Below are 140,697 nucleotides of genomic sequence, written 5' to 3'. Positions count from 1 at the left end.
CATTTTCCCCCAGCTTTTGTTCGCCAGCCCCTGTCCTTCAATGTCACCTCCGGATCTCATCTCGAAGCACCCAGTGAGACCCAACCCGTTACTCAGTCGTATTTCCTTCCTGGCACAGGCCACACTCTGATTCCCCATTTGATTTCTGTCTCTTCCTCATGCAGACAGAGAACAGACTGCAGGCTGCCTGAGAACATGGCCCTTGCCTATGCCCAAGCCTGGCAGAGCTTGGCAGGCGCTACTGGCCGAATGGATGAGGGGTGCCTTACCTGCATTTCCAGCACCAGAGGAATGCAAGGAGCCTTTGAGTGTGGACCTGTCTCCCGCTGTGACCCTGCAGCCACTTGGGAACTGCTGGCTCACCAGAGACTTCCAAACTCTTGGCCCCGGACCAGGACACTGCAGTGGCAGGCTGGGGAAAGGCAGACCAGAGCCTGCTTCCTGGAGAAGCCGCTGTCGCATGAGGTCCTGCTGACCATCACATTTCCCCTACAAGGATGCCTTGTCCTTCCCGCAGGACCCTAGGCTTGCCAGCTGCTTGGCCATAGCGGGCTGTGCCTTCTCTTGGCCCGCGGGCTACGATGCAGCTCTTGCTGGTGCAGTGATGTCTGGAGCAGCCGCCAGCACTTTTATCTTCCTGTGGCGTCTGCCAGCTGAGAGCTCATCCTGCTCCCCCCTTGAAGCTCAAGGCAAGGGGTGGCAGTCTTGAGGGCAGGTGAGGTCCCACCCTGGCTCGCACTAAGGCCAACTGCTCCTGATCTCTCTCTCTCCCCGCTTTTCCCTTTGCCCCCCACTCCTAGGAAGCCTCAAATGAAGTTTAGGATTCTACCCCCTCCATCTGGCTCCAGCAAGAGCCACATTGCTCTCGTGCCCCTTCTGTCCAAACGTATTGCAGTGCTCCTCAGACAAACATCCACCCAGTCATCTCGGCCATGTGCAGAGCGAAGGGACCCCCACTCCCCAGCACCTGGGCTTGGTGTCTGTGGCTCCTCAGTGTGCCCTCCCTCTGTGGACAGTTGTCATGAGGGTCTTTTATTTGTCAGGTACTGGTTTCCTGGGTCAGTCGCTCGGGGTGGGGTAAGCATTTTGGTCACGCGTGCGTTCTGTGTCTGTGAGCAAATGTAGAGGTTCACCATGTGAGTCCTGAGACAGGCAGATGTCCACAGACGTTAACTAAGAATGATCTGAAACGTATGTTGGGCTAGGGGGTAGCTCGGTGGTAGATTGCTTTTGTCATAGGCTCAACGTCCTGGGTTTTATCCTTAAGGATTTACTTCTAGGACAGACTGCAAAGCACGCATTTCCCTGGCAAGACTGTGGTGTGGCTCAGTGGTGTGGCTCAGTGGTGTGGCTCTGTGGTGTGGCTCTGTGGTATGGCTCAGTGGTGTGGCTCTGTGGTATGGCTCAGTGGTGTGGCTCTGTGGTGTGGCTCTGTGGTATGGCTCAGTGGTGTGGCTCTGTGGTGTGGCTCTGTGGTGTGGCTCAGTGATTTGGCTCAGTGGTGTGGCTCTGTGGTGTGGCTTGGTGGTGTGGCTCAGTGATTTGGCTCTGTAGTGTGGCTCTGTGGTGTGGCTCTGTGGTGTGGCTCTGTGGTGTGGCTCAGTGGTGTGGCTTTGTGGTGTGGCTCGGTGGTGTGGACTCTGTGGTGTGGCTCTGTAGTGTGGCTCTGTGGTGTGCTCTGTGGTGTGGACTCTGTGGTGTGGCTCTGTAGTGTGGCTCTGTGGTGTGCTCTGTGGTGTGGACTCTGTGGTGTGGCTCAGTGGTGTGGCTCTGTGGTGTGGCTCTGTGGTGTGGCTCAGTGGTGTGGCTCTGTGGTGTGGCTCTGTGGTGTGGCTCTGTGGTGTGGCTCAGTGGTGTGCTCTGTGGCAGAATACTTGCTCTAGTGTACATGAGGCCCTGGATTTCATCCACAGTACCATACGCAGAAAAATCTTTATGACATTGGGTTAGCCAATACGCCTTCTTAGAGAGGACACTAAGAGCGAAGACAGCAAAAGCAAAAATAGATAAACTGGACATCATCAGAATTAAAAGCCTTCATGTCTTAAAGGACATCATCAGGAAAATGAAGAGAGAGCTAACAAAATGAGGGAGAAGATTTGTAATCAGGGCTGGGGGGTGCAGCTCAGTTGATACAGAGCTTTCCTAGCGTTCACAAGGCCCTGGGTTCAATCTCCAGTCTTCATAAACTAGACCTGATGGTCACACCTATAATCCCAGTATTCTAGAGATGGAGGCAGGAGGATCAGAAGTTCAAAGTCATCCTCAGCTACATAGTAAGTTGGGGCCAGCCTGGGCTATATGAGGCCCTGTGTGCTGGTTGGCTTTTTTTGTCAACTTGGTACAAGCTAGAGTCATTTGGAAAGAAGGACCCTCAAATGTAAAAATGCCTCCATCTGATTGGCCTGTAGGCAAGTCTGTGGGAACATTTTCTTGATTCATGATTGATGTGGGAGGGCCCAGCTCACTGTAGGTGGTGCTTACTGTCTGGTTGTCCCGTCTCCGGGCAGGTTGTCCCGTCTCTGGGCAGGTTGTCCTGTCTGTCTCCGGGCAGACTGTCCCGTCTCCGGGCAGGTTGTCCTGTCTGTCTCCGGGCAGACTGTCCCGTCTCTGGGCAGGCTGTCCCGTCTATCTCTGGGCAGGTTGTCCCGTCTATCTCTGGGCAGGTTGTCCTGTCTGTCTCTGGGCAGGTTGTCCTGTCTCTGGGCAGGTTGTCCCATCTCTGGGCAGGTTGTCCCGTTTCTGGGCAGGTTGTCCTGTCTGTCTCCGGGCAGGTCGTCCTGAGTTGTATTCTTAAAAAAAATCAGGCTGAGCAAGCCATGGGGAAGCCACTGAGAGGCTTTTCTTCATGGTTTCCGATTCAGTTCCTGCCTCCAGGTTCCTGCTCTGAATTTCTGCCAACTTTCTCAATCTTGGACTAGAAAATGTAAGCTAAAATAATCCTCCTCCTCCCAAAGTTGTTTTTGGTCACGGTCTTTATCAGAGCAGTAGAAGGCAAACTAAGACACCAGGTCTCAACAAAACAAAACAAAAAAGTGAACAACAACAAGAAAAACCAAAAAACCAAAACCCAAATAACTTAGCGGATGAGGAATTTGTACTGGGAATGTTTTGAGAACTAGGACTGGAGAGACGGCCCAGCAGTTCAGGTTTCATGCGGCTCCTCTAGAGGACCTGAGCTCCATTCCTGGCACCCACACCAGATGGCTCACACTAACCTGTAACTTTAGCTCCATGGGATCCAAAGCGCCTGGCTTCTCCTCAAGCACCCACACACAGATACACACAAGACCAAAATGGGCGAAGAACCTAACCAGACATTTCCCCAGAAAACAGCGATGATAAATCAGACAGGCAGTGGTCATCAGCATCATCAGGTGCTAGAGAAAATGCAAATAAAAAACGACAAGCAGACCCCCTTCTCAGCCTCGAGAATGGCTACAATCAAGAGCCAGACAACCACAAGTGTTGGTGCATTGCAGGTTCAAGCCCACCCCCACAGTGACACACTTCCTCCAACAAGGCCACACCCACTCCAACAAAGCCACACCTCCTAATAGTGCCACTTCCTAAGAGATTATGGGGGCCGATTATATCCAAACCACCACAGTTGGGAACCAAACTCCAGTCTACTTCAGGAGTGAGCACAAGCTCCCTTGACCATTGAACCATTTCTTCAGTCCCCAATAAATAATGTTTAATTGCTTGATGTGCCTTGTTTTGTTGATGCCATCACGGTTACATGGATATTTGGATTATTTCTACTTTTTGGCTCTTGAAAATTATGCAATTATGAACATGTATATGCATGTTTTAATGTGAATACAAGCTTTTGCTTTCCTTGGCTGTGTATACTCATGGCGGAACAGCAAGGTCACAGGGTAGTTCTGTGTTTGACCTTTGAAGACCTGCTCCACTGTTTTCCAAAATAGGGTGTGTGTCGCTGAGGGGGTGGGCTTTGAGGTTTGCTTTGCTCAGGATACTGCCCAGAGTCTCAGTCGACTTCCTGTTCCCTGAAAGATGTAGGGCTCTCAGCTGTTACTCCAGCACCACATCTGCCTTCATGTGACCATGCTTCCAGCCATGATGATAATGGACTGAACCTCTGAAACTGTAAGCGAGCCACCCCAATTACATTTTTTCCTTTATAAGAGTTTCCATGGTCATGGTGTCTCTTCACAGCACTGAAAACCCTAACTAAGACACCAGCACACACATTGGTGGCCCACACAGCCTGTGACTCTAGTTCCAGGGGATCCTATGTTCTCTTCTAGCCTCTTCAGGCACTGCACACACATGTATATACACATATACACACATATGTAAAAATAATCTTAAAAATGCTTTTGGGGGCCTGGCAGTGATGGCACATGCCTTTAATCCCAGCACTCAGGAGGCAGAGGCAGGCTGATCTCTGTGAGTTCGAGAGTGAATTCCAGGACAGGCTCCAACAGCTACACAGAGAAACCCTGTCTCGCAAAACAAAAAAACAAAAACAAAAACTTTGGGGGGACTAGAGAGATGGCCCAGTGGTTAAGAGCACTGTCTGCTCTTTTAGAGAATCCAGGTTTGATTCCCAACACCACATGGCTCACAACCATCTGTAACTCCAGTCCCAGGGGTTCTGATGGCCTCTTCTAGCCTCTAAGGGCACCAAGCATGCATGTGGTGCACAGACATCATACAGGCAAAACACCCATGCACATAAAACTAATAATTAAAAAATTTATTTAGGGCCAGGCATAGTGACACACAACTTTAATCCCATTACTTGAAGAGGCAGAGGCAGGCAGATCTCTGTGAGTTCAAGGCCAGCCTGGTCTACACAGAGAGTTCCACCCCCCCCCAAATGGAGTCTAAAATGAGAAATATTATAATTTGGAATTATCATGTGTCCCTCCCCAGTCTAATATCACGGGCTCTTAAAGCAAACATCCTGCCCTGGCTGAGTCAGAATCTGCAACCAGATAAGAGCAAGAGAAATTCTCAACTCTCAACTTTCATCCAAGCCTTGAAGATAAGGGGCCCCAGGCAAGGAACTTTCAAGCTAAGAACAGTCCTCAGCAAAAGTCAGGGGGAAACTAGGGATTCCTTAGATCACAGGCACTGAGCTGTGCCATGAGCAGAAGACGGTTGAAGCAAGACAGAGCCAGAAAATGGCTTCTCTACACCAGAGCTCAGCCTTGACCCTATAGCCCGACCAGACCAGAGCCAGCGAGCAGCAAGATGACAGATCTAGGCTGTTTAGATGTGGTACCCTATTATGGCAGCGAAAGAGAATGAAATAATCGCTACTTTAAAACATAACGAGTAATTTGGAGGTTTCTCATCTGGGGATGAAAATGTCTACCCATGGCTGAAAAACATAGGACACCTGTTCCCTCCCTCCCCTGCGAGAAGCAAGGAGCCAGCAAGCAGAGCCGACTTGGGGCATGGTGCCTGAAAATAGAAACTGCAACGTGATTTTCTTTCTAACCCCGTAGACATCTCTGTGAGTCATTCATCTCCCCGGGTTTCACTTTCCATGTCTGCGAAGCAGGCTGAATTAGGCCCGACCTCTGCTTACCCAGTGTGCTGTGTGATGACTAGGGAGCAGTCTCACCAATGTGCTTCATAAACGGAGCCCTGGTGTCTTCCTCACCCAGGGCAAGATGAGCTGGATGCAATCTGATCACAGAACTCTTCCCCCAAGAGGCACTTTCCTCCCGGCCCCACCTTCCTCCACAGAGCTCCGAGAGCACACCTTGTGACACGGTTTGGAGTGGGTAGTAGCAACTAGCACGGAAATAAGAAACTCCGGGCAGGCAGAGGCCCTGGAACCAATCCCACAGCCCCCACAGACAAGGTTTCCGGAACTGATTTGGGGGAGGCAGTGCTCTTATACCTAGACTATTGGGGTTTAACATAACCGGATTGTTTCTCTGGAGAAAGTCAAGAAATTGTTCAGATCAAAGCAGAAGCCACGGGGTAGGACGGGAGGAGACTGAGGCGAAGGTGAGAGACAGGTCTGTGGGTACAGTGACTGCTGTGCTGGTGGGGGACCCAGGTTTGGATCCGGAGCACCCACATGAAAAAGCCAGGCACAGTGAAATAGTTCCTGAAATCCAAGCCCTGGAGATGGAACAGCCCAAACAGCAAGCTCCAGGTTCAGTGAGAGACTCTGACTCAAAAAGCGGGGGTAGGGGGTGGGGGGTGGAGGGCGGGGGGGGGGGCGCGGGGGGGGGGATGGAGACTGGAGAGACAGCCTGGCAGTTAAGAGCACTGCTGCTCTCGCAGAAGACCCGGTTCAGTTCCCAGCACCCACATGGTGGCTTATAACCATCCGTAACTCCAAATTCTTGGGATCTGATGCCCTCTTCTGACATCTACCAGCACCAAGCACACATGCGGTGCACATAAATACATGCAAGCAAAACAGTCATGCATGTAAAATAAAATAAATGCATATTTTTTTAAAAAGCGTAGAAAGATAAAGGAAGGCACCTGATCGATGACCTCTGACCTACACGTGTGCACACACAGACACAGATGAGGGGGGAGGACGGAGAAACGAAGCACCTTAGAACAACGTGGGAGCAACGGTCCAGCGGAGGTGTATGATGACAGGCTCATTCCTTCCCCAGCTCCGTCCTCACCACATAGGGGACACACAAGTGCTTCTTATCAAGCCGGTCACAGCTAAATTGGTTTGGGGATGTTTTAAAAGATGTCTTCAAAGCAAGCAGAGATTACACTCTATGATGGCCACACAGAGGTCTGGGAAGTACCCTGCTCATCTCAACCTCTGGATATCTGTCCACTCCCATCTGTACTTTCCCTGGTCCTGGCTGTGTCTCACAGGATGTGGGGAGGGCTCTAGGCTAAGATTCTTGACTTCAGCTGAGTTCAGTGTGGCTGATCCCTGCCTTAGATCCTCACTTCCAGTTCTAGAGGTGGCCCAGAGGCCTGGCACTTTGCCCCGTGTCCCACCTCAGACTGCACTCAATGTGACCTCAATCCTTGCTGAGGATCAACAGTCTTTTCTTCAGGCCTCCTGGTGGCCCTGGGTGTGGTGACAGTGGGCCCCAGCTTCCCTTAGCTCTCCAGCCTTCCTGGAATCTTCTTGCCCAACATCCCATGTGGTAATCAGGCCTGTTGGTTCTTCTGGCCCTGGCAAATTCCCCCTGCTAGTGCTACTTGGAGAGCAACCATCGTGAGAGAGAGGGCTGGTTCATGGTTCCTCTCACACCAGAGTCCCCTCTCCAGGCAGCAGGCTCGGGGTGACCATGCAGCCTTTCATGCCGTCAGTGGGGTGTCTGGGAGGAGCCTCTGAAGAAGGAACAGAGCTGTGATGCTCCAAGAGGAAAGATGGGCACCCTCATCTCGGAGGTGGCCAAGGGCATCCTGCGGTGAGTGCAGCACCATCCCTGCCTCCCTTCGGCCACAATGGCTTGAGTTCTGCGAGATTAAGGGCCACAGAGGAAGAAGCAGCTTCATCTTCAGTGTCAGGGGTCATGGGGGACACTGTAGGGCTAGAATTGAAATGGGCATGAGGTTGAGAACAGGGCACCAAAATGGACAGGGGTGGGATGCAGCCAAGAGCTGTCTTTTAAACACTTGCTGCTCTCTGCCTAAAGCATCGTTTTATTTCCTGTCTTACTTAAAGCCACAAGGCACAAGCTAACGCTCATCATCTGACAGTTAAATTTTGGCCCACACTCTAACTACCTTCATTTACAGAAGAACACAGAGACAGTCCCAAGACCCTGTAAATTAGGGGGTGTCCGAGATCTGGAGCTGACTGGCGAAGGTGTAGCAAGAGTGTGCACTCCCAGCGTTTAACTCACTCCTCTGGGTACCGGAAAGCCTAGTGGATCAAGCTATCCACTCTACAGATGGGGGACCAAGAGGCCTGGGGAAGGATCCAGACAAGCCAGAGACACTGCTCATCCTCTGAATCTTCTCAATGACACATCCGCTATCTCCATCCCTAGCATCTTCAGGGGCACACGCGCGTCTCCGCGCAGCAGGGCAGCCCTGCCACTGACAGTATGACCCAGGTAAGAGAAAAGACCACCGATGCGAGCATAGCCTCAGGACGCCAGGAAGCACTCGGAGGCCCCGCCTCCGCCACCGCGCCCGCGAGATAGGGGGCGTGCCCAGGCCCGAGGCCCCGCCTCCTCCGCGCGCTTCGCCCTAGGCCCCTCTGCGCGCGCTCCTGGCGCCCGGGTGAGCGCAGCGCGGGGCCGCGGTGGCCTGAGGCCTGCCCGCTGGGCCCTGTCGCTACGCAGCCTGAAATACTGCGGCATCCCTGGCTGAACTTGGCCTCGCGCCCGGGCGCTCTCGGAGCACCGAGGCGCGGCCCCGCGTGAAGCGCGCACCTGCCGAAGACGAAGCACGGGCAGGGGGTCCCAGGTCCCCCCAACGCCCCAGCCGCCTGTCCTGTTAGCCAGCCCGGGCCACTTCCCGGAGGAGCGAGATGAAGTAAGCTGCACCCCCCTGCTTGCTCTGGGCTGCGCACTTCTTTCACCCGAAGGCACGCCAGTCAGCTGGCCACGGGGGTGGCTCGGGTCCCACGGTGCTCGCCCGAGTCACCGATCCTCCACCCGCACGCCCCTCCTTCCGCGGAATAAAGGCGTCGTCACCCCACCCACCCCACCCTACCCCTGCAGGGCCTGGGGATGCGGTGCAGTTAGGTGGCGGGCCAGTAGGAGGCGGCCAGGACCCTTCCTGGCAGCCCTGGGGGCCCAGCGCGCCCTTGTCCCTAGGCTTCCCGGAACGTGCCGCAGAGAGCGAGCTGGTGATTTCCCAATGCTTAAACTTTGGCAGCTGCTATCGCATCAGCGTTCTCTAAATACCGACCCCGCAAATTCTTTTCCAGAGGCACGGAGCCTCTGAAAGTCGGCTTTTCCAGCCTAAATGCTTAGCCGGAAGGAAGCAAAGAACTGAAAGTTCCATACAGCGATTTAGTAGGTAGTCCACCCCTTCCTTCGTGGCCCTTGAAAGGTAACCAGTTGGAAAACCAGGACCCCTAAAGTCGGCCGTGAAACATGGCTGACCGACTCTTTTGAGTTGATGAGGCTAATCTTTATTTTGGGAACACATCACAGAAAAGCGCCTGTTTAAGAAGGGCGTGGTGGCCGGGCGGTGGTGGCGCACGCCTTTAATCCCAGCACTCGGGAGGCAGAGGCAGGCGGATCTCTGTGAGTTCGAGGCCAGCCTGGGCTACCAAGTGAGTTCCAGGAAAGGCGCAAAGCTATACAGAGAAACCCTGTCTCGAAAAACCAAAAAAAAAAAAAAAAGAAGGGCGTGGTGGTGTACACCTTTAATCCCAGCACTTGGAGGGAGAAGAGCAGAGGCGGGAGGCAGAGGCAGGAAGATCTCTGAGCACTCTAGGCTAGTCACACAATGAGACCCTACCTTAAAAAAATGTTGTGTTTGACTTGAGCACGGCTCATTTTAAAAGAGTTTTGGATTTAACAACAACAATTAAAAAAAAAAAAGACGATTTAACCAAAAACAACAGATTACTATTGGCTGTCTGGGTAGATCAGGGACCATTTAAAAAGGAAAAGAAAGATGGGCTGGTAGGGCCCACCCATTATCCCAGCATTTCTGAGCCTGAAGCAGAAGATCGTTGAGCCAGGCCAGCCTGGGCTACCTAGCCACACTCTTTTCTCCAAATAAAACAAAACCTAAAAGGAGACTTACGAAGATTGCTTTAGCATCTGTGGCCCAGTCCTCCAGACCTGCTGGAGCAGCTGTCCTGGTTTGTAAAGTCAGGAAGATCTCTTACATCATGTCCTCACAAAGTATGTTTTGTTCCTGATCTGCTATCTTCTGGCTAGCTATTAAAATGAGGTTGTTTGTTTCCATTTTACAGCCAGGGAAAATAATCTAGAATTAAGCCAGGGGGTTAGGGCCACACACTTACAGCTTTACTCTTTTTTTTTTTGAGACAGGGTTTCTTTGTGTAGCTTTGCGCCTTTCCTGGAACTCACTTTGTAGACCAGGCTGGCCTCGAACTCACAGAGATCTGCCTACCTCTGCCTCCCGAGTGCTGGGATTAAAGGCGTGTGCCACCACTGCCCGGCCAGCTTTACTCTTTTTACTCTTTGGTGTCATTTATTTTTTTCCCACCTAGGACATCATCCATGCTAGGCAAGCCCCAAACCTGTGAGCTACAGCCCACTTTTTATTTCTTTTCAAATAATGTGTTATTTTTTAAAGATTAAAAAAAAAATGTGAGTATGAGTATTTTGCCTGCATGCCAGTATGCGGTGTGTGCAGTGTTCACTGAGTCTAGAAGAGGGTTTGAGAACTCCTGGAACTGGAGTTATAGATGGTTATGAGCTACCGTGTGGACGTGGGGAATCAAACCTGAGTCCTCTGCAAGAGCAGCATGTGTTCTTAACCACCGAGCCATCTCTCCAGCCCCATTTATTTTATTTGTATGTGCGTGTGTACGTGCGTGCATGCCTGTGGAGAACAGAAGAGAGAGCTGGAGCCCACGGAGCTGGAGTTACTGTGAACTGCCACGTTGGTGCTAGGAACTGAACCTAGGTCTCTACAAGAACAGCAAATGCTATTAACTGCTGAGCAAATTCTCTAGCCCTCCCCTCCCCCACCCTATTTGTTTTGTTTTCATTTTATTTATTTATTTTATATGTGTGGTTGGGTGTTTTATCTCCGTGCATATCTGTGTACCACATGTATGCCTGGAACCCTTGGAGGCCAGGCGAGGGCTGGAGTTACAGATGGTTGTGAGCTGCCGTGTACATGCTGGGAATCAAACCCAGGTCCTCTGCAAGAGCAGCAGGCAGCCGTAACTGCTGAGTCATCTCTCCAGCCCTGCTGTGGTTTTTTGGGACAAGGTCTTGTTTTATATCCAAGGCGGGTCTCAAGCTCTCAATCCTTCTCCCTCAGCTTCTTGAGTTAGGGGATTACAGACATAACCCGGCTGTCATATCCTTCTTCTGGCCAGATGGTTGATTTCTCAAGATCTACGAAGGGGCCATCCCAGCCCTGCAGCTCTTCAGTCAGCGTGATCGGAGGAGCCAGCTGAGCCCTTAGGAGCCGTGCCTTGCAGTTTTCGGGTAGCAAGATGGTTAATTGTATTTGAGGCATTGTGGGAAGTGCTTCATGATGCTGACGTTCAGTGGTAGAAGCTAGCATTTCATGAAGCCTACGGCTTGCCAAGCATTGCGCTAAAGTGCCTTACACGGATCGTCTTCGTGTGTGCTTATAACGGACTTGCTTTTCTGTTCTGTGGTTGAGGAACAAAGAAGTGAAATACCGTCTCGGGTCACCCCGCTGCAGGGAGGCACAGAGTTGAATTCCAGATTGTGTACTCAGTGTCTTAGCCCACAGGGCCTTTCAGGTTTTACTAGGATATCGACTCCCTGTCTTCCTAATATCAGAAGGAGGGCATACAAGTCACTATTAGGCAAGTGGAGACAGGGCCTTAGCAGAGGCCAGTGAGAGGCCATTAGTGGTCAGGGGTAACGTGGCAACCTTGAGCAATGCCTGGACAGCTGGCTTGTGTGAGCCGCCACTGTGGGGAAAACCAGTGACGCTACACCAAGCTGTGGGCCGCGTTGTTGTTTGGGGGATATAACCACACATTTTCTTTCTTCTCGCTCTCTCTTTTTAAAAAAAGGTTTATTTATTTTTATTTTTATTTCTGTCTAGGAGTTTTTGTCTGCATGTATGCATGAGCACCACATGTGTGCACTGCCTGCAGAGACCAAAAGAGGTTGCTGGGTCCTCTAGGACTGCAGTTACAGGTAGTTATAAGCTGCCGTCGTGTGGGTGCTGGGAACTGAACCTGAGTCCTCTGCTCTGGATTGCTGAGCCGTCTTTCCAGCCTTTAGCCACACATTTGATAGTGGCATTGGAGGTTAGTACTACAACCATTGCTCTGAGTTGTCTGACCTTCAGCAACGTAGGTGACCTTTCTGTGGCTTAGTTCTCTGCTACACAAACGGTTGATGATGGTACCTACCTCACAGAATTGTGGGAAGAGTGAAAGAGACCGTCACTTGTCATACGCTAGGCCTAGCATTTGCCATATGGCGTATGCGCCATAAATAGCTCACACTGCTAATAGTCTTGGTATAACAAGAAGCAGCTGCTGGTGGGTTGCAGTGTCACAGTGCCTGAAGTGGCCGTTACAACATACTGTTTTCATGCCATCACTCAGCCCTAGGCATCTTGCACATGCGGTTACAGTGATCCTGTGCAAATGGTATTTCTTTAGCAGACATCACTGGAGCTTGCTGACTGCTTGGCCCTGTCTGGGATGCCGGAGATGCTGCAGTGAAATGAACGTACCTACCCTGTTCAGGCTGGACTTGATTTCTCGGGAGAAAGTGTGGCAGGCAGTAAGCAAGCTCCATGTAATCATCATACAGGGTCCTCGGAAGTGTTAGAGACACAGGGCTGGGGATGTGGCTCAGTTGGTGGAGTGTTTGCCTAGCGTATGCTACACACCCAACACTGCATAAAACTAAACCTGGTGACACATGCCTGTCACCCTAGCATTCAGGAGACTGGGGGGGGGGGAGCAGAAGTTCATAGGACAGGAGAGATGGCTCAGCAGTTAAGAGCACTGGCTGCTCTCCCAGAGGACCTGGGTTCAATTCCCAGCACCCACATGGCAGCTCACACCTGTCTGTAACTCCAGTTCCAGGGCACCCCAAGCCCTATTCTGGCCTCTGCAGGCCCCAGGCATGTGTGTGGCACACAAACATACAAAACACCCCCACACAAAATAATTTCAGGGAAGTTCAAGGTCATCCGCAGCCACATAGCAAGTTTGAGGATAGCCTAGGATCCATGAAGCCAGGAAGGGAGGGAGGGAGGGAGGGAGGAGAGGAGGAGGCAGGGAGGGAGGGAAGGAGGGAGGCAGGGAGGGAGGGAGGGAGGAGAGGAGGAGGAGGGAGGGAGGAGAGGAGGAGGAAGGGAGGGAGGGAAGGAGGGAGGGAGGGAAGGAGGGAGGGAGAGAAGGAGGGAGGGAGGGAGGGAGGGAGGGAGGGAGGGAGGGAGGGAGGGAGGGAGGGAGGAGAAGAAGAAACTACTGAGAGAAGGAGAGCGGGGAGGAGGCATGAAGTGGAGCGGCAGTTCTAGTATTTTGTGCAGTGGTCTGAGAGAGCCCGACTGAGCGAATGGTCTTGCTGCAGTTAGTGAAGGAATGCACCATGTGGGCACCTGTGGGGGAAAGTAGGTCAGACAGAGACCAGAGCCAGTACAAAGGCTGGAGGCAGGAGGATGGGCAGAGTAGTGTAAGAGGTCATAGAAGTGATAGTGAGAAGCTAGACTGCGTCGCCCCTCCAGACAGACCTGTGCACAGAGAACTGGCATGCTACCAACCCTGGGAGGGTCCCTCTGGCCCCTGGGCTGCCTCAACTCTGCAGGGGCCAGAGGAAGCCGCAGGAGGAGGAAGGGCCTTCTGTAGGGATGCAGGCGGAGGTGATAGCAGAACAGAGATGGTGAGGAGCACTGTGCTCCAAACCTCTGTAACTTTTGTGTTTGTGTGTGCGTACGTGTGTACACATGTGTGTGCATACGTGTGTACACGTGTGGAGGTCAAAGGACAGGTACTGGAGTTGGATCTCTCCTTTCATCCTGTGAGCTGAACTCAGGTTATCAGGCCTGGTGACAGAGGCCTATAGCTGTCCCCAAATAGAACCTGAAATGTTTTCCAACAGACCAGACACCTCTGAGGTTTATGATCTGAACATGTGTACGTTTACCAGGGCTTGTGGAAAGTGCACTTGAAGCAGGTTGAGAGGTGTGGTGGTACATACCTGTAATCCCTGTGCCAGGGAGGATGAGGCTGGAGGATGGCAAGTGGGGGCCAGCCTGGGCTACGTAGAGGTGCTTTGTCTCAAAAACAAAGAAACACAAACCTGAAGGGAAGGAGAGATGGGAAGAGGAGAGAAGGGGAGGGGAGGGGAGGGGAGGGGAGGGGAGGGGAGGGGAGGGGAGAAAGAAGCTAGATTTGGGGTAAATAAACCAGTTGGATTTTGATGTGGTTAAGCTTAGTCAGCATTCAACTAATGTGACCAGAGGATCAGAGTGTGGGTTGATTGACCACTCTAGAGGTGAGGTGGGAGAGTCCAAAATGGAAATACAGGTTTGGCCATACAGATAGCAACTGGCTGGTCAACTTTGAACAGCTGCTATGTAGGAGGTGTATTGACCTTTGTTCTTAATAGAATTCAGTTGGTTATTCATTCATATAACTTTGATTTGGTAATGGTTATGCTTGACAACCAGCTTGGAAAATACCTGGAAATTTAGCAATGAAATCTTGCAAACAGGTACAAAGGGTCTTTGGGTGCCCTCACTGCTTCCAGCTGCCATCTGAGGAGGCCAGGGAAAGGGCTCTTTGAGTGTAGAGAAGAGCTTGATCTGGAAGCCCAGGTCCTCAGGTTGGCTGCAGAGGACCAAATGCAGATCAAGGTTGATTGACACTCTTGTTTGCCTGCACTGGTGAGTCTGACATCGGACCGCAGAACTAGAGGGAACCTTTGGCTGGTAGGGATGGTTTTATAAATGTTCTTTCATTTCAATTCTTGCTTCCTTCCCAGTTCTTTTAAAAAGTCCAGATTTCTGGGCCGTGATTTGAGGAACAGCCCTTCTTCTAGCTCGCCCCCAGGGGTCAGCTCTGTCAAGGCATCTGTGGGAGCTAGGAAAGGGTGTGTGTGTGTGTGTGTGTGTGTGTGTGTGTGTGTGTGTGTGTGTGTGTGTGTGTAAAATGACCCCTGATTTTCCCTCTCACTGCTGTGGCTAGCCAGCAGCACCAGCCCCATGCTTCTCCCTCTGCTGGCCTGGGCAGGGACAGCTGCAGGCTGGCTGGCCATGTCCCCCTCTCCTGTGAGAGTAAATGGAAGGTGGCTCTGGACTCTTCTGTTCACCATGGCTGGCCAAGTCAGTCTTTCACCTTTTGGAATGTTAGCAGGGCCTTTCTTAGTTGGGAGTTGGAGAGCCAAGGGTGTTGAAATAAGATCCTGTGTGCACACTCAGTCCTAATTCTAAATTGAGCCTGTCAGAGCAATGCATTGTCACCCAGAGGAGGCCCACCTGTCTTCCTGCTTGCTGACTCCACCTCTTTTTTACTTATTTTATTTTGTGTGTAAGAGTATTTTGCCTGCACGTTCATATGAGCACCATGTGATGCTTGGTGTAGGTTTCCCTGGAACTGGATTAAGGATGGTTGTGAGCTACTGTGTGGGTGCTGGGAATGGATCCTCCGCAAGAGCAGCAAAAGCTCTAAACTTCTGAGCCTTCTCTCCAGCCTCTATCCTCTCTCTTATTTTTCCTTGCCTTTCTTTCTTTTGATTTGGGGTTGCTGTGTAGCCCAGGCTAACCCTGAACTCAGAATCCTCCTGACTCTCAAGGGCTGAGATTGTAGGCTTGAGTCACCATGTCCTGTTCCAGCTGTTTCTTGAACACAATTTGTTATATATGAAATTGTATCCTCCACACTCTTTTTAGCTTGTTTGGTTTTCTGAGACAGGCTTTCTCTGTGTATCCCTGGCTGTCCTGGAACTCACTCTGTAGACCAGGTTGTAGACTTGGCTTTATATTTCTTGGCCCTGTGACCCACAGAGGTCTCTGTCTCCCCTAGCACTTCCCTGCCTATATAGATAGGTGGTGCCGGCTCCTTGATAGTAGGGTGGGACCTCCCTGGAAAAGCATGGGACCAAGGGCCAGTAAACTACCTGGACATACTTAGTTTACTTCCCAGGCGAGGAAGCTGCGGCCTTGGCAGATTAAATGCCTTCTTCAAGGTTGTGTGGTTATGTAGGATAAGGGTAAGAGTATGGCTGAGCATGATGTTTTCCAGTGTCCATGTTGATGTCTCTGTCCTTCTCTCCAGCTTCTCGGACTGTTTAGCAGTGGTTTCCTGACTGATCGCTTAATTAGACAAAGAAGAACAAAGAAGAAAGCAAGGGAGGAGAAAATTCCTAAGAGGGCATTTGGTTTCCTGCCTCTCGACCAATATCCAGCATCGTGTGCGCAGCTCTGGTAGGTTATTTCATAGCCCCTTCCTCTCAGTCAGTGCGAACCCCTCAAAGGTAGCCGCTACAGCAGCTGAGGTGCAGCCGCAGGGCGGAGAGCCGAGCCCAGCCCTCACTGTCCTCATCCTGGGAGGCTGAGCTGGCTGTGAGATTGGTAACCGGCTTTGCTCACCAGAGCGCTTGGTGGGGCTGGCTCTGTAGCCCAGAGGAATGGCCAGTGTCTCAGCAGTGGTGTTGTGCCACTCTGGGGTGGGAGATCACTTTATATTTAATTAAATTTCTTTTTCCCCCTCCCCCCTGAGTCAGGGCCTCCAACTACTTATATTTGAGGCTGACTCTGAATTTCTGACCTCCCTAATTTCACCTCCCAGGTGCTGGGTTACAGGGGCACATCGCCATACCTGGCCTATTTGAGTCGTCTAATTAGTTAACATTTGTCTAGTATTCATTTTAAAGACTTTTGTTACTCTTATTTAGTGTGTGTTACATGCATGCATACCCATTTACATGCCATGGCATGCATGTGGGGGTCAAGGAACAAATTCATGGAGTCAAATTTCCTTCTACCATGCTGGTTCCAGGGACTGCAGTTGGGTCACCATGCTGCTCAGTAGCAAGAAGTGCCTTTATCCACTGAGTCATCTCATCCACCTGGGGGTGGGGAGTGAGAGAGAGGGAGAAAGAGAGGGTGGGAGGAAGGGGGGGGAGAGAGAGAGAGAGAGAGAGAGTGTGTGTGTGTGTGTGTGGCATGTGTGTGTGTTATTGTTATTGTTTTTTGCTTTGGAGACAGTCTTACTATATAGCCGAGGCCGGGCTTGAACTTTTAGTAATTTTGCCTTAGCGTTCTGACTGCTGGGATGACAGGCATGTGACCTCATACATGGTTGTGCATGTTTTTGTTTTGCTTTGGTTTGGGTCACATACCTCATCTCTACTCATCTTTACAATGCTTCCCTCTTTCAGGTCAGCAGAATCTGTCAGGATTTTTTTTAAATGTACTAGAGACTGGACCCAGGCCTCACTCACAATAGACAAATGCTCTACCACTGACTGGGAATTTCAGCCCTTTTCTCATTCTTAATTTTGAGACAGGGTCTAAGTTATCCAGACTGACCTTGGACTCCATTTGTAGCCCAAGCTGGCTTGAACTTTTGACTCTCTTGCTTCAACCTCCCAAGTGCTAAGATCATAGGCATGAGTCACCATGCCTGGTTTCTGCCATGTTTTATAGATGAAGAAGTCAGGACCCAAATGGATTAACTATTTTCCAAGGGTCCTGCAGCTAGAAGGAGGGTTAAGCCCAGTGCTTCGGACCCCCTCGCCCACCCCCTACTCCGGGACGTGATTGACTAAGAAAGAGGGTTTAGCACAGTGACTAGAGCTTTTTGGCTTCATAATTCATTCCTCCTCCTAGTCTCCTCAACTGTGTTGGGGAATATTATTTTTAGGTGTGTTACTTTTGTTTATGTTGCGTTTATTTAACTCTGTGAAGCTGTGTTACTGTGCCTGTCTAATGCACCTGATGGTCTAATAAAAAGCTGAACAGTCAATAGCGAGGCAGGAGAAAGGATAGGTGGGGCTGGCAGGCAGAGAGAAAAAAATAGAAGGAGAAATCTGGGAAGAGAGATTGAGAAGGAGGAAGACATCAGGGGCCAGCCACCCAGCTACACAGCAAGCCACAGAGTAAGAGTAAGACTTACGCCGGGCGGTGGTGGCGCACGCCTTTAATCCCAGCACTCGGGAGGCAGAGCCAGGCGGATCGCTGTGAGTTCGAGGCCAGCCTGGGCTACCAAGTGAGCTCCAGGAAAGGCGCAAAACTACGCAGAGAAACCCTGTCTCGAAAAACCAAAAAAAAAAAAAAAAAAAAAAAAAAAAAAAAAAGTAAGACTTACAGAAGTAAGAGAAAGGGAAAAGCCCAGAGGCCAAAGGCAGATGGGATCAGTTAAGTTAAGGAAAGCTGGCAAGAAACAAGCCGAGCTAAGGCTTATCAAGAATAAGCCTCTGTGTGTGATTTGTTTGGGAGCTGGGTGGTGGGCCCCCCAGAAAAGAGCAAAAACAAACAACAACCTACAGCACAGCTGCCTTACGAGTCAGCTCGTCACAGCTGCCTTACGAGTCAGCTCGTTCATGTTGGCTGCCACAGTCAACAAGGGCTTACTCGGAGTCATTTGTGACAAGGGGACGGTGAACTAAAGCGTCGGAGGGAAGCTCCAGCAGGATTGTTCTGACCTGGTGATGGAAGCAGGAGGCCAGGCCGGTGTGTGCATGCTTTATTTTTTCCCTTGGTGTGTATGGGTGTTTTGCATGCACCTTATGCATGCCTGGTATCTACAGAGGCCAGAAGAGGGCATTGGATCCCCTGGGACTGGAGTTTCAAACAGTTGTGAGCTGCCATGTAGGTGTTGGGAATCTAACTCTGGGAGCAACTAGTGCTTTTAGCCACTGAGATGACTTCTGTGCTCAGTATTCTGGAACCTGGCAACTCGAAGTACGCTCCTTGGGCCCAGCCGTCAGCTTTGGCCTCTCCTTTTTCTTCTCCATCAGAATCTGCATTTTAAACAGTTCCCCAGGGAACTCAAGCACACAGTACAGTTTGAGCTATGCTGTTAAGGTTAAAAAACAGGATCATAATGAAAAACAAGTAACACATCCTCTCTTCCCTGCATCAACACCGGAGACAGATGGGAGAACTGGCCCTGAGATCACAAGAGCAGGAGAGCAGGCCCTGCCCCTCACCAGCTGCAGCACTCAGGAGAGTGGCCCCTACACCTTGACTGGGCAGCACAGTGGAGCTGGCCCAGGAGGTGTGGATGTGGGAGAACCAACCCTGAGGATGTGAAAGCAGGAGAACTGGCCCCACCCCTTGCTCATCACTGCAAAGGGTGAACTAGCCAGGGCAATGCTGGAGAGCTCACCCCAGTGGTGAAGACACGGGAGAGCTGGTGGGCTGATCAACCCTGCAACTACCCAGGCCCAGAACCTCCTCCTCCAGGCTGTTCTCTGTGTTGACCCACCCCAACATCCACCCTATCTGTGATCTGCTGGAGCATGAGGGTGAGGGGTGGGGGTGGGATGGGGTTGGTCCATGGACCCAAGGCTGCAGGATCTCTAAGACACAGGGCAGCAACAGGGTATCCAGGGAGAGTCCCAGTGAGGGTCTGGCATTGATGGTGTAGCAGAGACCAGGGGCCTTGAACCAGACCAGTGATTCTTTGTGATAAATGCCTGCTTGTAAAAATGTGTGGATAAAGGGGTTTACTGATAAAGAAAAAATATTTCTCAAAATTTTATTTTGTTTTATTCTGGAGGTGGGGGGTGGGAGGGAGATGGGTGGGATTGGGAGGCATGATGTGAAAGACACAAAGAATAAATAAAAGGAAAGTTAGAAAAAAATGTATGCCGCCCACGCTGACTTCAGAGAGTAGTTACGGTAGGTGTTTAGTAATCACACTGTAAACAGTGCTGTTGAAATGCCCAGTGCTGCTTGCTTCAGGAGTTCTGGGAATGCAAGAGAGAAGACTGGTTTACTTGGGCACTAGGTCCAGAACACACACGTTGTCCAAGGAAAACAGTGTGGTAGAGGACCAGAAGGCAGTGTGGGTCAGGTGCCATCCAACCTCATCCTCGGAGAGGTGGCCTTGGGATCCCCCACCTGACAGCCCCTGTGAGACTCCCAGCCTCTCTCTGTACCAGCACATCCCGAGCCCTGGCTCCCGGGCCGGGTCAGGAGTTTGGGGTGCACCTTGCCAGCTGGCACCTCCTCCTTCTCCAGGCTGTTCTCTGGGCTTCAGATTTCTCCTGCAATGACCTTGCAGCTTTTCCTCCCGAGGGGCAGAGCTGGTGCCAGCGAGAAAGAAAGGCTCAGGTGCCAAGGACGGGAATTGGGAAGCAGAGGAAAGCGGAATGCCCTGGAGTCCGTCTGTGCATTTGAGAACAGAGATGCAGGGTGGGCAGGAGAGGAAGGCTGGGGCCTCTCAGGTCCTTTGAATGGAGGGAGGTGTGATGTGTCCTGTGGATGCTGCACAGACACTGTGTTTGGCCTTTGTCCTACTTGGGTGTCACTAGATCCGTCTTGGTGGCGGGTCCCCAGAGAGATGAAGAAGAAAGGCTAGGACCAGGTCAAAGCGGGTGCATGGCTCACACCTGCAACTCCAGCACTTCAGAGGCTGAGGCAGGAGGATTGCCATGAGTGTGAGGCCAGCCTGGGCTACAGAGTAAGACCCTGTTTCATACAATAACAATAACAATAACAATAACAGCGACAATCAAACAAACAGGCGGATTTAATCCCAACAGAACAGTGCTGGTCAACTCTGGGGGGCCTGTTACGCTCGATGATCTCTCTGCCTCCAGTTTCCCTCTGTGTGGTCATATTTATTCTGTCCATGCTGTCTGGCTTATGAACGGTGTTCCGCCAGCTTCTGTAGTTCCCTCTTCACCTTCCCACCTCCATACTGCCCCTATTTCCACCTTTACTTCCCTTAGCTGTGGTTCCTGCCTTCTCCGCTTCCTTCGGCCCTTCCCCAAAGCCGGGCTTCATGGAGAGCTGGAGGACTATGGTGATAGACGCACAGCCCTGGGCTAGAACAGAGAACCAGCCCAGTAAATACTCAGGTGCTTGTGACTTGCCTCAGGCCTCTTGCCTCCCAGATGTACCAGCGGCCACACGTCGGGCTGACAAAGCTAGCCAGGCAGGCCTGTTTGCCTGTGGAAGGCCAAACGATTGCCAGGACCCAGCTGCCACTCTGTTACTGTGGAAGCCTCATTCCACAGCACCTCAGCCTTCCCATGTGCAAGGGGACCGTAGTTAAACTGTCCTGTGTGCGTCGTCAGGGCTCCGGTCTGGATCCACCGAGTACTTTCTTTTTTTTTCCTTCCGGTGTTGGGAATGGGACCCAGTGTCCTCGTTCTACTGAACAGTTCACTACTGAGCCGCACATACTCCACCCCCAAGTCCGTGCTTTCTCCATCACATTCATCTGTGCGTGTGCACACGTGCATGCATGTATACATGGAGGAGCTCAGAGGACAGCTTGCAGGCGCTGATTCTCTCCTCCCACCCTGTGGGTCCCAGGGATTATTCTCAGGTTGTCAGGTTGGGGCAGGTGTATTTTCACACCGAACCGCTTGCTGGCCCCCACATCCTCGATTAGCTGTGATTTTGTGTGTGGAGTCCAGTAGACATGGGAAAAGTCTGAGCAGTGGGTGAGAGAAGGTGGCCACTGGCTGAAGGGCACCTGCTGCTGTTCCTGGGTTAGCCTCCCCCTGCTGTCCAGCTAGCCTGTGCTCATGGCTGAGGCTAGCTGTGGCTGTGAAGTGCCCCACTCCTCTCTCAGCACTGTGGGCCTCCCTGGTGATTTGTGCCACGCTCTGGTGCTCCTAGCAGCAGAATGCCCTGGATCCATCGAATGGCCTAGGACTCTCCCGGGCCCAATTCCTGCTTACAGAGCAAGCTCCCTACACACCGACTTCCTGGCACGGAAGCCAGTCTGCTCAGGAGGGAGGGGAATGCTGAGTGACTGTAACATTTCCCCAAGAAACACGGGGCTGTGTCTTGCCAGGCAGGAAATGTCTGCTGCTCTAGCTGTGTTTCTTCCACATCATAACCTCCTGAGCCATGTCTGAAGCTTCCTCCTTCCTTGTCTCTTCTTCCCAGGCACCCAGACGTTTGGAGGATGCTCATAGCGGCAATGTGCTTAGCCCTTCTGGGCTGCCTGCAGGCCCAGGAACTCAAGGGACATGTTTCCATAATCCTGCTGGGAGCAACTGGGGACCTAGCTAAGAAGTACCTGTGGCAGGGACTGTTTCAGCTCTACCTGGATGAGGCTGGGAAGGGCCACAGTTTTAGCTTCCATGGGGCTGCCCTGACAGCCCCCGAGCAGGGCCAGAAGCTCATGGACAAGGCCTTGGAATCCCTCTCCTGCCCCAAGGACTTGGCACCCAGTCACTGTGATGAACTCAAGGGTCAGTTTCTGCAGCTGAGCCAATACCGCCAACTGAAGACGGCCGAGGACTATCAGACCCTGAACAAGGACATTGAGACCCAGGTCCGGCAGGATGGGCTCTGGGAAGCTGGCAGGATCTTCTACTTCTCTGTGCCACCCTTTGCCTATGCAGACATCGCCCGCAACATCAACAGCAGCTGCCGACCACGCCCAGGTGCCTGGCTGCGGGTTGTTCTTGAAAAACCCTTTGGCCATGACCACCTCTCAGCCCAGCAGCTGGCTTCAGAACTTGGAAGCTTTTTCCAGGAAGAGGAGATGTATCGGGTAGACCATTACCTGGGCAAGCAGGTGAGCTGCAGCTTGGAGTCCGGCATGGCTGTGCCATGTGGGGTACCATGGATCTATCATCAAGGACTTACTACCAAATGTAGAACTGGGCTAGAGAGTGTTGGGAACCCTCAGGATCTGTGGTCTTCCTGAAGGCAGACAGGAGATGTGGAAGCAGGAGAGACCAGTGAATAGCAGGAAGGACCATTTTCTATCTCCTTGTCTTGGCTTTCCAGAGAGGGTGTACATCCTGATTCCCCCATGTGGACCTGCCTTCTCCACAGAAGTGGTCCAGGGACTCTGATATCTGGATCATTTTTCATTTGGAAATGCTGTGGGAATTAGAATTAGCTTTTTAAATCCCTCACCCATCTGCCTTTTCAAAATAAAAATCTTGGTCATCTTGAATTCTGTCTTGAGGCAAAAGGATGATAACAACTTAGAACTGAGTGAGGGAGTGGACCCCTGAAAACAGGTGGTTCAGTGAAGCCTAGAAACAGGAGCTGGGAGCCATCTGGAAGGTACAGGTCAGCGGCCAGTTCACTCTGCACAGGCCTCAGAACTCTGGGATCATCAAGAACTAGCGTTCTCAGCATAGAGTGCACTGTGCCTCTGCCCTTTGGTACCCAGACTGCTGAGCTGGACCACATACTGGGCAGGGAACCAGCTCACAGGCAGGTGCTTCCCTTCCCCTCTGACCCTCTGCGTCTGTCATGGTAATAGTCTCAAACTGTCCTCCCCAGACCAGGGCCAGTCTTGATAAGGGATCATTGTACTGCAGATTAAACCTGGGGTGTCAGGCATGCGAGGCCAGCATTCTACCACTGGCCACAGGAAGACAGTCAATTTTAAACATGTTCTTTCATGGCTGGAAACTGTTTAAGTCATTTAGTTTTAAGTATCTCCATTGAGCTGGTGCCCACAGACGGTTTCTCCCTTAAGTGAAGAGGTCTGGAGCTCGGGAGCCAGGGTTCTTCCTTCACCCAAGAACCTGGCATGACCAGTCTTTCTCCCCGACAGGCCGTGGCTCAGATCTTGCCCTTCCGAGATCAGAACCGTAAGGCCTTGGATGGCCTCTGGAACAGGCACCACGTGGAACGCGTGGAGATCATCATGAAGGAGACCGTGGATGCAAAAGGTACGTGGGTCTGGCGCCCCATGGGTCTGGCGCCCCGTGGCTCCTCAGCCTTGCCTGCCTGGGTTTTGGTGGCACTCCAGGCTGCAGTCTGGAGCACCAGCCAGGCCTTTGCACCATGGCTAGCTCAGCTGGGAGGGAGGGAGGAGTCCTGTTGGTGTGTAGCCTCCTGCTGTGTGCTGCACTCTTCACTGAGCTGACCTGCAGGGTGCCTGCTGGCAAAGCCCAAGTTGTCACTGATGCCACAGGAGGCATTTGGTCCAGTGACAGGCACTGGTGCAGGCACTAGAAACAGCTGACAAGAAGTCAGTGCTGGAGGTTACTCCAGGCATGTTTTCATGTGTGTGTCTGTGTCTGTATGTATGCATGTATGTATTTTTTTGAGACAGGGTTTCATAGCCCAGGCTGGCCTCAAAATTACTACGTAGCCAGGAATGACCTTGAACTTGTGATCCTCCAGCCGCTGCCTCCCTGGTGCTGGGACTCCAGGTGTGTGCTGCCACACTCCCATACTCCGCTAATGTGGGTTTTACACTAGTGTGATGTGGGTCATTGCAGTTGTGAGGGTTTGTGCTTGTGTGAATGATGCCACCGCCTGGGACGTGGCGGCCTCTCCTGTGCCCTCCTCCCTCTCAAGTGACCTCTAGCACCTTGCTCTTCCTGTGAGAGGCCTCTGCGGTCACTCCTTCCGGAAGCCACAGACTGCCATTGCTCTCTGTGGGGCTGCTCTTGTCCTGTGCTGGCCTCTCTGTCTTTCTCATGTGTTGTAGGTGCTAGGAGGTCACCATCCTACAGAGCACTGTGTGAATGGTGCCAGTCTGGGTGGGGAGACAGCGTGTTACACTTGTCTCTGCCCCTAGCGTGGTGAACTCAGGGTGTCACTGTTATATCTCTGGCAAGAGCAGGTTTTGCAGGTGATGATGGATAAGGTTACTTTGAGCTCTGGCATTCTGCCATGTTACTACAAAACTTTTAGAAATGCTGTGCTTATGTGTGCTTGTGCATGCACACATGTGTCATGTGATCTTGTGGAGGTAGAGGACAGTCTTTGAAGTCAGTTCTTTTCTACCGTGTGGCTCCTAGATATTGAACTCAGATCACCAGGCTTGGGGTGGCAAGCACATCTGCTCACCAAGCCACCTTTCTGGTCCTGTTATTATAATTTAAACTATTTTTTATCTTTATTTCATTACTTCATGTGTATTAGTGTTTTGCCTGAAAGTGTATGTGTACCACATGCATGCCTAGTGCCCAGGGAGGTCAGAAGAGGACGCTGGATCCCCGGGACTGGAGTCACAGACAGTTGTGAGTCACCATGTGGGTGCTGGGAAATGAATGCAGATCCTCTGCGAGAGCATAAGCGTTTTTAACCTTAACTAAGCCCAGTGATTAAAATCTCTCCAGCCTTGTCACTAAAATTTTTGGTCACTACATTTACAACATTGGTTCTTACATCATCATCATCTAATAACTGTATAATAATAATGGTTTAAAAAGCTAACTATCTCCCCAGAAGCATATGAAGTGGGGACAATTACTGGCCTTCTCTACAGGCAGTGGTATGGTACTCTGTCCAGGGGCCTTGGCTGGAGTGAAGGAGTCTGTCTGCTTCTAGGCCAGCACTGTGGCCCTAGCTCTCACACTTGGCACCACTGCACAGTGCCACCACCCCACACAGCTGTATACCTACCTTCTGCAGCTGCAGGAATTCCCTAGGGCCACCCCCTCAGACCCCAAACTGTGACCTGACCTGAGGAGAGATCTCCAAGCTCCTAGACCAAAGAGCAGCTAGAAGTCTGTCCTTTTTGCTTTGTCTCTCTCTTCCCCTTGGTAACTCTAGCTTCTCTTTCTCTCTTGGTGTGTTTGTTAGTGCTGGAAGCTCTGGGCTGGGTGGTAGGTTCTCAGACACGATCCAGCCTCTGGGAGGCTGGGGCTGGGGTGAGAAACTCCAGTATGAGGCCACAGGCAGACTGTGGTAGGCAGGTGAGGAGTGAGGGGCAGGAGGCTAGACAGAGCTCCCCAGCCAGGCCTAGACAGGCATCTCCCCATCAGGAGGCACTGGGTCTCCCTCCTCCGGATCACAGCAGAGAACAGGTACCAGCCCCCTATGGTGACTTCACCTGGGTCTCAGGACGTCTGCAGAGCCCTTCCAGGTGTCTGAGGTCCAAGCAGGAGTGTGTGCTGCACCTGTCCTTGCTTCGTCTGAGGGCTGAGCTGCCGATCTGGGACTGAGAACATGGGTCCAGTGAGAGGTGCAGTGGCCACTCTGGAGCCAACCAGCAGTTTCTGCTGTCTGGACTTGGTCTGTTCCTGCCGTGGCTGGGAGGCGGGGTCTCGCTCCCTCTGCCTGGCGTCTTCCCTGTGCCTGGCATCTTCCCTGTGCTCACCACAGACTCTGGTCCCTCACCTCTACATTCTGCCCCTCTCCTGCCCATGTCCTCCATGTACTGCACACCCGCTAGGGACTCTTGGCAGGGTCTCTGTGGAGACAGGGGCCAGGCAGGCTATGGCAAAGGTGCCTTTGAAACTTAGAAAATGGAAGCCGAGGAGCCGGCAGAAAGCCGGGTGGACACCTGGGCGGGTGGACGCCTGGGCGGGTGGACTTGCTGAGTTGAGCCTGTGGGTCTGAGCAGCAGCTGGTACTCGGGTGGCTGTGCCCAGGGAACGGTCATGGGCTCTGGCTACAAGGCTGCTGTAGCAGGTAGACTTAACTGCGCCTGAGCCTCCAGCACATATTCTCCCACTCAGTGGGAGGCCAAGCGGCCAGGCTCCCCCTTGTTTCAAGGGCCTACACCTAGTAACAGATAAGGGCTGTTGTGTGGGACTGGTCAGCTAGCTGCGTGTGCTTCCTTTTAACAATTGTTTTGTTTCATTTAAGACAGTCTCTCTCAAGGTAGCCTAGGCTGGCCTCCATCTTACAATATAGCTCAGGCTGGCCTGGAGCTCATAGAAATCCTCCTGCCTCAGGCTCCCAAGTGCTGGGATTACAGACACATGCTACCACTTCCCTCTTCTAGAATCTGTTTTTGTTGCACTGGCCAACGGGACTGCTGCTCTGCTGGATCTTTCTGGTCTAGGTACAGCAATAATGGGAAATTCTGCTACCAAGCCCCAAGCCCAGGAGGAGGGTTCTGTCCTGGACCACTTTGGCAATAGAATGAACACGTCAGTGCTGGGAGGACAAGTCTTATACTGTCCTAAGGAGTCACCTACAGAAGCTCTGGTGACCCAGGCACGGTCCCCTTCTCCTACCTTCTGGACAGGAACTGCCCAGGTGCCAACATCTGGGTGACAGTGGTGGGCTCAGATGAGTGGAGCCCTTGATGGCCTCCGTGTGGGCTGAATATTTCCAAGGCTTGATTCTGAGCCCTTCAGTTTGAATTTTAAGCAAAAGACCAAGGTCACAAGGCATTCCTTGTCCACTGCCCTCCCTCCCCTCCCCTCCGCACCTCTCCCCTCCCCCTGCCATACCACTCATGCCTTACTCCTTCCTAGGAGTAGATGCTGGGGGAGTCTGGGAGGGGAGGGGCTCCCATCCTGGCCTGTTGTTCCCCTGCCCCTCCCCTGCTTTGCAGCAGCCATGGGAAAGGGACTTTTGAACTGCAAGGTCACTTGGCTCTTTCTCCCACCCCCATCCACCTGGGCGGCAGCAGTTCCACAGCTCTCTCTCTCCCTCCCTCCCTCGGCAGCTTCTGCCGCAGCCTCTGGCTCAGCGGAGCTTGCTGCAGAGGCTGCTGCACAGACTGGGGCACGCTGGATGAGGAAGCAAGAGCCATCCATCAGGCCAGTAGTGACCCCGCAGTGTCTGACCTGGTTCAACCCACAGGAGGCCCCGCCCCACGTCACATACGCCCTAGGGCCCTCCGCGGGGTCTCCTGATGCAGAAGCGTGGGCTATGGGTGTGACCTTGGTTAGGTCACTGCTGCAGTGCAGCGGTGACTCCAAATGGCTGTGCAGAGGAATCAGGTCTTTAATGACAGAGGTTCAGTAGTCTGTGTTGTGGGATCTGAACCCAGCCTCTGGATCATCAGAACGCAAACTTTTTCTAACCATTGTGTTCCTCATCCTCTCAGTGCCCAGGCCTCAGGAGTTGGCCTTCCTCACTACCTTGTACTCAGAGGCTCTCTCCACTAACCTGCTTTCCCTCTGCACAGAAGTCTTTGGAAGGGGTGGGTGGGTGGGGGCACACTTCCCGAGGTTGTCCGTGCTTTGGAAGGGGTGGGTGGGTGGGGGCACACTTCCCGAGGCTGTCCATGCTGGGCAGTGTCTCTGTCCAGGCCCCAGGGAAAGGAGTGTGATGTGTGAGTTAGAGTGACTGCCCCGTGCCTCTCACCAGGGACCTGGCGGGCAGTACCAGCTGCCCTGCTCCTTCCACCATGTGACATACGGTGGCGCTGGGCACTTGCTCAGCAGAGCAGTGTCCCTTCCGACCCATCTGCCGCGCTGTCTGCAGGCTGAGCTGGGGTAGCTGCAGCCTCTTGCCCAGAGCGAGGCCGGGGAGAAGGGGCGGAGCCAGCTGTCAGACAGTCTCTGCTCTGCCCTCACCGGCCTTATTTTTAGCGATCCCTGAAGACATTGGGAGGGACTGCAGCTGGCTTTTAGTAGTTTTTCCTTTGTCTCATTAAAATAATCTATTTTTTGCTGGGAAGCCCGCTCTCACACAACACGGAAGCTGTGGAAGGGGTTACTGTTCACTTCTGGAGACGTGACCCTCAGCTCAACGTTAACGTGCTGAAAGCCACGGCAGTGTTCTCTGGGTGATTTCGGCATTAAACTAGGTGACGACCATGGATGTACTTAACAAATAGAGATGCTCTCCAGGTTTACCGGGAGAGGAACAGTCTTAAGATGCCTATTCCAGCCAGCGTTGGCTTAGTATGTGGCAACCTGTAATCGGTCTGTAATACTTGCCGTCCTTTCTCACTCAGCCCCCACCTACATTTCCATATATTGACAATCTGCATAATATATTTTTAACAGCTCTATATTTTTGTTCAGTTCTATTTATATCACAGAATATGCAGTATAAATTCTATAAGTAGGCATTTTGGCTGTTTCCAGTTTTTGCTATTTTAAATAGTACTTTCTGAAATTTTTTTCTGAGATCAAATTCGCATTCTGTAAAATTCACAACTTAAAGTATGTGACTCAGTGTGTTTTAGTACTTTGCAATATTGTACAGCCAGTCTCTACTTCCAGAACATTTGTGATCATTAACTCTTTCCCCTCCAGTATATTTCTACAGCAGAGTCACTGGGCCAGAGATGGCAAGCAGTTTCGAGCTGTCTTCCATTCCTTAGACTGACAGGATGACGGACGGCAAAGCCGTGATCCACCCTGGACTCGCAGTTAGCAGCTGAGTCCAGGGCCTTTCTTTGAGTTGGCCATACTGCTTGTACTTTCTCTTTCCAATAATACAGATTTTAGCCGGCAACCTTTAACCTAGGAACGGATGTGCAAAGCCAGTACAGACCCCCTAATGGACAACAATGGGCTCCTGACAGCTGGCAGTTCCTGGACTAAGTCAGCACACTGAGTACCGAGGGAACACCCGCGCCTGGCTTCCCACCTGCCGCCCGGCTGCTGAGCCTCGTTCATAGCCTCTTCTTCCTTCACGTGTGGCCCAGGCCACAGCCCCGTCCTTCATAGCTGGCCAGGTTGAGGGCAGAGACCAGAAATCCACGGGTTGTGCTAAACACAGGCACCCCCCCCCACCCCCCACCCCCCCCACCCCCCACCCCACCCCCCGAGCCTGGAATGAAGAAGTAAAGACAGCTCTCTTCCACTCAGCAGGTAGTAAACCCCAGGCACACAATCTCCCCAGAATCAAGAAGACGGTGGATAAAAATAGGAAAGGGGCCACTCGGGGATTTAGGAAATTAATGAATAGTAAGCAGATAGCGGGCTTTTAAGGACTCTGGTGCTCTCTCTCCATCAAAAATTCATCTGTTCTTAAAGCCGTAACCGTCCTCTCTTTGCTTAAATCTGCTCTAATTCATTGATTTTTATCAGGTATGGGTTTTCATGTTTGAGTGTCCCTGAAGCTGGCTTTGCCATCGCCGGTGCCAGGCTGAGCCAGCACCCAGCTTCTTCCTGTGGCTATAATTAGCCAGGTTCGAATCTCAGGCTTGGTGAAGTACAGGTTGCCTCACCTTGTACCTCCAGTGACCTTTCAGGGATGACCACCAGATGTCATGTCTGCGCTCTTCAGATCAGCAGGTTTTAAATGGTATCCTTGCACCTTTCCATGAAATGCCAACTACCTTTTTAAAACAAGCATTTGTTTCTATTTCATGTGTATAAGCATCTTGCTTGAATGTATGCCTGTGCGTCACACCAGTGCCTGCTGCCTGTGGGTGTCAGAAGAGGGTGTAAGATCCCCTGAAACTGGAATTAGGGATGGTGTGAGCCACCATGTGGGGGCTGGGAACTGAATCCTGGTCCTCTGTAAGAACAACAAACGCTGAGCCATCTCCAGCTCCCTACCATTTTAAAAATATATATCTTTTTAAAGGACTCTATTTTTATTTTTTGGTATTTATTTATTTATTTATTTATTTTTATTTATTTATTTATTTTTTTTTTGAGACAGGGTCTCATTATGTAGTACTGGCTGTCCTGGAACTCACTATGTAGACCAGGCTGGCCTCAAGATCACAAAAGTTTGCCTTCCAAGTGTTGGAATTAAAGGTGTGGGCCACCACTGCTTGTCTCTATTTTTGCTTTTGTCTCTATTTTTGCTTTTAATTGTGTGTGTGTGTGTGTGTGTGTGTGTGTGTGTGTGTGTGCATGCAGTACCTGTGGAGCCCAGAAGAGGGCATCAAATTCCCTGGAGCTGGAGTTCAGGTAGTTGAGGGTGTTGGGAACTGAACTCAGTTCTTCTGGAAAAGTGGCAAGTAATCTTAACCACTAACCCATCTCTCTACCCCCCCCCCCCCCCCGCAACTGCCTTTTACATTTTATTATTTCCATGTTACCATGTCTCTCCAGCAGGGCAGGTTCTGAAGACTCAGGGTGCCTGCTCAGAACACGCTCAGCTTCACAAGTCTAAGCCAGGGTTGCCTCCCCTTTACCTGTTTGGATTAAATATTAACTAGATTCCAGGAAAAATAATGTTTAGAAAACACATGCAAGGTGAATGTGACTATGTAATAAGAAATGCAAACAGGTTTTAATTTAACTTTTTTATTTCACCCCCCTGGGAATGAGCCCAGAGCCTCGAGCATAATAAATAAACATTCTACCACTGCGCCACATCCGAGCGCCTTCCAGTTTTTTACTTCAAAAACCCTTTAGTGCACTTATTTACTTATTACTGATGTGTATATATGGGCGTGTGCACCATGGCACACAGTGGAGGTCAGATGATAGCCGGTAGGAGCCGGTTCCTCTTTCCATCTGTGGGACCTGCGGGTTCCAGTCGTCAGCCTTGTTTGCAGACGCCTCTGCCCATGCTCATCCTCGTCCCCTCTGCAGTTATTAAAGCACCTGAAGAGCTCTGTGTGTGTCTCCTTGGACTCTGTCCTGTTTCTTACCCTCTGTTGTTCTCAATTTTGAGCGTACTTACTTCTGTGTGTATGTTTGTGCACTTTTGTATGTACGTGTGTGCACATATGTGTGCTTGTGGGGATCCAGGTGTCTTCCTCAGTCATCCTCCACACTGTTTATTTTGACTTAGGGTCTCTTTGTGGCCAGCCAGCTATTCCTGGGGCTCCCCCTGTCTCCACCTCCTCAGGGCTGGGTTTGCAGATGTGCACCACCACACCCAGCTTCGTACACAGTGCCAGGACTCTGATCTGAGAGCTTCATGTGCACGGGACAGGACCGTGGCTGACTGGGTCGTCTCAGCCACGCCTGGTTCTCTTTACTCCTGTCGAATATGTCTGTGTCCTTAAAGAACGGCTGTTAAACTTTAGTGAGGAGCCACACACTGTACAGCAGCTTTTGGTTTGCCTGTTTCTTTTTTTGTGGTGCTGAGGTTGGAGCCCAGAGCCACGTGTGTGCTAGGTGAGGCTTTGCTGCTCCACCAGCCTTCCTCTCTCACCTGTCAGCCTGCCTCCCTCTGCAAGCCTCAGGGGTCTTTTCTACTCTGACTCCCCCAGTGCCTTCTGATCTGTAACTGCCCCTACTGAATTGCCAACCTCAGTGGTGATTACTAACTGAAATCCAGTTTCTAGCCTATTTATTTATTTATTATTTATTATGACTTTACTTTTCTTTGTGTGTGTGCTGGTACCCTCAGAGGCCAGAAGAGGGTGCCAGATCCCCTGGAGCTGGAGTCACAGGCAGTTGTGAGCTGACTGATGCATACATACATCAGGAACTGAACTCTGGTCCTCTGTAAGAGCAGGATGTACTCTTAACTACTGACCCATCTTTTCAGCCCCTGTACCCTCCTCAAATAAGTTCCTACTTGATCCAAGCAGTTCTGTCTCCTTGTGATGTCATGTGCCAGGATGTGTGTGCCAGGGTGTGTGTGCATCCGTTCCTTCTGCTCCCTACAGTGTGAAAATAGCAGTACCTTAAGTAGCAAGTCGGCACTGTGGGCCTCATGTGCAGACCTGGATGGCCAGCATGGAGTGGGCTGGAGAAGGCAGAACTGCAGTATTGGAGGCCCACGCCCCTAGGTGCTCAGAATACATAGGGATCGGTTAGCTACACAGCAGTGTGGGCGGCAAAGCATTTGGTAAGCGATCGCCCTCTGTGCCAGGCTCTCAGGTTTGCTCTGTGAGTGAGGTGGTGATGGACTGGGTGTTGGCAAGCTGGGACACCCAAGGCTGTGACGAGGGTAGCGGTAGATCTGAATCCTGCGCTTCAATGCTTGTGTCTGTGTTGAAGTCGGGGGTAATCAGAACTCACATACCTTAGTCTAGGAAGGAGGGCCCCCTGGCTCTGGTCACATGATTCCTTCCCATGTAGAGCAGGGGTAAGTATGTACTTGCCACGTGGGACTTTGTAGTCCAAGAGTGACATGTCGGGTGTTTGGTACCAGGTCACAGGTGGCAAGCTTCGGGCTCCGTGTTCTAGGCACGACCCCTGACCTTCACTGCGGCCCTTCCCACCTGTCGGCCAGCCGTCTGTCTCCACCTGATGCCGACACATGAGACAGGTGCATGGTTTCCTTCCCGTTTGTCCCTGTCCTGCCTCCCTCTCTGTGAGTGTTACCGCCGCCGCTGGCCACCCTGTTGCTCAGGCCCAGATCGAGGATCCGCCTTTGCCTGCTCCACTTCAGTCACACTGCCCTCTTCTGTGGCAAGTCCAGTCAGTTCCAGACAGAAATGACTCTCGCTCCTCGGCCACTGCTCCGGCGGGAGCCTGGCCACCCCTTCCATCTCTTCCGGCTTCCACAGCCTCCTACACAGCAGGCCAGGGCCCGCTCACGGTGTGCCTCAGGGCTGCTCCAATGGGGCCATCGGGGCTTCCCTCGGAGTCCAGAGCACTGTACCATTGCCTCATCCCACAGGACCGCAACTCCCCTCCAGCCTCATCTCCACTGTCTCCTCGCTGCTTCTGTCTCTCCTGCCCCAGGGCTGTGCACATCAGGGTTCCTTCACCTGAAGTGCTCTGGTCTCGGAGGAGCCTCCCATGACCCTCTGTCACAGCTCACAGTTTTATTTCCTTTCTCTCCTTCCCCCTTTCTCTCCTTCCCATTTCCGTTTACCCTGACTAAGTGTGCTCTTGCAGTGAGGCGTGTGTGTGTGTGTGTGTGTGTGTGTGTGTGTGTGTGTGTGTGTGTTTGGTTCTGTCTAGTGGTTGGATACACAAACCAGTCAGCTAAGCAGCTCGCAGCAGGAGGTGGCTGTCAGAGTCAACACCTAGTCCTTTCTCGGCCTGGCTAGGTTACCGCACCCCCACCCCCGCCCAGCCAGTGCCCAGGGAAGGAGGGCAGGCAAGGAGGCCAGCCAAGCTCCACAGACTAGAGCCTTCCCAAGACAATTCCTGAACAGGCCCGGTGGGATGATGATCCCTTCTCCTAGAGTAGTTAGCTCTTGATGGAGGGAGGCTGCCCCAACGTCCCCTTTCCTGTCTCATGTCGAGGTTTGCCGTGACACTCCTGGTCATGGGTTCTCTGGATGAAGGATAAGGATGCCAGGACAAGTGATGGGTAGTGTCTTACCGCCTCGGGGACCCTTCTGACAGCCCTCCTGTCGCCCAGGCCGAGCCAGTTTCTATGAGGAGTACGGCGTCATCCGTGACACGCTGCAGAACCACCTGACGGAGATCCTCACGCTGGTGGCCATGGAGCTGCCCCAGAACATCAGCAGCTCGGCTGCCGTGCTGCAGCATAAGCTCCAGACCTTCCAGGCCCTGCGGGGGCTGCAGAAGACCAGTGCCATCCTGGGCCAGTACCAGGCCTACAGTGGGCAGGTGCGCCAAGAGCTGCAGAAGCCGGACGGATTCCAGAGCCGGACACCAACCTTTGCAGGTAGGCACCAGAGCCGGCAGCTGTGGGGCCACCGGCAGCTGGAAGCAGCTGTTCCAGCCCGTGCCCTTTGGAGCGTGGTAGCTTGGACTCCAAAGAATCTTTACAAGAGGGCTCAGTACGTTGTGATCACCACCCCCTAGGCCTTCTGCCATTTTAAAGCTGCAGGTCACCTACAGCAGCCTCCATTCAGTTCCAGAAAGGTCTCCTGAGGGTGTGCCTGTGGGATTCAGATAGGTGCCACCTTCGTGGGCTGTGTATATGACTTCCATAATATGGCAAACCTCAGTCCAGCCACAGCCAAGGAATGTCCCTGTGGACAGACACCACGTTGGCCAGCAGATAGTTGCCAGATCCACCTGGAAAGTTCCAGAAGCCTTTGGGGAGAGCAGCTATATCCTAGCAGGTAGAGACCGTGACTGTGAGACAGCCCTGCAGATAAAGGCCATTTGATGTGCTGGGCAGTGGATTACCTCCTCTCAGTCCGTCCTCACACACCCACAGGCAGGTGCAGTTATTGTCCTCGTTGGTGAGGATACAAGGTGAAAAGGCTTGAACTGGAGTGCAGTATGTCAGCGCCTGGCGTCTGTGACTGTGGCTCGCACACACATGCACACATTCCTCCTACTCCACTGACTCCTGTTCGCCTACCCCCACCCACCTGGCTTCCACTCATGCTTGGCTTTGTTTTGGCATTTTGGGGGCTCCGCACAAAGAGCCGCTGCCTCGGGACACTGCCCTTATCCATCAGGATCCAACATGTCTCTTACCCCTTTGGCCCCACGAGATCCTTCCATGGCAGACTCCAGACCCAGTTAGACCAGGTCTCTCAGAGGGACCTCAGAGTGCAGCTGTTATGGCCCTAGAGTTCACCCTGCTAGCTGTTTCCATCCCTGTCTGGGAAGAAGAAGCAGCAGAAGGCACAGCAAGACGGTCCGGGCGGGGCCCCGGGGTGCAGGGCGGGGCCCGGGGTGCAGGGCGGGGCCCGGGGTGCAGGGCGGGGCCCGGGGTGCAGGGCGGCTGCAGAGCCGGCTCACAGGCTGTGGTGTCGCTGTCTGCTCCTTCTCCACCTTAGGTGTCCTTGTCCACATCGACAGCCTGCGCTGGGAGGGCGTCCCCTTCATCCTGATGTCTGGCAAGGCCTTGGACGAAAGAGTGGGCTACGTTCGGATCTTGTTTAAGAACCGGGCGTACTGCACCCAGAGCGAGAGACACTGGGCGTCAGCGCAGAGCCGGTGCCTGCCCCAGCAGATCATCTTCCACATTGGACATGGCGAGCTGGGCCACCCCACCATCCTGGTCAGCCGCAACCTGTTCAAGCCCTACGTGCCTACCCAGAGCTGGACGGAGGTGCCGGACCAGCCTGGGCTCCGCCTTTTTGGTCGTCCTCTGTCTGATTACTATGCCTATAAACCTGTGCGGGAGCAAGACGCCTACTCCACACTCTTGTCTCACATCTTCCACTGCCGGAAGGAGTCCTTCATCACCACAGAGAATCTCTTGGCCTCCTGGGTCTTCTGGACCCCCTTACTGGACATTCTGGACCACGAAGTCCCACGCCTTTACCCAGGGGGAGCGGAGAATGGCCATCTGCTGGATTTTGAGTTCAGTGGTGGTCAGCTGTCCTTCTCCCAGCAGCAGCTCGAGGTGTTGATGCCAGAGCTGGGGTCAGTCCCAAAGCCCAGTGACTTCCAGGTCCTCAGGGCCCAGTACAGAGAGAGCCCGCTGATCACTGCCTGGCCGGAGGAGCTGATCTCTAAGCTAGCCGGTGACATTGAAGCCACCGCGGTGCAGTCCGTACGGCGCTTTGGCAAGTTCCACCTGGCACTGTCAGGGGGTTCAAGCCCCATAGCCCTCTTCCAGCAGCTGGCCACAGGGCATTACGGCTTCCCCTGGGCCCACACACACCTTTGGCTGGTGGATGAGCGCTGCGTCCCTCTCTCAGATCCCGAGTCCAACTTCCAGGGCCTGCAGGTTCACCTGCTGCAGCACGTCAGGGTACCCTACTACAACATTCACCCCATGCCGGTACACCTGCACCAGCGGCTCTGTGCTGAAGAGGACCAGGGGGCCCAGACCTACGCCAGCGAGATCTCAGCCCTGGTGGCCAACAGCAGCTTTGACCTGGTGCTGCTGGGCATGGGCACTGATGGGCACACAGCCTCCCTGTTCCCACAGTCACCCACGGGCCTGGATGGTGATCAGCTGGTGGTGCTGACAGAGAGCCCTTTCAGGCCATACCAGCGCATGAGCCTCAGCCTGCCCCTCATCAACCGTGCCAAGAAGGTAGCTGTCCTGGTCATGGGGCGGACAAAGCGTGAGATCACCACGCTGGTGAGCCGGGTGGGCCATGAGCCCAAGAAGTGGCCCATCTCCGGCGTGCTGCCCCTTTCTGGGCAGCTGGTTTGGTACATGGATTACGAGGCCTTTCTGGGATGACAGGGGCACCCTGGTCTCAGTCACTGTCGAACTTTCTGTCACCCGCTCAATGTGCCCCAGCTGTCCTGAGCCTAGTACCAGCGTCAGGCCCCAGAGAAGGGAGGACAAAATTCTGCCCTGCTTCCTGGGCCCACTGGCTCTGTGTAATTATGGTGCCTGGACACAAAACAAGGCAGAACTCTTACCTCTGCTTTGGAGATGCCTCGAAACCCAGACAGGAGAGAAACTCTGAGGCCTCTATCAGTTACTCGTCAGTATCTACAACACAGAATAAGACAGGGAGAAGGCTGGACATTTAAGAACCAGTGTGGTGTGCGAAGACTGGCCGGTGGTCCTTGGACCGGTTTCTGTAGGAAGAGGGGCCGGAGTTGGCGGAGAGAAGGATGCAGACTCCTGGTGAGGGGACCAGGCAGGAAGAACAGACACGATCCTGGGGCTGCACTGGGAGCCTGCCTCTCTGGAGTCCCGTCATCCCTCTGTGCAGCTGACGTCGGGTCCATCCTCCGGCAGCTTCTACCTGCTCAGTGCCTGTCCTCTGCATTCCCAGGGCCCTCAGCCTCTCCCTGTATACAAAGGAGAGACGGATACAGACACTGCCATGTCAACTCCCCCCCAAATCTAAAGACCTGGGCTCCCCTTTCCCCACTGAGATCTGTTCTGCCCTCACGGGGCCATCAGGTGCCTCTGATCTACTAGATAGGGTGCTTTGTCTGCTCCTGGGGGTGACTACAGCTCACAGCCTCTTTCTGGAGTGTATGTGGCCAATTCCCAGCACTAGGGGGCAGGCTGCAGCTAGCCCTTGTCACACTACCTCTCCAGGGGCTCCCAGCCCGGCAGCTGACTCTGCTGGTGTCTCCACCTCTCTCTACCACTAACCTGGTACCACCGGGACCACGGCTCCCAACTGCAGCCTCCTCCAGGGCCTCTGCATTTTTATTTTTTAAAAGAAAGCCGACAGCATAAAGCAAACTTCTCAGGGCACGTGCAGCTTTTGTTTTGGCCTCCTGCTTAGTCACGTGGAAAAGGAAGGGCCTCCTAGAAGGGTTACCATGGCCCCTGCCTCCCAGTCACGCTCTGTCGGTCACACAGAGTCTCAGTGTCTTTCGGAGTTTTCCTTTCACTTGGTGAGGAGCATCAGGAAATCTGTTTCTCTACTTTTGACTGATTGTACTTTCTCCCAGGCAGTGTATGAGTTGAACCCTTGCTTTCACTAGAGATGTGTGCACAGTGTAGCCTGAGCTGGGGCTCTGTATGAAAGGCACTCTTGTTAAAATTCTGCTTACTCTGGCCTCCAGTGGCCCAGACTGACAGAACACCTCTATTGCGAGAGAGCTACCCTGGGCAGAAAGGACGTGCCCTGGGGCCCTCTTCTGGCTGGTGTTGCTCACTTTGGTGGCTGGCCCTCAGGTAGTTGCAGGTGAGGTTCCACCTTTGGCCATGTGGGGGAGCTCACGTGCCACCACTCACATTCCACCCAGGAGGCGAGTTTAGTGCCAAACGTCATCTCTTTGTTTTATGCTCTGCCTCTCTGGCTTCTTAGCGTTCTCATCTGTTCTTTAAGGACTCAGTCCTCTGAAGTTTCAAAATCAGAGAGTAAGGGGCCTTGCATGCCCCGGGAGAGAGGGTGAACAGGCTTTGTGTCACCATGCTGAATAACAGTGAGTCACTGCCCAGCCTGAGCTTAGAATGTCCTGTTCTTACCCAGAAGAATGACTCGCCTCTATCTGTGGGGAGTTGCACAGGGGAGGCCAGTGTGGGGAAATACCAAAGATTTCCTTTCCGGAAGCAAGCACTAATAAAACCGCGTTGGAAAGGTTGGCGGGAGACATTGTCAGCGTTCTTGGCATGCACCTGTGCGTGCCTTTTCCCCTTCTGCCCCAGGGTTAGGAAGGAGGGATGCTCAGAGTCAGGACCACCGAGGCTGCTGCTCTTCAGACCCTGTGGTCCATCATCCACGGCAAGCAGTCACATAATCTGTGTCTTGAGTCTCAGGAAGGAGTTCTCAGCCTTAGAACCTGGGATACCCTCAATTTTCTATTTTTCATTAAAAAAATTGTTGCTTGCAAACCACTTATGTTGAGTTGATAATAGTGTGAAGAACACAGCCTTTGCCAGCTTCCTGCCTGTCAGGAAGTGGGGATCTGAGGCTGGGAAGAGGGGATGGGTGTCCAGGTCCCTGGGGAGAGGAGGGTGGATGGTCACTTGTGTCTGGGACACAGCCTTCCTTCCCTGAAGTCCCCAGTGAAGTGAGGTCCCTGCAGCTGTGGGGACCTCTGGCCTTGCAAGCATTCGCCCTGTGCTGGCTCAGAGCCCCGGTGGGTGCTGCTGACTGCATCCCCACCCCTCCCTTAGGGAACCGTGGAAGCAGAGGCCTGCTCAGGTGGCTCTTGTGTGTCCTGTGCTGACGATAGCACACCTTGTCCTGTTGACAGGCCAGGTTGCTGCCGGTGGGACCTCGGTGACTGATGATTTGAAACTGGAGTCCAGTGGCAGCCAGAAACTCTGTTAGGTTCTAGAGCCCGTTCCCAGCACCCACAAGGGCCTCACGTGGCAGTCCGGTTCCCTGAATGGGCCCATGATTCCTCCGTGGGAAGAATGTAGGGCATGTGAATGGCAGAAGGAGCCCCTGGGGTGACATGCCCGTTAACATCTCCAGCACAAACATTGCAGCTAGGTGTCACAAGCTAGATCTGACTTCCAGTCCTGGGCAAGTGTTCTTGCTAATGAATTGTGTGCTAAATGGTCCCATCTTCTTAATTTCTGCTTCTTTTTCTTATGATTAATTTTTTTTTAGTTTTATGTGCATTGATGTTTTGCCTGCATATGTGTCTATGTGAGGGAGTCAGATCCCCTGGAACTGGAGTTACAGACAGTTGCAAGCTGCCATGTGGGTGCTGGGAATTGAACCCCGGGTCCTCTGGAAGAGCTGATAGTGCTCTTAACCACTGAGCATCTCTCCAGCCCATATTCCCTGCTTCTTATTGCTCTACAAAAATACTCTCTTTTCACTTTGGCCCCCAAGTTATCAGTGTACTCAGAGCTCCCTGCCACTTCACCGATACCTGAGACCTTTTCCTCAAGGGCCTTCTCCTAGAAACAAAACCAGGCTTCATCCCCAGTTCTCCTGGTTGCCCAGTTTCCCTCTTCCCCCTTCCTGACAGAGAGCCAGGGCGTGTGATGGAAAAGGGAATGAAGAAGCTTCCAGAAAGCCTAAACAGGCAAATTCTTGGAATTTAATTTTCAGGAACTTTGTGTTTTGTTTCCTACAAAGTGTGTACAGCACCCCAGAGTGGCCCTGCAGCGGGTCCCCAGAGTGGCCCTGCATCAGATCCCCAGAGTGGCCCAGCAGCAGGTCTCCAGAGTGGCCCTGCATCAGATCCCCAGAGCGACCCTGCAGCGGGTCCCCAGCTGTATTTTTATCTTAAACAGCTGGGGCTCCCTCAGTCTATTGGTAGAAAAACCACCTGGCAATATCCAGTGTCGGAGAATGAGCCACAGGTGGTGGAGGGAAATCACATTGGTTGGCCAAAGTGCTCAGCATATGCCTGCCCTGGGAATGACCGCTCCAGATGAACCAAGGGTCTGAACGGGCTGCTGTCCCCAGGTGTCACAGACTGCACAGGTCATGAGGCTTTCTGCTGGCCACACTGGAGGAAGCAGGCCCTTCTGCTCCCCGCCTTCCTCTCCCCAGCTCCCAGCTCTCCTGCGGCAGTTCTGCACCAGTGTCTCAGCCCCCAAGGGCGTGTGTGTGTGTGTGTGTGTGTGTGTGTGTGTGTGTGTGTGTGTGTGTGTGGCCCAGGGACCTTGAAGACATGCTCATGCCTTGGCTTGGCAGCATATCGATGGGAGGAAGGATTGCACTCAGGAGTTAGTCAGAACGCAACCCCAACCAGCAGTCGGGGTGGGTCTGCACTGCTCTGTTTGGGCCCGTTATAATTGCAGTGCTGGGGATGCCCAGATGAAGATGAGATCCGTTCCTGACTCGGCCCTGCCTGCACTTACCTTGAGCCCGCCAGAGCTGGCATTAGCTACACCGTCGTTCAGTTGGTTGCACACATGTCTTTTGCTTGCCTCATGCTGCAGCCCATGTGGGCTCTAGATACAAGGCTGCCCTGCCTCCAGCCCTTCCCGCTCCACAGCAGAACTGACCCTCCAGGTATCTAGGGAGTCCTTGCAAGAGTGTGGCCTCTGGGAAGGGGAGCAGGGATCAAACCAGAATGTGTTCCTGGAAGGTGCAAGGGGCAGATGTCTTCCAGGAACACCAAATCCTGCCATCTGCAGGCTAGTAGCACCTTCTACAGGTGCTTCACACCTCCTGCAGGCTCCTCACACCCAGAGATGGGTGTGAGGAACCCTGAGAATCCTTCAGCTCCTAGCTGAGCAAGGTGTCAATTCATCACTGCTGTCACCAGCACCTCCTGGCAAGTGATCTGAGGATGAGGATGCATCACTGTGATCTAGCAAGCCATGGGGACGGCAATGGCTTGGATGTATTCCCAAGCCATCCCACATTGGGAGTATATTTATTTGCATCCCAGGGGATGCCCATGTCTGTGTGTGACCATGGATAGGGCCTCAAATTAATGACACTCTGTTCATTCTTTGACCTCCAAGGGTGAGCTTCGTTAAAGCTTCGTGTTGCTTCAGTGGCTGGTGTTTTCAAGGAAGTCCGTGTGTCTTTTCTGTCCCTTTCTGTCGAGTGGCAAATAATCTGCATTTGCCAAGCACTGTTGAGTTCAAGAACAGCTGGGAGCTGGCATTGAGAGCACAGGTGCACACCGTGTGTGTGTGTGTGTGTGTGTGTGTGTGTGTGTGTGTGTGTGTGTGTGTGTGGTCTCTGGCTGTGCCTCACAGAGGGCTCGTTATGATGCATTATGCTCAACTGATAGAGCACTTGCCTAACATGCAAAAAGCCCTAGGTTCCATTCCCAGTGCACATAAACTGGGAATGATGCTATACACCTGAAATCCTAGGAGGTGGAGGCAGGAGGACCGGGAATTCAAGGCTATCCTTGGCTACATAGCAAGGTCAGACCAGCCTGGCATAGATGAGATCCTCTTTCAAAAAAAGCATTGTGAATGAAAAAGGTAAGGACTAGGTTAGCTGGGAGTGAGAACACCCAAGTTGTTTCCCTCGGTGTCTCTGGGGGGTCTGGTCCAGTTGACTCTTCCTGTGTCTGTCCATGTGGGAGAGCCGGGTGAGTGGACTCCAGCAGTTACCAGGGCCGCTCCTGCCCACCCGTGCCTGCGTGAGGAGCCCGAGTCCCCAGAGACGGTTGGACTTCTGAGTCACCCTGACGAACACCAAAGGAGGAAGGATTTATTTTGACTCATGGGTCATTTTAGCCCAAGGTCACTTGACTGTGTTGTTTGTGGGCCAGAACTGAGGCAGGATGTCATGGTGCGAGCGTAGTGACCCAGAAGTGGGATAGAAGAGCAGGGAAGGGGTAAGAGACAGCATGTCCTTCACAAGCACACTCGAGGGGACTTGCTTTCTCCAGCGAAAGCTGACCTGTCACCTCTGAGAATGCTCTCATATTATAAAGTCAGCAGGGGATTAATGCATTTGTGATGTCGGTGTCTTCAGGACAGTTCTCCAAAGACCACCAGCTGCAGCCCAGCTCCCCATGCATGAGTCTGCAGACAGATTCCAGGTGTTCACAGAAGGTCGCTACCGTGCTGAGGGCCTGGGGCGGGGTTGTGACCTGGGTTGTGCCCTTACTCTGCTGGATAGAAGGGAATTGGGGGTCTGGGCCTTTGTCAGGTCGGACTGGCAGTGGGCAGTGGCATAGGTGGGGATGTCCGGGAGCAAGAATGTGGGTTTTATCCCCGCCCCCCAAGCTTAGGGAGACTGGCACCTGCCGCAGAGAATGAGAGACATTCGGAATAAGTGCCTTTTAAAACTTTCCGAGACTCTTTGTTTTTCTGTATATCAAATGTAACATTGATTTTTTTAAAATAAACTTGTTTATTTGCAAAAATCCAAGTTTCTTCCTTTGGGGGATGGAGTGGAGTGGGTTGTGAGCCTGGCTAATGTGACAGAGGAGGGGACATGGAACAGTGTTAGTGCTTGTCAACCTGACACAAGCTAGAGTCACCTGGGAAGAGAGAGACCCTCTTTTGGTTCCCTAGGGCACCTCCACACACAGAGAGATTTGCACACACACACACACACACACACACACACACACACACACACACGCATGTATGCATACACAGACACACACAATGCACACACATACACACACTCATATACATAATTTTTTTTTTCTGAGAGGGTTTAGCCCTGGCTGTCCTGGAACTCACTCTGTAGACCAGGCTGGCCTTGAACTCAGAGATCCTCCTTCCTCTGCCTCCTGAGTGCTGGGATTAAAGCCATGCACCACCACTGCCTGGCCATAAATAAATTATTAAAAATTTTTATTCTTTTGGAATGCAAAATGCTACTCAGAACACAATTGAATTTATATATCCACCATGAAAAACAACTGAAACTTAAAAAAAAAAAAGAATGATTCTCTCTCATGACTCATGTGTCCTTTGGCCTATATTTCATCCTTCCTTATCACCTAATATTATTCTCTCGATCTCCTTTTTAAATTTTAGACTATATATACTGACTCCTGTTACATATGCACACAGATACATTATACGTTATTGTAAACAGAGGCTTTTCTCTGTCCTGCCCCTTCCCACAGCCGCTTCCAAATAATCACTCAGAGGCTTATATTAATTATAAATGCTCAGCCAGTAGCTCAGGCTTATTACTGACCAGCTAGTACACTTAAATTAACCCATAATTCTTATCTATGTTTAGCCACATGGCTTAGTACCTTTTCTCAGTATGACATCTCACCTTGCTTTCTCTGCATCTGGCTGGATACCCTCTAACTCCGCCTTTTCTTCCCCTCAGTTTGTTTTTTCTACCTAACCTTATTCTGCCTGGCTATTGGCTGAACAGCTTGTTTATTAAACCAATCACAGTGACAAATCTTCACAGTGTACAGAAGGATCAACCCACAGCAGGCTATGATTGAAATATGACAGGGAACATGTGTTTTGGGTTGGATCATTTTGTATATTGGTGAAATTATTAAGGCCACTCCATGTAGTTAAAAGGAGATTTATTTAATGGCGTAACTTACAAATGAAGGAGTAGGTAGGTTGAGGGTTCTGGGAAAGACGCAGCAGTAGTCTGGCGATGTTCTCTGGAGAACTCTCCTCCGTCCACCTCTAGTGTCTGGGCTCCCAGCAGCAAGAGAGTGCAGCACATCCCAGTCTCGGGTCTTTAGGCCCTCCCTTGGCCCCACCTTGTGGGTGTGATAGTTACCAAAACCTCAATGGGGGTTGGAACTTCCAGACCAAAGCTGGAATGGCTACCCACTACATTGTATAATATTATACTCTCCAGGTCTATCCATTTTCTTGAAAACATCTCACAATTTCATTTTTTAACTGCTGAGAAGTATTCCAGTGTGTAAATATACCACATTTGCATTGCCCTTCCATCTGTTGATGGACATCTATTTTGATTCTATTTTTTTGCTCTATGACTAGAACAACAATAAACATGAATGTGCAGATATTTTTGTGATGTAGCATTGAGATCTTTGATAAATGCCCAGGAGTGCAATGGCTGGGTCATAGGATAGTTCTAAGTTAATTTTTCCAGGAACCTCCAAACTGATTTCCACAATGGCTGCATTAGTTTGCACTCCAGCAGTGAACAAAGGTTCCCTTTCCCTACAACCTCCCCAACATTTGTTGTCAGACTTTTTTTAAATGCTATTTTTATTAATTCTTTGTGAATCCACGCACTGTATTTTGATGGAATTCACCCTTCCATCTAACTTCTGAATCATCTCTGCGTTTCCCCCCTCTCAACTTTGTATCTTTTTTTAAAATTATTTTTAAATTTTATGTGTATTAGTGTTTTGCCTGCATGTATTTCTGTGTACCACATGTGTGCAATACCCAAGGAGGACAGAAGGGGGCGTCTGATCTGTGTCAGGAGTTATAAACAGTTGTGAGCTGCCATGTGAGTGCTGAGAGTTGAAACCCTGTCCTCTGGGAAAGCGGCCAGTGCTTTTAACTGCTCTTGTATCCTCTTAAAATAAAACAAACAAACAAACAACAACAACAAAAACCCCCATTCAGTCCAATTTGTGCTGCCCAAATACTCATGGGTGGGTCATCCACTAGGCCATGGTCAACCTACTAGGGGCCACACCCTTAAAGAAAACTGACTCTCCCTCCCCCAGAAGCCATCAACTGTCAACAGTGGGAGTGTATACTGGCCAGTTTCATGTCAACTTGACACCAGCTAGAGTCATCAGAGAGGGGGCGGCATCGATTGAGAAAATGCCTCCATAAGATTGGGTTGTAGGCAAGCCTGTGGGGCACTTCTCAATTAGAGATTCACAGGGCAGGGCCCAGCCCATGTGGGTGGGGTCAACCTTGGACTGGCGGTCCTGGGTTCAATAAGAAAGTAGGCAGAGTGAGCCATAAGGAGCAAGCCAGTAAGCAGCACCCCTCCATGGCCTCTGCATCAGCTCCTGCCTCCAGGTTCCTGCCCTGCTTGAGTTCCTGTCCTGACTTCCCAGTGATGAACAGTGATGGAAGTGTGAGTCGGATAAACCCTTTCCTCCCCAGTGTGCTTTTGGTGACAGCGTTTCACCACACACCAGTGGCAGCCCTAACTTAGCGCTGTCAGTTTCCTTGGCTCTAGCCATTTTGAGTGGGATGAGGTGGCGTCTTAGAGTAATTTTAATTTGCGTTTCTCCGGTGACTAGGGATGGTGAAGACTTTAAAAATAGTTGTCTGTGTGTGTGTTTCTTCTTTTTCCAACTCTGTTCAATTCATTAGCCGGTGTGTTGATTTGCCATTTTGTCTCCTTGATGTTTCATTTCTGCAGTCCTTGTAAATTCTAGATAGTAGCCCTTGTCTGAGGTAGGGCTGACAAAGACTTCCTCCCACTGTGGACTGTGTGTTGGCTCCACTGATTGTTTCTTTTGCTCTGCAGAAACTTATTATCACGTGGTCCTGTGTGTGGATATTAAGGCTGGTTCCTGTGCTATTCCCGTTCTATTCAGGCAGCCCTTGCTTACCCCGGTGCCTGGAGGAGTAGTCCCTATGTTTTCTTCCAGCACCTTCAGCATTGCACGTTTTAAATTAAGGTCTTTGATCACCTCAAGTTGATTTTTACGCAGAGTAAAAGACATGAATCTAATTTCATTTTTCTGTAGGTGGAAACCCAGCTTCACCAGCACTGTCTCCTGACTAGATCTCCCTCCCCACTACCCCGAATGCTTTTGCCTTCTTTGTCAAAAATTAAGCTCTTATAGCATTGTGGCTTTATTTTGGTGTCTTCTGTTCTGTGCATTCATTGGTTTAAATGTCTGCTTTTATGCCAAATCAAGCTGTCTTTGTCAATGTAGCTCTGTAGTGTAATTTGAGGTCAAGTATTGTGATACAACTAGCGATGTTTTACTTCTGAGGATTGCTTTGGCTGTGTGTGTGTGTGTGTGTGTGTGTGTGTGTGTTTTGTGGTTCCACATGAATTTTTAGATGGTTTTTCTGTTGTTTTGTTTTGAATCTAGATCTGTGAATAATGTTGTCAGAGCCAGGCATGGGAGCACACGCCTTTAATCTCTGCACTTGGGAGGCAGAGGCAGGTGGATCTCTGAGTTTGAGGTCAGCTAGGTCTACAGAGTGAGTTCTAGGACAGCCAGGGCTACACAGAGAAACCCTGTCTCAAAAACAAAAAATGTTGTCAGAATTTTAATGAATATTGCATTGAATATATGGGGAGGTCTCTGAAACCTCCATGGCCAGCAAAGTGACATTCTGTTGGAGCCAAGAAAGCAGTTTGGTTCAACATGACTGAATAGCCGGTGTTGGTTCAAACTTCAGAAATCTGACCCCAAGTAGTTTCTTTTAAGCATATTGAAGCACAGCATAATTTGGTGAAACTTTTCTGGTGATAATTAACTCAAGTCCATGTATACAACAAAGCAGACGTTAATCTCTTTGAGGAACAAAATAAGCTAAATAAAAATCAGACATGACTGCATCGAAATTCTTTGTGAAGTACATGTGACACCTTCCATAAAGATAGGTTCTGTATATGACCGGGGAAAAAGTAAACCAAACTCACCATAAGGGTCTGAGGAGGATCCAGTGTGGTCTTGGCCACACAGAGCGAAGGTCACCAGGCTATTTAAAGCACATCCACCACAGCCTTCTGGGTGGATAACAGGTTATGCATCCATTCCTTTGAAGGAACGACCCTGTGTGGTTAATAGTCCAGGTTCCCCTAGTGCTGAACTGTGAGCCCAAGACTTCTGTACCTGCTACAACTATCTAGGTTAATTTAGGTAGGAGAACCATTTTTGTTACATTAAACCTGCCAATCCAGAAACATAGACAGTGTTTCCATTATCTAAAGTCTTCTTCATTGGTTTCCTTTCTCACTCTCTTCTTTTCTTTTCCTTTTTTGCTTTTGTTTTGAGACAGGGTCTCTTTATGAAGTCCTGGCTGTCCTGGAATTTGCTCTGTAGACCAGGCTGGCCTTGATCTCACAGAGATCTGTCTGCTTCTACCTCCTGAGTGCTGGGATTAAAGGCCTGTGCCACCATGCCCAGCTTTGGTTTCCTTTTCCAATGTGTTGAAGTTTTCGGTGTGTGTGTATGTGTGTGTGTGTGTGTGTGTGTGTGTGTGTGTGTGTGTGTGTGTGTGTGTCTTTCTGTGGAGGCATACAAAGTGTGAAGACAACTTATGGCAAGTTGGTCCTCTCCTCCCGCCATGTGAGTCCCAAGGATTGAACCCAAGCCATTAGGCAAGTACCCACCAAGTCATTTCCCACCGTCTGATGCTTTCCTTTGGTTTCTGAGGCCAAATGCTTAAATACCTGCTGGTACCTCAAAAATGCCAAGGCTGCCACGGCCACTCTGCTCTTGTCCACCTTTGATTTCTTATAAATATTGTGACTTCATGTGCTGTGGTGAAGGGGCGTCACAAAACCCTAAGTGCATGAGAGAGGGGGGCTGTGGGGGGCTGTTAGATGTAAGTGACGTAGCAAGTTGGCCAGTGCCAGGTGTGAGACACAGGAGCCCCTGGAGCCCGACCTCAAGTGACAGAGGCAGATGGTGCCTCTGTACATCTGCTCGGCCACAGCCACTGCACTCTGCCCACTGCGGGGAGTGTCCAAGAAAGAATGTTCCAGGGACAAGCAAACAAACAGGCTTCCCCTCACTCGTTTCTTGCCCTTCCCCCAGCTTTTCTCCCTCTCTTCAGTCTCCACGTGTCCCATCTCTCTTCCCTTCCCACCCCAAATGTCACTCAGTAGCTTTCTTTAAGGATGTGTCCCCAGGTACAACTCAGGTCCATGTAGCAGGCAAGCAGTCCAGGGCCTCCTCTGGGCTGGTCCCAGGATACTTGGGTCTGCCACCTCTGTCCTAGAAGGAGTTAGTGTATAAGAGAGCAGAGGAATGCACCCTCTGGCTATCCCCAGATCTGAGTCAAAGCCCTAGAAAGTGGGCCCTGGAACACACTTAAGTGTCCTGAGTGCCAGGCTTGGAGATCACCTCATTTATCCCTTTCATTTATTTATCCATCTTGAGTGTAAATGGAGGAAGAGAGAGAGAGGAAAGGATAGAGCTAAGGGCAGGGCCTTGTGTCGGGGGTATAATGGCCATGGCTTTGACTTCCCTGCCCCCTTTCTCTCCCCTGGTTCCGACTCTGAGCCCTTCTCTACAGGTAGGCTGGATACCCTAGGCTGGTTATATTTGGGTCTTCTCTCTTGGCCACAGATTCCCAGGGAGAGGGGGTGGCAGCAGGCAGCTTTGGTCCTCTATAGGTGTCTTGTCCTGCCCAGTAGCTTTTCCTCCATCCCGTCTCCACCTGATCTGAGGGAAGCTGATCCATAAACAGTTCAAGTGCCCTTGGCCCTGACCAAGGTGTGAGCCATCAGTGAGCACCCATCCCGTGCAGGTCTGCTCCCTGCCGGTCCTTTCCTTTCCTTCAGAAGGGTGTATAGGAGGGTCCCGGCAATCTCACCCATCAGGGCCTTCCTAATGGGCATGTGCCAAAGGCTGGGGTTAGGACTCAAGCACTGTCCCCTGACATTTCTACCCGGAAGTGAGAGGAAAAGTGCATTTCTCTTTTTGACTAAGAGCTGGTCCTGTGCTTCAAGCCTGCAGAGCAGGCAGTAGGTCTCTTTCCTCTCCCATTGCTGATCCCAGAGAAGGAAGCCCAGCAGACAGGGAGCCTTAGGGCTCCCGCCAGCCTGTGGTGCCCAAGGCTCTGTCCACGCCTTCCCCTGCCTGTAAACCAATCCATCCGGCTTCTTTCCCAGCTTAAACTACTTTGAACTGGATTTTTTCACTCTTAAGGAAAGAACTCCTGGACAATGGAACAGACAGACACAGAATAGAATATTTCAGGCCAGTGCTCTACCACCGAGACACATCCCCAGCCCAAGAGACTATTAGAGAGTTAGGATTCTTCATATTCATATTATATTTAGTTTATGTATGTATGTATGTATGTATGTATGTATGTATGTATGTATGTATGTATGTATGTATTTTTGCAGGGCTAGGGATTAGCCCCAGGGATGTGTGCATGCCAGGTACAGACAAACAGGTTTGTTGTGATTGTTTGTTTTTTGAGACAGGATCTCACACTGCCCAGGCTGGCCTTGAACTCACCATTTTCAGAGTGCACATCATAGGCACAGGCAACCACTCTAGTTTATGCAATGTTGAGGGCCAAACCCAAGGCTTCAAGCATGTTGGGCAAGCATTCTACCAACTGAGCTATATATCTCTAGACACAGAAAAACATATTCTAATTTCTGTCTTGGAAGTCCAATGATATGGGGAGCCCAAAGCAGGGCGCTGGCCTCAGCAGGAAGAGGAGGAAGAGGTGATAGCTGTGTTCTGAAGACCCCTGCCAGGAGAAAGTACTAGAGTAGAACACGGGCTTCTCAGGCAGGCAGCCAAAAGCAGCATGTCTCAGATGGGAGACACATAAGGTCCTGAGCTGCTGGACAGGACGGTTCCAGGTGGGCAGCTTGGGCTACAGAGGCTGTGAGGACAGCCCCACAGCCTTGAAAGCTGTCCCAGCCTCTCAGACTGGGCCACCCCACAGACTTGGAGACATGATGGTACAGGGGATGGGGAACCATCTCCCAGACAAAAACCATATCCAAGCGTCCACAGAAAAAAGACTCTAGCCCTAAAACAAAGCTAGAGCTGAAAATGAGATCCAGACCATGTCAGGCCTGGCAGGATCACCATCGTCCGTCCATGCAAGCCTAACTCATGCAAAGGCAGGAGAGAACTGAGCCCACAAAGCTGTACTCTGACCTCTGCACATGCAAATAATAATAATAATAATAATAATAGTAATAATACAATATAAAACTGTATCAGGAAAACCAGGCCTGAGAACTTGCTGAACACATCACATGTTTGAAGGGATGATGAGAGCCTCATTGGACTCCATGGTGAGGAGGGCACTTAACACTGAGATGGAGGATCCCACTGACCTGTGTGTGATCACCTGATGTGTGTCAAGGGACTGACAGGCTGAGAACTCCCCACTGTCCCCAGGGCTCCAGCTCAGCTCAGTGCCCACTGCTTGAGTGTCTACTTAAGCTGCTGGGTCACCACATTGCTGTCATCTGTCCTGCTTGTTCCTGTGTCTCATGCCCACAGAACAACCCTCTGCAGCTCAACTCAGCTCTGAGGTGGGCCCTCCAGCAGCTCTGTGCGCCCCCAGCATCCCTCTAGCTGGGTTCATTAACATCTTCTCTTTGGGGCTGCAGGACCATCAGTCGAGAGAACTGGTTGAATTTATTGTGACATTGTGGGAAGATACAAATGTGTGTGTTAATGTTTTTGGCATGGCTTGCTTACACTAGGAGGTGTCCAGCCTGTACAGCTGCTGTGTGAATGCTCGGGAATACAGGGGTGGGGGATGGGCACACCAACACACCATTCATTCACTCACTCATCCCTCTGTAACTCCTCAGTTCAGGCACAGTGGCAGATGCTGGGTCCCTGGTTACCAGGGAGCTGACCAGGCTCTCTTTCCTTGCCGCATTGTGACATGTCTCCCCAGTTAGGGGCAAGGCCTGCCGTTCCTTGTTACACACCCTGCCTGGGGTGCCGTGGACACTCAGAAAGTGAGTCAGGCCTATGGGCCAGACCACCATGCTGCCCTGCCCACGAACATTTCCTTCCCGTGGGCTTGCTCAGTCGCGGCCTGGCTCATGTCTGCCCACACAGCCCTCCTCTGGCTCCTGCCAACAGCGATTTCCTTTCAGACCTCCTCCCGGGTCCACAAGGGAGGATCAGCTTTGCCTGTGACACGTTCCCCACCCTCTCTGGAGGAAGCAAGGAGCAAGGATGTGGGACCCCTGTTCTCACATACCACCTTGTAAGATTCCAAACACAAAATCAGAGTTCAAATCCTGGCTCCACTACTTAGCAGTGAATGTCATGGGGTCACATCACTGTTCTGAATTTTGGTCTCCTGCTCCGTGAACTGGGAGAGTTAATTCTACTTTCCAGAAAGGAGGCACAAAGCCAGGACCTCACTGTGGCTCAGAATGAGCTAAGCAGAGGGTCTATCTCCAGGGACTTCAGGAGAGAGAACGGAGTATCCTCAGACCTTGCGGATATCATGAGAACTTAGGATGCTCCACAGCAGGGCTCTGGGCACTTCCGTTGGGGCCAGTAAGAGTCAGGAAAAACCTTCACCGAGCCAGAGCCACCATTCAGGAATTTTGTTCCACAGGTACTTATTATGCACTTGCTGTGTGCCATGCATGGGACAAACTTCACAGCAGGGCCTGCCCCTGGGATTCCCAGTCTGAAGGAGACAAAGTCCCAGGCAACCACAGCCCTGAGCGCTGTGCAGCCAGGACTGTGTGCAGCCAGGTAGAGGGAACTCTTCCAGGGGCACCAACCCCCAGCTGGGGGCCAGACAAATGGGGGGCTCTACTGCACAGGTAGGTCCTTCATCCCCAGGGGCCTGGCCTCACCCCCTCTCACGCCCCAGCGAGAAGCTGCCTTTCAGGCTTTGGAAGTTGCCATGGCATAACTACCAGGTGTTCTCAGATTCAGTAGGAGGGACTGCCCATCTCTCTCTCTGTCTCTCTGTCTCTCTGTGTCTCTCTGTCTCTCTCTCTCTGTGTCTCTCTGTCTCTCTGGGTGTGTGTGTGTGTGTGTGTGTGTGTGTGTGTGTGTGTGTGTGTGTGTGTGTACCTTGGTCTGTGTCGTGTCTGTGTGAACAAGCATGTCACAGCATGCCTGTGGAGGTCACAGGATAGCTCCCAGGAGTCTGTTCTATCCCTCACTGTGCTTTCTGGGCATTGAACTCAGATCCTCAGGCTAATGCTGCAAGTGTTTTGCCCATCAAGCCATTTGGCTGGCTCTGTTCTTTGTTTTTGTTTGTTTGTTTGTTTGTTTGTTTTGGGGGGAGGTTTCTCTGTGTAGCTTTGCGCCTGTCCTGGAACTCACTCTGTAGCTCAGGCTGGCCTTGAACTCACAGAGATCTGCCTGGCTCTGCCTCCCAAGTGCTGGGGTTAAAGGTGTGCGCCGCCGCTGCCGCCGCCGCCGCCGCCGCCGCCGCCGCCGCCGCCGCCGCCGCCGCCGCCACCACCACCACCACCACCTGGCTCTGTCTTTGGTTTTTGAGGCAGGGTCTCATATTGTCTGGGCTGGCCTCAAACCCGCTGTGAAACTGGCGTTGAACTCCTGATTCTCCTGCCTCCTCTTTCCAAGGGCTGGAATTGGGGGTGTGTACCACCACACCTGGCTAGGACCGAAGCCCTCTGGGAGCCATTGCCTCCGAGAGTGCTCACACAGCGAAGAGCTGGCTTGTGGAAGCAGGTTTATGATGGAGGCAGCTGTCCCCAAGCCGGTGACCCAGCCCGGCCACAATGGCACCAGGTGTCCTGAGGAGGCACAGCCTCTCTCCCAGCCTTAGCTGTGGCTCTGTGTCTTCTCTAGCTGCTGTGGCCCTGCCTAGCCACAGGACTGGCTTGGTGTCCCTTGCTGCCATTGGCCCCTAGGGAGCAGGAGCCCTGTGAAGCCCAGACCTGAGGAGCACACGCTGACATCCCAGAGCCAGGGATCCCCGCCCCCCTCTGCCCCAGCTCCACCCCCTTCATTGGTCCCCCCCCATCCCCACCCCCCAGCTGCAGAGTGGTTTCCCGGTGCAGCTACCAGAAAAGGTTCAGCCCACTCACGGTACGTTCCAGATCCTGGGTGGTCTAGTGTCAGGGACCCGGAGGCCAGAGGATCTGGGTTCAGATTGCCACCAATTTCCTGAGAGTTTTTTCTAGGGCTCCAGGCAAACCCACCAGTTGAACAGGAAAATAACAGACCCCACACTTAAAACCAGATGTCAGAATCTCTCCCAGCCACTCAGAGACAGGAGGCGCCAGCTCACCTCCTCCTCCTCTGCTCCAGCCCTTGCTGCAGACGGGCCCTCTACCACTAAGCCACACAACAGACAGCTTAGCTGGCACCTAAAAATATTGCCTTGTGTTTTTCCTTTAAATAGAAAGGCCCTTCAGCTCGGTCCACGCCAGGCCTCCGCCTTCTGTGTTCTGGGTGGGCGCCTGGGACCTCAGCCAGATTCAGCAGCCCCCACACTGAGCTGCCGTGGCTCCGGAATGGAGCAGGGTCGGGCGGGGTGAGGAGTGGTTATGTGGTTGTCCACTGCTGAGAACTGGTTGGGACAGGACAGGGTAGACTGGTGTTCGTCTACCCGATGTCCAGAGCGTCACGTAGCCAGAGGGGCCTGTTTCAAAGCCCAGGGCATTCCTTAGCACAGAGGAGAGGCCAGGGTTCAGGATTGGGGAGACCTGTGACAATGGAAAGGGGACAGGCATGCTGACGTGCTTACAGGAGCAGCGTCCAGGGCTGTCTGGCCTCCTGAGGTGTCCGTGAGAGCCAGCAAGCTAGGTCCCGGGTTCTAAGCTCTGCCTGGCAGGAGAGACCTTGGGTTCAAGGGCCTTTTCTTGGAGGAAGAGCTAACCAGGGGGGCCCATGGCAGCTGCGAGATGCTGTTAACAGCTGGGATGTAAAGTATCCTCCTGGAGCTGTTTTGGGGGTTGTGGGGTCTACAGGACAGTGGCCTGACTGGCAGAAGTGGGTTGTTGGTTCGGAGCCTTGAGGTTGGTATCTGCTTCTGCTTCTAGCCTGAGCCCTCTACTTCTTGACCCACCGAGGCAGCCTCCACACAAGCTCTGGCCAACCTGGAACTGGCCTGTTCCTCCCACCATGCCTTCCCCACCGGGAGAGCCTCTGAAGCCGAGCCCACACCAACCTTGCCTCCCACACTGCTTCTGTGAGGGATTTTAGTCACAGTCATAAGGAGAGTTACCAACGCCAGGGCTGATTTTGAAGCTAGGTTGCTGGGTTCAAATCCAAGCTGTAAGTTTGTAAGTAACTTAGCTAGTGACTACAGGGTCCTGAACAAATGATTCATTTATGCCTCATATTTCCTCGTCTACACCAGGAGGCTTCTGTGGGGATTGACGAGGTGAGGTTTCCTTTTGTTTTGTTTGAGGCAGAGTCTCATGTATCCCAGGCTGGCCTTGAACTGCCGATCCTCCTGCCTCTGCTTCCCAAGGGCTGGGATCGTCAGGCCGCTAAGGCTGGCACTTTAAACAAGGTTTTTCTTTAAAAATTCATTTATTCAACAGGTGGTGGAGGCGCACGCCTTTAATTCCAGCACTCAGGAGGCAGAGCCAGGTGGATCTCTGTGAGTTCGAGGCCAGCCTGGGCTACAGAGTGAGTTCCAGGAAAGGCACAAAGCTACACAGAGAAACTCTGTCTTGAAAAACAAACAAACAAACAACAACAAAAAAAAATTGACAGACCTTGGGGACTGAACCCAAGGCTTTCTGCATGCCACAGCCCAGAAGCTGCATCAGGAATACCGGGCACGGAGCATGTCACGTGAGCGGCTCCTCCTTTCATTCTTTACTGTGCTGTCCCTTTATGTGACTAAGCTTATTTGATTTAATGTCTTCCTGAATTCATCAAATACTATTTGAGGACAGTGGGGACTGAGATTGTTAAGGAAACAGTCACTGTTCCCTCAGTCCCACCCACTGGAGCATCTTCCTCCACCCCCGTGTGTGACTTCCTTCTCTTCTGGCGTCCAAGCTGCAGGTTTTCCTCCCAGGTCTTCTACAGAGTCTCCGCTGCCCTTTCAGCTCAGGTCCCGGGTTGCACACACTGACTGCATTGCTCATCTGTGAGTCAGGCTCAGACAACCCTGGAGCCCAGGGCCAGGAGAACCAGCTCATCCCCAGCCGCTCACCACATGTGGCAGAATAGAAATGATTGCTTTTTAAACCCGCTGGGTTTGGGGTGGTGTTTCATGGCAATAACTGAGAGATACCATGTGCCAAGCTTGGGCCCGGGCGAGCCTTGGGCATTTGTGGGAATGCAACACAGCCCCTCATGTAATATAAGGATGATGAGACTGGGATTCATCAGAGATTCAGACAAACTGTAGAGACTGCCTCTCTGACAGGTGTTGTGAGGGCGGGCGGGGGCGGGGGGATCATGTAATCAGGTGTGATCAAGCCAAGAAGGGCAGATGGGAGCTGGGGGGGGGCAGAGCAGAGCAGGGGAGGGGAAGGTGGCAGTCATGGTGGGGGGAAGCAGGAGGTTGAGGGAAAGGGTGGAGGAAAGTGGGGGGCTAGGACAGGTGGGAAGAGGGTGTCAGTGCGGGGTCGGGGCAGAAGGCAGGCCATCGAGGGCCTTGTAGATGTGCTCAGATCTTGGGACTCTGTTTTAAAAACATTGATTGATTGTGGTGTTTGTGTGTGAGTGTGTACATGCATGCCCACACACTCATGCGTCCTGTTCAACGAATATGGAGGGCAAGCTGAGGGAAGCTAGTCTCTCCTTCCACCACGTGAGTTCTGGGGATCAAATCCAGGCCTCGGGCTTGAGCAAGTCCTTTGCCTACTGAGCCATCCTGACTGCCTTTGGGCTGTTTTAATGACAGGCTGGGACAGCGGGAGTTTGCATTGCAGAGACCACTTCTGTTGCTGAGGGGGACGCTGGTCAGAAGAGAGAAAAGGATGAAGGGCCAGGCGACAGGCAGCTGAGGGCTGAGGAGGGTGTGCATGTTAGTTTCCTGTCAGGGCCAACCCTGGAATATCGGCAGTTTTGGTTTCATTGATGTGTGCCCTCTTGACCTAATCTGCCTGTTTCCTGCTCAGTTCATTTGACTTTTTAGTTCTTTACTAGGTTCTCTGTGTAGTTCAGGCTGGCCTCACACTCCTGCCTCAGCCTTCTGAGTGCTGGAATTACAATGGAGTGCTACCCGCCTCTCTCTCTCTCTCTCTCTCTCTCTCTCTCTCTCTCTCTCTCTCTCTCTCTCTCTCTCTCTCTCTCTAATTTTCTGTTCTGTGGGTCTGTGTCATTCTCTTCCGAGGTCATTCATCATTGGATTAAATCCCATGTGAGTCCAGTATGGTGTCATTTTAGATCTTCAAAGATCTCTCTCTGTGTCGGTCTCTGTCTCTGTCTCCACTCCCTGGTCTCCCAGGTTGGTCTCCAACTAGTTATGTAGCTGAGGATGACCTTGAACTTCTGATCCTCCTGCCTCTACCTCCACATGCATTCTGGATTACAGGCATATACCACCAAACCGAGTTTTATTTCATGCTGGGGATTCACCCAGGGCTCCATGCCTGCTAGGCCAGCACTCTGCCACGGAGCCGCATCCCTAACCCAAGACCCAATGACTGAATATGACTGTATTCACAGGGTGTGGGTGGACATGGACTGTGGGGCCACACTCTTCACTCCAGTGCAGTATGGAACAGGGAGGAGACAGCAGAGGTGGCAGGCAGATAATGTTGGGAGTGGCGGGGTAAAGTGAATGGAACGTGGGGCTGGGCCTGCTAAGGGGCTATAATGTCTCAGCCTTCTCTCCAGTACTCTGTTGGCCCCTCCTTGAGCACAGAGGCACTCTCTGGCTGATGTCTACGAACTTCCCAGACTCCCCTGGGTCCTCTATCCTTCTGTGATTAACCTTTTCATGATACCTAACGCTCTTGCCCTGGATTCATGCTAAGCCTGGCTTTAGCTTTGCAGGAGTTCTGAGTTCAAATCCTGACTCTGCCAGTTATGGGATGGATGCCTCTGGGCACTGGACTCAACAATTTTGTGTCTCAGCATCTCCATGACAAAACAGAGAATCATAGAATGTACTTCCTGGGAGGGCTGTGTGGGAGGAGGCATGTGATACCAGCAATTCCTGGAGGTGGTAAGCACATAACATATGTAGCTTGAAAGAGATATGTGTTTGATGGTGAATCTGGACATTTTATTTTATTTTTCTAATAATTGATTTAATTTTATTTTATGTGCATTGGTGTGAGGGTGTGAGATCCCCTGGAACTGGAGTTACAGACAGGTGTGAGCTGCCATGTAGGTGCTGGGAATTGAACCCAGGTCCTCTAAAAGAGTAGCCAATGTTGTTAACCACTGAGCCATCTCTCCAACCTGAATCTGGACATTTTAATTATTCTTCTTCCATCCTGATCTTCTCTGAAAAGATTCAGGACACCTTCAAGGAACGTTCTAGAATGTTCTGGGCTGTGTGCAGAGGGTGACAGGCCCAATGCTCCAAGCTCTTGTCGTGAGGCAGAGCAGGCGTTCTGACTCAGTCTCATCCTCCACCCTTGTGGGATCAACACTCACGAGCTCCCAGCATGCAGCAGCGTATATGGCTCATGTCTAATAAATGCTAACGCTGAATGAATGGGGCCACTGTGCCTTGCTAGGTGTGAAGATGAAGCAGAGGGTCCAGATCTGTGGATCTGGACTCATGATCAAGATATCCACCAAACACAGCAAGCTCCGTGGTGGGGACTGGAGAGGAGACTGAGTCCCCAGCTGCTGGAGGTGTCTTGTCATTTGGGGACAACAGAGTGGCTTTTCTAGATTCTTTATAGAGAGCAATGGTTCTCAACCTTCCTAATGCTGTGACCTTTTAATACAGTTTCTCATGCTGTGGTGACCCCAACCATAAAATTATTTTCATTGCTACTTCATAACTGTAATTTTGCTACTGTTATGAATTGTAATGTAAATATCTATGTTTTCCAATGGTCTTAAGGAACTACTTCGAAAGGGCCATTTGACCCCCAAAGGGGTCACAACCCACAGGATGAGAACCACTGATATATTAAAAATTTGAGCCAAAATCCTGAATAGAGGCGTTCTTTCCCCCAAGCTTCTAAGCAAAAGAAAAACAACCGCTGGGCAGTGGTGCCGCACGCCTTTAATCCCAGCACTCAGGAAGCAGAGGCAGATAGATCTCTGTGAGTTCCAGACCAGCCTGGTCTCCAAAGCGAGTTCCAGGAAAGGTGCAAAGCTACACAGAGAAACAAACAAACAAAAAAGAAAGAAAGAAAAACAACCATTGAACAAATACTCCTAAAGTAGTCTTTAAAAAAATGGCTTAAAAAAAAGATTTATTTGTGCGTGCGTGCGTGCGTGTGCGTGTGCGTGTGCGTGTGCGTGTGCGTGTGCGTGTGCGTGTGCGTGTGCGTGTGTGTGTGTGTGTTGCCTGAATGTCTGGACACAACGTTTGATCCTGGTGACTTCAGAGGTCAGAATAAGGCATCAGTCCCTGAAACTAGGATTATGGATAGTTGGGAGCCACCACTTGGGTCCTGGAACCAAAGCTGAGTCTTCCACTCAGCTATCTCTCTAGTCCCATGAAGTGACTCTTCATTCTCTCTGCTACTGTTTGAGTGATGCCACTTGCTGTGTGTGTGTGTGTGTGTGTGTGTGTGTGTGTGTGTGTGTGTTCAGGTGTGTGTAGCTTGTGTGTAGAGGCCAGAAGTCAACATTGTGTGTCATTTTGAATCACTCTCTACCTTACCTTTCGAGACAGGGTCTCTCACTGACGGACTAGACTGGCTGGCAGTGAGTCTCAGGATCCTCCTGTCACTGCCTCCCCAGCTCTGGGGTCACAGGTGTGCTACCACGGCCACATTCTCATCAGGTCTTCATTTTACCAAACAATGCATCTTCCAGCCCTGAATGATCCTGCTCCAGCCTTTCCCATTTAGAAAGTCTCTAAAGCCAGGGCTTGCTCTGTGTTTTTACTGCTTGCCGTTGTGCAGAAAGCAGAGGAAGGTTCTGTGCAAGGGCTGAGGGGAAAAAGCAGTAGTCCCAGTGTGGGCATCCTGAATGCTGCAGCACCGGCCGGGCAGGTAAGATGTGCCTACTGCAATAGTGGTACAAAGATCAGAGTAACCAGCCACTTTCCGTGTGGACGAGAGGCCTCTTCCTCAAGAGGGAATTCATTTCTGTTACTGTAAACCTGGTTAAAGCCCATAGCTTGGGAGGTCATGGGCCCTGGCGCCGGGAGAGAGGATACTAACTACTGTTGTTTTACTAAATGTTCAAGTCATCAGAGCACCTTCTAAATATCTACGCTAGTACTTGTAGACTGCTGCACCCAGCCTTTCTACTCTGAGCAGTAGTTAATGCAGAGACTGCTCAGCCCCAAATGGGACGTCTATATTAACCCTTCCCTGTACACACTGCCCGAGGCTCATGGACATCCCTGAAGAGGGAACAGAAAGACGAAGAGCTGGAGAATGGGGAGGAGCGCTGTGAAATGCTGTCTTCAGGGCATGCATGGCTGTTGTGCCCCTGATCTTGCTGCAGCTACGGTTCCCTGCACAGGCCCTGTGTCAGAGCAAGTCAACGAGATCAAGCCACGTTCCAGCAGGCAGCACCAAGCGAACTCGGGATTAAAAAAAAAAAATAGAAAGGAAGAAAAGGAAAAAAAAGAAGAGCACAGTATGTGTTCATTAAGATCCTCAACATTTAATTAAAAAATAAATACTGAGAGACCAAAGGAAGAAATACTTCAAGGAAGCGGTCACTTACACTGTTTTAATAAAGTTTTACCGTTCTAGTAAAAACATCCTATGGGAAAAATACCCTGAAGGACTGGCAAAAATTACTAGTGAAAAGGTGACAGAGTCCCCAGCATCCCAGCCGACGTGGTATCATTTTACTGGAAGAAGTTTTAGAAAACATTGTGGTAGGGGCTGGAGAGGTGGCTCAGTGGTTAAGAGCAAATGGGTTAAGAGAATGTGGGTTCCATTCTCAGCACCCACATGGCAGCTCACAACCATCCAAAACTCCCAGTTCCAGGGGATCTGGCACCCTCTCCAGGCCTCCAGCAGTACCAGGCACTCAGAGTATGCTTGTGTACATGTGGGCAAAACACTCATTGATACAAAATAAAAATGAACACATCTTTAAAAATAAACATTGCAATAACTGTTGTCCCACGATCCCTCTCTCCCTCTATCCCCCATCTCTTTGGGATCCCATGTAGCCCAAGCTGGCCTTGAACTCACTATGTAAGGGATTCTGACCTTGAATTTTAGATCTTCCTGCCTCTTTCCCAAGTGCTGAGTTTGCAGGTATATTCCATCAAGGCCAGGTTTATGTGATGCTAAGCACTCTACCAACTGAGCTGCATCCCACAGAATGACCATTTCTTTGTTAATGCCTTCTCAGAGTCTATCCTTAGACTCTTCAAGTCCAGGTACCACCCAAAGCCTGGTAAAAAGTTACTGAAACTTTTCTCTCAATGTTTCATGGAGCTACCCTGCAATCTTACATTTGGCCAGCAAGTGTCACTGTTCAATAACATGTGATCCTGACAGAGCACTGGGCACATGCACGGACAAATGTAGGAAGGATGGACACACTAATTCATGAAAGTTACAAGATCAAAATCTTTGAATGAACCAGTCTAGGTTTACTCTGTGAGAGCAATCGTATTCTATGGGTGCCCAACGGCCTACATTTATTAATATGCCCAGTGTTTGTTCTGTTTTGGTGGCTCTTGCCACACTTCTGTGTCATGGATTGCTCTCACAAATCCCGGGGAATCTTTAATCTCTTCAAATTTTCTGATTCCATCCTAACACAGTGCCCTGCACTCATATTTGTTAAATGAACACCCACCTATTCAAAGGTGCCTCTCTGAACCCAGAAAATGCCTAGAGCAGTTCTGTGGATTTTAAAGCTGAATCTCTTGGGCTGGGTAAGCACACCCCACAACTGTGAGGATCTGAGTTAGGGTACCCAGCATCCATGTAAAGTAGGCCGTGGTAGTGATCATCTGTAATCTCATTTCAACACTCATACTTCGAGATGTGGGGTGGAGACCGGAGAATCTCCAGAGGCTCTGGCAACGGGCCTAGCAGAAGTGAAGACAGAAATGTATTCTAAAGAGACACGTGTCTCACCGGGCAGTGGTGGCGCATGCCTTTAATCCCAGCACTCGGGAGGCAGAGCCAGGCTCTGTGAGTTTGAGGCCAACCTGGTCTACAGAGCAAGATCCAGGAAAAGCACAAAGCTACACAGAGAAACCCTGTCTCGAAAAACCAAAACCAAAACCAAAACCAAAAAAAAAAAAAAAAAGACACATGTCTCTCAGTCTGTCAGACTATTGAACAACAGTGGACCCCAGAGAAATGGGAATGTCCCCAGGAATCTCATGATGGCAGAAGGAAAGGACACTAGTCAGAGGGGAATTTGTCTCCCAGCGAGCTTTCACACAGTTCTAAGAACTTATCAGACCTCCCTACAGGATGTGAAGAACCCCAACAAGGATGGACCAGTGGTGAATGGAGCCATGTTTTGACGGGACTGCTTAGGTGTGCATATCCTCGGTTTCTACCCCACCTCAGAACCCCAAAAATGAACTGGTGGGATTTATTAGATCTCTCTGTCCTTCCCAGTGCAACCATATGAATATATCTTCTTTTTCTGCTTTCCATTTTTAATTTGGCTCTATTAATTGGCTTATTGAGGAAGGGTAGCCCAGCCTGACATGAATCACAAGTTGTAACCCCCAAGTTCGATAACATCCAAGACCAGCTAGCCTAGTGTATGCAGTAGCAAGTAAGAGACCCTCGTCTCAAACGAGGTGGAAGGTGAGGACCAACGCCTGAGGTTGTCCTCACCTCTCTATGCATGTTGCAGTACACTCACATTTACATACACCAGCATGCACACAAAATTAACCTCAAAACAAACAATCCTTGCAGGTTAAGTATCTTGGTCACAGACACACAGTGGGTGAAACACAGAGTTGGAGTTTACCCTTCTGCTATTCTTAAAAGGCTACAGGCTCCCGTCTTCTCTGAGATTCTTTGGAATAGGAGCAGCCTCTGAGTCCTCACTGGAATGGATCTCAGCTGAACTGCTTAAAAGCCTCTAGTTCCTGATCCTCACGCCTTAAGAGAGCAAGTTCCTGTTACCTCACACCTTATATACCTTTCTGTGTCCTGCCATCACTTCCTGGGATTAAAGACATGCATCTTTCCCAAACAAAGACATGATATCTCAAGTCCTGGTATTAAAGGTGTGTGCCACCACTGCCTGGCTCTGTTTCCATCGTGGCCTTGAACTCACAGAGATCTCTGCCTCTGAAATGCTAGGATTAATGGTGTGTACCACCACCATCTGGCCTCTATATCTAATCTAGTGGCTGTTCTGTTCTTTGATCCTCAGGAAAGTTTATTAGGGTGCACAATATATTGGGGGGACACAATATCACCACACAGGCTTGTTCCCTAGTGACCCATTCTTATCATTTCCTCAAGATTAGAGAAGTGAGCAAACCATATCAACAGCATACGTGATACAGAAGATGTGGGAGGGGGCATGGGAGGGCTTGGGCAGAGCTGGGAGTCTGGAGCCACCTCCTCCCCTGTGGATCACAGGCCTGACTCAGGCTTCAAGCATTTATCAGCTGACCTTCCAATGGTGTTTATCAGCTGGTGTCACACTATTGCAAGACTATGACTTTTCAGCAAACAATATTATTACGCCCCTTTCACTCACAATCTGGCCTTGAGGATTCTTTAATAGTGCTTGATCTGAATCACAGAGGTCACTGCTATATGACTAACCATCTGACATCTAGCCTACCTTCCCAGTATCCCAGGGGTGGGGAAGACTGTCAGTATCTAGTTACCCAACAGGATCAGAACTCAAGAGTTTGAGATAAGTGCTGGCGAATGGGAGTTCACGGCTTTTGAGAACTGCCTTTCTTGGGAGCCACCACAGCTGAGGACCCCAAAGGAACAGCTGCCATTCTAATCATTTGAAATGTGCCCCCGTCTGTCCTGGAAGCTGTCCCCCAGGCAAAAGACAAAAGCCCCTGGTGTATGGTGTACCAGCCGTGAGAGAACCACACCTGATTAGGGACACACACCTTCTGCACTGCACACCAGCATGGCTGTCCTCCCAAGGTGGAGTCAGTCCGTGGCTGCTGTGATCACTCCGGAATTGCTACAAGTTTTCCAACTGCAGAGGCAGTGAACCCACAAGAGGGAGCCATGTTGGTCCACCAAGTAGGAGGCACTCGAGTCACCGACAAGGCTGCCCGTCTGGATAGCTTTGCACTTGAACCATAGGGCCCCAGAGAGGCCACATTTCTCACTCAGGCCCACCTTGTTCATAGCAGGTGGAGGCATCTGTGTTTTCAAACAAAACTAAACTTATCTGCAACACAGTGACGTTGTTGGAATCTTCAAAGCACCTCCGGCCCTTCAGGTTGCATCTTTACAGTGAGTGATTAAATGACAGTGGCCACAGTCTTTATAGCAGCTTCTCTAGCATTCCCTCCCCACCCATGGTGAAGAGTGGGGAAATCTTAGGGGGATTTCGTTAAGACAGGAATGTGAAATCCCCCCAGTCACCTGTGACTACTCTCTTGTGCACAGTGAGGGGAAAGGAAAATTCCTTCCAGACTAGAGCTTCTAACAGAGCACTTTTTATGTGAGGTCCGTAAAGGTGGGCTGTCTAGATACTGTGGATGCCTATGCAACCAGTCCCTCGGGGGTCTCGAAGCCCTGAGATGCCTGCTTGGCCCCATGGGCGCAGAAACAGTGAGTATAGTCCAGTCAGATTACGAATTGACTCATATACTGCCCCTTTGCACGTAGGCATTACAGAACCTTAAAATGCGGAGTTTCAAATGAGTTAAGCAAGGTTTTGCTCCTGTGATTATTGCTATAACCTCACCCTGCCAAACGCCCCCCCCCCCCCCCGCATGAATGAACCTCAACTCCCCAACTCAGGGCCTGGCACCACTGCAGCTCTCCGCAGGCTTTCCGTTATTACAATCCCGGCTTCAGGCCCAGCCTTTCCCAAAAACTCCTCCAGAGGGACTGAAGCAGTTGCTGCCGACGCCAGAGCAGAGAGGCCTGGCTGCAGCCTCCGCTGCCCCCAGGGAGCCTCCGCAAGAGGGCGGTGGCGGGGGCTGCAGAGCTCGCACGCCCGCGATCCCGCCCCACCTCTGCACCCTGCGCGCTCTACGCTCTCGGGCGCCCCGTAGCGCTCAGCGCTGGGACACACTCAAGACTTGGCTCGGAGAGTAGAGGGGCGTGGCGGGGAGAAGGGGCGGGGCACGGGGCGGGGCGCGGTGGAAAAGTGGGGAGGGGCGGGGCTTGGGAGGGGCTGGCAGAAGAAGGGAGGGCGGGGATAAAGGGCGTGACCCGAGGCAGGGCGTGGTGTAAGGAACTCGGCATGGGGCGTGGCAGGGCCGATGAAGGCGGGGTGGGGCGTGCAAGCCCCGCCCACGGCGCGTCCCCCTTTCCCTCCACCCCCCCCCCCACTTTAGAGCGGTCGGTTGGTTTTTCTTCTCAGCGCACGAGTCGCGCTCGAGCGGCCCGCGCGCTTGCTGCAGGAACCAGCTCCAGGCGCTGGCGCCGGGGCCGCGGGAAGGAAGCGACTTCGCTGTCTGCAGCGGGCGCGGCCTGGGGCACCGCGAGCCTCCAGAGCTCCAGGGGCTGCGGCCTCTCTGCACCGTAGGCGGCGCGGGACACCGAAGACCCACCCGGTGGGTGGGCGCGCGGTCGGCCTCTGGGACCCGGGGAGGGGGCGACGTGGGGACCGTCGCGCTGTGGGAACTGGGAGGGTGGGCGCGGGGCAGAGCGTGGGCATCGGGTGGGCACCCGGCGTGAAGCGCTGGCCCAGGAGCCCCGCTCGCTGTGGGTCCCTGGAGAGGGGCCGGGCGCCGCCCAGCGCGCTGCCGCCTGTGCTGCGGAGGGCGGCTCCTGGAGGCTCTAGGGTCCCACCTGCGGGGGTGGCACTGGGCGGGGGCCTCAGTGGAGCGGGGACTGTCGCGCCAAGGGATGAGCCTCGGCGGCTGCAGAACGGAAAGAAGCCTGGGGCGCGCGGTAGTCTCGGGGCGCCCTAGGGTTCTGTTCTCGAAGCTGACTCCCGTCGCCAAAGTAGAGTGGACCCCTTCTGCACCGAGCATCACGACCCTGCTGAGTTAAGTTAGTTTCGCTTTTCGCGCCAGTCCGGGCTCTTATTTGTAGCGGTCACTACTGTCCCGGTCCCCCTCCCGATCCCGTCCCCCTCCGGTTCCGGCCCCGTAGCGCCTCTCTATGGGAGACCGCCTAGCGACACTGCGCGCGGCGCCAGCCACCCCGGAGCCGCCGCCGATGCTTCTCCCGGCAACCGAGGTTATGTCAGGAAATCGATGGAAACCAGAGAAACAAGAGCAGCCTGAGTCGGCTGGTGGAGCAGCGGGATGGATGGCCCCGCGCCTGCCGAGTGTGTAAAGACACGTTCGTTTCCAAGTTTACCGAGAGCAAAGGCTCTGAATATTCGCCAAATGGTGCCTGTAAAGATGCTGGCCGGCCAGGAAGTTGTATGTGCTTTTGAGTATGGGCGTGTGTCCTCATGTGTTTGTGTCCGTTTATCCCTGTGAATGTGTTTTCCAAGTACTCTTGCGTGTCTGTGAACATATTTCTGTGGCATGAGCATGTGTCTATACATCTGTGTGTGTGTGTGTGTGTGTGTGTGTGTGTTTATGCGCGCCATCTGGGGTAACAAGTGGGGCTGGCCATTGGCTCTGGAAGGCTGTGGAGTGTGACTCCCCTTGCTTGTTTGGTTCTGGTAAGTGGGGTACTGCTGGAGCGTTAGCTGGCACCCTTCCAGGGAAGCCCCTGCGAGTGCCAGCTGGGCAGAGCTCAGGCTCCTCTCTCTTCCTCTCTCTTTTTCTCTGAAAGCAAACTGTACAGTGTGGTGGTGAGCTGGCAGAGGCTGCTTCCTGAGTGAGTAATATTTAATTAAATACTCCAGTTAGTGGCATCAGAAACTGCTCATGAGCTGAGTTTTAACAGGTGTTTATGGTAACAGCACTATCCCCCATGACGAAGGCTTGGTGTCCTTGAAGAATTGTGTGTGTGTGTGTGTGGTGTACGCTGAGGTAGGATGACCTGGAGGGAGTTGGCTTTCTTCCTGATTGTTAGATATGAGGAGAGTAAGACTGTCTTCCTTACTTCCATCTCTGGGAGGTAGAAATCACTAGACTAACATTAGTGGTACAGACAAAAGGAATCATGAAGTCAGGAAAGCACTACATCACTTAGAGAATATCTAGCTAGACCAGCCCTTTCCCAGTGGAAGCCCAGAGAGGTTGGGTGACTTACCCAAGTTCCAAGTCCTGTCCTGGCTGTTGTTGGTTAGTGTCCCCGGCACTGAGGTCATAGGCCAGGCAGCTGCAAAGTGATGAACCGGATTAGATCATTTGAAACATTTCTCCTCCTCCTCTTTCTGCATCCACTTTTGTTCTAGTAGATGGAGTTATCTGGATGGGAGGTGTGGAGCTGCTGAATCCAAAAACGTTACAAGTCTTTCTTACTTAGTCTAGATCCCACTCAAATTAGCCAGATCAAACCCTGGGGAGAAGCCACAGCTGCCAGAGTCTTAGGAAGGAGTGGTCTTGCCTGGGCCCCGGGTGAGGTCACTTAGGGGGTAAATAAGGCTGCCTGAGTGTGAATGGTGGCAGCAAGGGTGGACACACCCTTCAGTGGGTTCCTCAAGACTGCTGCCTCAGACGGGCCCCCTCGGAATCAGCATAGATGTTGAATTCTCCCTGCTCCCGGGAGGCGCTGCTCTGCTCATGGGGAAGTTGGTGCTCCCTTCTCGAATCTGCCATCTTCTGGGTGGATGAAGCTTCCAGGCAGATGGGTCTTCACTTTAGCAAAGCCTTTGCTTTTCACCATGTTCCGAGTTTCGTCCAGGAATTTCACACCAGCCCCTTTCAGACAGAGGGTGTGGCTGGTATGTGTGAATTGATTCATCTTCTTGTTTGGGGTGCCCAGCTAGAGGCAGGTATGCCTCAGGCTGTCTAGGCGTAAGTGCACAGGCCCTGCATTCACTGGGAACCAGGTCAGTGAGAGCAGAGCGAAAGGCTGTCTGTCATCTGAGGCGGTCCGTGCTCTGCCCACCTTCCCCCAATGGCATGGCATCCTCTCCACAGAAGAGCCAAGTGATGCCCTGCTGCAAGGGCTCAGATCGGAGCCCTCATCCCACTCCTGGTGGGCGATGGCTTGAGCAATGTGCCAGGGATCTGCTCCAAGCCTTTGACACATTAACTTGTCTGCACTTCCCGGCAGCCCTGGACCGTGGGTTCTCCCTCCTTCCATCCCTCTTTGCCCCAGCTGGCAGGTTACATAGTCGAGGTCTATTTGCCATTGAATGGCGAAGTCGAAACTCCAGTCCAGACTTTGGTCACCCTCAGTGTCTCACTCTGCTGCCTTTCAGGTCCCTTCAACAAGTTTGTGTTAACTTTGAAAATGTTTATTATTGCATGTGTATGTGTGTATGTGTGGAGGGGTGCATAAGTGCCATAGTGTGTGTGTGTGTGTGTGTGTGTGTGTGTGTGTGTGTTTTGTGTGTGTGTGGTCAGGGAACAACTCTGTGGAATCCATTCTCTCTACATTAAGTAGGTACTGGCGGTCAAATTCAGGCTGTCAAGCTTGTGTAGCTAGCATTGTTTGCTGGCACATCTTGACGGCTCCTGTTAATTTTTTAAATGAATTTTTTGTTGTTGCAAACAAAAAATCCAACCATATATCAGTTGAAAGGAGAATATAATGAATAAGTCCCCACACTCCTCCAGCAGTTTCAGGGATCAATACATGCACATACATGAATGCATATGTACATGTTGGAATATTCTAAAGCAGAAATATGTTGTCAGTTTACCCGTAGTTACCTTTTAAGGGTACGTACTTAAGGGGAGAATCGGATTCAGAAGAGACGCTGTGACTCCTTATGGGGGTAAGGTTTGGGTCAGTGTGCCGTTTGCACTTTGAAGGTGAGGTGGACGCTGTATTCTGGCGGAAGAGGATTGCGCAGCAGTCAGGGCCTCCAGCTTGGTGCCACTCTGTAGAGCCCCTGGGCAGCGTCTTCTTACTTAGCCTTGTAAAAGTTCTGTTCGTTGCCTAATATTAAAAAGAATGAGTCTGAGGATCATGAGGCAAACCACATTGGCTTATGCTCTCCCGGTCTCCCTGAAGAGTTGGGCAAGAGAAGCCGCCAGGGCACAGCCCCACTCTGCCTGCTGCGGAGGCCCAGGCCTTGCGCCATGCTGGTGCCTGGGGTCAGGGAACAAGAGAATGATTTGTCAACAAATGCTGGACTAGACCTTAACCCAGGCTTCGCCCTTCTGCACGCAGTGCTGGCCGCGGGTGGACGGGCTCTGGGAGCCTCTGCTTCCCTGGGGAGCACCTGGGGAGAGAAGGGGAGTCTGGGTGACCAAGGCTGAGTGTGGAGGGGATTGGAATGTGACCTCCATACTCACAAAAGGCCCGCTGAGTGGGACTTCAGTGACTCAGGGCTGGAAGGCCCTGCCGGTGACAAGGTCTCCACTCTGCCCCTCATGGTGAACCCTGCTTACCAGGTTAGCTATGTGGGGCTACCTGTAGCTGCTATGTTTTGGGGCCACCTTGATTGTAACTTTAAAAACTACTTTTCTTGTTGCTATGACAACATACCTGACCAAAACAACTTAAAGAAAGGGTTATTTCATCATCTTGGGGAAGGCGTGGCTCAGAAGCCTGAGGTGTCTGATCATATGGTGCCCACCGTCAGAAAACAGGGAGAGATGAGTGTGAGGACTCAGCTTGCTTCATCTTATTTATTCAGCCCAGGACCATCCTGGACCTTGCCACCCACATTCAAGGTGGGTCGGGTCCCCCCGCCCCCAGCTACACTTCTCTTGAAACACCCTCACAGACCCAGAGGAGTGTCTTCTAGGTGAGTCTAAATCCTATCAAGTTCACAAGGAAAATTAAATATCATAGCACCCCTGTATTGTGAGCATCTGTGCCTCCTACTTGTCACCCCATCCCAAAGGAGCAAAGGCTCTTGCCCTTTGGGTAAGAGCAAAGTGAGCTGCCCTCCAAAACAACTTACATGCCTCCTAATTCACGAGGAAGAACCCTCAAGCCTGTGGGGGTGGACTTGTGTGTATGGGGTCATAGTGGCAAGGGGACGCAAAGTTGGGTCTGCTGAATTTACTGAGGTTGAGGTTCTTCATTTACTATTGCAATTCCAAGAGTTATGAAGGATGCTAACAGGTTGGTTGGCTGGCTGAAACCTGAAAAGCTGCCACACTGTGTTGGAACAGGAGATGCCAAATCTCCCTGGGTTTAATGGAGGAAAGAGTTGGCAGCTGGAAAGATTGGAATTCCAGAGGGACAGATCTCCCATTTAAAACCTCACCACCCCTACTGTCCAAAAGATGAACTTCCCACCAGTTCTCTGGGAAATAGGTTCGGGATACGAGATCCACCACTCCCAAAGTGCTGAATGCTCTTTTCCGACCTTCCATGGAGCCCTGAGAACTCTGAGATCAGTGGGAGTAATTGGATGGGGGGAGGGAGGCTGAGTGGTGGCTCTCAACCTCCAAAGGCAAGGTGGGTGTAATTAGTAATTACTGTGATGGGAGGCAGCGCAGAGCGGCAATCACAGCTGTCTGGCTCGTGCAGACCTATGGGGCTGGGAGTTAATCACCATGTTCCTAGAAGTGAAATAGAGGGGAAGCTGCTGCCTTCTTGACCATACAAGCCGAAAGCCTCCAGGGTGAGTGAGCTGAAGTCCACTCAGATCATAAAAACAGAAGCATGGCTCCCCGACCAGTTCCCAACCTGAGCCAGTTTGCAGGCCCAGAACGCAATGACAGGGAGGCCAGGCCTACCTGAGTACGCCTGGTATCACTTACGAAAATTTATACTGTTAATCTTTCAGCCAGGCCTCCCCGAAGGGCCTTGAGGTCTGTGGCCAGGATGACTGTGGCCTGGGGAACAGGAACTAGTCAGAGTACCCCGGGACTAGTGGATGTTGCCTCTGAGCTGACTTGAGTCCAGGAGACTGGCATTGCCATTGTGGTCCTCCCACAGGGGCTGATGGAGGTCATGTGATCCGTGGATTTTCAGTTTAGATCCAACTCAAGAGGGTTCAGTGGATCCCTGAACATATCCTGTAGTGATTTTTTTTCCAACCCCAGAATGTAACTGGAACAGAAAGTATGGCAGCTGGTATAGTCATCACATTGGTTCTCTGACCTGTGGAGCAAGGCCTGCTGTGGTGACCCACGTCAAACGGAATCCGTTAGAAATGTGTCCACCCAGGGCGATCATAAATCGGAAGCAAAGCCATATCTCTTAGGGGGATTTCCGAGATGAGCACCCCTGTCAAGGGTGTGAGAGATGCCAAGGGTGATGGTCTCCCCACCCAGATCCCCATTCAACCCAACAAAGAACACGTAGCCTATGCAAAAACACAGATGGGTCTTAGAGAATAATAGGGCCCATCATTAGCTGGACCAAGTGGTGACTCCAGCTGTAGCTGCCATCCCAGATGTGGCTTTTCTTGTTTAAGGAAATGCACACACCTGGTACGTGGTATATCGCTATCTACCTGGCAAATGCCTTTTTCTTCAGACTTGTCCACAAGCCCTTCCAGAAGTAGTTCACTTTCACCTGGCAAGGGCAGTAATACACATGCGTGGTCCTACCTTCAGGGTAGTCAACTCTCCTGTGCTGTGGCACAGTTTCATTCCCAGGGGGGCATCTTGATTATCGTTCCCTTCTTCAATACGTCCCACAGGGCAATGATGTTGACAGTATTATGCAGATTGGATTGAATGAGCCAGAGGTAAGACATCTTCATGACAGAAGTTGGAAATAAGACCTACTGAAATTTAGGGACCCTTTGCATCAATGAATCCACGGTGTGAGGCATGCTGGAACACCCCTTCTCAGGCAAAGGATAAGTTGTTGTGCCTGGCCTTGCCTACAGCCAAGAAAAAAAGCATAATGCTAGCAGACCTATTTGGACTTTGAAGATAGTACATTCCTCAGCTGGGTGTGTTACTCCGCCCCATTTATTGAGGGACTTTGAATGTTGCTGGTTTTGAGTGGGAACTGGACCAGGAGAAGGCTCTGCAACAGAACCAGGCTAGCAGTCAGACTGCTTTTGTGTTTGGGCTGCATGATCCAGAAGCTCCAGTGATCCTTGAGGTGTTGTGGTAGATAAGGATGCTGTTTGGAGCCCTTGGCAGCTCCGTAAGTGAATCACAGCACAAGTGTTTGGGATTTTGGAGCATGGCCCAGCTGTTCTCCCCAAATAACTACTCTCCTTTTGAGAGACAGCCTTTGGCATGCTGCTGGGCCTTACTGGAAAGCGAACCTTTGACCATAGGCCGCCACTTTATCATTTGATCTGAGCCACCCCTATGAACTGGTGTTATTGGACCGCCCTAAGCCATAAAGATGGATATGTACATAGGAGCAATCCATGATCCAACAAAAGATATTTATATGAACCTGAGCAGTGCCTAAAGGCTCAAGTGTGTGTCTGAGTAGACAGAGGACATGTAGCTAGATATGTATGTCCCAAGTAAAGATGACCTCAGAAAAGAGGATGTTAGTAGTCAAGTGTATAGGGATGACTTGTTTTGAAGATAACTGGCCAGCTTCTTTCCTCAGCCATCCTTCCTATTGCCCAATGATGTCCTAAAGTAGCCATGGTACCAGAGAAGGACACTGTGTGTGAGAAGCAGAGAGACTGATGCTTGGAAATTATGTATGTAACATGCATGCATGGTTTGTTTCTGTCTATATGGAAAATAGTCACACTGGCTTAAGAACCTGGCGAAAGGGGCTGACAGCTCCTGAGGAATGACGTGTGAGGTTGACTTCTAGCTCTGTACGCAGAGACATGCATGCATGCACACGTACATGAACGTGTGTACACACACACACACACACACACACACACACACACACACACAACAGAAAGAGAGTCTGGTGAGGAGGCTGGAGCTGGAAGGTCAGAGAAGCTAGCTACCCCTGACCTGCAGTTGGGAGGTGAACTGGCAGCACTCTTGGGGTACAGTGGACAGGCTTTGGGAGCTCACTGGACATGGAATGTTAAAGGAGGTGAAGAACTATGGGTGTTTCTGAGAAACCCAGCTGGTTAGGTCATAGTAGATCAAGACCCTAGAATGAGGTCTGGGGACTAGGTCTAAAGAGGCGCTTTGAACTTGTCCTGGTAAACTGGCCCCAGTAGATCTGTCCAGATGATAGACAGGAAGGCTTGGGGCTAGAGTGAGGCCTAGGAACTAGAAACTTCTTTGTAAGGAAGTTTCTTTGCCAGCAGATTTCATGGCATGAGGTGAAATACCAAAGGAGATGGAGCCATGTTGGGCATCTTCTTCCAGAACTGGGAAGACCTTTGGTGGCTTTTCAGGCCTGGTGTTCCCACCTGGTGCACCGTGTCTGGGGAGTGACCACCCCTGAACACCAGAAGATACTTGCTACCTGGTGTGTGTTGGGGTCTAACTAAGGTGAGTAGCAGAGTGTCTGAGAACCATCGAGAAAGCCTTTTGTGGTTTTAGGCTTCTGCTTCCCTTTTTAAAATTTCAAGAGAAAAACATTAAGTCTACCATCTTAACATTTCTTTTCTTCAGTGCTGGGGATTGAACCTAAAGCCTTGTGTATGCTGGAGAAATGCTCTACCACTGGGCCACACTTTCAGCCCCTGGATCTTTGAGACAGAGTCTTGTTGTTTTAGTTTAGATTGGCCTTGAACTCATGATCCTCCAGCCTCAGCTTCCTGGGTGCTGGAATTACGGATGGGTATGCACCGCCATGCTCGGTTTGTATGATAATGGAAATAGAACCCAGGTCGTAGTGCATGCTGGACCCATACTCTACCAGCAGGGCTGCATCTCCAGGCACCCGGGGAGTGTGGTTTCATGGTGTGCTGTCAAGGTAATTGTAGAGACATGAGCTCTGTGGGTAGACACAGGTTTCCACTGATGCCCACCTCAGCTGGACGGCAGGTGGAGTGAGGTTGCTTGTGTAGCTGGAGGGGTAAACATCTGGGAGCCATAGAGGTATGGCTCTGACTTCTTGGCCAGTACGTGCCTCTATTCCTGGTCTCTGGACTGTGGTCAACACTCTGGCCTCTGCCTTCTCATTTCCTTTCTCCTCCCAACCCCCCTAAGCCTGACCCAGCACCCTTGTTACTAGAACTGCTCAGCAGAGGTCACCAATGACCTGTCCCCATTACCCACACACTTAGGGGTGCCCTCGCCCCCCCCCCCCCCCCCCCCCCCCCCCCCCCCCCGCTTAGGAGCTCCTGGTCCCTCCTGGGTCTCTCCTGATGCTACCAGACCCTGTTAGCAACCTTGCTGCCTGCCACCTCTCCCCTGACTCTGAGATCTTCCTGCTCGTTAACTGGCTTTTCGTCGCTGCAACAAATTTGTGAGAGAAACAGCCCAGCAGAGAGAGGACAGATGGATTCTTGGTTCAGGTTTCGTGGTCCATGGTCACTCAGCTCTGCTGCCTCTGGGCCCATGTGAGGCCGTGCAGATGGGGAATGTGACGGAGCAAAGCAGCACACCCCGCCGCAGTTGGGAGGCACGGAGGCTGGGGTGTGGAGAGCTAGAACGACCCTCTCCCTCCGTTTCCTCCTGGCAGCTTCTCCCACTCTGTCCACACTTAGTCCGGCATTTGGTGTCGGGTGTCTGGGACCCCATCTCCTCTAAGGATGGCTCTGCCGGCTGTCGGAATCCTGGTCACTGCCTTTGCCTGCCAGGCTCTGTGCTTGCCACCCTCAAATGGCCCTGGGAGGTGGACGCTGCTGCCCTGTTTATGGGCGAGAAGAATGAACTGCAGAGATGTTTCCTGAGCTGTAGACAGCTTCCAGGTGCCTGGTGGCCCCCAGGAACATGTGGATCCCAGACATACGTACCCACGGGGAGGGTTCCTGCAAGGTTGGGGAGTTTTCTTGGTCGGTGCTGGGAAACTGGCCTTCATGGGGAAGCCTGAGAGGTGGCTGCATTACCGTATAGCAGGGGTGGCCTCCTGTCAGGCTTAGGGGTTGTTGTGGGTTCAGTGTGTCCTTGTACCCCTCTTCCACCACGTCACCCCCAGAGTCGTTTCTGAGATGTGTTGATCGATGGACTTCTTTTCTCAACTTGCCTGCATTACCTTGCATATGAAACATATTAACTGGGGCTCCTGGGTAGTGACTCTTGGAAGGGTCAAATTCAAGTCCTTGGCACGTCCGCCTAGCTGTGTCCTCGAGTCAGGTCACTGATGCCCCTTGGCAGCGCGGCTGTCCACCGACCAGGGCACGGTGTCTGGCTGGGGGCTGGTGCTCTCTTGTCCCACGTCTTCCCTCTTGTGGGGTCTGTGATGACAAGACACTCCTGCACCTGCTGTGGGAGGCCACAGAGGAAGCCAGCTGTCAGCAGGAGCCAGAGGGTAGCAGACTTGGTGAGGAATGAGGCAGACCTGTCATTTGTTTGGTGAAACCCTTCAGGGGTTCCTGAATGAGACCTGCAGACAGGCAGAAAGCCCACAGAAATGGAGCCATGTAGCTCGATTCCTCTGAAAATGAGAGATGAGGGAGACCTTTGCATGCTTTCCAGATCTCAAGCTCTTCTCAGTTTGGTGATTTTAGGGCTCATGAGAAGGCATGGAAGTGGGGGTGGGGGGCTTCCTAAAGACATGCAGCAGTGTTCAGTTTATGATAATTACCTATAAATTATATGTATGTGTCAGGGTTCCTTTGAAAAGACTTTCTGCAGAGTGACGATGATTTCTCTGTCCTATATATACTGTCAGGTTGATTCTGAGTTGATGTCTATGATTGCTCCACCCCCACCCCCACCCCACCCCCACTCCACCCCACCCCTTTGCCCTGTCTGGAAAGCTCAAGATGAAAGGCTCTCAGCCCCCCCTCCTTTTAACAATCCCTCCATCATTCTGCTGCTGTCCCCTGAATGCCTGCTCTGTCTAGGCCATCCTGGTGCCTGCACTGAGGGAGATGCCCAGACAGGGCTAACCCGGAGGTCGCGTCTGAGCTGGACTCCATGACTAGGTCTCTTTCTTCCCTGGGATGGGTCTTGCCGCAGCGGAGGTCTGCATTGCTGTGGCTGTTCACTGGAGACTTGCAGATGCAGATACCTCCAGTCCCTGCCCTGACGACCCACTGTCAAGGATTACTGCATACTCCCTACCTCTTCAGCAGGCACGGTCCTCCTCCCTAGGAAGCCCATCAGGCTCAAGAATAGCATCCGTGTTTCAGGAAAGACCAGAAGGGCTCTTGTGCCTGGAGATTTACACTGAGTGTCCCCTAAACCTGGGCTCTGGACACTTTCCCCAATTTCTGCAGTCTCAGGGCCATCTGAACTGAAGGGGGTATGTTTACATTTGGGTTTAGGGGAGGAGCAGGTTAGGGTTCTCTACAACCTGTTCCTTTTTTTTGAGTGGTAGTTTGCACTGCTCAGCATAGATTTGGAGACCATTCCCCTGGAAGCTGAGGCTGAGAAGCCTTCTCCCTCCCTTATCTGTCTCTGTCTAAAATGCTTCCAGGAACCTGACGGGAATCAATAGAAGCACACGATACCAGGGCCAGACAGGCAGCACCCAGCTGTTTCTGCAAGTTGCTGGTGTCAGGTGTGACATATGGCCTCACCCAGCATGTTTGAGGGAGTGTGGGGTGATATGCCTGTTTCTTCCTGAGAAGGTGGGTTTAGAGCAACCCGAGGGAAGTGAACTTCCTCTGTGCTACTGAGCAGGTGAAGCAGCTCTGCCTAGAGCTGGTAGACACCAGGCCCAAACTTCCCTCTTTCCTAAGCCCGGTACTCACGACCCTTCAGGAGGACCAGGCTTCCTGTTGGTGTAGCTGGCTCCCTGCTTCTCTCTCTCTGACTATTTTATAAGGCAAGGCAGGGTATCCCTGGCGTACGCACATATTGTCAGCACGTGCCACTATCTCTTAGGGCCCAAATTATGTACAGTAGGAACGAGTGCAAGGCTTGCTTTTCTTGGTATAATTAACTGTGGTATAATTTACATGGCACGCTGTTTGCCTGCTCTAAGTGTCCACGTTGATTTTTAAGGCACAGTACACAGATGGACAGCCCTTGATGCTCTGTGTGTGTGTGTCTGTCTGTGTGCATGTGTGTGAGACAGGATCTCTATGTGGCCATGGCTGTCCTGGATCTCGCTCTGTAGACCAGACTGGCCGTGAACTCACAGAGATCCACCTGCTGGGATTAAAGGTGTGCGCCACCACACCTGGCTTCATTGTTGTTCATGAATTAAATTTCCCCTTACAATGGCAGCATCCTTGCAAGTGAGCAGAGTTGGGATGGAGACAGTTCGGTTAGGTTCTTTGGTTCCTGGTTACAATCCAGGTGGGTACCATCATGATTTCTTGGACTAAATTTCACGTCACTTGAACAATTTCACTTTGACTCATCCTGTAAAAGTGGCGCAGCTTTGGAAAGCACCCAGGGAAAGCTGTTCCCAGGATGTGACCAAGGGTGGCATAAGATTGTCCAAAGCTAGGCCCATTGTGTGTTCGGGGTGGTCCTGCATGTGAACCACTTATTTCCAGTTCTTCAGTGTAGATCAAGTACCTGTATCAGGTTTCCTCTGAATGCTTTCTAATAAACACGAGATGCAGACTCTTAAGCCTATTCACAGATAGCTGAAACCAAGCCAAATGCTGCATGCAGAGGTGCACTGTATGTCTATAATCCCAGTTCTTGAGAATTTGAGGCAGGAGAATTGTAAGTTCCAGGCCAGCCTGGACTACATAGTGACTCTGATGCAAAAATAAAAGAAAAAAAAAATCAAACAGAAAGCTTAATGGCGTCAAGTAAGAATTCCTGCTGATAGTGATGTAGATGCAAGCAAGCTGTGTTTTGTTTTGTTTTTTTCCATTTTTCTTGTGTATGTGGTGTGTATGCATTGTGTGTGTGCGCGTGCGTGTGTGTGTGTGTGTGTGTGTGTGTGTGTGTGTGTGTGTGCCTGTGTGCACTCACAAGCATGTATACATACATGTAGAGGCCTGACGTTGATGTTCAAGCCACCCTTCATTACTCTTTCACATTATTCCTAAGTCATTTTCCTGGTAAAGCCCAGACTGCACCAGTCTGGTTAGACTTGCTAGCCAGTTTGTTCCAGGGATTCCCTGTCATCCCCTTCTGAGGCCACCATTACAGGGTAGCACCGTACCTATCTGGCATGTATGTGGTTTCTGAGGACCCAGGCTCTGGTCCTCAGGCTTTCACCACCAAGCCATCTTCCCCAGCCCCCCAGTGTGTCCTGACCGTCTGCCTACCGCTGAGCTGGAAGCCAGTCAGGTCGGGGTGGTGTGAAGCAGTCACTACAGGACCACAGTGTGAGCCCTGGGCTGTGCTGTGCTGGGCTGTGTAGGGAGTGTTTCTGGTGGAGAGAGGCAAAGGAATGGCATATGGCTGGGCCAGGAGGAAGAGGAGATAGGAGAGTGCGTAGCAGTGTGGCCAACTCACCCACTCCAGTCCTCAGTGTCTGGCCTTCAGCAGATGTTGGTGGCAACCATGTGACCAGCACCAGCATCTTCAGAGAGGTAAGAAAAAGATCCCAAGTCTTGCACTTTCCCCAGACAACCCTAGACATGTTTAGTGGTTCTGCCGGGCTGTCAGCAGATCCAGCCACGTCCAGCGAATCTTCCCCGTTCTCACAAATACCTAGAACAGCTGCCGGCTGGGAAAGCTGGAGGCCTTCCCACAGCTACCCCAGGTCTTCCTTTCCTGGTGGGAAGATGAGCCCGGAGCTGGGAGCTGACACCAGTGTTCTGACTCTGCTGGCTGTCTTCTACATGTCTAGAGGGACATCAGCCAGAGGTGATGCACGCTTGGGTTCGTGCCAGGAGGTGAGGGAGGTGGGGGGAGGGAACAGGGCTCTCACACTTCCTCTGCTCTTTGTCTGAGAACTCACATTGAAACAAAACTGCGAAAATGGAGGCCTCGCCGCTGGGCTACCCTTGTAGTGCCACGTTTTTCTCTGAGAAAAGCCAACCTTGGGCGTCGGGCTTTAATTACCTTCCCGAGGGGCACTTCCTGTGGATATTTCTAGTGACAAGTGGCTGAGGCTGAGCTCCTAAATAAAATTAGGGTTTTAACTGGGTCATAAGCTCCCATGCTCCCAGAGGCTGGGAAGGGAGGCGGTAGGGCATCGGGAAGACTGTGGCAAAGAAGTCCATGTCCTGGCTAAGGGGTGGCTCCTGGGACATGGAGCCCAGTGGTGTGGCAGCATTGCCAAGAGTCTAGGTAATTCAGAGAGCTCTGTTTGAGAAGTCCCCAAAAAGGAGAGGACAAGGCCGGGGAACCATCAGGGTCACGGGGCCCAGGGCAGCGGGATGGGAACTGCTTCTGCACCTGGTCCAGCCCCCGCCCTCTTGGCCAGGTTGCATTGTGGGTGACACTGAGAACTGACTCAGCAGATTCTTCTGCAACAGGAGACACATGCTGGCCCTTCGGGAGAAGGGGACAGCCGCCCTGCTCATCCAGAGACAGCGGCGTTTGTAGGATTTTCTTTTGGTACCCTGCACAGAGCATCTCAGCTAGGTTTTTAATCTCTCAGTCTTGGAGATCTAATACCTACCCCTGGTAAATATCCACTGTCTTTACGTTGCAGACAAGCAAACTGTGACCTGCCGAGGCTCCACCTACTTTGGTGGGTGGGATTTGAAAACAAGCCTGATTCCTGTACTTATTCCTGTTAAATAAGTACACTGTACTCTGTCTGGTGCCAATGACCTTGCCCTGGGGGCATGGCTGCATTCTAATTATATCCACTGCCAGGCCATTATCACTTACCATTTGAAGAACACTGGGTGTGGAGGTCAAGGCGCCCCCCTAACTCCTCTCCTGTTGGGAACCTGGGGTACACAGGCTGTCCCACCTCTGAGGGCCCGCACCTCTCACAAGGCTGCTGACTAATTCTCTTTGCAAAGGGCTGTTTCACATGCTTGAGCTTCCAGTAACCACGTGGGTGGATTTGTTTCACTAGAGGGGAAAATGAAACAAAACAAAACATGGAGGGGTTTTCTTTCCCAAGAAGAGGACTCGCTAATTAAGGGTTCAGCGTGCGTGGCTCAGGGCATCCTGGTGCATCTCTGCAGCCAGCAGGGCCTCTTGGCAGCCGGCTTGGGGAGAAATCGCTTAGTCATTTACAAGCGGATCCAGGTGCGGGAGGTCAGGGAGGTGGAGGGGCTGCGGGGGCACAAGAGGCCCTGCCCTGCTCAGGGAACAGCTGGGTGCTCCCTCCAGCTCAGCCCTGCCCCAGACTACAGGAGGAGAGCTGGGTGAAGAGGAAGGCGGCAGGTGAGACAGCGGACCAAACCCTTGGGGCTCATGGCACTCCCGAGGGACGTGGCCTGGCAAGAAGATGCTCGCAGCTGGTGCAGGCTGGCTGCCCACTGCTGTTGGGTTGGAGACGGGGGAGTGCCCAGCCTGCTTAGACTCTGCTGGAGAATGGACAAAGCAGTTCCAGGAGACCAGGGTGTGTGTGTGTGTGTGTGTGTGTGTGTGTGTGTGTGTGTGTGTGTGTGTGTGTGTGTGTGTGTTCAACATAGCCTCATCCATCCAGGGCATCACTACACCTGGTTGGGTCCAGGCACTATCAAAACAGAGTCTACTTCGGTGCTGGTAAAGGCAGGACCCCAGGAGGCTCTGCTATGTCTAAGCCAAAGGCAGAGCCCTTTTAGTCCCTCTATGGTGAGAGGGAACACAGGTCATGGCAGAGACTGATTGCTTGGGCAGCGAGCATGGAAGTTTTGGTACCCTGCAGCCCGTGTGTCCCCTGCCTTAGAACATGGACATAAGCAGGCCGTGCAGTGACTGCTGAGTGCAGTGGGCACTTAGACTCTTCTTCAGGGTGGCACCTCCTGTCTGGATGAGGCCGCAGGGGAAGCCGGGTTTAGTCTGCGTGTGGAGGAGGTTGATGCTGTTTTGAGCTTGGCCGGGAGTCAGGGAGATGACTGCAGTCTAGCGTTGGTACTTTCTGCTTCTGTGACCCGAGTGTGCTGGTCACTTCTCTGAGCTCCAGTTTCCCTCTGCAAAGTGGGAGTGTCAGAATGCCCCACAAATGGGATGATGCATGCAGGTGAGTTGCCTGGGGGTGCCCTTCCAATAGCCAGGGTACCCTGCCTATTGGAAATGAGGCATTTTATCATAAAGAGAGCGGGTAACCAGATAACTCTCCCCAAATATAACACCAGCGGAGGTGGTAACGGCAAAGGATCAGCAGGGATCGGATTGAATTTTAATGGCAGTCAGGATTTAATCAGGGGAAATAAGGGAAAGCTATGTTGGGGGTGGTGTTTCTGACACTAGGTCTTCGGGCTGTGAGGGCTGAGAGAGGAAAGGAAGATGAGATGCTTTCACTGGGTGAGGGCAGTGTGTGTACAAAGTCTTCAGGAACGTACCTGGGGCTTGGAGTCATAATAGGCGCCTGAGAAATGTCATCCGCAAAGGCAATATGATGCCTGGATTTTCAGTTTCGATATTTGGGAGAGGTCTATGTGTCTGTGTGTGTCTTGTCTGTCGATCTGTCTATATCTTTCCCTTCCCCCTACAGGTCAGTTGGTTTCTCAGGTCTGGGCTTTTTATCTTCTCCGACCTTCCATGTACCACACATACATATTAAGGATGTCTGTGTGCCAGGCTTGGCCATGTTCCAGTCCCTCCCCAGCCATAGGAAGCAGAGTGGACAGTTGTGGGCTGTGACAAGCCAGCTGGAGACGGGAAGCAGCTGCGCTCTTTCCCCCTTTCCGGGCAGGTTGGGGAAGCATGGTGATTGTTCTGGGAAGCTCAGCTTGGACAGCGCCTGTGTTTCCGGTGGCCTTAGTGAGGGTGGAGCCTTAGGGTCTGGGCTGAGGCAAGGGCTGGAGGTGGGCGTGGGCACCGGAGGCGGACAGTGCCATGGCAGATCCTCAGCTAAGGAGGTGGCTGGCGGTGATGGACTCATGGCGGGCACACCCATGCCTGTTACCGCACACTCACTCTGGCTATGACCTCTTTGCTCTCTCCCTTGGCAGCAGGAGTCCCGCCCGAGAGGCAGCTTTTGCAGTCTCTCTAGGTAGCGGGCAGGTGAGGATGAGAAGGGCCCCCGCAGGGCGCTTCTCTGCCATGCTCTTCTTGGCTCCAGGGCCACCACCATCCCCAGCCTTCCTGTGTCCCGAGAACACCACGAGCTTTGGTTCTGGCTCCCCACCTGGATCCTGGACAAGTTCCTGTGCTTCTCAGAGCCTTGGCTTCCACAGCTGTAGATAGGGGTGTGAGATCCTTGTGCAGGACCACAGCTGGACTGAGCACAGACACCGACAGATGTGTGGCTGGCGCCTGTCGGCCACTGGTGCCATCATTTAGACAATTGTACCTTTGTGAGCGCAGCAGCTCTCTGGCAGACTCTGGATGCAGAGCTGGACAAGGCAGGGTTCTTGGCCCTAAGGACTGGCCTTCCTTGGTGGGCACAGTCATCTGAGCTGGTGATTAGAACACAGTGTAGCTGTGCAGAAGCCACCCTAGCTGGAGCCACCCTGTGATTGTGCCCTAGAATGGGTCCTAATGAGGGGTCAGGAGCTGCCGAGGCGGAAGTCTGAAGGGCAGCAGTGTGGGGGCCCTGTGTAAGTCTCCCAGGCCATTGTTCGCCAGACTTCAGAGTCCTGTAGCACCTGGCTCCCTTCAAGCTGGCCCTGCCACTCTGGGATCCTGAAGTGTAGGCCTCTGTTACCTTCTGAAGTTGAGTTGGTATGAGGAGGTAGGGTCCCTCTTAGCTACATACCTGTACTAAACACTGGGGAGGCCAAGGCATATTTGTGGCCAGCCTAGGCTACATAGCAAGACCCAGTGTCCAAAGCATAAAAAGCCGGCAGGGAGCTCTCCTCTCAAGCCTGCTGCATCTTGTAGCTCTGGCTTTCCTGGGACAAGGCATAGAGGTGAGATGTCCAGTTTCTTTGCCTCCTTCCTGACTTTTCATGGCAAGAACTTCCTCCTACAAATAGGAGATGCACCAGTGCTGTGTGGTGTTCTTGGCAGCCCTGGGGGGGTGCTCAGTGGGAGAAGGCTGGAGGACCGTAACTCGCCATCATCGTCTCTTGGGGCAGGACTGCCCCCCTGTACGTTAGACACATCGGCTGGTTCGGCTGGCCAAGCCGGAGGCTTAATTCTGCAGAAGACTTTGCCTCCTCTCAGTTACCTTTCACCCCTGCCTCGCCTCAGGTGTGTACAGATGTGGAGTGGCCACAAGAGCCCCTTTGTCCTCAGGCACGATCAGTTTGTCGGGCATACCTCGCTTAGTTCTTATAACATAGAGGAAGTAAGTTCCCACCTCCTTCCATCTTGGGAGTGTTTTAGGTAGTGGCACAGTAGAACCCTGGGGAGCTTTCGAGACCCGGCTGGGACTGGTCCCTTCCCTCAGCATCTGGCCCGAGGCGCTGACGAAAGTGCTGGAGTATGCTCCAGGCGCCGACGTGGCTTGGACACTGTCAGGGTTGCAGGTGCCCGTTTATGCAGTAGCTGGGACATGGTGGCTGCACATGGTAGGTGCGTGGTAGAAACTGACATGAACGGATGATAATGAATGACTTGTCTGTCCCTTCACTGATGATGGAGGAGCTAGCATGTTTGATCTAGCCAGGTCATGCTTTATGGATGTCCATAGACTGATTCCCAGGGGCTCCATCCATCTAGCTCTGAAGCTGCTGTGTCCAGAACAGTGCCTGGCTTACAGTGGGATTGAGTCCCTTAACCTAGTAAGATGGACACAGATGCCTTGGCTCTCCAGCCTGTGTGTGCTCCTGAAGGACCGGGTCTGTGTCCTTCCTCCCCAAAGCTGGCCTCTCCCCACAGACCCCCACCTTCCTTCTGAAGGTGGACTGAGGGCGAATCCCTGCTTGGCTCTCCCCACACAGGCTGACCGTCTTCCTCCTACAGAAGGCGAGCTCTGTATTTCTTACTTCTTCATGCGGGGCTTTTTGTTTATGTCACGGCTGGTTTTGAGACCACACATCCTGAGGTGAAGTGACTGGAATGGAGTCACAGCGGAGTCTCACAGTAGGTTCAGTGTGGCGGCGGCGGCGGCGGGAGGGACCAAGCTTTACCAGGCTCCGGGGAAGACCCCCCCCCTCCTCTACCCCCCCCCATTCCTATGAACTGTTCAAATGTCTGAGTTCCTGAGGTCCCCTCTCCCACTCTACGGCAGGGGAGTGACTTTGGCCATGATTCTAAAGAAGGAGGCAGCAGAGTAGTTACTGGAAGTAATCGTATTTCCTTTCAGCCCTCTCTATCCCACTAGAAGAACATTTAAAAAATAAAGACAGAAATCAAAACAAAACAAAAACTTCCCCAAAACACCAAGCCGAAAAAAAAAAAATTCTTGAACCTCCCTAGTTTAGTCTGCGTGGTTGGTCGGGAGGGGGTGGAAGTGGGGGGCGGCTTAGACATCTGCATTCCTGGGGCTTAGCTGGCTCTTTGGATGTGGAGTTTCTGGGTTAGTGGTCCACCAAGATGGAGTCAGAGCTCCTTACAGAGAAAGCATGTGTGTGCGCTGGAATTTCAAATATCCTGCAAAGCATGGGTGGCCTCTGTGAGCACCAGGAGCAGGGGAAGGGCTCTTGTCTCAGGGAGAGACATGTCCCCTAGCTGGGTCTTCAGACCTTTATAGTATGTTCACTGTGTGTTGGGGACACAGCCGAGATCGCCTGAGGAGCTCCGGAAAAGTGACGAGCAGTGGGAGACAGACATAGGGTTGTTCCTTTTATCACATCAAAGGCCATTAGAGTTGAAGTCATCTGATTGTCACTGTCTCCACTGATTGTCACCACTCACTGTCTTCAGGACCAGTCTGATGGCAGAGGTAGTAAGATGCAAGTCCCACGACTGAGTGAGTGTTGGGGAGAAAATGAGTACGTTAGACAGGTCGGTGATGGGCAAGCCAAGGTCATGGGAAAAGATTTTTATGGACGGGCAAACTGGAGGGCACAGACCCAATCCTTCAGTCAGGACACAGGACTGGAAGACTATCTATCACCCATCTCTACTCTGGAGGCAAGAAACTGCCCCTAGGCATGGGGCTGCAGAGCTGGGTGTCTCCAGTGGCAGCTCAGAGGCACAGCAGGACTGGAGAGGATGACAGCCACAGAAACAATCCAGGAAGTGATCCCCACCCCCCCGCCCCCCTGGCCTCTTATCCTATGAAGGAGCAGCTCTGGTATCTGTTTTATACATGGCAAAGCTGTCCGTCCGTCTGTCCGTCCTCAGGAAACACGCAGCTGGGTCATGCTGGACAGGCAGTTGAAGTGCCTGCCCCTTCTGAACTCCCACCCTGTAAGAGCCTCAAGGGCCGTCACTAACCCCCTGAGCCCCTGGGTTTAGCCCCGGGAATGGAGTCCTACCTCGGTCCTGTCCCTGTGCTGGTCTTTTCGTCAGCTCCTGGGACAAGCCAGGCTTAGGACTCGGTGGGTGCCGCATCGTCTCATCAAATATTCAAGTCATTCCTATAAGACAGGGCTGCTCTCCAGTTTGCAGAAAGGGGAAACTGAGGCCCACAATATCACAGGTCATAACAGAGTCAGGGTCACGGGGCACACTGAAAATTTCAGAGCTCATGACTTTCTGATTTGGGCACATTTCCCACAGACTCTTATCTGTTCCTATTTGGAGAACTATCCATTAGCTTGCCCCTGTCTGTGTGGTATGTCCATCAGCTTTGAACAAGTATGATCAGAAACCCCCACTGCTAAGTGACCAAGAGGAGGCATCTATGAACAGGACCCAAGAGCCTCAGCCAATGTTTTCTGTTGGATGAGAAAAGGCTTCATCTCTGGACAGAGTGTACGGGGGACCGGGGAGCACTGTGCTAGGGGCTCTGAGGCAAAGGAGCCACCTGCTGGTTCCCCTGTGGTGGAAATTAGTGAACTGTTTGGAGGGCCAAGAGGAGCCACATCCAGGTGCAGCTGTCAGAGAGGAACGGTGGTTCATAACGCTGGGCCTGACCTTGGCTACTCCGATGGCCCGCAGGAAGCAGGGCCCTTGGCCTGGAGGGGAGCTCGGGGTTAAGTCACCAGACACATCAGCCTCTCACCCTCACCACACCCTTCCTAAGGCTCTTCCCAGACACCTTTTGTTGTCTGGCTATGACAGACGTCTGGGCTCCCAGGGAGGTTCCTGATGGCGGACCTTAGAAATAGGTCACTCCCTTCCCCTGTAGCCAGCACTGACCCAGATGTGACCTGCCCCATGTGACAGTGTCTGTCTGAGTGTCACTCTTTGATGCTGGCAGTGGAGGGACCAGGTGGCCATCTCTTCCCAGCTTTGGCCTTTGAAGACTTTGTCATCTCAGCCACAGTGCTCTGCAGGCCGCTGCAGTCAGCCCCTCCTCCCCTCCGCCATATTGGAAAGGGGAAATCCAGCCTTGACCTCTTCCGCTCTTATGAGCGCCCTGGCTGGGCTGGCCGCTCCCAGCCTCTGGATGGAACAGGCAAGTTCCTGCTGAGCTGAAGCCAAGGGCTGCTAGGGCTTGATACGGCCCCCTCTCTGGCCCCCTACCCCTTTGCCTCCCACAGAACCCTGGGGTTTTCCATTTCTTCCTGGCTTGCTTTCTCAGTCCTCCTGCCCCCGGGCCTTTTGGCTGGGACTTTAGGAGATCTGTCCATGGATGGCAGACGCCATTCTTGGAATCACAGACCTTCCTCTCCTCCCTCTCAGGTCCTGATTCCTGAGGGCCAGAGAGAAATTCCAGGGGGCATTCTTCCAGCGAGAAAAGCTGAGATATGAATCCCAAGGAGGGAATTAACTTTATCCGAGCCACGGAATTCCTCCCCAGGGTATCTGGTGGCTCCATCTTGGTCACAATTCCTGGATTTTCTAGGCCACTTCTTTTCCCTTCTCCTAGTTCCTACCTTTTTTTTTTTTGTGTGTAGCTATATTAGAACCTTTATTATCCCTCCCCAGACAGTTTCAACTTGTGGAGTGTGGTGCTGTGCGTGCGTGCGTGCGTGCATTAGCTTGAATGTGGAGGTAAGAGGACAGCTTGTGGGAGCTGGTTCTCACCTTCTATGCCGTGAGTCCCAGGGTGTCATGCGTGCTGGTTAATCCCTCTACCAGCCCAGTTCCATCCCCAGCCCAAGGGACACTAATTTCTGATAATCTCATGCCTGCGTTTTTCTCAGTTAGCAAGTCCGGCACCTGTGATGCAGCTGGATCAGACCCCAAGTGAGGCAGGTCTGTCCCCATCACCGTGTGGACCTACTGTGAGGCAGGCCAACACACAGGAGACTACACAGCCATCATGGCAACAGTGACTGTGGTTCCAGCTGGACTCTGCTGCGTGCAGGCTCTGCTGCAGTTCCACGGCCAGCACATAGTAGGTCCTCAATAAGCTTCTCATAGGGAGTGTGGAGATGTCCACTGCTGGCTGCGTGCGCCTTTCTGTCCCCAATGTCTTTACGGTCAGGTACAGAGAGTTTGGTGTGGCAGCCTGGGGGTCCCGGACTGTACCTCCTGAGGAGGCTGGATGGGTGGGCATAGGGCAGGAGTCAAGACAAAAACCTGTTGTGTCCTTAGAGAAAATCTAAACCTGGCCTTCCCCGATGCTGGGTCTACCAGTGGCCAGCCTGTCTTCCCATAAAGAGAACTTTGTATGTGGCTCCTGGTGGGAGGCAGCCTCTGGTCAGTGTCTCTTAGTGCCCCGAGACTCTGGAATGGGTGTGACAGCCTTGAAGCCACGACACATGGGAATAACTCTACGAGGCCAGGATAGGTAGTCATGTTCAAGACAAGAAGTTTGTTTCCTGTGCCGGACCCACTGCAGATGCATGCTTTATTAGAAGACTGTGCTTTCGTAGAAAGCGGGGACACGGTCCTCTCAGGCTGCTGGATGGGAGGGTGCTCAGGATGCAGGGTGTACCAGCTGCTTATCCTGTCTGGAGGGACAGTGCTCACTGGCTGTTGCTCCTGAAGAGAAGGTGTGTGTGGATGGAGGGAATTATTGAGCCTCTTCTGTGCTCAGTGTAGATGATTCCCCAAGCTGGGGCTGGGTGCCCAGAAGGACCAATGCTCTGTTGTCCAGCCCCGAGCTGACTCTTGGCTCTGGGCCAGGGAGGAAGGAAGGAGGGGCCGAAGCTGCTGCCTGCTTCCTAGGCACAGCCAGCCCTACCCACTAGAGACAGTTTGGACTGCAGAGAGTTGAGTCTGAGTCTCTAGAAATGAGGGGCCTGGAGGCAAGCTGGGGCATGGAGCGGGGTTTATAACCAGTCAGCTGGGACAGATAGAGGGGTGCCTAGGCACCCCTTCAGGATGGTGGTATATCTGGGGGAGGTGCAAGGCCCCGCTTCTCCAGGAGTATTGTGCAGTATTTCTGGGGAGACAGTGGTAGAAGACAGGAGCCTTTCACTCAGTCCACAAGCATTTATTTATTACATGCCAGGCACTGTTCCAGATCCTGAGATGTGGTGGGCAGGATGAACTTCCTGCCCTCATGGAGTGCCTCTTCTGAAGACAGGTCTCTAACTGGTGTCTCGGTGAACATAATGTTTCTGGAGACGCATGGAATGGGTTTCTGTGGTAGGAGGGCGAGGGCAGACATATCTGCTATCATAGATGATGGCTGGCAGGCCTCAGTGGTGTAGTGACTTCAGAGCGAGGCTTGAGGGAGAGAGCGGCTAGCCCTCTGAATGAAGGAGAACCCTTGGATTGTACAGAGCTTCTGAGTTTCAGACTGCCAGAAGCCTGGAGAGGCTGGACAGAGCATGGCAGGTGAGGAAAGGCAGGTAACATGGTCCAAATGGAAGGCCTACAGGCTCTGTGAGAAGCTGGCTCGTGCCTGAAGGCAGCCACAGGAGAGTGTGGGCAATGGAGGGCCACGAGCTGGCTTGGGAGCCACACAGGGAAAGGCTGTGACGTGAGTGGCTCATGCTGGCCCCTGAAGGGGGGAAACGGGTAACAACCTGGTTCTGCCTAGACTGACTGGATTTCTGCCCTCAAATTTACACATGATGGGACATCATCAAATAAGGTCACCAGGAGGCAGGTGCTCCATACAGATGTTTGACATCTGCCATGTGCCCCTGGGAGGGCACAGGAGGTGTCACACAGAGGAGAGGCCGTAAGACTTTCCAGTGTCAAAGGCTCTGTGGGGACAAAGTCTGGTGAGGACGCAGGACATGCCTGGTGGAAGAACCAGTGTGAGCCAGAGAGTCTTGGCGAAAGTCAACCATGGAAGAGTTCTCCAGAGCATGCTAGTGGCCTGTGCTCAGTCCCCAGCACCATAAATAAATAGTTTAAAATATTCATAAGCTAACAAAGACAACCCTCAACCTGGGGAAACACGAAGTCCTGAGTTCAATCCCCCAGGACTCACAAAAGAACACTGCATGGCAGCATGCACCTGTGACCCCCCCGCCCCCCCCCCGTGCTGGGGAGGCCGAGCAGGAGGGCCCCTGGGGTTTGTAGCCAGCCAGACTAGCTCAATCAGGGAGCTCCAGGAAGACGCTCAGGGTTGACCTCTGGCTTCCACGTGTACACACACACACACACACACACACACACACACACACACACACACAAGCTTAACTTGCTTGTCAGCAGGAGCATTTTCAGGTCAGAAAATCAAAACTAAGAAGGAAAAAACAAAACCAAACTGTAAGGTTGTTTAAAAAAGAGGAAAAGAGGAAGAGTTGATGGGCCCAAGGCGCTCTGGGTCCAAGGGTTCCAGCCTCGTCGTCAGCAACTCTGTCTCTTGCTATTTAAACATCTAATTCCATTCTTTCTGACCTCTTTCTCCAAAGGTCATTTAGCAAAAGTCCCAGGATTGTTTTGACTAGTCCCTTATCCTCACTGTCCCAGGGCCATTTGAATCTCCTGATACAGCAGCCTGATGTCAGGTCCCAACTCCCAGGGCCCAGCAGTAGATCAAGGCCTGCTTTGTGAATGGGGACAGGGATTCTTCAGAGTCAGAACTGAGGCACATCATCAAAACGACACAAACCAAGTATCCCCGGGAAGGCATTGGGGACACGGAACATTTCCATAGAGTAGGCTTTTGTTTGTACCAGTCAAGAAAGGAGCAAGGAATGACTCTAGAAGGGTAGAAGGAGGTGGTAAATCACCGTTGACCACTGTCCTTGAAGTGACCTGTGTCTGGCAGACTTGCCAAGGTGATCTGCATACTCCATGGGTGGCCACCAGATGGTTTTGAGGCAGGGACATGTGAGACTGCACCACGGGGATGCTGGGTCCTGGAGGCTGCTTGCGAGGGTCTGTGAGGACCTCAAGAGAAGGACTCAGCACAGTCTACACCCAGGAAGCCTGCTGAAGCTCTGCCCTCTCCTGACACCCCTCTCCACGTGAAGCTGCCTGCATCCGGGGTAGAATGGACCCTGCCATTAGCATGCCCCGGCAGCCCAGCTGCTCGGGAGAGTTCGTATGCCCATTTCAGCTTTGGCACAGTTCATGGGGGATGAGCAGGGCGCGTTTCTAACAGCCGAGCTGCCTTCTCACAGGTGCTTTACCTTCTGGACTGCCATTGAACTTGTTCTCCATAAACCCTGGAGGGAAGTTAGAGCTGGGTCTCCTTGGCATTCCTGGCTCCTCTTTAGAACAAGGAAGATGTCTGTTTCGCCACTCCGAAAGCCATTCCTACACCTCACTGCAGGATGCTTGATTTGTCAGGGTTAAAGGTCATTGTAGCAAAAAGTGGTAGCAGGGACAGAGTATCTCAAGGCCAACCACAAAGGTCTGAGGCAGGTGACTGGCTCTGTCTTACACTGCTGTTGTCCAGCTGTCTCCAAGAGCTGACAAGGCCAGCTGCTCACATCAGACAGGAGCCTTCACATGTAGGCAGGCTTTGCTTTTCTCTGCCATGGATTGGTTGGGCCTCTGGTGCTCATGGCAAGACTTCTTATGTGGGAAGAGTCTCCCAGTGGTAATCAGAGTCTACTCCGAGCACCACCAGGAGCCAGCCTTACTGCTCTTCTGAAACTCAGTCTCCCCCTGCCACAGAGGCAGACACCCATGGGCCACTAAGATTCCACCCTGCATAAATTCTCAGACCATTGGAAGCACACCCCTCACCTCCCAAGAAAAGTCACCTCCATTGTGCTTTGAATGGGAGTCAGAGACACGACCAGAACTCACGCAGCGGTAGGAGGAGCTTGGCCTCGATGCCTCTGTGTGAATGGGCTCCTTGGAGGGCTGTGGAGATCTGGCACTGGAGCTGGGGGAGAAATCAGCGTTTCAAGAAGTTGGGGTACCCACGGAGCCCTGTTGCAGCTGCCGTGTCTACTTCCCCAGAGGGAGCTGCTGACCAGAGGGGTTCTGCACATTCACTCCCTGGAGATGAACAGCACCCTGATTGCTAGCCGAACAGACACAGTAAGCCTGACTTTCCAAGGGGCTTTCTTCATTCCTAAAGTTTAGTCTACTTTGGTTTAATTTCAAAGACGTATTGCTTTTGAGTCAAAACATAAAAAATCCCCCTGAATGCACTGTAGAGATTGTTGGCTATGAGGGAAGGGATGTTGGGGTGTGTGTGTGGGGGGGCGGCGACAACTAGGACATTCTCTAAGCCTTTTCTGTCTGCTGCCCTGACCAGCTCTCTAGGGGGTACCACGTCCCAAAGGCACTCCCTTCCCCATCTGAGGGTCTTTGCTTTGGGACTGGTGTTTCAGGGCTGGGTAATGGGGTGGTTTCTTGTGTTTAGATGAATCTGCTGTTGTTTCTTAGCTAAGAGTCAAGCATGACCCTTATGCACATGTGCAGTGCACCAGATAGGCTGAATGGGCCTGAGTGTAACACTCCCAGGATGTCCCACAAGGGGTGGGGGAGGAAAATACAGTTTCATTTCTGTCTGTGCCAGTCTAAATTTCTGGTGTGTGTGTGTGTGTGTGTGTGTGTGTGTGTGTGTGTGTGTGTGTGTGTGTGTGTGTGTTTCATGATGTTTGGACTCTGGCTGTGGCATTATTGTGAGCATAATATATGTATCAGTCTATGTCATCTGTCTATGTCTTTTGGGAGTGATTGTTTGAAAATGGACACTTTGCCTAATAGGCATAAAAACTGAAGCTGGATGTGAATTCTGGTGCAGATGAGGCTCTGGGTTATGAAGGGAATGGGTGCCTGTGAGTGTCCTAAGAAGTTTGAGGGCTGCATCACAGGGACAAAGGCAGGCCATACCGAGAGAAGGGAGACTGGGCAGAGCGGCAAACAGCTGGGTACTCCATTTCTCTACTTTGCATGCAGCTGGTCCTCTCACTGGAGCCTGGACCTGGAAGACCCAAGTTTGGGGGAAAGTTTGGCTGTCTCAATCAAGGGCCAGCAATTTAGAGATTGGTTAATAAACACACAGTTGTCCATCTCCTGGCAATGGTGGCCCACTGCAAAGGGCAGTCACTTTGTCACCAACAGGTTCACAGACACCTGGCCTTCTGGGGCTTTATTCTTACAGCTCAAGTACCTGGGGTGGAACTTCTGGGTTGACTGACAGTTTATTTCCCTGTTCAAACCGAAAACTCGTTCCTTTACTCCCCCACTGGAGATGGGATCTCTGTCCGGGCACTAGAAATCTGGTGCATGCACAGGCATATCATTTTAATTTGGGGTTCCCCTGTCTGTAAAGAGAAATCTTTCTCTGTCCCACCAGCCAGCTCCCAAATAATGGCACGAAGACTTGCTACTAATTATAAGACTCGACCTATCACTTAGGCTTGTTCCTAACTAGCTCTTATAACTTCAATTAACCCATTTCTATTAATCTATATTCTATCATGTGGCCTTGCCTCTCTTCCATCTTGCACCTCCTGTTTCCTCTCCGTGTCTCTCTACTGCACTTAGATTTCCTCTCTCTGCCCGGAAGTCCCGCCTGTCCCTCCTTCCTAGCTATTGGCCATTCAGCTCTTTATTAAACCAGTCACAGCAATGTATCTTCACACAGTGTACAAATATCCCACAACACCTGTCAACTTGAGTTTGAGCATCTTTCGAGCAAGTCTGTTTGCCATTTGGATTTTTCCCCCCAGTGGACTATCATAACCTTTGGCCACATCATGTCTGTGTGCTAGCAGATCCCAAAGTGAGTGTGGCAGGAGCTCTTCCTGTAGGAGTTCCACTCAGGCAGGCAGAGGGGGACCAGTCTGAACTGTAGTGTCGGAGGAAACATACACCTAGCATGTGGTTTGAGGGATACCCAGCAAGGAAGGCATCTGCGTGTGGACAGATGGAAACTGATAGATACGTAGAGACTGGGAGGGGAAGGGGTCTGTTTGAATCCTTATGAGAGATGTTGTTTGTGGGTAAATCTGAGAAAGGTTGTCTGTCCCCTGGAGCCACCGAAGCAGAAGGGCCACAGAGGGTGAGGGGTTGCTGGGGTGGGGGGCTGGGCAGTGAGGGTGCGCGTCATGGAGAGGACAGTGTCTGTGTCAAGGACGTGGCAGGAGTTCCACCTGAGGTTGAAAAGTACAGAGGAGGCTTTTCTTAGGCCCGTTCAATGTATTGATTAGGAATCCATGACCTTGAAGGGCACTTGGGCTCGGCCTGAGTAGCCTGCTTCTGTAGGCGGAGAGTGGATGGGAACAGAGGCCACAGGAAGTGTGGGCAGCAGGAGAGCATACTGGGAGCCAGAGGAATCCTGGCACCCACAGCTCTCTCCTGGGCACTCTGCCTCAGACTTGACTTCAGTGATTTGTCTGTTTGTTTTGTTTTATGAGACAGGGTCTCATGTAACCCAGCCTTGCCTTGAACTCACTATGTAGTGGAGGCTGGCTTTGAACTCCTGTCCCTCTTGCCTCAGCCTCCCAAGTGCTGGGATTACAGGCATATGCCACCACATTTAGCTTGACTTTAATTCTCTTCACCAATAAGTGGGCGTGCTGGGCACCAGCGACACCCAGGTGTCTCCAGGCTGCTTTCCAGATAAGTGGCACTGGGTGATACCCTGTCCAGTGTTTCAGATGGGAGCTTTTAGCTGCTTGAGACTTGGTTTTCAGTGTCTTACTCTGCTTTCTTCAAGTTTGCTTCTACCTCCTGCTGGTTCTGTCTCCTGGCCTGTTTGGTGGCCTGTGGCTTGTGAGCATGTGGGCTGCCTGGAATGGCCCAGACCGGACCCAGATGCAGTCTGGGAATCATGACTGGAAGGATGATACAAAGAGCCCTGGGGAACTGGTCACCTTCCCTCTGTGCCGGGCCAACTGTCCTTTTCAGCAGGGCTGCTCTTGGGAGGACAGACAGTGTTGGCCATTGGTCAGCTTAAGGACACAAGAGGGCTCTGCTAGGGGCAGTAGACCACATTTCTTAGCAATTTTGAGCATTTGTCCTAGGAATACCAGGATGCAAGAGCTCTTCTTTCATTACTTTGAGATTTCTATGCCTCAAGTTTTCCTTTCGTTTATTTTCATATGAAAGAAGTGTTTATTATGACAAATAGATAACCTGAAATTTACTATTTGAATCCCAGGCTCAAGCCCAATGCCTCACGCATCCTGGCAAGTGCTGTACCACTGAACCCCATCTCCAGCCCCTGATCATTTTAAAGAGTAAACTCAGGCTGGTGAGATGGCTCAGTGGACAAAGACACTTGCCCCTAAGCCTGATTCCCACAAGTTGTGTGCTGACCTTCACAGCATGCCATGGCACCCCCCCCCCATACAATACCCAAAGAAGTCAGTGCATGTAAGGTACGTTCAGTGGGAGTGGTAATATGCAGGTCCTCATGCGGCTCTCACCACTGCCCATCTCCAGACCCTTAGTGGTCCCCAGCCGAGAGTCTGTCCCACGCTGCCCTCACCCTCCATCTCCACCACCCCACCCTGAGCCCTAACGTTCACCCATCTACGTCAGTCTCTGACTTTGTCCTCTCTACGGACCACAGACGTGAAAGCATACTGTTTTTGTCTTTTTGTGACTTACTTCACTTCCCAAAATATTTTGAGCAGATGTCAGAATCCCCTGCCCTTTTGAGTCTGAATTGTAACTCACTGCATGTATAGATTACGTTTTTGTCCATCAGTAGACACGTGGGTTGCTCACACCCTTGGCCATAACGAACAGAAATGCCGTCAGCTTGGCTTTCGGTTCTTTTGGACATTGTGATGGTTAATCTTCATTGTTAATTTGAGTGGATTTAGAGTTGCCATGGAAAGACATTGTGAGTGTGTCTATAAAAGCATCTTCAGAAGAGTTACCTGAGGAGGGAGACCCACCCTGAGTGCAGTGGTGCCATCCCATAGGCTGTGGTTTTGGAATGAATAAAAGGAGGTGAGCTGGGCCCCATCATTCGCCTCCTCAGTTCCCTCACTGCAGATGTGATGTGGCCCCCCACCTCACACTCCTGTCACCATGCTTCTGCTGTGACAGACTGTACCCTCCATCTGTGAGCCAGAATAAACCTGTCTAGAAGTTGCCTTTGTGGGGCTCTCTGGCACAGCAGCAAGAGGAACTGACACAGGGCGTTGGTACTGAGGGGTCAGGCCGTGCTGCGATAAACCGGCCATGTGCTTCACAGGCCTTTAGAACTAGTTTGCAGGGGAGCGTGGAAGAGTCTGGAGCCATGGGCTAGAATGCTGTCAGCAGAACTGTCCTTGTGGGACTTTGGAAGAATGCAGAAAGAAATGTGGACAGTGGAAACCTGCCTTAGGAGGTTTCTGAGAGGAACAAATAAATACTCTATTGAGAAGTAGGCCAGAAGTCATTCATACAACAAAAATCTGTCTGCATTCTACCCGTGTCCTGAGAATTTGAGTGAGACTTCAAGGTCATGAGCTAATTTATTTGGCAGAAGAAATTTCAAGAAAGGTTAGTATGTTCAGACTGAGGCATGGTTTTTACTCACTGCTCTTATCCAGGTCTGCAGTGATACAGAGCAGCAAAGGGACCAGAAAGATATGGAAATGTGCAGATTGGCCAGGAAAGGGGTGGGAGAGAGTTTAAAGATGTGTACAAGGGGTTGGGGGGGGAAAGGCCTTGTAATGGTTAAGGAGGTGACCACCATTAATAAATGACTACTTCTTCTTCTTCTTCTTCTTCTTCTTCTTCTTCTTCTTCTTCTTCTTCTTCTTCTTCTTCTTCTTCTTCTTCTTCTTCTTCTTTTTTTTTGGTTTTTCGAGGTAGGGTTTTCTGTGTAGCTTTGTGTCTTTCCTGGATCTCATTCTGTAGACCAGGCTGGCCTCCAACTCACAGAGATCCTCCTGACTCTGCCTCCCGAGTGCTGGGATTAAAGGTGTGTGCCACCACCTCTGCTTGGCTAATAAATGACTTCATGTTCTGCACTGGGACAAGAGGAAACTGCCCTAAGGTCAAGATACCCCTCTCCTTGCACATTGAAGGCTCAGTCTCTTTAAAAGGAGAGAACCTGAAGTGAGAATGCAGATAAAGGGGTTCCCCGCTCCAAATGGCCACCTAGGCAAGCTTCGTCCAGACTCAGCCTGGAAGGCTCACAGGGGCTGTTGTGGCTGTGGTCTAAGGGGGCCAGGCTACGTCTTGAGCTGACCGCAGAACTTGGCACTGTCATCCAGGTCTGTTAGCTCTGCAGTCATGGACGATCTGAGGAGGTGGTCATAGAGACTTGCACCAAGGTTCCAGAAAGCTGTTGAAGCTAGGCGGTACATGGCAGGCTTAGCTTCCCTGCAGGAAGGCCTTGAGAGATCATTGCATGAGCCTGAGAAGGCGAAGCCTAGCTTGCAGAGGAGACTCCAAGTGTGTTGGGGGTGCTAAGATCACAGGACATCTGCCAAGGAGAGCTGCAGGCGTGGAGCAGAGCTGGTCCCAAGCGTGTGTGTGTGTGTGTGTGTGTGTGTGTGTGTGTGTGTGTGTGTGTGTGTGTGTGTGTGCTCTAGATGACAGCAGGAGGGGAATGTTCCATCGTGAGCTCCAGAGGTCAAAAATGGAGCTGCAGGAATTGGTGTTTGCCTTTCGACTTTCAGTCCTGCTTTGGTCTGGTACTTCGTTCCTGCCCTCCCTTTCCTTCCTTTGGAGCAGAAATGTTAATTCTTTGCCACTGTACATTGGAGGATATATAACTTGCCTTTTGATTTCATGGATATGAAGCAGCCTTGGGTTTTAGAAGAAGCTTTGGATTTTTGAATGCTGTTGGGACTGTTAAAGACTATGGGGACTTTTAGGAATAGACTGCGCTCATTTTGCATTATAAGATGAAATGTCAGAAATGGACTGGTACAGCTTAATAGAGATGTTCTTGAGTGCCGTGAAGGCAAAGGATAGAGGTGTGGTGGTTAATCATCATTATCAACTTGACTGGCTTAGACTCACTGTGGGAACACACCTCTGGCTCTGAATGAGGGTATTTCCAGAAAGATTCAACCAAGAAGGCAAAGTTTACCCTGAATGTGGGTGGCACTATCCCACGGACTGGGCTCCCAGACTGAATAGAGAGAGAAAGCAAGGGGCCTATGAGACGTCCCCATGTACTTGGTGACATGGAAGCCTGAGAGTCTTGCCTCAATCCCAGGACCTGCCTAAAGGTAGGAGAGAACTGACTCCACACAGCTGGCCTCCGACCTCAACATGTGTGCTGTAATGCGTGGACCCATAACCAAACATCTCTCCCTTCCCCCACCCCCCTCTTCCCCTCTCTCTCTCCCCCACCCACATAGAGTAATAAAAAGTAATTTTTCTAAAAAGGAGAGGTGAGCTGAGCACCAGCATCCCTCTCTCCTTGTCCGGACTGCAGACACAGTGTGAGCAGCTGCCCCATGCTCCTGCCACCGCACCTCCTCGGCCACCGCGCCTCCTCGGCCACCACGCCTCCTCGGCCACCGCGCCTCCTCGGCCAACCGCACCTCCTCGGCCACTGCACCTCCTCGGCCACAGTGAACTGGCCCTTCAAACTGTGAGCCTGCCATCCTTAGGTTGCTTCTGTTAGGGATTTGTCACAGCAGTGAGAACTAGCTGTAGCCAGCAGCGATGTGTCCCCCACATGGAATTGCTAGATTACATGGCCGTTCTATTTTAAGGTTTTTGATGAACCTCCATGGTGTTTCCTGCCATGACTGCATTTTACAAAACAAAGCATTCCAACTAGATGATCCTTTTTAAAAAAAAAGATTTATTTTTATTTTTAAAATTGTGTATATATGTGTGCACATGTATGCAGTATTCCTGATGGCAGAGAGGACGTCAGACCCCCGGTACTGGAGTGAGCCACCAGATATGGGGTGCTGGAAACCGAACTCACATCCTCTGCAAGAACAGAGCTTTCTCTTCATCGCCGAGCCATCTCTCCAGCCCCATAGCTGGATGGACATTAAGGCAGCTCTGTGCACTTCTCATGCAGCCAAGTGTTCTGTGTTAAGATGTAGCCATGGATGCCAGGTAAATAGCAACATCCACCACCTCATGCACAAACACACGTCACATATTAATGCTCCAGACTGCCTGCACCGAGAGCTGTCCGAGCACGTGGCATCATTGAAAGACCTACTATGTGCTGGGAGTTGTTGGGCTCCTCCTGCGTGTTTGTTATCTTCTTTGGTTACCTCAGCAGCCTGCTGGGCTGGTGTTCCATCTTCTCACTTTTGTGGGTGAAAAGATGAGCCTGAGCCGCTGATGGGGATTGTCATCTTTTAGGCTGTTCGCCTTTCCTGGTTCTCATGAGTGTGTCCATGTGTGTGGAGGCCAGAGGACAAACTTGGGTGGTTCCCCAGCTGTCACCAACCTTGTGTTTTTGTTTTGCTTTGTTTTGTTTTTAAGATAGGTCTCGAGCATGTAGCTGCCTCTGCCTCCCAATGCTGGGATGAAAGGTGTGCGCCAGCACGCCCGGTGGGGTTTTTGAAGTCATTTTATTGTGTGCGTGTACGTTTATGGACACATTCGTGCCACCGTGCATGTGTGGAGGTCAGAGTTCAGCTTGCAGGAGTCACTCCTCTCCTTCTACCATGTGGGATCCAGGACCTGAATTCATGCCATCATGGTTGGCGGCAGGTACCCTTATCCACTGAGCCATCTTGCCAGCCCCACCTTATTTATTGAGACAAGTTCCCTGACTGGCCTGGAGCTCTCCTAGTGGCTAAGTGGCCAGCTAAAAAGCCCCGGGGATCCACCTGTCCCTGCCCTCCCAGGCTGAGATAACAAGCATGCACCACCATGCCCGGCTTTTAAATGTGGTCTGTGGGCATCAAGTCAAGTCTTCCTGCTTGTAGGGCAAGCGGTTTACCAACCAAGTGTCTCCCTAGCCCCTTCTTGGTTCTTAACTTCTTTTCCCCAAAGCAAAAGAGAAGGAAAATAGAAAAGGAGGAAGAGAGGAAGGTGATGGATCAGCTGCTTCTGATGGCTTTTCAAGGACATGTCTGAGTACCAGTTTCCATATTTAAGCCTCGATGGCTGACCAACAGATCCCTCACTTTGGCGTGCCAAAATGACACCAGTCACCATGTTTACGGACTGCCCTTTGCAATAGGTAGTGAAACTCGAACCACTTTGTGGGGAGAGGCCGTGGCTCTCCACGTATAGTGTTTTCTGGTTCCCACCCAGAAACCCAGGGGGTCGAATGCACTAGTGAAGTGAGTGAGTGGACTTCCTGCCAGGCCGTGTCTTCCCTGCCTCTGGATGGATGCTGCCGGGTGTCCAGGCCCTGCTCCCTGCTGTGACTCGGCCCTGATGTCCCTGCCACCAGGCAGCGTTTCATAGTCTTACCCTACTCCACACCCGCCACCCTGATCCCCGAAACACGAGGCGGTAAACTCAGCCTCCCAAGTCAAAGTGCAGGGAGGAAGAAGCTTGGCTCACTCACCCGGGTGCCCGGACAGTGGAATGGGCGGAGGAAGGACAAACGTCACCCTGCTGCAGCGAGCAGACCTGGAGACATGGGGTGAGGGTCTGAGGAGGGATGCAGTGTGTCACTTAGCTTTCTCCCTCCTGTTCCCACTGAAGCTTCCCTCCAGTGTCTCCTTAAGGTGTCCTCAGGCCCTGCATGGGAGAATCCTGTCTCAGGAGAGGATGGTTCTGAGCTGAAGGTTCTGGTGTGCTGGGACAGGAGGGGATTGGGGACCCGTGCCTGGGCTGTGCTGGCTGCACCTGAAGCCCCACCTCCCAGCCCCTCAGGACAGTGCCGGGCCCCGGTGCAGTCCTGGCTGCTCCCCTGCCAAGTTTGGCTGGAGCCTGGTGAGAAGTACCTGTCTTCTTTGGTGGTGAGTCTATTCATCTGATGACAAGTTGCTTGGCCGGGTGGGGGCCGGGGTGGGGGGGAAGAGGGTTGCTCATGGCTGGAGGGATCTGTGAGAACTATGCCCGTCCTCAGCCTGCCCCTGCCTGGGCTGAGGTTCCTGGCGATCCCTTCTTGAGGTCTGACGGGGGCATCACCTCTGCACCTGCCAAGCCGACTGGTGGAAAACAGTTTGGCAAACTTGGCTCAGCACTCTGGCCACCGGTGTCCCGCGTTGGCCGTGACTCTGAAGCTCCTGGGGTTCCGTGTGTTTGTCTTCCTGAGTGGGATGACACAGGGTCCCTGGGTCCTGGGAAATATTCAGAGGCATAGGAAGGGAATGAGTTACCTCCTGGCCTCCCACTGGCTTGCAGCCTCCACTCTTGGAGGGCCCTTAAACTGCTGGGCCGCTGACCCTGTAATTGTTCCCAGCAGTGAGGAGGGAGGCCGGCTAGGCCTGCCTGTTTGTTTTGCCTTCTGTGTTAGGCCAGTGGTAACCAAGGGCCGTTTCCCCTTGGTGACGGTGGAGCTGGCTCTGGCCAGGACTGATCAAGCAGCTCAGGCACGGCAGGCCTGGGGACCCTGTGGGGCAGCCACACTCAGGAGGATCCCCAGGTCTCAGCAGCCTGGTGCTGCTTCATTTGGCTCTCTAATTCTACACCCCACCCCACCCCACGGGGGGGTGAAGACCCACAGACTTTTCTCCTGGCTTTTTCCCAAGGCACTTGCCTGGAACATTCTAGAACTCTGGATTTTGTGGTAGGTGTTGGGAGACTGTGAGGCCACTTGCTGGCTGGCCACATGTGGGCGGGTCTTGGACAGGCTCGTGGACTTGAGCCAAGATACAGGGTTGTGACTGACCGCATGCCTAGGTTCCTGCAGGCCCAGGGTCCTGAGGTAATCCCAGGCAGAGTTTGGAGGAGACGACGGTGAGGCAGCCAGGGCTGACCTTGATGGGCAAAGCCTGTGTTAAAGCAGGCGTGGTACTGAGACGTCTCAGGGTCTCCCTGGCTAACTGGGCTCTAAGGGATATTGGAAGTAGAAGAGATGGCAAGATGGCTGAAGCTTGAAGGGTGGGCAGAGGGGAGACTGTGGGCAGCAGCCTCAGGGTGGTGTCACCATGACTTGTCCTCCCAGACCGCTATGACCACTGTCCTAAGGTCTAGGAACACAGTCTGTTTTCTGTGCCCTACCCTGCCCACCTCTATGGGTCTGCAGAAGGGCTGGAGTCTCTAACTCAGGACAGGGAACAGTGTGTGGTGCCTCTCACGTGGGCTGTTGCGTTTCGGGATCAGCTTCCTGGAGGGAGATAAAGCCCTTCCTAATGTGTTTCTTCTAAGCCTCTACCTCCCAGAGGCCACACTGACAGCCCCCAGCCTCCTGAGCACACGTCACCTGAGGTCTGTCTGTTACAGGTCCCCTCAGCGTGAACAGGTAGAGTGGGACCTGGGGCTCTGCTTTCTTCAAGCTCCTGGCATGCAATGGGGTTTGCTGAGTGTCACAAGGTGCAGGACATGCCAGGTGACTGGTCCCCTCCTCCTTTATAAAGGGACAGTGTGTCTATGATGGAGCCATAAAGGAGTCGGACTGCTCCCCGTGCAGGATCTCCATACTGTCTGGATTTTTGTTTGGGGGCCTGGAGAGGGAGCTGTCAATCAAGAGAGATGAGGTGCAGGGAGGAGGGGGGCTGAGCTCCCTGCGCAGCTTTCACACGGGTCCCTGCCACCAGCCCAGCTGCCGATACCATTAAGCCTCAGTGATTCATTGTAGTGCGCTGTGTTATGAAAACGCAGGTCCCGGCGGCTTGTTTTGTTGGCAGGTCTTGTCGCCTCAGCAGAAAAGAACCGCTTTTGATATGGAAACAGAAACCCAGACAGCAGTAGAGCTCGGCGGTGCCGCCTTCGGCAGGAGCAGGGATTGTGGTCCAGCTCTAGCTGTGGGAACCTGAGTCTGGCAAGAAGGCTTGCGGTGAGGGCCTGAGGAGGGGTCTCCCACAGCTGGTCTGGTGGCCCTCCTCCTGTGCATGCCGCTCTCCTGTCACGGGAACAGCCTGCTGCGGATAGACCTTTTTGAAGCTTGGCCTAGCTGCTTCCCGAGCTCCCTGCCAGCAAGGCCATAGTGTAAAATAGACATTCGAGTCTTGTGTACCTGGGGTGGCAGGAGCTGGGCCTTCGTTCCCAAGGCTGATCCCAAGACTGTTGGGACAAGCAAGTCTCTCCTCCTCCTCCGCACCACTGCCCTCCTGGGTTGGCCCATTAAATGACTCTTGGCCAGTTTCCCCCTTCCCCCTTCTGTGTTCTCAAGATTTGAGAACTGGACTCGACAGGCCCCAGATCCAAACTGCTTTCCTGAGAAACTTCCCTGGTGCTCAGGCCCCGGCTTCCTGGTGTAGGGAGCAGAGGAAGGGAAGGGCCCCTCCTCCCCCAGACACTGGGTGAAGTCCCCAGGGGGCTCTGTGGCTGTTCCTGAGCCTGAGATGGCCCAGAGTAGCACAGAGCTAAGTCAGCATCTAGGGGCTGCTGTTCTTTGCCAAGATGACTGAGTTTGGGGTAAGGAATGGTTTTGAGTTTGCATGTCTGCATTGAAACCCTATCTCAGGAGACATACCCCTCCCCTCTTCTTCCTCATACCCCTAGATTGGAAATATATCTCCAGTGTTGGCTGTTTAATTGTTTTTACATTTGTTTGTTTCTTTGTGTGTACGTGTACAGGCATGTACATGCCTATTGTGTGACAAAACTTTTTCTGGGGCGACACAATATACATGTCCATTCACCCCAGATAGGGAACTCAAGACAGACCAAAGTGTGGACACCACTGAAGTCCAGTTGGTGAACCAGTGAGTTCTGTTGGGTCACTTGCAGGAATATGGGTGAGGGGTGACTTACAGGAGCAGCAATGACTCAGAGAGCTGCATCACCAAAGCCCACCCAGCGTGGGTGACAGCTCACAAAGCTGGGAACCTGGAGCACACCACACAGCCTCTAGGCAGCTCTGCAGGGTTCTGTTTCTTCCAGGCAGCTGATCTGGTCTGAGTCTTCCTTGCAGCTTGGCTTTGCCCCTCTGAGGGCGACTCTCAGCTTTTATTGTTTACTCTGGCAGGCAGGGGCCTAGTGAATCTGCTCAGCTTCAGGGACTTCCTGAAGCATTTTGAGTTGCTTACCTTCATGCTTAAGGAGCTTTCCTGATTAAGGAGCTTTCCTGCAGGGTGGAATGTTTTTATCTCTGGAGGAAACTGTTACACAACAATGCCACGGAGCATGTGCAAAGGTCAGAGGAAGAGTTCTGTGGAGTCAGTTCTCTCCTTCTACCACGTGGGTCCCTGGAATCAAACTCAAGTCCTCTGGCTTGTTAGCAAGCACCTGTACCCCCCCCCCCCCCGCCCCGTCTCTTTGGCCCTGGATGTTCATTTAATGCTGAACTTCCCATGGGATCTACATTTTATCCTCTAGGCAACCCGTGAGGTTGGAGCATCATCACCTTTACTTCAGAGCACAAAGAGGTGAGGAAGTAAGGTCATTCAGCTCGTAGAGCAGAAGCTGGTACTTGACAGCCCAGCCCGAGGCTGCACAGGCCCTCTACAGTTTGACAGGCACTTGGCTAAGCCTCTCTCCCTTGATTGACCCTGACTCACAGCCAGATTTCCATGTCTCACATGAGCCCAGCTGGAAAGGGCCTATGGGAAGTGACGGCACCTGTGTGAGGTGCTTGGGCTGTGCTCAGGCTGTAACATTCCAAGCACACATCACGTTGTCCATTAGAATGAGTTTGCATGTGGGAACAAGCCTGGGCCAGCTGAGCATCAGGCCTGGGCCTTCCTGGGTGTGGGCAGCTCTGTGGCGTAGGTATTGCTGGCGGTCAGGCCAAGACATCATCGGCAGGGGGAGCAAGCAGGAGCTCAGTAGCCAGGATGATTTCCTGATATCAGAAAGTGGGCCCCTCGCTAATGTTGGATGCCTCAGGGGTGGACCTGCTCTGTGAGAAAGCAGGTCTTGGAACCTGTCAGCAGGCCTCCTTCCTGCAGTGGGCAGGGCCCGTGCCAGCCCTGATGGCACTTTTCCCATGCCAGCATCCTCACGCTGTTGTAGTTTGGGTGTGCTGGTTGACACGCCTCAGTCTTCTGTTTGGGCACAGGCAGGAGATACGGGTACACATTCCAGATTCCTCCAGAGAAACTTGATCCACAGGTGCCTGCTCAAGGATGCAAAGCTGCCAGCCAAGCTCAGCACTTTTTTCTTTTGCGGGGGGGGGGGGGGGGGGGGGGGGGGGGAGGGGAGGTGTAGGGGCAGGCCGGAGGATCACAGCAAGCAGGCTCGAGAAGGCTCTTAACTCCCACATCTTATACCATTAGCCCATTAGCTGTGGCTGGTGTGGAACACTGGCTGCGAGCCAGTGCTCAGTCAGCCAGGTCCCCCGTGGGTTCTGAGCATCCTTCAACCTTGTGTCTCTGTCCCACCCTCCTCCTGTCATCATGAGCACACAACAACGCGTACTTTCATTCGGTGTGCTTTTTTAACTTCAGATAGCATAACAGTAACCTTTGTGTATGTGTATGTGCGTGGCAGGGTGCACATGCATGTGTGGAAGACACGGGCCAACCTGTAGCGGTATTGTCAGGAGCTAGCCACTTTGCTTTTTGAGTCAAGATCTCCTCCTGGGACTAACTGATCATGCTAGACTGGCTGACCCATGAACCCCAGGGTTCTTCACTGTCCTCCCTCTGCAGAGCTTGGCTTTGATCATGGGGGCTGGGGGCTGGATGAGGGTCTTCACACGTGTGTGGCAAGCGCTTTATGAACTGAGCTCTCTTCCCAGCCCATATTAACCGGTATTGTTAAAAATTACATTGTGTGTGTGTGTGTGTGTGTGTGTGTGTGTGTGTGTGTGTGTGTATACGTGTATACGTGTGCTGTGGTATATACAAGTGTCAGAGGACAACGTGGAAGTAGTTCTCTCCATCATGTGGGTCCCATAACCAGACTCAGGTTGTCAGGTTTGGTGGCAAGTGTCTTTACACACTACACAATCTTGCCAACCCAATATTAATCTTTTCAAAAAACACAATTCAGTGGCATCTGGTACACACACACACACACACACACACACACACACACACACACACACTTAGTCCCCGAACATTTACTGACCTCTAGCAGTCTGCTTTGGTCTGTATGGATTCTTCTGTTCTAGTCATTCTGTAAGATGGAACCATAGACTGTGTGACCTTTTGTGTCTGGCTTCTTTCACTTGGCATCAAGTTTTCAAGTTCCAGCCACAGGATAGCACATACCAGGACACTGTTCCTTTCATGGCTGAATAGTGTTCCGTATCGTGAACTGCAGTTAGTTTAATAAATCGCGTCATCTGTTGATGGGCACTTGGGACCACTGTTGCCTTTTGCAACAATAACAGCAAGATGAGATTTAAAAGGAAGGGCGACCCATGCGCCCTCGTGCTGAACACGGTGGGACTTCCGCATCCCGGTCCTTTTTTATTGAATTGCCAGTGAGTGACAGCTGTGCTGCTGCTTTGGCTTATTCAGATATGGCCAATTTGCTGTGTAGCCCACGCTGACCTCCAACTCACAATCCTCCTGCTTCCCTCTCTGAGTGCTGGGATTACAGGTGTGTGCTGGCACCTTGCCAACAGCGTTTTTGACAGGTGAGGAATAGTCTGTCCAGGCCCTGGGTAAGAGGTCATTTTCTCCTTCCTTGCTCTTTCCTGCACACGATAAGCTGGTGCATGAGAATTCCTCCCCGAGCCTTGTCTGAAGCGCAGGATTCATTCACTTGCCACCTTCAGTTTGCTGGGCCTCCCCTCTAGAGATCCTAGGACTTTCCAGGCTAATGGGCTGGGAGCAGGAAGGCCAGGGCAGGTAAGAAGTTCCTGGAGGCTATGGGACCTTGAGAAGTCCTTGCTTTCCCACTGCCTTGAGAGCCCCAGACTTGCCTCTCCTAGGCCTCCTGTTGAGTTCTGTGAAATCCCACCCAGGGGCTGGGGCTGGGGCTGGGGCTGGGGCTGCTACCTGGTTCCTCTTAGAACTCTTCACGAGTTTATTGGCAGCAGTCCATCAGAAGTCTGCTTGACAGACTAGCTCAGCAGAAACTCTGCAGCACCCTGAGCCTACCACTATGAGGTGCAGAGACCAGGAAGCCTCGAGGCGGGTCAGAGGCGTCTTTAATGTCTTATACAAAAAATGACATTGAAGTAGTGGTTCCGAGAGCTAAAGCTAAAGGAAATACTTCCAGGTCACACTGTTAAAGAGAAAATCTTAACCCCATATGTGACCATCCTTACAAAGAACCTGGGTGTCACTCAGATGGGATAAGGGTCCACAAAGGGCTAGTTATACAACCATTAACACATAAAACTGATGCAAGAGCTAAGATAAGACTGGGAAAAAACAACCCGTGTGCTGGGTGTGGTTTGACCTTTGGCTGTAAATGACCATCACTGTGTCTGCACTCTAGGATGGTCCAGAAGGCAAGTATACAGATCTCATGACTTCTTACATGTGACATTTGAAATAGTTTATATCAAGGTAGAAGAAGAGGTTTCTGGGAAGTGAGAGGGGTTGGGAGATGGTGGATAAAGTGCTCGCTACACTAGCATGGGGCTGCAGATCAGTTACTCCCTGTAACCCCAGTGCATGGGAGCTGAAGACAGAGTACTCCTTCTGCAGACTGGCTACACTAGTCAGATCAGAGAGAGACCCTGCACACACCAACATGTACACACAAACTTACACACTTGAATACATGCATACGTACATGCAAATCAGAGTCCATTTATATGGACTGGGGATCTAGGTTTGATGGTACATGCACACCTTTAATCCCAGCATTTGGGAGAACCAGGAACATACACAGTCCCCAGGGTCTACCACTGCCGCTACCTCACTCTGAGAACCACTCTCGGAAACGCAATTACAGGGAGCAACCGTACAGCCTCTTCCCCTTCTGAATATTTTGGGGGTGACTCCTGCTGCTGCTGTTTTTGATCCAAGGGGTTCACATGACTGACTGAATTCAGGGAGACTGAGAGGGTGTTATGTGAGGAGGCCTTCAGCCTTCCTGCTTTTTGCACGCACGCCCTGTTCAGGGATTCGGCTCTTCTGTCTTCCCTCTGAGACACCTTCTTGAGAGCTGGGCAACTGGAGTTATCTCTGTGAACCATGGACCTATGACTTCCCATGAACCCCTGCACATGGCTTTCATGTTCCTTATTTTTAGGGATCCCTTAGTAATGGGAGACAGGAGGAGATAGGGCGTTACATGTTTGACGCTTTTCCTATGTGCTAGATGCCGTCATCTGGAGCTGGAGCTGCATATTGTGTGCTGAAATTAAAAAAATGCCATGCTTCTTCCTCCTCGTACACCCCTAGGTAGTTTGAGGGTGCCTATCTGGATCTGCAGAGTGGGACAAGTGCACCCCAGGTCCCTCTCACTTGCTCATGGGCTGGGCACTAGACCCTTGGAACTGTGGACAGATTTCTCCTGAGGTCCACTTCTAGAATCAACCTTCTCTATGAGAAGAGATCAAGGTGTCGCCTGTCCCTGTCTAGGCCTTGGGCCCCCAAAGCTGAGTTTTGCTTTGCTGTAGGTCTGTAGTCTATCTCAGACCTGCGCTAGCCTTGTCTCAGATCAGGCAGCCTGGAGCCAGCCTGGTGGAGAGTCTGGCAAAGGGGAGCCCAGGGGTTGTTGAGTATGGGCTCGTTGGAGCCCCCCAGCCCACTTGGGGGCTGCAGACACCTGCCTCCAGCACCCTATCCCCTGCCTTCTTCAGGAGCTGGAAAGAGCAGCCAGGCTTTCTCTGTGGGCTCCTTCAGTAGCTCTCCCTGCCTCTCTGATGCTGCTGTTGGAGGTGCTCAGCTCCCTTTCACCAGCAGTAGCAGCCCAGTCCGTGGCTGACTTCCCTAGGCCATGTGGATCAACAGCCCAGGGTCTAGCCTGTTCCCGCGGCCACTAGAGGTGCACATGCCCCTCCTGCAGCGGAACCTCTCTGGCTGAGCCGCAGACTAGCCCTCCAGCTCTGACCTGACTACAAGCTAACTGTTATTTTAATTTTGGTCTCTGTATGAATGTCTCACTGGTTTCCCAGGGGCACGGTGCAACTGCTTTGAGCCCTTTCTGAAAGTGCCATGAGTAATCTGGAGCTTCCGTAGGTGTTTGTGGCAGGTGCATTTTTGTTCTTTTGAGGCCAGAGGCTAGAGCTCTGGACTATGTGGGATTTTCTTTCCAAAATCGCCTGTCAGAACTGCCTATCAGAACTTCCCAGAAGGGCCTGATACTCTCTGATGGTTCTATATCCTTGCCTGAGAAGTCCTCTCAAGCAGGTGATTGGGTGGAGTGGGAAATTACAGCCAAAAGGCAGAAGTCCAAATGAGGATGGTACCTTTGTTCTGTGGCCCAGCTGCCTGTGCACGCCCTGAGCGCTCCCGTCACCCAACCCATCCTCCGCCCGCGTTCAGAAGGCTGGAGGAAGCAGTGAACCCCATTGGCAGGTCCCCCTGGGGCAGGCGCTCAGACAGTGGCCCAGCCAGCCTGCAGAGGCCACACTGTAATATAATAACAGGCTGTTCTGCCCCAGGCAGATTGCTCTTGCAAAACCCTGGGCTGCAACCACTGATGTGTGAGGCAGGGAGGCCACGGGAGGGAGGGAGTCTGTTTGATCTTCAGGTGAAAGGAGGCTTTATAAATAGGTCACCTTGTTCCACATCCTGAATTTCATTCTTTCTCCATCTTGTGTCAAAACAATGGTTTTACTGTTCTGGGGTCAGAGGTAGTGAGGGTGAACCAAGCTTCAGGGGGTGGGCGTGTGTCTGCTTACTCCCTGGTGGCCTCCTCTGTCCACTCCATCCACCACCACCCCAGTCACCTTGGCAGTACCTCCTACAGTTAGAGGCTAATTTTCAGTAGAGGTGGAGCTCTCGGGCCAAGGCCTTGAGAGCACTTTGGGGAGAGGTGAGGTCTGAAGGGACATGATAGGGTTCCCGGTCAATGCTGGCAAGTTCGGAAATCCTGCCCGAGCCAAGAGCTGAAAGTCGTCCTCTTGGATGTCCCTCTCCCCGTCCTTCCTCTTCCTGCTCTCTAGAGTTGGTCTGTTGAGGCCGGAGCAGCCATGGGTTTTATGAAACAGCAGTATGAGGCCCGTGACAGGGGCAGGACTTGCGTGGAGCCGGCCTGCCTCAGTTGTAGGATGCGTGAGTTGTGTTGGGGCAGTGGCAGTAGACAGAGCAAGGTGGTAATTTAGAAAGAGTGCACGCGGCAAAGATGGCAAAGACAATGGTTTTCTTTGGGACGGCCCCAGAGCTTGACCAGCGTTCTTAGCCTTGACTCTGCTGTCCTGTCAATCATGGACCTCAAAGTGTCTAAAATGAACATGCCCTGTTTTTCCTAGCACTGCACCCCAGGGTGGCTACTGTAAAATATTTGGTGTTTATTCTTCTGGGTATTTCTCTATACCCGCAAACAGACATACATGTGTGGAGAAACTATTTAAATTCTATTCCTTTGGAGATGGGAACACACGCTGCATGTTTCTGTGATCTGCTTTGGAGCAGCCTCATGGTCCATTTTTGCAGCCTATCCCAAACTGCCTCATTCCCAGGGCTGCTCAGCCCCTCACATTGCCTGGTATGGGTGAAATGGACCCTATGTTGTGTGAAATGTCTTCATCTGAGGACTCTCATGTTTAGACCTGGTTTGGGGGAGGGGGATTCACACATAAGACTCCCGAAAGAGTATTAGACACCTGGTTGGAGGCATGCCACACCACACAACCCCTGCTGAGAAGGCTGTCCTGTCTGGGACAGACGTTCATCACACTAGCTGATAATTTCCTGCCAAACTCTTCTGTCCTCCATGATATCTTGGATAACACAAGGGGCCCTTGACTAAGAGAACAGAAGGCTGCCCATGGGAAGCCAAAGCTTCAGGAAGTTCACATCTCACTAGAGCCAAGCCGTGCATTTGAAAGTCTATTACCGACGGCACCTTTGGTGGGCTCCTGGTGTCCCAGGCCACCTGATCTTACGGCAGCTGACGGGGAGTCTGGATTGAAAGCTTTTGCTCCTAACCGGTGTTGCCTGTCACACTGAACCTGAACTGAGCGATGACCCCAACTCTGTATGGCAGAAGTAGGGGGAGGGGTGGGAGTTCTCCTTAGAGGAAGGCGGAAGAAATGAAAACCACAGGGTTGAGTGTGGTCTAGTGGATGCAGACACCCCCCTCCCCCCAGCTGCTACACCTCTGATCTGTTTCACGCTAATGTAAAGAAGTATAGAATCAGACGAGTAGTGTGTGTGTGTGTGTGTGTGTGTGTGTGTAAGTGTGTAAAAGGGCCTGTGTGTGTATGTATATATGTATGTAAAAGGGCCTCTGTGTGTGTGTGTGTGTGTGTGTGTGTGTGTGTGTGTACATGTAAACTGGCCTCTGTGTGTATAAACTGGCAAGTATGAGTGTGCATGTTTGTGTGTGTGTGACCTGGCCTACCAGAGTTGCATATCAACTCACAGGACCAATACCTAGTGTGCAAATGTCTTTGCTCTTGCTTGCCTTGGTCCTGACTCTGCTTCTGTGTGTCAGTTCCCTTCTGTGTGTCTCTACCCACCCCACCCTCCAGCCAGAGAGGAAGGTCCCAGCACGAGCTTGGCTTTGATATTGGGGATAAGGTCTCCGCCATTCCCAGGCTGTGACCAGTGCCGTGCGTAGTGGAGCATGGGTTGAGCTGGGATATGAGGTCAGAAAGGTCAGAACTGTGGAAAGACTGAGGCCCCTCAAGACATCCCACCCATACATAGCCTCGGGGTCTACCCCAGGCCCATAGCCTTCTCTTCCCTGTACTTAAATTCAGCCCCACATCCCTAACAAGAGAGCAAGTAGCATTGGGGGGGCGGGGGGGGGGGCTGCTGTGACCTGTGAAGCGGCTCACATGGCATTTCCTGAGTAATTATCCAGGTGGCTTTTCTGTCACACAGTCCCTGTCACCGGTCTTGACTCTGGAACAAGAACCCAGACTCCAGAGGAAAGATAGTTCTCTTTTGTGACTCATGGCACCCTCAGTCTATTGTGCAAAGAATATGCTCTCTCTCTCTCATAAGTAATCTGCTCTCCCTTTGATGGTGTTTTTCCCTGCTGTCCTTGGTTGAGCATTATCTGATTTTACCTGGAGAAAAACATTGCTGGGGGAATAACTGGACATGTTTGTTCCCTGCTGCCCAATAAGAGTGACAGAGCTGTAGTTAGAGCGCTCTCTCTCTCTCTCTCTCTCTCTCTCTCTCTCTCTCTCTCTCTCTCTCTCTCTCTCTCTCACGCACATATGTATCTAGAGTTTTCCTGGTCCTGCCTGGCCCAGTCAGGACAAATCTCTGTCACCCGCCAGTCCCGCAGCCACTCAGACCCAACCAAGTAAACACAGAGACTTATATTGCTTACAAACTGTATGGCCGTGGCAGGCTTCTTCCTAACTGCTCTTATGGCTTAAATTAACCCATTTCTATTAATCTATAAGTTGCCATGTGGCTCGTGGCTTACCGGTATCATAACACGTTGCTTCTCATCACAGCGGCTGGCAACGTCTTTGCCTCAGCCTTCCACTTCCCACAGTTCTCCTCTCTGCTAGTCCCGCCTATACTTCCTACCTGGCTACTGGCCAATCAGCGTTTTATTTATCAATCAATCATCCATAGCACACATATGTACACCTGTGTACACAATTTCTTGGCTGTGATAGTTGTCCTGCCTCGTGGGAACTGTGATGGGGATAACCATTGTATGTCTCCTCCTCATCTCTCTGAGGAGTGCCCCTGGTCCTTGGGAATTACTAACACTGTAATTTATGACAGCTGGTGGGTGCAGTCCTGGGTACTAAGCACAGTGGGATGTGTCCATTATTTGGGATGGCCAGAGTAGGAGCCTTGGTAGGGTAAGAGGGGTGCTAACTAGGACTTTGTTTGGGAGTTGATTAGCCATGAGAGTGGCCAGCAGGTGCGGTGTGGAGGGACATGGTAGTGAATACCAGAGTTGACATTCTGAGCGTGGGAACTGCTAAGGGACTCGAGTAGGAGCCACCAGCTTCCTGCTCCTCAGCCTCACTGACCACTGACATCACTACATCACTCAGTGGTGCCCATGTGTGTGTACAGGCATGGATGCCTGTTTGTGCAGGCATCTGCCTATGCAGGCATCCGTGGATGCTGTGACTGGTGGATGATGCAGGGTGATGGCAGTCCAGCCCTGTCAGCTCCCCGCTGTCTAGTTTCAGCTACAAGGAGACACAAACCCTGCTTCCCACCCTTCCGGGTTTGGCGTCTCCTGGGTAGGGATGAGGGCTGAGTCCTCCCACCTCTTAGAGCTTTGCCATCTGCTCCCTTGGTAACCTCAGGCCCTGGCACGCATATGGCACCTTTGGACCCCAAAAAGCCTGGGCCTCTGCTTTGTTTCTGTAACAGCAGGAAACGGGGGAGGCCTAGTCCAGTACCTGTACTGATCCCCACTTCCTACCAGCAGTCCCCACTGCCGGACTCCTTCCGGCTCAGTGAAGCCTGTCTGGTCCGTTGTTAGCCGCAGCTGTGCAGACAACCCCCCCCCCCCCCCCCCCCGTTCCCGTCCCTCAGCACCCATGGATGGACACACCCACCCCGTCCTGAGCGCCATGTCCAGGTATTTTGGGGAACAGATGAGCAGTTTGTCACAGCTTTATAAGAGGGGTCAGTTGGCAAACTGTGGCCATGGGCTAAATCCAGCTGTTTTCTTAAAGTTTTTTGGGATATAGACACACCCATTTATTTACACACTGTCTGAAAAGCCTAAAATACTTACTATCTGACCATTCACAGAACAAGTTCGCTGACCTCCGGCTAGGTAGAGTCCCTCATCTTGGTCTTCTGTAGGATGGCATCCCAGTGCCTGGGTCATGGCCAGAGGCAGTGCTCATCCTTTGAGCCAGGGGTGGTAACCAGGAAGATCGACTCACAGTGATCTTTGTCTGGTGAATGAGCACATTCTAGAACATCAAAAGGAATATGCCAGTTGTGCCAGGTCCTCTCTAGGACATTGTCTCCACTGAATTTCAGAAAAGCATGTGACACACAGATGGCACTCATGTTACAGATGAGCGAATGGGAAACTTGGAAAAACCAAGGGTGAATCTTAGTGGGTATGTACAAGGTCGTCCTGAGTGAGTTCGGGAGCCTTGGAGACAGGCCTGGGGACACACCCTCCAGGCCATAGCCCAGGGAAAAGTGAGAATGGAAGGGTCATCTGCATGGGGGTGTTTTTAAAAATGATTTAATTTTTAAATTATGTGTATGTGAGCCAGGCGGTGGTGGCGCACACCTTTAATCCCAGCACTCGGGAGGCAGAGGCAGGCGGATCTCTGAGTTCAAGGCCAGCCTGGGCTACAGAGTGAGTTCCAGGAAAGGTACAAAGCTACACAGAGAAACCTTGTCTCAAAAAAATATATATATATGTATATGCGGAGGGGGATGTGCACATGAATGCAAGTCCCCATGGAGACCAAAGGTACCAGGTTTCCTGGAGCTGGCGCTACAGTCAGTGTGAACCACCTGGCATGGGCGCTGGGAATGGAACTTGGGTCCTCTGCAAGAGCAGGATGTACTTCGAACCTTTGAGCCGTCTTTCTAGCTCCCTGCACGGGCGGTTTTAAAGTGGGTGAAGGGAGGGAAGCTGGATGGCCTTGGCACCTTTACATAGGCTAGGAGGTGGCTTGCTATGGACAATAGGACAGTGTCATCTTCAGCCAACAACCTGGACACACAGGAAAGATGAGTCAAGAGTGACTCTAGGATCGCCATAGCAACTGACCACTCAGAAGGTGACTCAGTCGATGGGATGGTGGCACACATACAAGAGAGGGCTTGGACCGTGTCCTCTAGCCTGCCCTTCTTGGAGAGTCATTTCACAATACTGTGGCTACTTTAACTGTGCTAACCCTCTCTCCAGCTCCTCCTTCTCACACCCACCCTTCACAGCCGTTCCATGCCTGAGGCTCTCCCCTTCCTACAGCTCAGTACAGTGTGGGTGTTAGTGGACTCACTAGACCATATACAGGCCATTGGTAACATCTCAGAACTAGAAGAGAGTGTGGGACTGACCTGGACAGATATTGGACGCTCTGCTCTCGGGTCACTTTTTTTGATTGTTCTTTCTAAGGCTCCCAAGAGATCCATTGTCATATTTGCTTCATGCTTGCCTGCTTCAGTCTTCACAAAGCTTCATTCAGTGGAGATAGAGTGGGAGCCATAATCTAGCTTGAGGACTGGCAGGCTGTGGGCTGGCCTGTTTTTATACATAAAGTTTTATTGGAATGCAGCCATGAACATCAGTTTGCATGCCTTTCATGGGTGCTTTTGTGCTGTGATGGTGAAGTTGAATAGCTGTAGTCTGGTTCATAAATCCCAAGACAATTATCATGGAGCCTTTCCACAGAAAATTTGCTGGTTTCTGGTTGTTTTCATCTGATTTCTGCCTGCTGTGATAAAACGCTCTGACCAGAAGCAATTTAGGTGAGTAAAGGTTTATTCCAGCTCTGTCATTGAGGAAAGTCAGCGTAGTAACTCAGGGGGCTTGAAGCAAAACCACAGATGAATGATTGAGCCAACAACGTGAGGCCCTGGGTCCAAACAGTAAGTTTTTAGAAGGGCGAGTGATGGGGTTGAGTGGTAGAGTTCCTGCCTAGCGAGTACACAGCTTTAGGGTGCTTTGTTTTGTTTTGTTGAGACAGGATTTCTCTGTGTAGCCCTGGCTGTCCTGGAACTTGTTTTGTAGACCAGGCTGGCCTCGAACTCACAGAGATCTGCCTGCCCTTGTTTCCCAAGTCCTGGGATCAAAGGTGTGCACCATCACGCTCAGCTGCAAAGCTTTAGGTGTAATCCTCAGTATCACAAAGAAAGATGAGAGAAACTACGATTGTTGTGCCTAGACATCCAGAAATAGGGTCACAGTATCCACAGGGCTTTGTGGACCTGGTGCAGTCCTCAGCTGCAAAGGGGCACCTCAGGTCTATGCAGATTTGGGGGCAGCAGGCCTCCCTTGTCTCTGTAGAGATGCCTGTATCTTTGGCATTGGGGGCTGGGGTGGAGGGCATGCCATGTGCTCTCTCTGGCACCAAGAAGGAAGGTATGACCTGACCACAGGATAAGGGCATTGGGTACATGCTCCTACCTAGATCCTTCCCCTGGGACTGAACCTCCAGGAGACCTTTCCACCCAGAAGACATCATTCTCATGGTGGTCTTTTCCCAGCCAAGAGGACAGCAGCTTACGTTGGTCCCATTGCAGACCTGTCCCACCTCCTGTGTGTGTGTGTGTGTGTGTGTGTGTGTGTGTGTGTGTGTGTGTGTACGTGTACACATGTGCGTGACGGTTGGAGGACGGCACTAGGTGTCTTTTTCACCTCTCCATCTTACATGTTGAGGGAAGGATCTTTCATTGAATATACTACTTTAGCTAGTCTGTCTAGCCAGCCTGCTCTGGAGAGAGCCTGTGTCCACCCCCAGGTGCACTGGGATCATAGCTGGGCTGCCACACACACCCAGCTTCTCTGTGGGTTCTGAGGATCTGAACTCTGGCTCACGCTTGTGAGGCCGGCCCCTTTACCCACTGAGCCGTCTTTCCAGCCTCCCAGGTTTGGGTGGCAGAGAGCACCTGCTCATGAGGAGTGCAGATGCTTTTCTGTTTTCCCTGATCCAAAGCTGGGCGGGCAGGGGCAGGTGGGGGAGCGGCGTCAGCCCGACCCTTAGCCGCCACTGCCGCCTCCCCTCGGTCACCACTGGAGATCAAGTAGACAGCTGTAGTGAGGTCTCCCCTTAACAGATCCTGGAGATGGGGAAGCCAGAGAGGAAAGAGGAGGTGTGGGGTTAGGCCTCCCGCCTGCCATGCTGAGCAGGAAGACTCGAGGAGGAAGGAACGCTGTCTTCTGTGAAGGGTTTCTTCTAACAAAGCAGTTGATTATCTGCGAGTTCGCCCAGAACCACGTGTGGGTTAGTGGGTGAGCCTTGCCCCTTCCCTGTCCTGAATCCAGGGCCCAGCCAGGGCCCTTGAGGAAAGCCTGGTTGATGGCTCCAGTCCAGGCAGGGTACGGACCTCTGGGCCTCAGAGCCTGGCTGAGTGTGCATGCACTCAGTTGAACTGCTGTCTAGATCAGGATTTCCTCCCTGGGGCAACCTGGTGTCACGACTGTCAGAGGTGACTGTGCTGGAGAAGAAGAGGGACGGCTGGGCCCGGTGTCTCCATCCGCCTGTGCTGTGGTTCGGATTCCGCGCAGGGAAGCCAAGTGGTGTGCATCCCTTCTTTCTGACCAAGGTGTCACTGAGTTGAGGCTTCCTCCGGGGTCCACGCTGCCACCTTGGCCTTTTGACTGTGGAACACCACCAAGAAGCCCCAATGGCATCTCCTGTGTCTCAGACGGACCCAGCACGTTGAGAGCAGTTCTCAGGCCCCAAGCCCACCTCTGCCTCTCCACACAGACCATGGGGCGGATGGCCCCTTTACCTTTGTGACAGTGTAGCCAGAGGGACGAGGACATTTCAGTGCGTGCCAGGGTTCCAAGCTGCTGAGACCTATTGGTGTGTGTGCTCTGTGTTCCTCTGTAATCTTTCCCCGGCTGCTGCACCCTTCTCACCCACTCTCCTGTTTTTCTTTCCATCCATTAGGCAATACTGAATACTCCTCAACCTTCGGAGATCGCCTAGCAACCTTCCTTAGGAATCCTGTCCGGCCCTGATTAGAAATCTGGAATCAAAGACTCCAAGATTGATGAGTTTGCCTTGGGAGTCATTGAAAAGGTGAAAGCAAAGGTCAACATGGGTCAGAAGGTCACGGGAGGGATCAAGACTGTGGACATGCGGGACCCCTCATACCGACCTCTGAAGCAGGAGCTCCAGGGTCTGGATTACTGCAAGCCCACCCGGCTGGACCTGCTGCTCGACATGCCTCCCGTGCCCTACGATGTCCAGCTGCTCCACTCCTGGAACAATAATGACCGCTCGCTCAATGTCTTCGTGAAGGAAGATGACAAATTGATCTTTCACCGGCATCCGGTGGCCCAGAGCACAGACGCTATCAGGGGCAAAATTGGGTACACACGTGGACTGCATGTGTGGCAGATCACATGGGCCATGAGGCAGCGAGGCACACATGCTGTGGTGGGGGTGGCCACAGCGGATGCCCCTCTGCACTCTGTGGGGTACACAACCCTCGTAGGGAATAACCACGAGTCCTGGGGCTGGGACTTGGGGCGCAACCGTCTCTACCATGACGGCAAGAACCAGCCAAGTAAAACGTACCCAGCCTTTCTGGAGCCGGACGAGACATTCATTGTCCCTGACTCCTTTCTTGTGGCCCTGGACATGGATGATGGGACCCTGAGTTTCATTGTGGATGGACAGTACATGGGAGTGGCTTTTCGGGGACTCAAGGGTAAAAAACTGTATCCTGTAGTGAGCGCCGTCTGGGGCCACTGTGAGATCCGCATGCGCTACTTGAACGGACTTGATCGTAAGTGTTCCCTGCTCTGTCTAAAGCGCGTTGTCCCCCACATCCCTAGGGCCCTGGCTAGTTTGTGGAGTTACTGGATTGAAAATGTCTTCAAGGAGATAGTCCAGTGTTTGTATCCATACGGGCTGCGTGTCTTCATTAGGGTTTCTATTGTTGGGAAGAGACACCATGACCACAGCAACTCTTTTAAAGGAAACATTTAATTGGGGTGACTCGCTTACAGTTTCAGAGGTTCAGTCCATTATCATCATGGTGGGAAGCATGGTGGTGTGCAGGCAGATGTGGTGCTGGAGTAAATACCTGAGAGTCCTACATCTTGAAGTCAACTGAGACAATGGACGGTATCCTGTGCATAGGAAACCTCAAAGCCCGCCCCCATGGTGACACACTTCCTCCAACAAAGCCACACCTCCTAATAGTGCCACTTTCTATCGAATTATGGAGGCCAAATTCATTCAAACTGCCTCATCATTCTTGACCTATACCTGGCTAAATGAGAAATTCTGTCCAGAGTCTGCTGGAATCCCTGGCAGTGCTTCGTGAATAGCGGATGGATGGATGGATGGATGGATGGATGGATGGATGGATGGATGGATGGATGGATGGATGGATGGATGGATGGATAGGTGGGTGGGTGGACAGACGGACGGATGGATGGGTGGATGGATGGATGGATGGATGGGTGGGTGGGTGGGTGGGTGGGTGGATGGGTAATGGATGGGTGGATGAGTGAGTGGGTGGGTGGGTGGATGGATGGATGGATGGATGGATGGATGGATGGATGGGTGATGGAGTAATAAGCAGATAAATACATGAGTGAATGACTGGTTCTTCTTATTCTCTGATTGACATGCTTCCAGCCTTTAGCTGTAGTTGACCGTATTCTAGCACAGTAGCCAATGTCACCGAGTTGAGCTTTGTAGCCTTGGGGATGCTCCTGGCTTCTTAGATAGTGAAAGTCAGGGACCTTTATCAATTCTGTCCAGATTCTGAGTCTTCGTCTCCCAGAGTACGACACTCCTTTGCACTATAGTCATGAGAAAGACTTGCTTGGTCTTGGAATGGGGACTCTGCTGAGTCAGCACTGACTCTGCCTGTCCTTTGGGAAAGGGTGTGGCCGTTCTCTGTGCTGAAATGGCTTGCTGCAGCAGCTGTACTATGCTGGCGGCAGGTGCAGGCCCATGACTGCCCAGCCAGAGTGCACATGGGAGCTGTGCTCCAGAACCATCCACCCCATGCCAGGCCCCCTCTCTGGGAGTTCATTTCCTACAGGGGTGTCTCCTGTGGTCTGCGTATCCTGTCTCCAGAAGGGGATGAACCAGAAAGCCCCAACCACATGGCTGTTTTAAAACACTGGCACTCTAAACCCTAGCCCCAAAGTGATAGGCGTGGCTCTCACTGATGTCAGGAGACAGATCTGGACTATCCAATCATCTCTGACCCTGCAGGATCCCTAAGTCTGCCTCACCCCTCTCTCAAGTCAGTCTTCGGAAGACACTGGAATGTGAGAGGGGTCAGACACATGAGTCAACTCCTGGATCTCCCAGAAGCCTCTTCCATTTCCTTTCCATGTTCTACCCAGGCTTTACCTGGACGATGGCGGGGAACCCATTGTTGGGTGGAGGCATCTGCACTTGCAGAGTTCCTGCCTGCTCCGTTCCCGGTGCAGCCCAGCACAAAGGGTATGGCACTCCTGGCACATGTGGCCGAGTGTGCCCCTAGAAGGGAGCCTCCCTGCGGAAGTCATCTCAGGCCTGGACCAGGGAACTAGCAGAGCAAGTTCTGCGGGTCTGTTACAGGAATAAGTGGCGTAAGTCCACAACCAAATTTGCAGGGATGGGTGGAGATTGGGACTCCTGGATGCAAGTGTCCTGGTTTAGGTTCTCAGGGAACCCTGGCTCTGGGCCTGCCTCCCTCCTCCCTGCAGAGGAGTGGTCAGTAATGCCTGGGGGTGGGGGGGGGTGGCTCCTTCATTGCAGACTGACAGATGGGAGGATTGCTGGGGCTCCTGTTGCCTCCCAGACACCAGATCTGGGCTCCATGCGATTTACCTAACCGCGTCATTCGGCAGCAGGCCTGCTAATATTTTCAGGAGCCCTGAGAATTTGCATGGTTTCCTTGTATCCCAGCTCCCATACAGCATACCGATCCTTAGCAGTCAAGAGGGGCCTGGGGCGTGTTTGCCCTTGGCCAGCCGTGGGTAGCTCACATGGCATTTTCATCAGTGGCATCCTAGAGGCGTAGACACATGTCCGGTGAACAGATGGTACTCAGCTCTGCATCAGGTGGAGAGACAGAATACCTGACGAGTGCAGCGAAGGAAGGAAGGAAGGGAGGGAGGGAGGGAGGGAGGGAGGGAGGGAGGAAGGGTTGCTTTGGCTCGCAGTCTGAGGGCTACATCCATCGTGTGGGGAAGGTATGATACAGCTAGTCATATTACATCCATAGTCAGGAAGCAGAGAAAGATGAAGGCTTGCTCGCCTTTTCTTTTTCCTTCAATCCAGAACTCCAGCCCTACTGGAAAAGTCTAAAGAGGTTGGATGGGAGTGTGAGGATGGGAATAAGCTGTTGGAAGCTGGCCTCACTCAGACATCTGTCATGGCAGCTAAGATCCAGATAGACATAGCTTGCCACATCAAGTTACTTCCTGGTCAGTGATACACACTCCGGGCTCTCTTCAGCTTAACTGAGTGCCAGACAATGCCAAGACCCCTGGCCTCCCATTTCCCATCGTCCTGGCTCTATGTGGTTGACTTTGGAAGATGCAGATAGGATCATAGATATGGCCATTTCCTTGGACGCTGAGCAGGACATCTGAGGGTGGCGTGTTATCATTAGCCCTGCTGCCAGGGTAGAGTAGGAAGAGTTGGCATGTGTTGGAGCCATCACCTGCTTACACTGACACCTCAGAGCATTGTTGAGGGGCAACTCATGCCTCACAAGGATCCCTTGACTGATGATAGGCACGAGTGGCCGCCATGACAGTTTGTGGGGTAAGAGAGAACTAGGCTTGAGGCAAGGCAAGAGCTATAGAGGAGGTCGAGGCAGCCGTATTGAGGTGCAGAATGCGCACCTCAGTAGATTGTGTCTAAGAAATGAGAAAGCACGTCAAGGATATGACTCCCGGTGTTGGGCCTGAGCAGGTTGAAGGATATGGCTGCAGTCAGATGGGAACGCTGTAGGGCGGAACGTGGGGCGGAAGTTAATCCAGGTGGACCTACGAGCCTGGAGTTAGACACAGGGACCAGCAGGGGAGTTCGTCCGTGTATAGATGGCATTCAAAGCCGTGGGTCTTGGGCTAGGGGTGTTGCTTAGGGGTAGCAAGCTTGTGTAAGGCCCTGAGTTCCATCCCCAGCACACTTAAAACAACAACAAATACACCATGACCCTGGATGAGAGCACCCCGAGGGATGGAGAGCCAGGCCTGAGGGCTGACACTGGACTCTGTTAGGAGGGGGAGGCCCAGGAGAAGCAGGCCGTGAGTCCAGAGGGTCCCAAGAGAGGGTGCTGTGTGCCAAGGGAAGAACAAGTTTCAGGAAAGACAAAGTAATGACAGGTCAGGAATGCGGACAGCTGCCTTGGCAACAGGAGCTTGTTGAGGACCTCGCCAGGAGTCGAGTGGGTGGAGCAGGGTTGAGGCCTGGTGCCTGGTGGAGGAAGAAGGATGCTATACTCATTTCCTGGGGCTGTCGGAACAAATTACCCTGAGCCAGGCCTTTAAAACAACAGAGATATATTCTGTCACAGTTCAGGAGGTCAGATGTCCGAGATGGAGCTGTCAGCAGGGTCCGACCTCGCGGGGGCTCCGGGGGAGAGTCAGTCCCCTGCCGCCAGCAGGCCGGGCTGTTGGCTTTTAGTTTGTAGCTGTCGCTGCCCGCCTGCCTCCCTCCACTCCTGGCCAGTTCTCAGAGTGAGTGTCTGCCTCTCCTGCTGACGCTCTGGCTGCCCCAGCACAATGATGGCTTCTCATTCTCCTGCATCCAAGCCGCGCTCTGGGGAGACTCGTTACCCTGCCCTGCCAGGACTTCCTTCAGAGAGTGTCACACCAATAAGAAGTGTTCTAGTGCCTCTCTCAGAAACCCTGGCCTCATGAGCACAGCAGGTGCTGAGAGTTTGGGGGGCAGGGACCAAGAGCACCTGTATCATTTGGAGAGGTATCAGTTGTCCTTCTCCTGGGGACAAGGACAAGGCATTGAGGTTTCATGGCTCCTCTTGTGAGAACTGGTTAATACAAAGAATAAACACAATGGCTACTTCCACTCAGAACATTCTAAATCTTCCCATGAGTATTTTCACTGCCAGCTGCTTTTAGGCCAGCTGCAGGTACCATGGGAGTGAGCACCATCATTGAACTGGAGTCCCTTCTCGGTTATAGACTGGACAAACACTTGCCTTTTTTTCTTTAATTATTTCCCATTTGTGAGTATGAATGTGTTTGTGAGGGGGGTGCATGTGTGGGGGGCATGTGCATGGGTACGTGAGTCGGGGTGCATTGCAGGGGTGCATGTGCCCGTGGAAGTCTGAGATTGATGTCAGGAAGCAGCATCCTCAATAACTTCCACCTTACTCGTTGAGGCAGGTTTCTCAGTCAAACTCAGAGCTCACTGATGTGGCTAGTCTTTGCTAGCCGCTTGCTTGGGGAACCCGTCTCTATCTTCCAAGGCTGGAATTACAGACAGATTGCCGCGTCCACTTGGCATGTACTGGGTCCTGGGGATCCAAAGTCTGGTCCTCATATTTACTCAAGTGCTTTTCTTAAGCCATCTCCCCAGCTCGCACGGTACTTTTGAAGCTTCAGTTGGGTCCGGTTTTTCTCAGAGTACCACAGGAGTCTCAGGTTTGGGGCTCTGGGACTGTGCAGCTCTGACTAGGCCACTAGGAAGCTGTTCCTCTTAGAAATGCAGAAGTTGGCATGTGGGCTCTTCAGGTCCTCAACCTTCTGCTCCTGGAAATCGTGTCTATTTTACTTCCTGGTGTCTTTGCTGCACATTCAGCCCTCCCCCCCCCCATCTGTCATTCATACAAACAATTAAATCAGTGGCCACCTCGGCCTCCTGAGATGAGCATAGGTGGCCAGAGGCTCCAGCCAACAGGACATGTACCCACCAGCTCAGTGGAACAGCGGTGGACACTTGGGCTGTGGATGGAACAGGGAGCAAGCCTGTAGCTCCTGCCAGAAGTACTGAAGTGGGAGGGACTTTCCTGGGTCCTGGTAGTGCCTAATTAAAATTGGAACAATGTCTCTTTGCATGATCCATGCATTCTCATCTCTGCCCAGACTTTGAAAAGCAGGCAGAGCACAGCTCTGTGTACTGTTTCTTCTGCAAGGGTGGGGATGGGACCTGTTTGTTCTTGTTCACAGAGTGCCTGGTTCACTCTGATTATATTTTCAGCTCTTAACGCATCACCACAGCCATTAGCTGCCCATCCTGTAGCTGGTCCTGGAAGGCCCCACAGCTCATGACCGTCTCACAGACACTCCCCACCCCCACCCACTGTGTGCCTGCTTTCTGCACGGGTGAATGAGGTGTCTACTGCATCCCTTCAGAGTCCTTGGTGCTTAGACCTTGGGCTGCCCATCTCTAGGTTGGGCAACAGTCCTCCCGGGTCCACAGCACATGCTCCATGCACCATGGTGGCGGTGGTGGCGGCAGCTACAGTGTCGGTCCTGAGTCACAGGAGCTGGAGCAGGGCTTGTTCAGTCCTAGTCCTCTGGTTTGGAAACTTTCTTCACGGGTATCTATGAGGCGGCCTGAAACTCACAATGCCAAGGGGTTCATGGTGGGAATACCGTCTGGGCTGGTGAGGCTCTTGGGCCACATTCCATGACTCCTGGTGCTTCCTCAACAGCCCTCCAGTCCTTGGGGAAGCCCCTCTACCCCCAAGTGGGGCTGAGCCACATCCTCCTGAAAGACTACGCTGGGCAGCCCCAGGCCCTTTGTCCCAGTGACACCAGATGGTGGCATTCCCAAGCGGAGGGGAGGAAACACAGAGGGTCCCCACTCTGCCATGCAGGAGGGCCACCTTACAGCCGCCAGGTACTGGCCAAAGGCTGCAGTTAAGCCTTCTGGTTTCAGAGTCTAGCTGGCCATGGATGGATGAAACTCCTTTACTTTCTGCTCCTGCCTCCAGGCTCCAGGCGATTACTGTGCGTTATCTAGGAAAAGATCTATTGCAAAGCTTCCCATTCAAAACCATCACTGCTTGGATTTCTCTCCTGAGAGGCTATGGCTGCAGTTTTCTGTGTGTGTGTGTGTGTGTGTGTGTGTGTGTGTGTGTGTGTGTGTGTGTGTGTGATGTGTACATGTGTGAGTGCTGGCACACCCATGCCACCAAATCATACTCAGGTCATCAAGTATATGCAACAGACACTTTTACACATTAAGCCACCCCATCAGCTCAGGTTTATTCTGTGGGCAGGGTGTGAGTGTGGGTGGGTGCATATGCACATGTATGTGGGTGAGTGCATATGCACATGTATGCGGGTGGGTGTATATGCACATGTATGCGGGTGGGTGCATATGCACATGTATGCGGGTGGGTGCATATGCACATGTATGCGGGTGGGTGCATATGCACATGTATGTGGGTGAGTGCATATGCACATGTATGTGGGTGCATATGCACATGTATGCGGGTGGGTGCATATGCACATGTATGTGGGTGCATATGCACATGTATGCGGGTGGGTGCATATGCACATGTATGTGGGTGCATATGCACATGTATATGGGTGGGTGCATATGCACATGTCTGTGGAGGCCAGAGGGCAGCCTCAGGTGTCATTCCTGGAGTACTTCCACCTGCTCTCTGGGACCTGGGACTCGCTAGCCAGTGAGCCCCAGGAATCCTCGCACGTCTGCCTCCCAGCACTGAGATTCTGAGTGTGTGCTGCCATGCCTAACTTTTTTCATGTGCTCTGGGAACTGAACTCAGGTCCTCATTCTTTCATGGCGAGCACCTCTAGACTGAGTCACCACACACACACACACACACACACACACACACACACACACACACGCACACATTGTTCTTTTCCGGAACAGCTGGTGTAAGGTACAGTTTAGCTAACATATTCTAATTCATCCATCTGAAGCACCCAGTAACCTCACAGTCAGCATCAGACCGTTCTCTCAACCCCATAGGATCCTGCACCCATTGGTGGTCTCCGCCTTCTCTCAGACATAGAACCCAGTCTTCAGTCATGTTTAATGTTATTTATTTGGTGATAGGGTCTCAACCCAGGGCCTTGCACGTGCTAAGCACATGCTCTACCACTGGGCTACGTCCCCAGCCCTTAAAGGGGTTATTTTTAATGTTTTGAGGCACGTTGGTAAATATTGAAATTTTAACAGAAGAAGGCACTTTAGCATTGTGGAAATGGCTCAGGAAAATGCTTGCCTCGCAGGAATGAGGCCCTGAGTCTGACTCCCAGGTGTGATGTGTGCACATGTAACCCCAGCACTGGGGAGGCAGAGAACCAGGCAGATGTCTGAGGCTAGCCAGCCTGGTGAACTACAGGCCGTGACTTTGTCTCAGAACAGTCAGCACCATGATGGCTGGCTTTCCTGAGGAATGTTAGCTAAGGCTGTCCTTTGGCTTCCACATTCACATGCATGCGTGTCCCTCACCACGTTCATCTGTACACACATGAGCATGTACACACAAAAGAAGAAGCACACACATTTTTCAAAGGGCCCACTTTTTCAGTGGAGTGAGATTTGGGGGGAAAGTTCGTTCTGAGCTTTTTTTTTTTTTTCTATTTGTTTCTTTTTTGCCTCACAACAGAAACTTGCCATCAAGGGGTGGCTGCCGACTGAGCCACAGTCCATTTGCTTGTGCTATTTATAGCCCCAGGACCTGGGGGCACTGAACAATTCCACGTGTGCATTTGTGCCTGGTCCCAAGCAGAGTGGGAGGGACTGCTTTGGGGATGCCGGTTGGCAGGGTCTGCCCACACTCAAGGTGTTGAGAAGCCTGGGGGAAACAGTTTTCAGACTGAAGAACTCTGAGGTGCCAGCTGGCCAGGGCTGCCTCCGCAGGACAGAACACAGGGGCCTCGGAGGCCGGGAGGGGAAGCCAGTCTTTAATCTGGACACCTGAGACAGCTGTCATGAGTTCCTCTGGCTGGGAAACATCTGGGCTGCTGTTAGGACAGTGCAGGGAGGTGGCCTTGAGTACCCTTGGGGTTCCAGCTGCAGCCAGGCTGGCATTTCCAGTTTCCCTGTCGGATGTCTTGGGCAATACAGTATGGTAGCTCAGACCATGGATGCTAGGCACAGGGTGCCCGGAACTGGACCTGAGCCTCTACCCCAGCCTGTTTGGCACCTTTTCTGTTCCTCATTGTTCTCTTCGGAAAAAGGAAGGCAAGGACAGTACCTGAGAGGCTCTTGGAAGTAGAAGCTGGGTGGTAGACAAGGGCCTCCCCTCCACAGCCTGTCTGGGGCCTGTGACTGGAATGGGGAGTCCTGAGAGCTGGGTCCCATTTGCCCTGGAGCTGCTCACACTGACGGGTACCTTTTGTCCAGACAGGGCACAAGTGACCCCACAGGGAGACCAGGAACAGCTCCTTCAGGTCCCAGCCCCCTCTCCTCAGCAGGGCAAGCCTAGGCAAGTTTTCAAGATGGTAGCTCTCAGTTCCCTTTTCTGTAAAGGGAGTGAGAACAGCAGCGGCCTCTCTGGTTGCTCCATTGCAGCTGATCACTGCTGGGGGAGGACTGCATCCCGTCAGCCGAGGGCCTCAGAACCTGTCTGGTCCAGTGAGCCTTCTCTGCGGTCATCAGAACAGTTCAGAATTTCCAATCCCGTGTGGGAGTGATCTGCTGGCTAAAATCCACTCAGTTCAGTGCTAACCGTGGGCATGGTGTAAGCACGGTCTATTCTAGAAGTTTCCCGAGCTTTGCTAAGGTTCTCCTTCTCTTTCCCTGGTTTTCCAGCGGAGCCCCTGCCGCTCATGGACCTGTGCCGGCGTTCGGTGCGCCTAGCTCTGGGAAAGGAACGCCTGGGTGCCATCCCCGCTCTGCCGCTACCTGCCTCCCTCAAGGCCTACCTCCTCTACCAGTGACCCACATCCCAGGGCCGCCACACGACAGCCACCTGGTGCCAACCCACAGAGCCGTTGGGGTCCACTGAGCCCCGCGCCTGGGATGGATGCCCACCTTCAGCCATGGGCAGACGTGTCTTCTCATCCTACCAGCCGCCTCTGCTAGGCGGCCCAATGCCAAGGGACTTCTCTCCTCCCTTCCCAACACTGGCTGAAGCAGCAGCAGCAGCAGCAGCAGCAGCATCCAGGCCCTTCCCTGAACCAGATGCAGAGAATAAACGTCTATGGAAGCCTCTGTCGGGCCCCTGTCTGCTCTCACGTGGAGTGGGCTGCTCCCCACCCGGCGGAGAGTCTGCAGCCACCTGAGGGTCCTGGGAGGTGAGATTAGTGGGAGATGCCAGAGCTCCAGGGCAGATTCCCAAAGCAGGAATGGCCAGGACAAGGCACACAGATGAAGCTCAGGATGTCACATACCATGGACACTGAGGCAGAACCCCAGGTTGGACCTCCCTTGGGCCAACGAGTGCCCGGCTTCAATGTCAGCTGTTGGTGCTCCTTGCCCTGTATTTATTCTTGAAACAGTAGCAAAGGCCGTTTATTTATTCCATTTAGAAAGGAAACATTGTTGGGTCACCTCCCTTGGTGTGTTCTGTTGCCCCCCCCCCACCTGCCACCTCCCTGGAATGTGTGTGCCACACCTGCCCCTTTTCCCGGGACATGCCTGTGGCATATGAACTGGTGTGCACAGACCTAAGTGTGCCATGGTGTAGATCCTTCGACCCGGTTTCCAAAGGGCTCCGCACCAGCACCAGAGCAGGCCCCAAGGAGAATTATCGGGCTGTGCAAGTCCGAATGTCCAGGTTGCCGCTTGCCTTGGACATTCACACACCATTGCACGTGTCTGAGTCTCTTGTCTTCCATGAGTTTTGAATTTCACACCTGACTTTTCTGGTGTTTCCTGTTGGCATCCTCAGAGCTCTGGGCCTGGAGCACCATCAGGATGAACGGGGTTGAGTGGAGTGTCCAAAGCTATAGGCAAAGCAGTGTAAGAGACCAAGAGCAGAGTGGAGATCATGGAAGCCTGCGCCTCTCAGGCTCAAGAGCCACATGGAGCAACACTCATCATGACCCCGCCACACCAGCCTCAGGCCTCGGGAGTGGGGTGTTGAGACAGCAGGAGATGACTGCCCGTCCGCAGCGGCACCCTCATGGAGCATTCCATCACCTGCCCCTGCTCTCCTGCCCTTTCTCTTACTTTGAAATCAACTCCCTAAGTTGGGAATGTAGCCCGGTTGCCTAGCATGCAGGGAGCTCAGGTTCCACCCCCGTACCGAGGAAAATCAGGCATGGTGAGACACCCGTGATCCCAGAAGTCAGGAGGTGGAGGCAGGGGGATGAGGAATTCAGCTACATGGTGAGTTTGTGGCCACCCAGTGCTATGTGAAACCTTGTCCTTTAAAAAAAGGAAAAAGAAGGAAAGAAACCAACTCCCGTCGAGTCTGAGTTCTGCTCATTCTGCACAGGTACAATAGATGACTTTATGTTGAAAATGTTTAATATATTTACATATATATATTTGTAAGAATTGTTTTAAGCAGCTGCTGTAGGTACCTTTTTTCCCAGTCTTCTTTTAAAGCACAAAATTGGTGCCAAGACTAGATAAAGAATGTAAATTATCCCCTTCATATTTTGAACTTTTGAGGGTTTTTGTTTGTTTTGTTTTGTTTTGTTCCCTTTGGGGGCCTTGTCAGATTGTAAAATTTCACTTGTTCCCATTTTCAACTGGGATCATATTCAACTGTACAGATCGCAGCTTCTCATCTTGGTCCAGCTGTACGCCATGGATGCTGGTGAATTGCCAGGCTCACCCAAATCCCCATACTCTGTCACCCAGGCCTCGCCACCCCTCCCTGCTGTCCCATCAGCATAAAGCCTCATGGCATGTATAGTTTTGAAACTCTTGTTCTGTTCTATTTTATGATGATTCATAACAGTAACCTAATAAAGGAAAGTTTGTTAAAATATGAAACTGTCTTTGAGTCCTGTGTGCCTTGGGGAACGGGGGGGTGGGGGGGGACATACAGGGTTAAGCCCTCTGCCAGCCAGCCAATGATTCTGTCTGCTGTGTTGCTTGCCACTCCTTGGCCTGGCCTAAGAGTGGGGTGCTTGCCAGAGAGTGAGGAGACCATCCTAGGGTACACTTCACTTTTGCAGAAAGCTTGTAACTCCAGGCACTCGCTAAGCCTAATAGGAAAGGATTCCGCATGCTGCTGAACCTCTCATCGCCTGGTTTAAAGGCTTAGTGTGAGAACTGGGGAGATGGCTCGTCAAGGGCTCGTCACACAAGCCTGAGGGCCCGAGTTTGGGTCAGAGCACCAGTGTGGAAAGCTGGGAGCAGCAGTAAGCATCCGAAACCCCAGTACTGGGAGGCAGAGATAAGCAGGCCCCTGGAGGCCAGCCAGTCATGCCAAATCCATGAACTCCAGATTTCATGAGAGCACCCCGTCTCAGAAACACGTGCTGTCAGCCTCCAGCCTCTGCCTAGTCATATGTGCACACAGACGTCACACACAAAGAACAGCTAAGAGGAATACTCAAATGACCGTGGGCTAGTTAGGACCAGATGGACAGCTGGCATGGCCCCCTCAGTCCAGTCTCAGCGCTTATCGGAAGACTTTAGGCTTGTGTGGTGTTGAAAGAACCTTGCCCAGCGAACCCATCCCACCAACTGCTGCAGACTGAGGCCCTGTGGGAAGGACGGAATTCTGACTTATTTAGAAGAACGATGAACGATACTGTGAAACTTGAAAAACTCACTAAGTGAGCTCATATGTCATAACTAGTTTCCAGAGAACCACGGAGAGTGTGTGTGCAGCTCATTGGGGTTTTTTTGTCTGAAGGGCACATGGGGCTCTGGGGGTGCTGTGGGAAGTGCCTGGTCAGGGGGCACAAGCCACTCAGCATGTCCCTTGCTGAGAGTCCCCTGACCAGTTTTCCTTATCCTGGGTTGTTAGATGCAAGTTCCTGAGCTGGCGGACGTAACTCGGTTGGTAGAGTGCTTGCCTAACCCGCATGAAGCCCGGACTGCATTCCCCAGAACCACAGAAAGTCTGGCATGGCCACCAAGATGGCTCAGCAGGTAAAGACACTTGCTGCTAAGTGTTTCATCCAAGGATCCATATGGTGGAGAAAACTGACTTCCTCAGATTGTCCTCTGACCTTCTAACGCACACTGTGGTGCCTGGGAAAAAAAAAAAAAAAAACATACAGCAATTAAAATTGTGAAAAGAAAACACAACCTGGCATGGTGACAGATGTCTGTAATCTCAGTACTCAAGAGGTTGAGGCTGAAAGAGCAAGACTTCAAGGTCATCCTTGGCTACATAGTGATTTAGAGGCCAGCCTGGGCTACATGGGACCCTGTCTCAAAAAAAAAAAAAGAGAGAGAGAGAGAAGAGGAAGGAAAGGAAGGAAGGAAGGAAGGAAGGAAGGAAGGAAGGAAGGAAGGAAGGAAGGAAGGAAGGAAGGAAGAAAGAAAGGAAGAAAGGAAGGAAGGAAGGAAGGAAGGAAGGAAGGAAGGACGAAAGAGAAAGAAAAAATGCATATTGCAGCAACCCCACCCCATAGACCCAACCAGCATTTCTGGGGCCAGACCCAGGGACCTGCACCCCACCCCTATGCCCGCTCTCCAGGTAACCTCGTTTAAGAGATACACCCATGCTCTTTGGGACTGGTTTCACTCTTTCTTGCAAAGCTGCTAGGGAAAGGGACTCACTTCACCGTGGCGGTCTCTCGGCCCAGGAACTACTAGCACATGGAATCCCCAGTCACACCGAGGTCCTGACATTGGTGGTGTAACCTTGGGTGAGTGAGCCTCTGTAAAATGGCGGTCACAGAAATAACAAGGGCTGGGGGCTCCCAGAGCAGGGGCGGCCATCACAGAACATGTGCCGGCGCATTGTAGAGACTCTAGCTCTTCTGAAAGATACGGCTTCCTACACTGGGACTTGGCTTTGGGGGACAAACCAAGCATTCTGCATCTAACCTCCTAATTAATCTTTCTTCTCAGGTAGTCCACAGATCAAGGTGGATGGATACCGGGGAAGGAGACTTCCACACCCGCCCCGGATGTAGGCAGAGGGAAGAGGGTGGGTCTAGAGTTATTTTTAGGCAGGAGTTCATGTCTGGGTTGCAGTTGGAACTCGGGCCTCCTTTGAAAGGGTGGCAGAGGAGAGGGGTCAGGCATGGGGTAGGGGAGGCATCGGCAAAATGAGGGCCTTTGTGCTGCCAGGAGACTTCTGGGGGAGCCGGCCTTTGTGCTGAAGGGAACAGTTTTAATAAAACCATCTGTGCAGACTTGGCCCATCTGGTTGTAATTAATCCCCTGCCTTCGAGCAGGTAGCCGGCTCTCCGGCTTGGCCATAGATGGGAAGACGCCTCTGTCTTCATCCTGGGCAGCGGCCTCCCTCCCGCTCCTAGGCGGGATGAGGAATGTGGACTCTGCTGAACTGTAAACTATGCTGGGGAAGCTGGGGAGGGGGCTGAAGACAGAGCAGTTCCTTCATGTTCCAGTCCAGACACCCAAACATGGTCGGGTTCCAGCCACAAGGAATATTTGAAATAAATGCACTGCGCAGGGCCAGGAGTTTGCTGTGTTTTCTGCATGGGGCCATGGCAACCGGAGAGGAAATCATGAGCTCGGATCAGGCTGGAGGATCAACAAATGATGTCCTGGCCCAGCAAGCCGGAGGAAGCCGCGCATGACTCTCCGAGGGCTTCTCAGGACTCAGCTGTGGGAAGCCAGGACTGTGGGAAGCCTGTCCATCTTCCCGAGGCACTCGGACTTCAAGATCCTCTTCTAGACTCAGATTATCTCTTTGTTATGTTTTTGGTAGACCATAGGAGATCTGCTGCTGTCACTGAAGGTCTAATGATGATTTTCTGAGCAGAGGGGATGTTCTCAGTTAAAAAAAAAAAAAAAAGCCCAGGCTAGGGGCAGTAGCTAGAATTTAGCTGCTAGATGGAAGTGTCCTAGTGCTGACCTGGTCAAGGTCTGTCTTCCAGCCCAGACCCAGCTGCAACCCTTCTGGGTCTATGTTCCAGGCAGAAAGGTGTCCTCTAGGTCCCTAGGTCCCATCTCTGTCCTGATGGCATCTGATGGTGGACTTATGTCTACATACTTAAGGGCTTGTATATGCCCATCAATAACAGGCCCTAGCCGGGTGTGTCAGCTGAAGTCCACAGACGCCCCTGCATCTGAACCACCTGGCAGAACTTCCGGGAAAACAGAACCCTAGCAAGCTTGCTATGCCAACATGGAGAATCTGGTGACTGATAAAATGGCTCCAGGTCCTTGAGACCCCAGAATTCTGTGCATAGCTTTACCCAGGCAGACCCCTCTGCCAGTCCCCCCTGGTCCTCCAGAGACCTGCAGAAGGCCCCGAGGGTCTTCCTGACAGCCCTGGTGCAGAAGCTGCTGAGCGAAGGCTCTGACAGGTCTGCTTTGTCCTTAGCTCCGGCCGAAGCCCCGAGAGCCAGCCGAAGGCCGCAACGCCAGCACCCCACCCAGGCTCAAAGGCCTCCTCTTCAGAGTGCAGGGAAGTGGGTCCACAGGGAAGTCCTGGAGTGGAGGCCAGGAAATGCCTTCCTGGAAAGCTGCACCAGGGGCCTGGTGACGTTACCAGGTCTCCAAGGCACTGCTCAGGCAAGACCTTTCTATCAGGAAGTCCCCTCAGGAGCCCTCCTTTTATTTGCAATGAAGCTGAAATCACATGACATTAAACTCACCATTTTAAAGTACACACTTCAGTGGCATTTAGCCCAATGTTGATTATTAGCCTCCATCTCAATCTAAAACAACACACACACACACACACACACACACACACACACACACACTCAATCATGTCCCATTTCCCTTGGCAACCACGCACCTACTTTCTGCCTCCTTGGCTCTTCTGTTCAGGGGCCTTTTGCATCTGGCTGCTTTTGCTTCCCAATGGCCTGTGAAAGGGGTTGGTCCCTCACACTCTCCTTTATTATTTCTTCTTGTCTCCTTGTTCCTCAGAGGGGGAGAACATTCCCTCGGGATTCTTTCAGGATACACGAGCCAGTGTCTGCGGTGTTCAGAACACTTGTAAGCCATAGATGTACGAGAGTAAAGGCATGGTTCCCAGCCACCCAGAGTTCCTTGCGCGTATGCGGTGTTTACCAAAGTCAGCCCTTTCCTAGGAAGGCATCCTTCAAGGCCATTGCCAGGACCCAGGAGCCTCAGTTTCTCTGGGAGGAAACAAAGTCTAGGTTTTTTTTGAGTCTGGGAGCCAGGAGCAGCAAGGGACAAGTGATAAGGGCTTGGTGGCCCTGCTCAGTGTCTCCGGTCCCAGGTTCCGGGTTCCATTCATTTCCTGAGGCTGTATGACAAAGTGCCACATACTGGGTGACTAAAAATACCACGTTCTCCACAGCTCTGGAGGCCAGAAGTACAACATCAAGGTGTAGACAAGGATGTACTCTCCTTGGAGGTTCTAGAGGGAGTCTCCTGTAGCTCCAGATGGTTCCAGGCTTCCCTTAGCTTCCCATGACCTTCCTCTTGGTTTGTGTTGGGGGCACGTCTGTGTGGGCATGTCTATGGAGGCCAGAGCCAACCTTGACTGTTGCCCCTCATGAACTCTACTTCGTTGTTTTGTTTTGCTTTCTTTTAAAGCCAATGTCTCTCAATGGAGCTCTCTAAGCAGGCTATACTAACTGACCAGTGAGCCCCGGAGGTCTACCTGTTTCTGCCTAGCTCTGGGGTTACAAGCATGCACCCCACACCTGGCTTTGGTTACTTAACACAGGGCCCCATGCTTCTAAGGCAAGCATTTCGTCAGCTGAATTAGCCCTCTCCCCCAGCTGAACTAGTCCCCACCAGATGAACTAGCCCTCTCCCCCAGATTAACTAGTCCCCACCAGCTGAACTAGCCCTCTCCCCCAGATTAACTAGTCCCCACCAGATTAACTAGCCCCCCCAGCTGAACTAGCCCCCCACCAGATGAACTAGCCCTCTCCCCCAGATTAACTAGTCCCCACCAGATTAACTAGCCCCCCCCAGCTGAACTAGCCCCCCACCAGATGAACTAGCCCCCCACTAGATGAACTAGCCCCCCACCAGATGAACTAGCCCCCCACTAGATGAACTAGCCCCACCACTAGATGAACTAGCCCCCCACTAGATGAACTAGCCCCCCACCAGATGAACTAGCCCCCCACTAGATGAACTAGCCCCACCACTAGATGAACTAGCCCCCCACCAGATGAACTAGCCCCCCTTCCCTCTGTTTTTATGCCTGTCTTCGTAAAACACCTGTCACAGGGCCCAAGGACCTTAGTCCTTAACTCAGTGGCATCTTCTGAGACTCTTTCCCCCAAACGAAGTCCTATCCATGGGTTCTGGTCTCAAAATATGGACATGTCACTTGGGGCCACCATACAATCCTCTGCCTGCATCTCAAAGACAGTTACTGGGGTGCCTGGAAGGACTTTTCCAACAGAAACAGGTGAGAGATGTAGCCCAGGCTAGCCCGTGGGGGCTGCTGCCAAACTGAGTTCTCAGTCATCAATAGTCACATGTCATTGTCCTCCCTCCCTGACCTCTTACCTTAGGCCAGTTCTATGACACCAGGTTTTGGCATACTTGATCCATATTCTGTGGTAAGAGCCCAGGGCAGGCTCAGAAGCCAGAGGGCCAGGCTCTGGCTACAAACTTTTAGTGACCACGTCCATGCACACTAACTGGGACTCTCTGTCTCCCCTCTGACCCACTATACTACCAGTCTCTGGAAAGGATGGCCATAGCTCAGAAGTCTCTAGAAATAGAGGGTGAGCTTTCGACATCACACTTCAAGTACCAAATTCTCATCTCCCTCCATCTGATGGGACAGAGATGCCACATATCCCTGCAGCTTTTGCTTCAGGGCTGCACTGAATTGATCCTACAAGGACATGGAATGTGAGCCCCCAGGCTACTGGGGGACAGAAGGCGCAGCTGGTGCCATGCCAAACTGGGGTGCCGTGGTCAGCCGGCACAGTTCTCTATGCACATGGTTTGATTTACAGGAGGCGGCAAGCAGCCCCAACTGCAGACAGAAACTATCTGAAGCAGCTGCCAGATGTTGTGTCTGAGCTGGGTTTTACAACTTGCTTACTGGTGAGTAGCCACCTCCTGCTGGAGTTCAGCTTGCCCCAGCGGGTTCAGGGCCCTGGCGCCAACCCCACAGGCCTTGCTCAGCTGCCTGGAGGCGCCCTCCTGTTTAGGTCTGTTGTGACTTTGAGGGGAGCCAGGCTGGGAGCCCAGTTTCCAAAGCTTCCCACCTTCCTGAGGAGGTACGGTGGGTCTGACTTCAGGATGTCTCTCAGGAGCTTCGGGAGCTCTAAGAATGCTCTCGAATGTTCTGTCTGAGCTCAAGCCCTTGGGGCGTGGCTTGAGGGCCATGTACCGACAAGTCTGGCCCTTGTTCTGCTTGTTCTGTCCCGGCTTTGGCCACCTGACACCAAGGGCCCAGGGGACCAGAGGCTGGGACCGCAGCTCAGCCAAGAGCTTCTAGAAGGCTCCTCTCGTACTGCATGAGGGCAGTCCCTGAGGGAGGTCCTAGTGACTCCAACCTGTCCATGGAGACCACTGTGTCAAAGCCAGGACAGCCCTAAAGGGTGGGCAGGATGTTCCCCAGCATGAGACTACTGGGGTTCTGGAAGTTGGACTGTGTACAGGAGGCTGTGTCAAGAGGTGGAGGACTCCGGGCTCAAGATCACTTCCTGGGGCCACTAGGCAGCGTTTTCTCAGAAAGTTCGCTGTGAAGCAGAGCTGAGCGGGTGACTGGGAAAGGGTGGGGAGGAGGAAGGAGACGCATGATTAATCTTGTTGCCTGTGAAAGCATGCTTGTGTCCGTCCAGGAATCCTGGCTGAAGGCCGCCAGAGTGGACAGACTGTTCAGTCCCCTCCTGAAAGCGCCAGCGATGTTTTGTCCGCCGGGAAGGAAAACACCCTTTGCCTAAGCTAGAATTTGGCTCTGCCTCAGGGAGAGGCCTGGGAGGGCTCCATCTGAGAGGAGTGTAGCTGAGCTAGAGGGTTTGGGGAGCCCTGCTTCCCTGGGGTCCCAGGGGTGTCCTGCAGCCCTCAGGAACGCCCCTCTGCCCTCTTACCCAGCTCCCATTTTTTCTTCTGAATTCTCCAGAGAATTAGAAAAAGGGAAGAAAAGTCCCCAACAGTTTGTCTCTCCCTAAAACCCGTGTTGCCGGCCCAGGAATGGTGGCGGAACTTAAGGTGTCCCCAGGCTGGTCCACAGCAGGGACAGTGTCGCTGCAGAAGTACAGAGACTCAGGCCCAAGATCAAAAGTCTGGGGTTTGGACTCAGAACATCCGTGAAGGTGGCCCTGTCGGCTTCCCAGGGACCTGCCTGCGCCTTCTATCATAGGGGGATAATGATAACTTTCAACTAAGCTCATGGCATTACCAAGATCAAAGGTAGTGTGGGTACAGAGATAGGACCGACCTGAAAGGCCACGAAACCCACGCCTGCCCTTAGATTACCATCTCATTGATTTATGGGACAGTGGGAAAGAGACACATCCTAGGAATGCCCAGCGCTCCCAGACAGCCCCTCCCTCTGGCCCAACACTTCCTCCTGGGTCTGCAGCAGCCCTCCAGGAAGCTGATGACCTCTTTGAGCATCCCCCACTGACTTCCTGAAAGGATGGATTGGTTGCAGGTGTCACTTCCTTCAAGGGAAGCAAGCCATGCAGCAGCCCAGGCCAGAATCACCCTGAGAACATGTCGGCCTCGTATGAGAGCTCAGAGACCAGGGGTCCCTGTCAGGATAGCCTATAAAAATGTTGTCAAAGACCCAGACTCTTCGACAGACCAGTCTTAGGCCCCCTCGTCTGTGCCAGACACATGTGGACACTAGATAGAGACTCGGAAAACCTGAACCAGGGCATGGTGGGAGGACCATGGTGGGAGACCAGCAGACCAAGGGGCTTGGACTGCAGAGGAGGATGTGATGGGCCCTGCCATTCAGTCTGGGCAGGGATGCCTTACTAGCATTCAGAAAGATGAGCAGTTTTCCAGAGATGAAAGGGAACTTATTTATGTACATTTCTATATAAAATTGGTTGCTGCTGAGTAGCTCTCTGTAAGGTAACAGAATCCTGGATTTGGATGGTACAGTAGTAGTACGGTGATGACTATGATGATGACGATGATGACGTCACCCAAGCGCATGCCACAGAAAACCCTTTGAAGAACGTTAACCCCAGACCCTCAGGAGCCAGGGTAATCTCTGAAGCCTTCTGGCTCCATTCAGTTTCTGACTTTTCTGAGATGGTCCCTTCAGAGCAACTGTCCTGAGAAAGGCCCTGGATTTCTACCCTCTTCTGCATCTGGCCCCTGGCTCATTGGGGAGCCATGAGCCAGGCCAGCAAGCCTGTTGCCCCATGGTGGGGTGTGGGCTCAGGACAGTAGCACCCCACAGGCTTAAGTACAGCCAAGAGCCAGTGGGAACATTTTCCTGAAGTCATCTTTGGGCCCAGAGCCCAGCAGGAGCTGGGGTTGGTTCAAACATGGATGCTAGTATTCAGACCTGCATCCTCCAAAGCTAACAGGATCCCACACTGCCCCCTGCCTCCACAGTGTGAGTGAGTATGCATGTGCACGCGTACACACACAACATAGACTAGAGACCAAGACGGCCACAGTACTGGTACATCTGTGCCTGAGATCACCTGGTGGCTGCTGCTACGTGACAGGCTTAGAGAGGCTCAGTCCCTTTAGTCACATTTCCCGTTTCTTCTCCTCCTCACCTGTCCTGGGAATTCTAGAACATTTCTGTTTGGAGTTTAGAATGACCCCACAGGGCTGGAGAGACAGCTCAGTGGACAAAGTGCTTACTGTGCAAGCGTGGGGACCTGGGTTCGAATCCTTAGCACCCATGTGAAAAGTCCAAGCTTGACAGTGCATCTGTCATCTGTCACCCCAGCTCTGAGGCTACACAGAGACAGGAGGGTCCAGCTCAGTGGTTCTCAACCTCCCTAACGCTGTGACCCTTTAGTACAGTTCCTCATGGTGTGGTGACCCCCAACCACAAAGTTATTTCATTGCTACTTCATAACTGCTTTTGCTACTGTTGTGAATCATAATGAAATATCTGATAAGCGACCCCCAAAGGTGTCTCGACCCACAGATTGAGAACCACTGATCTGACTGAATCTGTGAGCTCCAGGTTCATTGAGAGACGCTGTCTCAAAAAATAAGGTGGAAGACTCCTGATGTCAGTTCCACGTACACACACATGTACGCGTCCCTGCTTATACATGTGCACACATACCAGTTTGTAGACGCGCGCGCGCGCGCGCGCGCACACACACACACACACACACACACACACACACACACAACCTTAGGGAATGCTAAAAGTGAACCATTCTGATCTCTACTCATGTTGACTCCCAGGGCTGGGAGGCCAAGTTTTCTGCAGACTGACTCCTGGTTGTTCTAGAAAGCTGTCCTGGGCAAGGTGGCCCCTTCCTCCTGCACTTATGAGGGCATGCTCTGTGGCCTCCCAAAGGGCGCCTCTGCAGAAGGGCACCAAAACAGCTAGGCTGGCCTCTCCAGGGCCACATCACTCCTGTTTTCTCCGTAAACATTGCTCTGTCCAAGACCGACGAGGACACCTGACCCGGCCGAGGTTACCCTGGTCTTCAGAGCTCTGTCGGCTGCCAGCTTATTTTTACGAGCTGTTTAATCTGCTCACTGTCCTCTGTTCCCAGTAGATGAGGACACGCATTCCAGGATGGCCTCGAATGATAACAGCAGCTGTCTAGACAGAGGCTGGCCCCGACACCACCATAAATAAAAGTAGCTTTGTGCTCCAGGCTCTCGCCTGAGCCCAGGGAGGGGTGAGCAGGCCCCCAGCGGGCTGGCTGCCACAGGGCTCACCCAGCTGCCGTCTGCCCCTGCCCCACACCCTGGGAGTCTAATAGAGTGCTTAAGCCCCACACAATGGCAGAAAACGGCTTGCTGGCCCCGGAGTGCCCTTGGAGCGATGAGGCGCTGAACATTGACGCTATCTCAGCTCTGTCTGTCCGTGTGGTCTGAGGGCTGCTTAGACAGGGGACACAGGCAGTCATTTGCTAATGTGACCCTTCATCTCCAGAGTTCCCGCTCTGCCCACTGCTCCCCAGGCCCAGGCCTCCAACCAGTCCGGTCAACCCAGGGGCAGCGGGAAGTTTCAGTTCCCAGCCCTCAGCCTTTATTATCCACCTGCTCCATGGACCCCTTGCTTCCTGCGTGTGGCATTCATTCACTGTTTTGTTTTCTTCTGAATGCTAGCTGAGACATGTTAGCACAGTCCAAGGCTGGACTCAGATCTGAGAGGAGCTGGCAGGTAGAGAGACCTTGGGATGCCCCATGAGTTCAGAGAGCTGGGCACTGCTGACCCATGGATCAGGTGTGCCAGGAGTATGCTGCAGCATCCACGAGTGTGTTCAGGCCAGCATGGAGATATGCACACGAGCCCACTATTCCAGGTCCCCAAATCATCCTCACGCCCTCACGTAGATTAGTCAATGTCTTCACTGAGAACAGCACCCTCCTGGGCAAGGTGCCTTTGTACACAGCCTACCCTGTGCTGCTTCCCCCTGGCCAGGGGAATTAGTCTCTGGAATAACATATTGGCTCTTCTCTGGGTCAGTGGCATGTTCGTTTGGCCCCTCCTATGAGATAGGGGAGCTATGGGGCACAGTGGGAGATTTACGGAGAACAAAGACTGTTCTTAAACAGAATCTGGCCATTGGGTATGGCTGGAGTGGGACGGAGACAGTGGGCTAGATTCCACAAAGACAATGTCCTTGAGACTCAGTATGTGGTGCTCATGCCTCTGCCCTGCTGTGGGAATGCTATCTGTTCAGCCAACGGGATTGGGGTGACAAGCCCCAGGGTGTGGTCTTCTCTGCGTAGGTGACTGATTAAGAACCGAGGATGGGGTCACGTGCTCTCTTGGGTGGTCAGAGCAGGAGCAAGTGCCGGAGAGCATGGCTTGCGGTTGGGCCTCATCGCCCTTGGGCAGCATGGCGGGACAACGGCAGCTGGATCAGCAGCAGCGTCTACTTCATTTTATATTCCTGAGTGTGTGATCCCCATTTCATCCCTTAATAAATAGGTCTCCTCCCCAGACATCTGTGGGTCTCTCATTAGATCTGGTACCGAATGTGTGGATTTCTCCTTATAATGCCCTGTGCATGGGATGGACCTTGTTTTCATTGCTAATCTAGGTGCTCAGGTACCAAACACCCCTTCTTGGGAGCACAGGTCTCCACAAACCACAGGTCCTCAGAGAGTGGGGCCCCAGGACAGCAGAAGGCGCAGCACCCAGACAGAGCACAGGCACAATGCACTGGGTCTCCCCTCGACAGTCAGCACAGACCTGTTTTAAATCTCTGTCGACCTATTTGATCTAAATGGCGTCTTAGAGCCGAAGTGTCCAGTAAGGAATTCCAAAGTCACACCAAGCAGAAAAAGCAACTTTCCAAACAACGTTTATTCTTCTCTCATATATTACATCCCTTATTTTCCCTCCCTCCACTCTCAGCCCCTCCCCCACTCCCCTCTCCCAGATCAGCTCCTCTGTTCCCCTTTCTTTATCCCACCCTCACACCCACAGAGGGTCCAAAATCAGGAGAGATTTCGCTGACCTGGGGATAAAATAGCCGTGAGTGAGAGGAAGACTGTGGGATTCTCCAGATAACCTACCCCATGATAGACTCCAGCCACCAGGCCGGGAGTGCCCTTCCTCACTCATGTACCCAAGCAACTCTGGTCCACCCCATCCTCAAGGCACGCCGCCATTCTGGTGACAGGAAAGAGAACCAGAGGCTCCTGAGAGGCCAGAGCAAGTCAGGCAAGGGTGACCGTGCTCTGACCCTTGGGACACTGGTTCATGTACCTGACTTTTTTGTTTTGTTTTGTTTTATTTTTCGAGACAGGGTTTCTCTGTGTAGCTTTGCGCCTTTCCTGGAACTCACTTGGTAGCCCAGGCTGGCCTCGAACTCACAGAGATTTGCCTGCCTCTGCCTCCCGAGTGCTGGGATTAAAGGCGTGTGCCACCACCGCCCGGCGTACCTGACTTTTAAAGGTAGAGAAGAGAGTCTGGGAGAGATGGTAGGTAGGGTTTGGGCTGGTTGGGAACAAATGAATGCTGTGGGGTCCATGCGAAAGGGCGTGTGGGCAGCAAGGAAATCAGCCACTTCCCAGGAACAGGGGACGAAAAGACAGAAGACCGGGGACTAGAGAGGACCAGGGCAGGACGGGCCCTGTGTCTTATCACCTGTCACCTCACTCACCTGACAAACACATCACACAGGAGCAGAAGGGACGTGTGAGGAAGGGAGCAGAGAATTTCCTTTCTGTCTCTGTTTTGAGATACGATCTCATGGAGTCCAGGATAGTGATCTCTAGCTCACCATGTGACCGAGGACGACCTCGCCCCCGACTCTCCTGCTGCTCCTCCCGAGGGTTAGAAGGACAAACACGCACCACCACGCTGGGTTCTTGCAGTGCTAAAGTTGACCTGGGGCATGATGCATGCCCAGCCAGCACTCTGCAACTGAGAGGCATCTCCAGCCCAAGGATTTACACTTTACACGTATATGAGTTTTATAACGGAACACGAACAAACATCTGTGTGACAAGCAGCAGGAAAGGCCAGCGAGAACTTAAGGCTGTGTCTGTGCCCCCAAGCCTGTTGGAAAGCACCAGGGTGTTCTATCTGAACCTCGCTGTGATTCTGGAAGGTTGGACTCCCATCTTATTTTACAGGGGAGGAAACTGAGGCACAGGGGCAGGGAAGTCTTGACCCAAGTGTGCCTCACAGCTGGCAAGAGCGGAGTCAGGATTCCAGACAGAGATGGCTCTGATTCTCTGTCATCTTGGCCTCTCTGTGTCCTTCGCCGCCTGGCAGTGAGCTGGCACCAGGCTTGTTTATTCAGTGCGTGGCCGGGAGAGCTCCGAGCCCTCCCCGCCTTGCTCAGAGCAGAACTTCACACAGCAGCTTACCAAACAAGGGTCTGTTGAGGATACGGAGGAGACAAGGGGAGCATTGGACCGGCCACCCTGCCTTCGGGGGCCTCTGGCTGGGCTGGACCAAGGGAGACATCCAAAGTCAGGAGCCAGGGGATATGAATTGGGGACATGACCCACCCTGACCATCTTTGGAGCCCATCAAAGTCTCCTCTCAAAAAGGAACAGGAAAACAAGGTCCAGGATGGAAAAATCAGTGATGTGTGAGGACGAATTAGATCCTTCTTGTTATGGTATTAGACCCTTGGTGAGCTCAGGATGCCAGTCAGGTCTGCTCAGAGTCTAAGCCACCATCCCGTGGGAGGGTTTGTGGTGTTGAACTACCTGGGACAGGATAAGAGTGTGGCAGC

The 140,697-nt window shown here is 52.2% G+C and overlaps 2 protein-coding genes and 1 long non-coding RNA gene across 14 annotated transcripts; 2 read left to right on the top strand and 1 right to left on the bottom strand.

Annotated features, from left to right (window-relative positions):
- The first annotated feature begins 7,218 nt into the window (after positions 1-7,218).
- On the top strand, positions 7,219-38,346 carry H6pd (hexose-6-phosphate dehydrogenase/glucose 1-dehydrogenase). Of its 7 annotated transcripts, XM_042272458.2 has the most exons (8): positions 8,200-8,463; positions 11,671-11,878; positions 14,304-14,475; positions 15,866-16,014; positions 21,664-22,300; positions 23,300-23,417; positions 33,571-33,840; positions 34,913-38,346. In XM_042272458.2, exons 5-8 carry the CDS (start codon positions 21,683-21,685, stop codon positions 36,274-36,276), a joined length of 2,370 nt encoding a protein of 789 aa, XP_042128392.2. In that variant the 5' UTR covers positions 8,200-8,463; positions 11,671-11,878; positions 14,304-14,475; positions 15,866-16,014; positions 21,664-21,682; the 3' UTR covers positions 36,277-38,346. The 7 variants fall into 7 exon arrangements, with proteins under 7 accessions (XP_076421785.1, XP_006975273.2, XP_042128392.2 ...); XM_076565670.1 differs by lacking the exons at positions 8,200-8,463; positions 11,671-11,878; positions 14,304-14,475 and adding exons at positions 7,219-7,388; positions 7,720-8,039; XM_076565671.1 differs by lacking the exon at positions 11,671-11,878.
- A 25,651-nt stretch (positions 38,347-63,997) lies between these two features.
- On the top strand, positions 63,998-127,270 carry Spsb1 (splA/ryanodine receptor domain and SOCS box containing 1). Of its 4 annotated transcripts, none has more exons than XM_015994127.3 (3): positions 63,998-64,218; positions 115,355-116,198; positions 125,135-127,270. In XM_015994127.3, the coding sequence occupies exons 2-3, from the start codon at positions 115,505-115,507 to the stop codon at positions 125,260-125,262; spliced, it is 822 nt and encodes a 273-aa protein (XP_015849613.2). In that variant the 5' UTR covers positions 63,998-64,218; positions 115,355-115,504; the 3' UTR covers positions 125,263-127,270. The 4 variants fall into 4 exon arrangements, with proteins under 4 accessions (XP_015849613.2, XP_006975275.2, XP_042128397.1 ...); XM_006975213.4 differs by lacking the exon at positions 63,998-64,218 and adding an exon at positions 78,746-78,855; XM_042272463.2 differs by lacking the exon at positions 63,998-64,218 and adding an exon at positions 111,576-111,838.
- On the bottom strand, positions 96,571-111,655 carry LOC143272070 (uncharacterized). 3 transcript variants are annotated; one of them, XR_013049482.1, is made up of 3 exons: positions 111,534-111,655; positions 98,652-98,990; positions 96,571-98,445 (listed from the first exon to the last, which is right to left on the bottom strand). It is a non-coding gene; the product is annotated as an uncharacterized LOC143272070 (long non-coding RNA). The 3 variants fall into 3 exon arrangements; XR_013049480.1 differs by having other exon boundaries at positions 111,502-111,645; XR_013049481.1 differs by lacking the exon at positions 111,534-111,655 and adding an exon at positions 103,828-104,683 and having other exon boundaries at positions 98,652-102,871.
- Positions 127,271-140,697: the final 13,427 nt, after the last annotated feature.

This window comes from Peromyscus maniculatus, chromosome 2 (genome assembly GCF_049852395.1).
Source record: "Peromyscus maniculatus bairdii isolate BWxNUB_F1_BW_parent chromosome 2, HU_Pman_BW_mat_3.1, whole genome shotgun sequence".
NCBI classification, from domain to species: Eukaryota; Metazoa; Chordata; class Mammalia; order Rodentia; family Cricetidae; genus Peromyscus; species Peromyscus maniculatus.
Note: the sequence above shows the minus strand (reverse complement) of the source record. Positions and strands in the feature narration are given on the sequence as shown.

What these genes read in the sequence shown, in the direction of transcription:
- H6pd (XM_076565669.1), top strand. An exon ending in ATTTGATAGTGGCATTGGAG is followed by an intron (nt 11,879 to 15,865) that starts GTTAGTACTACA and finishes CCTTCTCTCCAG; the next exon opens with CTTCTCGGACTGTTTAGCAG. An exon ending in CCGGACACCAACCTTTGCAG is followed by an intron (nt 33,841 to 34,912) that starts GTAGGCACCAGA and finishes TCTCCACCTTAG; the next exon opens with GTGTCCTTGTCCACATCGAC.
- Spsb1 (XM_015994127.3), top strand. Translation starts at nt 115,505, where the DNA reads ATGGGTCAGAAGGTCACGGGAGGGATCAAGACTGTGGACATGCGGGAC. An exon ending in CTACTTGAACGGACTTGATC is followed by an intron (nt 116,199 to 125,134) that starts GTAAGTGTTCCC and finishes CTGGTTTTCCAG; the next exon opens with CGGAGCCCCTGCCGCTCATG.